General features: G+C 45.4%; 4 protein-coding genes across 14 annotated transcripts in view; 2 read left to right on the top strand and 2 right to left on the bottom strand.

The window, feature by feature from the left end:
• mprip (myosin phosphatase Rho interacting protein) overlaps positions 1 to 20682 on the bottom strand; it is a 58178-nt gene extending 37496 nt beyond the window's left edge. For 3 of the 6 annotated variants that reach the window (XM_061756347.1, XM_061756352.1, XM_061756351.1), the window contains exons 1-4: positions 19641 to 20673; positions 11357 to 11434; positions 7217 to 7282; positions 1 to 56 (exon numbers count right to left, since the gene is read on the bottom strand). The exon at positions 1 to 56 is cut by the window's left edge and continues 96 nt beyond it. In XM_061756347.1, the coding sequence (XP_061612331.1) occupies positions 1 to 56; positions 7217 to 7282; positions 11357 to 11434; positions 19641 to 19763 (323 nt within the window). In that variant the 5' untranslated portion in view covers positions 19764 to 20673. Of the gene's footprint in view, positions 57 to 7216; positions 7283 to 11356; positions 11435 to 19640 lie in introns of all 6 variants that reach the window. The other 3 variants (XM_061756346.1, XM_061756349.1, XM_061756350.1) reach the window with 3 other exon arrangements.
• Positions 20683 to 24437: 3755 nt separating this feature from the next.
• dhrs7cb (dehydrogenase/reductase (SDR family) member 7Cb) lies at positions 24438 to 34402 on the top strand. 2 transcript variants are annotated; one of them, XM_061755657.1, is made up of 8 exons: positions 24438 to 24559; positions 25214 to 25505; positions 26422 to 26594; positions 26937 to 27049; positions 27972 to 28182; positions 28280 to 28372; positions 29286 to 29447; positions 33805 to 34402. In XM_061755657.1, the coding sequence occupies exons 3-8, from the start codon at positions 26441 to 26443 to the stop codon at positions 34011 to 34013; spliced, it is 942 nt and encodes a 313-aa protein (XP_061611641.1). In that variant the 5' UTR covers positions 24438 to 24559; positions 25214 to 25505; positions 26422 to 26440; the 3' UTR covers positions 34014 to 34402. The 2 variants fall into 2 exon arrangements, with proteins under 2 accessions (XP_061611641.1, XP_061611640.1); XM_061755656.1 differs by lacking the exon at positions 24438 to 24559 and having other exon boundaries at positions 25232 to 25505; positions 26439 to 26594.
• A 15456-nt stretch (positions 34403 to 49858) lies between these two features.
• Positions 49859 to 74923, top strand: hs3st3l (heparan sulfate (glucosamine) 3-O-sulfotransferase 3-like). Its single transcript, XM_061755655.1, has 3 exons — positions 49859 to 50690; positions 70279 to 70508; positions 73399 to 74923. The coding sequence occupies exons 1-3, from the start codon at positions 50314 to 50316 to the stop codon at positions 73785 to 73787; spliced, it is 996 nt and encodes a 331-aa protein (XP_061611639.1). The 5' UTR covers positions 49859 to 50313; the 3' UTR covers positions 73788 to 74923.
• Positions 74924 to 75067: 144 nt separating this feature from the next.
• On the bottom strand, positions 75068 to 97309 carry gsg1l2b (gsg1-like 2b). Of its 5 annotated transcripts, XR_009785612.1 has the most exons (7): positions 96868 to 97309; positions 93938 to 93985; positions 87605 to 87757; positions 80273 to 80384; positions 78907 to 79123; positions 77800 to 77845; positions 77574 to 77663 (listed from the first exon to the last, which is right to left on the bottom strand). XR_009785612.1 is itself a non-coding variant. In XM_061755660.1 (6 exons), exons 1-6 carry the CDS (start codon positions 97166 to 97168, stop codon positions 77559 to 77561), a joined length of 765 nt encoding a protein of 254 aa, XP_061611644.1. In that variant the 5' UTR covers positions 97169 to 97309; the 3' UTR covers positions 77421 to 77558. The 5 variants fall into 5 exon arrangements, 3 of the variants coding, with proteins under 3 accessions (XP_061611642.1, XP_061611643.1, XP_061611644.1); XM_061755660.1 differs by lacking the exon at positions 78907 to 79123 and having other exon boundaries at positions 77421 to 77663; XR_009785613.1 differs by lacking the exon at positions 77800 to 77845 and having other exon boundaries at positions 77525 to 77663.
• Positions 97310 to 127115: the final 29806 nt, after the last annotated feature.

The raw sequence follows: 127115 nt of genomic DNA, 5'->3' as shown, positions 1-127115 counted from the left end.
TCGATAACATCCGTACACAGATTCATGTTCACTGTACCCTGAGGGAGTGTAGTTGGCTAAAGGAGAATAAACAAGCAAATGGTCACTGTATAGTAAGCAACAAAGAATGACAACAAGGGTAAAATATGACCAGTGGCTCCCAAATAAAGAAAACATGAACAAATATGGAAAGAGTCGAAACAAGAAACAGGCCAGGGACCGGTGACTGAGCAACAAAATAGTGATAACACCAGTATCATGTTTCGCATTGTGAAAATACAGATCTTAAAGAAAGCATTCTTTAGTGCCACAGAAAGTTTCACAGCAAACCTCTTTCATCAGTCTTTTCATTTTCACTAGCAGATGTCAGGGTAAATCACATTGTGTGGCGCTTATCAACAGATTACCACAGCAACTGCACAAGTCATTTCAGATGCAGCACGAACAGGAGGGAAAAAGCCATGAGATGCCAAAATAAAGCTGCTTTGTGTGTGTGATCATCTGTCCAGTTCAGTCTGTTTTGAAACATTCAACAGCACGGAAGCCTCAAATACTTCCCAACAAAGATACAGTAAGCAAACCTGTGAACTGTTTTGACACAGCTATGTTTTGTGAAACAGGATAACACCAGTAAATGTAATATTTTTGATGATGGCACAAAACCCCCACAAACATTCTCTGAGTCTGCTCTAAATCCTGTGGCTCTGTGACGAGGCTTTGTTGGGTTATGGCTGCTACAGATGTAAAACAGGTGCTGGGTTGCTTTTTAGCTCCTTTTAAGGCCAGCGAACACAGATCAAACTTTATTAAGATCTGCCTGAAACCCCCTGGGGGCTGCCAAATATGGAAATTACACACCGCCTCTAGAACTCCGACCCTATGGAAGAATTTCCTCCACTTGAAAGGGACAGTCAAGCCTGAAAATAAGTAGCAGTGGCTGTCAAGTGTATAGAAAGAACCCTTCAGTGCAGTAAAACTAACTACAACCCCAATTCCAGTGAAGTTGGGACGTTGTGTTAAACATAAATAAAAACAGAATACAATGATTTGCAAATCATGTTCAACCTATATTTCATTGAATACACAACAAAGACAAGATACTTAATGTTCAAACTGATAAACTTGATTGTTTTGAGCAAGTAATCATTCACTTTGAATTTTATGGCTGCAACACGTTCCAAAAAAGCTGGGACAGGTGGCAAAAAAGACTGCGAAACAAACACCTGTTTGGAACATCCCACAGGTCAACACGCTAATTGGGAACAGGTGGGTGCCAGGATTGCTTCCCTGAATTGCTCAGTCATTCACAAGCACAGGTGTGGCGAGGTTCACCTCTTTGTGAACAAGTGTGTGAGAAAATAGTCGAACAGTTTAAGGACAATGTTCCTCAACGTACAATTGCAAGGAATTTAGGGATTTCATCATCTACGGTCCATAATATCATCAAAAGCTTCAGCGAATCTGGAGAAATCACTGCATGTAAACCGCAAGGCCGAAAACCAATATTGAATGCCCGTGACCTTCGACCCCTCAGGTGGCACTGCATCAAAAACCGACATCAATGTGTAAAGCATATCACCACATGGGCCCAGGAACACTTCAGATAACCAATGTCAGTAAATACAGTTTGGCGCTACATTCGTAAGTGCAACTTGAAACTCGACTATGCAAAGCAAAAGCCATTTATCAACAACACCCAGAAATGCCGCCGGCTTCTCCGGGCCCGAGCTCATCTAAGATGGACCGATGCAAAGCGGAAAAGTGTTCTGTGGTCCGACGAGTCCACATTTCAAATTGTTTTTGGAAATTGTGGACGTCGTGTCCTCCGGGGCCAAAGAGGAAAAGAACCATCCGGACTGTTATGGACGCAAAGTTCCAAAGCCAGCATCTGTGATGGTATGGGGCTGTGTAAGTGCCAATGGGATGGGTAACTTACACATCTGTGAAGGCACCATTAAGGTACATACAGGTTTTGGAGAAACATATGCTGCCATCCAAGCAACGTCTTTTTCATGGACGACCCTGCTTATTTCAGCAAGACAATGCCAAACCACATTCTACACGACAACAATTTACAGCCAAAATAAATATTACCAATGGCCATTTGACCAAATGTTTTGATTGACTATGGAAAAAGTAACAATAAATGCATCTTTAAATGAGTTGAGCCTGAATCAACAACAGCGCCTCTAATGGGTGTAGTCAAGGAGTAAGTCCCATTTTGCCTCAATTGCTTCAATTAATCAACAATAACTCACCAAAATCCGCCAAATTCTCAATTATTCATTCCATAATTAATCAAAATGGCACAAAACTTTACAAATGAATTATTTGGCATACGTGTCACATTTCATCTGCAAGTTCATGTCGTGTGGTGAATGCCTCCCATTGGCTGAAAACCAAAATGGACACAATGCTAACAGGAAACTTTCATAGGCTGAGCCAAAGGCAAGTCTCAAGAGTCAGGCTGTGGCGAGAACATTGCTGTTTTATATGGTGCCTAGGCATAGTCCTGTTCATCAAAACCTTTCACAGGAATTGACAGTCTAGCTTCCCCTAATGGTGGAGGGTTAGGCCTTTTAAAGATGAAAATGTACCAATGGAGCCCAAAAAGATGAATTCTACATTGGGCTTTAACAGATTGGTTTGATAAATATTTGTATGTCCAAGGACAGACACGGCTTTGAAAGGAAATGGTCGCCTTCTCCTTTCCCATGTTCTCATATTTATTTATCTTTTAAAGATTCTGGGGTGGTCTTACTTGACTTCCATTCTTTTAAGATAAAATCTGTATCTCCGTGTCATACAAGTCCATTTATGGCAATTTTATTACTGGAATGTGTAAATAAGGTGCACTTACAGTATTTTTCGCATTTATGTTGCACGAGCACCCAAGCATCAGCTGAGCTGCTTGCTGTGGCAGGCCTTGTGTGGAATGTCTGGGTCTGAAGCATATCTAACGTTTTCTTTTGTGGTTTTTAGGGGCTAGAATTCTCTTTTTCTTGGTCTGTGATCCTGGGACTGTATGCTTACCAAATAAGGGCATTGGAAGAGGAATGCTGGTTTCAACAGAAGAGCATCTTTCCTTCCATTCGTTATGTTTTTAAAGAGGTCATAGCTTCAGTTCACATCCAGCTATCTACTGGGTGCAAAATAACAGGTGATGTCATCGACTCCCTGGACCTTTAATCTTCAAGATGATACAAATGTTTAAACCACCGACAAGGGAAACAAGCCCCTCCTCCGACCTGGCTTTGAGTAAAAAAAAAAAGCTATGACAAACTACTGTAGCCTGAGTGTAAGTAAAAGCCCTATGAAACAAAATGAAAAGCACAAGCTAACCGTCTCTTAATCTCTCTGCTGTCTCTATCTAGCGAGTTTCTCTGCTTATCAAGCTTTAGGAAACAACACAAAAGTAACAGATCACGATAATCCCTACAACACTGCTGTACTCGCTTTTCTTGCACCCCGTAGTCCCCCTTTCCAAGAAGTCGAGGCAGATGACCACTTAACTATGTGCCCTGGCTATACGTACAAAAAAAGGTTTTCTTTGCATTATATATAAAAAATACATTTAAAGCTTCTTGAATGGAATACTGTCACATAATGGATGTTTCTAAATAAAGTCGGTCAGAAGTTTGTGATGTAAAGTTGCTTTCACAGATCAGAACTAAAAAATAATGCACCAAATTTTTAATGCACACTTGAAAACAGACCACATTGCAGTGTATGCACACTAAAACCATTAGCGAAGTCAATATCAATTGAGATGTTGGTAAAGAGGATGGCATTTGCTGTTCAACATGGACAATAGTTCTACACACTTTCACACCATCAAAGGTGTGAAACATTACTGAACAGTATGAACAGTTGTCAAATAAACGGCCATAAAGAAGCAGATTTACCACGTTATGCTGAAGACATTGCAGGGGACCCCAAATATAATAATAATTGACAACACAAGAATGAAAACGGGAATCTGGTGTCTGCTTGGATCCAAACTCAAGCGGCATTTTCATCAAGGGGGCAGTGCAGGTATGGTACAGATTGGTAAATCCTGATCAGGCTTACACAGTGGGTAAGATGGTGATAGCTGCAACAGCTATGTACTTTAATAGCATTACACCAGAGCTCTGAAACAGCATGAAGACACACCAATGAATTAATGGAACGCAACATGGTGCTGTGTGCTGACAAAAATCCTCTCTGTTATAGAACATGATTTTGAATCTAGTTTTGTTTTCTTCCCATTCCACTTACCACCAAGATGGAAGTGGGGTGGTCCAAGCAATACGCACTGTACCGAACAGAACCATAGTGCTTGGTAGAAACAAGGCTCCACATAACACTGTACGTGAAAAATATACATAAACATACCATGAAAAGTAAGGAAATTTGTGTTTGACATATTTCTTTGTTGTAACAATGCTTCTTGGCGATGAATATCGTACTGTTGGAGAGCCTATATATTTACATTTTAAATGGTGCTTGATCGTGAACCCCGACTGTACAACTGAAGTGTGGTGGCATTAATTATGTGAATTATAAAAGTCTACAGGACGAGAGTACAAGTGAGGGGATACACAAGCGATTTTCATATTCATGAGTTATTTGTCGCAGTAAGTGAGTGACCCCACACCCAGAGAAAGAGTCCTCGGGGTGTGTGTCTGCGGATACATGCAAGTGAATTGATACCATTTTACAAGTGTCCTGTAATTGCTGCGGCCGCACCGCGGGGGCTGAGGACCCCACCCAATCAATCGAGGGGCGGGATTGGGCCCAGGGATCCACCCGAGAACAGCCCGGCGGACGGGACACGTTCCACACCGAGGGACCCAGGGCGGTCCGCCGGCCCCACCGAGACACCCCGACAACCGGCCACCCAGTGGGGGCCGCAGGGACTCAATGCCACCCCCCCAGCCATCCACCCCACCCACCGCCCCACACGCCCCGCCACCCCACCCCCAGGAGAGCAAGACGCCCCCCCGACAAGGGAAAGATAAGGGGGGCGGGGGGAACCCAAGGAGCAGCCGCGGGCAATGAGAGGTCAGCCCCAACACCAAGCAGCCACCCAGCCCGAGGGGCCCAGCCGGCGTCAGGAGCACCGCCATGCAAGTAAGTAGGGCTATGGCTGGTATTGTCTGGGACACCACAGAGTGGAGTTTCCTCTGAATTTTTTTGGGCCATTTCCGGTAGCCGTTTTTACTTTCCTTTCAGTAACAAGGAACAAAGCAACAACAATGTCTGCTAGAACAAATGGGCCTGGATGACCAGCTGATCCATTTAATTATGCTGCACAATTGATCAAGGCGGCGGCATAGATGGTATGTAGAACCAAGTGCCCGCTGAGTACGTCATCACAGCATGTGACTAAATCGGACCAATCACGAGAGATGATCTCCACGGCGTACTACGCGCAGCAGCAATTTTTGCCGTGTGCGCGTCAAGCTACACAGAGGGGGCGGGCCAATTCGTCTGTCACGTGATGCAATGTGGGCGTTGTCGAGCGCGCGACTAAAAAGAGGCCTTTAAAGTTCAAAAAGTCAGTCAGCGCTCAGCAAGCAATGCAAATGTTAAAAAATCAATTTAAAACATGCCTGTGTGCAGTGGCGCTCCTAGCTTGAATGGCATCATGTGCGAGACCGCCCCATGGCTCTTAACGACTGTTTGTTTGTGTGTGGTCTATTTAAATAATTACTTTGATATTTGAAAATATGAATAGATAATATATTTTGCTGTTTATTTTTTATTTATTTTTTTAAAGTGCCATAAACCAACAATTCTCAGAGACAAGTGGTCTTTTAATGTGTGAAAAAAGGGTTAGACAAATGTCATTTTATAGAATTAGGTTAAGTCAACTCAATGTCTACATAAGCAAATGTTAAGTATTGCATTGTTTCCGCACAAAATGAAATTGTATCGAATAATCATATCGCTACCATACTGAACCGTATCATATCGTTCTGCCCTTAAAGATGTTTTTGAATCGAATTGTAACCTGTGTAGCTAGATATGTATCGAATCGGCCTTGTGCCAGAGATTCCCAACCCTAACTGCCATTATATGAGTATCACCACACTAGTTACGGTACACTTTCGTTGCTCAATGACTCTCCACACGTTTTTATGTCCAAAATGTATATTTCGTCATAGTGGCTGTTTGTTGTCATCCACCAAACACCAAAGAAGAGTCAATGGTAACAGCAACAACAGATGTTTGACATCGACAGAGAAGAGCTGGCAATCTTTTCTTTTCATGGGGACAACTCGCATACTCAGCTCTGCTGCTCATCCCACAAAGACATGTTCCTTACAAAGGTGGCACAATTTAAATCTACCAAACACAAATGTCCTTATTTTTTGCGCTCAGTCTAATATTAGATCTATTTACAAATACAGATTAAGATTGTTAAACTTGTAAAAGCATATCACCCAGTATATTATTGACTTGACTAAAACCCTTGCTAACTCTACAAATAATTTAACTGTATTACTGCCATAGCGTAATCATTCCTGGTACCACCTTGGCTCCGCAGAACATAGATGAAAATGGATGAAGAGCAATAAACTAGGTTACGATATGATCAAAAATGTAAGGGACTGTGTGGATGGGTGTGGTATAAGAAATCACAACTGCCCCCATTGGAGGCCTGAGTCATTGGGCAAACACGGATGAGCCTGATGACATATAGGCCATTAAACGTGCCTAAATATGCACTCTGAGGATTTGGAGAGTTCTGATCTTAGGCGTCCAGAACATTTTCCTAACCCAGTTTTCCTGCCTTGTGGAGTACATGAAAGGACTAGAGGACAATGAGACTGCTAGTTTTGGAATCGTTGTTACAATAAGAGGAAAACACAACTGCACACCAGCCTGGGTGTCACTGGAAACAGAGGTGAAACGTATGCACTATTGTAGTCAATGGCACACAAATGTGACTTGATAACATCTGACCTTTAGCACCGCACTGTCTAGTCTGACTATTAAGAAGCTTTGCCATCATTTCATACAAAGACGTCCTCCTAAACTAAACCATGACAACTCTTCAGCAGGACCTATTTGTATGAGAACTGGTAAGTCCAGATATTTAAATTTCATGCATTTTTATCCAAACTGTGCGCTCCCAGTATTTACACCGAAGCCTTACCAGCTAGTACGTAAGGACTACTTTTTCCAGACTATCAACACAAACACGTGAAACATTTACTTCTATAGAGGTGAGCATTTTAGTACTTACTGATTCGTCCAGGGCAAAGCGCAGACAACCATGTTCGTACAATACAAAAAATCTCCGTTGCCATTTCTGTTGGAAGAAATAAATATGAGAATATCATCCACAGTAGAGTAGACATGCTGACATACATAAAAATGTAAATTAATGGTTCCTTAATACAGTATACAGATTGGATCGGGAGTAGATTTTGACAAGGCCAAGCCCTAACAACACACCATTAGTGAACATGATTGACTGTTGCCGGTAGTTTCGCTTGGGCAACAAAATTATTTGTTCGACAGCTTTCATTGGCTCGACCAATACTCTGAACAATGGGAAAATCCAAGTCGTTCTAGATTTACCCAAGTTGGTCTGTGAGTGACATTTCTATACAACTGCAGATTCCAAGATCATCGGTTAAAAGAACTGTACAGCTGTACAAGTTCTTTGGATCTGTCACCAATTTACCTTGGTCTGAAAGAAAGCCCAAATTGTCAAAAGGAAATTGGTGAGGATATCCAGGAACTACCAAGGCTCAAAATGTCTGAAATCAACACCTTCAACCTTGACTGAAATGTAAAGCTGCCCTAACGGTCAAGCCAATACCTTCTGGAAAAATGTTGGGTCAGACGAGACAAATCCGAGCCACCGTGGCAAGAAAGTATGTTTACAGGAGTCAAGATGAGGCTTAAACAAAGAAGATTGTACGAACTACCAAGCATGGTGGCTGTCGTATCACACTCAGGGGGTTGTTTTTTTGGCAATGGTACTGGTGCACACAAGTCGATGGAATAATGAAGGACATAACCTACAAATTTACCACTATTAATAGAGGTAACATATTTTTACACATATGCCTATTAAGAATGGTCAAATGTTAATTCATTCATTTTGCATACCGCTTATCCTCACTAGGGTCGCGGACGTGCTGGAGCCTATCCCAGTTGACTCTGGGCGAGAGGCGGGGTACACCCTGAACCGGTCGCCAGCCAATCGCAGGGCACATATAACCAAACAACCACACGCACTCACATTCACATCTACGGGCAATTTAGAGTCTTCAATTAACCTACCATGCATGTTTTTGGGATGTGGAAGGAAACTGGAGTACCCGGAGAAAACCCACGCAGGTACTGGGCGAACATGCAAACTCCACAAAGGCAAGGCCGGATTTGAACCCAGGTCCTCAGAACTGTGAGGCAGAGGTGCTAACCAGTCGTCCACCGTTCCGCCTGGTCAGATGTTACTTTGTAAAAATTGCCTGTGCTAGGAATAAAGGTTTTATGATGGTGACAGTTTGACCTTGGAATTAAACATTAGTATGGGGGGGACTTTAAATTTCCTTGTAATTTACCTTGGACAATCCAATATCTTCTGTAACATTTACCATTGAATTCAGGTTTTATAGCTTTTAGTAGGGGTCTCCCGATCCAATCTTTGAGATTGGATATCAGTCCAATGTCAGCAAAAAACGAGTATCAAATCAGATCGGACTGGATTTAAAATCTCAGATTTGACCACTCTTATACAAGCAGTCCATTATATGCTCCGCTCCAGCCCTTCTATCTAGCAGCCCCCGGACAGCATGCATAGCCCCTCGTGATCACAACAAGAGGTTGCTAATGTACTACCATAGTAGCAAGGAGTAACACTGAATGTTGCTTGCTTAGTCATTAATTGTTGAAGTTCACTGTAAAACTACATACACATAACAATAGAATTATACCTATTAAATGTTTATATATAAATACAACCCCAATTCCAATGAAGTTCGGACTTTGTGTTAAACATAACTAAAAACAGAATACAATGATTTGCAAAACATGTTCAACCTGTATTTCATTGAATACACTACAAAGACAAGATATTTAATGTTCAAACTGATAAACTTTATTGTTTATAGCAAATAATCATTAACTTAGAATTTTATGGCTTCAACACGTTCCTAAAAAGCTGGGACAGGTGGTAAAAAAGACTGAGAAAGTTGAGCAATGCTCATCAAACACCTGTTTGGAACATCCCACAGGTGAACAGGTAGGTGCCACGATTGGGTAAAAAAAGGAGCTTCCCTGAATTGCTCAGTCATTGACAAGCAAAGATGGGGCGAGGTTCACCTCTTTGTGAACAAGTGCGTGAGAAAATAGTCGAACAGAAAGGACAATGTTCCTCAACGTACAATTACACGGAATTTAGGGATTTCATCATCTACGGTCCATATTATCATCAAAAGGTTCAGAGAATCTCGAGAAAGCACTGCATGTAAGCGGCAAGGCCGAAAACCGACATTGAAAGCCCGTGACCTTCGATCCCTCAGGCGGCACTGCATCAAAAACCGACATGAATGTGTAAAGGATATCACCACGTGGGCTCAGGAACACTTCCAAAACAAGTGTCAGTAAATACAGTTCGGCACTACACCCGGAAGTGGAACTTGAAACTCTACTATGCAAAGCAAAAGTAATTTATCAACAACACCCACAAACGCCAGCGGCTTCTCTGGCCTTGAGCTCATCTAAGATCGACTGATGCAAAGTGGAAAAGTGTTCTGTGTCCACATTTCAAATTGTTTTTGGAAATTGTGGACGTCGTGTCCTCCGGGCCAAAGAGGAAAAAAATCATCCAGAATGTTATGGACGCAAAGTCCAAAAGCCAGCATCTGTGATGGTATGGGGCTGTGTTAGTGCCAATGGCATGGGTAACTTACACATCTGTGAAGGAACCATTAATGCTGAAAGGTACATACAGGTTTTGGAGAAACATATGCTGCCATCCAAGCAACGTCTTTTTCATGGACGCCCCTGCTTAATTCAGCAAGACAATGCCAAACCACATACTGCACGTGTTACAACAGCATGGCTTCGTTTTAAAAGAGTGCGGGTACTAGACTGGCCTGCCTGCAGTCCAGACCTGTCTCCCATTGAAAATGTGTGGCGCATTATGAAGCGTAAAATACGACAACGGAGACCCCGGACTGTTGGACAGCTGAAGCTGTACATCAAGCAAGAATGGGAAAGAATTCCACCTACAAAGCTTCAACAATTAGTGTCCTCAGTTCCCAAACGTTTATTGAATGTTGTTAAAAGAAAAGGTGATGTAACACAGTGGTAAACATGACCCTGTCCCAGCTTTTTTGGAACGTGTTGCAGCCATAAAATTCTAAGTTCATGATTATTTGCCAAAAACAATGACGTTTATCAGTTTGAACATTCAATATCTTGTCCATCTTAGATGAGCTCGGGCCTAGAGAAGCCGGCGGCTTTTGCTTTGCATAGTAGAGTTTCAAGTTGCACTTACGGCTGTAGCGCCGAACTGTATTTACTCAACTTTTTTGCCACCTGTCCCAGCTTTTTTGGAACGTGCCAAAATTCTAAGTTAATGACTATTTGCTAAAAACAATAAAGTTGATCAGTTTGAACATGAGATATCTTGTCTTTGTAGTGTATTCAATAAAATATAGGTTGAATATGATTTGCAAATCATTGGATTCTGTTTTTATTTATGTTTAACATAACGTCCCAACTTCATTGGAATTGGGGTTGTACATCACAAACTTTGTTTCTTTGTATTTGTTCACAAAAATTGCTCGGTCAAAGCTCACAAACAATAAATGAAAAGCACCATTGACGAGCTCACGCAAATTGGCATCGAACTCATGGCACTTACAGTATAGCTCTCAAAATAATGAATATTGGTACACAAACTGTATGTATTCTTCAAACTCTGTGAAAAACGAGTTATATTAACAATATTCAATCCAGAGTTAAGAGAATGAATGGATGGATGGATGGACGGACGGACGGACCTACTACTTTCTTTGTGACTGGAAGTGTGCATCTCATTGCGTGCACCACACTGTCCCTCAGAGGTCAAAGACATGCACAGCACAGTTATTTTATAAAACCCATTGATTACTAATAAGTTTTTCTCACATCAACTGTTGCTGATTAGTGTTCTCTGGTTGAGTGATATCACTTGATCAAGCATTTTCCAACATTCCATACTACAAAATAAGTAAATTATGTATCATTATTGCTGATATCGGATCGGACCAATATCGGTATTGGCTAAAACTTAAGGCTGAAATATCAGTTTTACTATCGGAGGTGAAAAAGTTGGATCAGGACATCTCTAGCTTTTAGTATCGAATATAGGGCATGCACTTACCCGCGATCGCTGCATAGGATTGTCAAAGTCAGTTCCCTCAGGGGCCAAGCACAACCATCCACCATAAATCGGCTTCGCCTGTAAAAGAGGGAGAAGGAGAAAAAAAAAAAAGAACCATTTAGGTAATAATTAAAACTTGGTGTGTGTGTGCAAGCTGAGGGGGGTGGGAGAAAGAGAAACAGTGTAAAGTCTTTTGGGCTCCAGATGTTGCCCAAAAGACTTGTTGCCCTTGCAGTGCATTTCGAAGCCACACAAACCAGCAGGCCTTTTAGTGTAATCAACTCTTTTCGATGAAATGCTAAGGAGACCCCCCCCCCCCCAGCTTTCCTTTAACAAGTTACTGAATTAGAGTGTAGCAAACAGCTCTCTTTGCAACACCACCTGCTTTTTGACAAACCAAACCATCTCTCAAACCGTAAAATGGTCTGATCACGACTCTATTACAGCACAGTCCCTTTTCTAATGTGTCAACCGCATGCCTGCCATGAAGCTATACATGTCATGCTTGAACTTGTATCGCCATATCAGTGTGAAATTAAGTTGGACGTGAACTGAATATAATGATGCAGCTATTCCAGTTCTGAGGAATTTGTACTGTAAAATGTGTCACATACAAAGCACTGATAATCACCTTGTGGTTTACGATTGGACATGTTGGTTGAAAAGAGTGATGTCACCCTACTTTAGCAGAAATGAAGACAAAAAGTTCCAAAACAATAGCTGGTGAAAATTATAAAATGTCTGGAAGCAACCCACAAACAACCCATAAAAAAAAAAAAAAAAAAAAAACACATGCATACTCCAAATGACGAGCAACTTTCAGCTATATCTGTTTTATGTGGTCTGCTGAGATGAGAGGCTTAGCTACATCTCACTGCATAATTTTTCCAAGCATAGTTTGCTAAATATCTTTCATCAGATACACTGCTCCATAAGCAGAGCTATGTTTACACATCAACCAAGCTACAGCTTGTTCATTTGATGACATGCCTGAAAATTCTGTTCAGTAGCTCACCCGTCAACGGGATGGACACCCAAGGCATCTTAAAGGTAAATCTGACAATAAGACTGCTGTAAAATATGATAGTGCTGCAGATGACAGCTAAGCATATCCGGAAAAAGGCTGGAATATTTCAACTTTGTGCAAGGAATTACAGTATAACTTTTCATTCAATCAAGAATATGACAAATGACAAAGGTCCCCTCCCTCCCTTTAGTTTTATACAAGGGTTCATCTTTTGGATTACTATATTGAGTTTGATAGACTCAAAACGTGACAAAAACTTCTTTAGTGTAGGCAAACTACTGTGGAACCTTGACCCCTGAGAGCATATAACTTGAATAAAACAAACCTTTTCAGAAAATGGACCTCTAAAGTCGCACATAAACCCAAGAACTTCAAACCACCTCAATGGGCCTATATTCAGTAAATTACAAAGGAGGATATCTCTGTACCTGTGTTGTGCTTTCTCTTTAACCATTTTGCTTGGCAAATGAATAAAATGGTTTTTTTTTTGTTATTTAGCAAACCAAAAGCTAGATAAATATGTTTTAAATTAAATCATCAGCATAACTGAGCAGTTTTTGAACTTGGTTTTTACAAAGACTAATATTTGGTTTCTTTTGTTAGTACAAAATAGGTATAGGCTTTTGTTAATCGCATGGTACACTATGCGCATGCAATAGCTAAGCAGGGACCTCCTCTTGCACACTTGCATGTCTAAGCTTGCTTATACTCAGGGTTAGGGTTAGGGTTAGTGTATGATTATGTATGATAATGTATGATTAATTAATTATTATGTATGATTAATGTATGATTATAGGTAGTATGTGGGTATTCTGGAATCAGGCATGACATGAAATAAGAGCAGACTTGGTCTTCATGTACTATGTATCATAATACAGTGATTAATACATTGTTGGCACACCTGCTACTGTATATCACAGATTTATAAGCAAATATTTTTTTGGTTTTTTACAGTACAGGAATGTCTATTTTAGAGTTGTGTGCCTTTAGCGTAATAGCGCAACATGTCGGGTATCACTCAGCTCTACTGGATGTAGATAAAGCACAATTAAGATGAGATTAATAATGCCCGCCACACACTGCGCGATGTAGCCAAACCCGACTTGGACTGGACCATCTCAAAAAACGTGCAGTGACAGTCGACTCACACCTGCACATGAAGCGATTTGATCAAGGGATGCCCTGCGACGTTAAACTGCCAGCCTGTGCAGGCTTCTGAGGCACCACATACAGTATATTGCACTGTATCACTTTTATTAAACCATAAAAAGATAAAGTGACAATCAAGGGAGAAGCGGGTTGGTCCAGAGAGAGGATGTGGGTGAAAACAAAAGCAAGAGGGGATACAGCATCCATAGAGGCTCAGCTCACCACCATTCACTTGAATGCAAGCTTACGTACATCGCTCGTGTGCATTTTGACGACAATGACTGCACGCTTTGCTATTTCATCTACATGTACATATGAAATGATATATATAGTTAAGTATTGTTGTAAAATACATGTACAATATACTGTATATCAGGGATGGGCAACTTAAATGATGGCCACAATTCTTTGTCAGCGCTACCAGGGGGCAACATGGGACCACAATTTTCTCGATCGAGTTTTCTCCTGCGGCAGCTTTTGCCATTGAGCCATCACTCTCTTCCTGCTGACTTTCATCGAGGCGGCACCACTCTTCTTCTCTGATGGAGAAAACCTGGCGTTATGGTAAGCGATGTCTGCCATCTAACAGTGAACGGTAATATGACAACTTAAAACTACTCGGTTACAGTAGAGGAAACGTCTTTATATATATTGTTTAATTAACCTCGGGGCCACTCTGACTATGGGGGGTGGTCACGTTTCCTCGACAACGTTTAAAATTGGGTTTCTCTAGCTTAAAACCCGGAAATTTATTTTTGGGGCTTGTGATCATTGGCTGTAATCGGCGACATTGCTACATAGTTGCCGCAAAACCAGTGGCCGAGCGATCAGCCACTCATGAGAGGTAGTTGCCGAACCCTGCACACTGCGCGAGAGTTCAATTGGGTTTGGCCGCATCGCTCGGTGTGCAGCAGTCATAAGAGGCAGAGAGGGTCCACTACTAAGCTGCTGTTGGCCTGCTGTTAGTAGAGAGAAAACACGCCTGTGAGGAATGTTGTTCTGTGCAGTTTAGTTAAATGTTTGGTGTTTAAATACAGTAAGTTTAATTCTCTTTTGTTGCATGCTATGTTGCCCCATGCGTGTCAAACTAGTATTTGTTTGAAGGTTTATAATTACTGCAACAGCCATGCTGATTTGAGTTAGCCCATCTATGGTGTTACGCATTATATGTTAGCATTAAGCTAGCTGACTTTCATTATAAGATGGTTTAGATGAACATTTAGGTGTTTCAAAACACAATGTTTAATTCTCTTTATTTATATGTCAGTTTTACAATAAACTTCAACTGGGAGTGACAACACAAAGCCTGAGGCAAGCACACTGCGCCTCATATTTGGAGAACTGCACGAGAGAGTCTTCTCTTTTGCAGTTTTGTGACAGTCTCCCATTTCTTGACAGTGCAAGAGTGCGAACAGGTGCTAAGGAGTACTTTTAAAAAGTGGTTTTAGTCAGTTTAAGTGTGTTTGAATAGGGTTAAATGTGTTTAAAGCATGTGAGAGGGGAAAAATATCTTTTAAATTACATGGTCTCTATTATGGTTTTTCACCTATCGCAGGTAGGTCTGGACCATATTGCCTACGATAAATAGGGGTTGACTGTAGTGTGCAAGTAATACGATGACAACACAATGAATACATTTTAACAGTCATAAGGATAGCGTCACACCTGCTGGCTCTCACATTAATGTGAACATTTATGAAATCAATCTGTCATGGGAAGAAAGGGTTTACTCTCAGAACATCAAAAATACCATCAAACATTGTTGGCACTTCTGACAATATAACAAACACCAATACAGCTCAAACCCTAAATGTATAGGTATGAGTGTTTTTAACGGTTTGGGGTATGCCATATAATGTAAGCATATGACCCGTTTCTGTGCATTTTCATTATTTATCACGTTAAATTCCAAAAGACGGAGACTATGAAATCTGCCAAATAAAAGAGGACAACTGGATTGACGAAGGACTCATACAGTTCATGATAATAGCAAGCGTTTAATCCTACTCTTACTATGAACTATCTACTTATTTAGCGGTTTAGAATGCTACTGAGACTTGCATTTTCATTCTTTTGTGTACCCCTTATCCTGTTCAGGGTCACAGGGAACGCCCAGCATATCCCAGCCAACTTTGGGCGAAAGGCAGCATACATACTGGACTAGGGTAAATAGACACATGCAACCATTCCCAAAAAAACATTCATGCTGTACTAAGAGATAAAATGTTAACCTTAGTCAATACAGTATGATCAGAATGATAAGCCTCCCTTCGAATAAATATGTATTGGAACATTTGGTCCATATTAGATCCGTAGGCTCAGTAGTATCTGAGAACAGAGTGAGTCGAAAAGAAGCCTCTCAGACTTCTACTCCCGTTTCCCAAACCCACACTTCCTTTCTCTCCACGTGACTGCGGCTCCCACTCATTTAATCCCATCGCATCCCTCGAGGCCTTTACCCGCCACTCCCACGTACATGTCAACTTTCGCCAGACAGCATTCTCCATCACTGTCCAGCCTCCCATCTCTTCACCCCGGCAGCGTGATCCCACAAGCCCAACCAAACATGGGCCGCCAAGTTCGGAAAAAAGTAACCAAGTGAAAAGGGTGGAATTCAAGGAGGCATTAACTCATTTTAAAGTACACTAACTGTAATAAAAGTAGTTCTCAAGAGCCCGCCAACAACAGTCCACCTTTCTTCGAGCATTCTGGCAGACATTGTTTATATTGGATACTACGGTATCTTTTCAACATTTAGTGCTCATCCCTTAACATGGCTTTTCCATGTGTGCTTTCAAAAGGGAATTCTTAAGTTCATGCTCCCTTTTTTTTTTTGTTCTAATCAGCTTACACTTTGTTTACAGTGCAAATGTATTTTGCAAAGTAACCAATATATGGTGCTTCGACATGATTATGACGCCCCAAAAGACTGTCGTACTTACTGGTTTGAATCCATGCATTCACAGATAAGCTATATCAGTAAACGGCAACATCCAAAGCTGCACACGCCTTAGCCTTTTCAACTTGACCGAGAAGTTAAATAGTGTTGTTACACTATACAAGTTAAGTTCAGACAGTCTTGTCAAAACTTGCTTGCTCAAGCTCTCCTTGCTGCATATTCAAGAGTCTATTTTCACATACTGAAGCTTGCTTTCTCAAGTCTAAAGCAGTAAAACTGTTTACCCTCTGACATGGTTCCTTTTTACACTGTAAAAAAGCGAATGAAAATACAGCACAACTAATAATGTGAGACTGCTTTTTTATTTTATTGGTTGACCATGAACAGAAAAAAGGCTTTTACAGTATGAAGATGTAACTTTAATAATTATCTGGACAAGCAATCATGCTAAAGTACACCAATAAATAGCATAATACATTTTAAGGTGGCATTGTGAGAAGAGATGGGCCTAATAACCAAATGTTAACAATTTGGTCAATTGTACAGAAATACTTGTTGATCATTTGCAACTTAAAGCGATTTAGGAAAACTGCAGTAAATGAATTGCAACCAGCAGAGGTGCTGTTGATTCAGTCTCAACCAGGTTGCGTTCTAACAATAAAATCTGGTATTCCGATACCACTGCATCCCGTTTTTTACGATCATTGGGCTTTATAATGTCAACTCAAATGCGACCGGATACATTCGTTACCGTGGCGACGACAACAAGAGCGGAGCGCGCCGACGGTATTATAAGGACAAAATGGGGAAAAACGTGTGTTGGTGGTCACCGGTGCCGAGGACAGGAGAGGACGTTCGTTTAAGGCTCGCTTGAGGTACGTTCACGTACTTTGAATACCATACGGCTCGCAAGCAGGCAACAAAAACGTTACGTAGCCTAGCAAGCTAGTGGTATCACGAACGTTTGTACGTAAACATGTCACCGTTCTGTCGAATCATGCTCTAAAGTTTCCGTGTGGGATAAGTCATTTCATTGAAAATAAAGTCACTTAATTACATTAAGTTAGCAATGTAACGTTGCTTTGACCTGACTGATTAGAATCCACGATCTGACGAGAGCCGTGATTTCCAACCTTTATGGAGCCGAGGAATATACTTTACAATTGAAAAATCTCACGGCACACCAACGAACAAAAATGTCACAAAAAGTGGATACATGAATTACTGCATTTACTTCCTGCCATCTAATAGAAGAGCATTCATTTGTTCTGTCTGCCATATGCCTCACTGGCATAAATGGAGGAACAAAGATACATTATTTATTGTAAATAGCTTTTTTTGGAGCAATTAAGTACACAAGTATATACAGTAAACGAACAGGTCATTTAATTAGACACATTCCTCTATCTTGTGATCGGATCGGTGATGGTTTTTTTAAACTCGCTGATCGGCCCCAAAAATCCTGACTGTGTAAAGCCTAGTAAGTACTTGTCATTTTGGGTCAAAACACCTTGCAGTGTAAACTAACTAAGGTGCTTTCCCACAACATCTAGACCACGTCGAGTCGATTTGGTCCACACCAGTATGAGTACTGTGTTCATAACTGGCCAACCACCACACCGAGGAGGAAAACGGACTAGCATTTGATTAGGATTGAGGTTTCTGATGGCTTGCACCAGAGTACAGTCGGAGTTTGTCTTTCTGCCAAACTACAGTCTCCATTAATGTATCACAGTGGCTAATTTTTAGACTTCAAGGTAACCATGCTCCTTCAAAAAAAAAAAAAAAAAAAAAAAAAATAATGAAATTGAAAGGCATCTTCCTTTTTAACTCATTCAGTGTCAGCCCACCCGGGTAACATGGATATTTGACTTCCAAAGCAGACAATGGCAGTGAATGTGTTTCAATCAGTAACAGTCTAACGGGTCAAAAAGCATGACCTTATAGGCTACCCCGTGACAAGACATTGTACGCATACATTTAAGTCGTTCTCAGAGCATGGGAACATTTTTAAATGCATTTACGAAGGATCCTGCTGAATGGCAAGTCATCACCCTCTTTACAACTATACACAAATGCCACCAAACAGACTTCCAAGGTTTATGAAATGCTAACCAGCAATAAACTGTTTGCGCATGTACATTTGGACGAGAAGAGGATGCTGACCTTGCTTTTTGGCACTTAAAGCTTCTTCAACTTGGGCCCATCCTCTATGGCCTCATCATCTGGGATCAATTACAGGACACACCAGAGACGAAACTCTCATGATCAGAGAGCGAAGGAGCAGCTCAAAACACGCCTTGACTGCTGACAGTGCTGTCCCGACTGAAATCGTTGCTCAGTCGCTCATTTTCGTCCTTCGACCGAGTCCTACATCCAGGCCTACAGGCTTAAAATTGATCATCTTATAGTGATGGTAATTACTAGGATTGTAAATCCTGGGAATCGCACTGAAAACAAACAAGTGAAAAAAGAGACCAACTCAAATCTGGATATGTCAGATGAAATAGAAACAAAATATGAGACCACCCTTGTTTCTTTAGTTTCTTGTTCATTGTTAATGCCAGCTACAACTAAAGGCACATTTGTGTAAACACATTTAATGATGACAACAACAATAGGTCATCGAGTTTAAGAACTGATATCGAGGCCTTTTCCATGGTTTGCTTGATAATAACCAAAATCACTGGGAATACAATTAAACTACGAGTGTCAAATTATATTGTAAAAAAAAAATATCAAATCAGCTGCCTTTATGTCGTGTTCGTTGTATTCTTCAGGTAAGATACAGTACCAGTGGTACCAGGCATTAAAACGAACATGAAATTGAATAAAAAAGTGCGGCCTAATCATTATTTTCATGACTGGATATACAGTTGATTTTGCAAATCATCTGTTAGTTCATTTGACAAATCTCCAATTCCACCATTAATGCCAAGACAATCGTGATTCAGCCTCATGTCTGGTTCTGTAATAGGCACTATTAGACATGAACTCATTGTCATTAAACTGCTGTGGGAACATACTGCAAGTATAATGAATACATTTACGAGGTTCAACAATGGGGGCAATATGTAAATATTGGTTTTCCATTATTGGTTAGAAAAGCAGCCAGTAGCTGCCAATTCATTTCAATTTGGCCCAAACAACAATTACTCAAGGACTAACTATTATGTGGAAATGTTCCCGTGTCTGAAAGCAATTCGTACCTGTGTTAAGTCCTGATCCGTCAACAGATGCAACTCCCGAGGTTTGAAACAGTTCTGACATTTGCTTTTGTTGAAAAAGTTTGCCTGGAATTTCCTACAGGAATTTTCTTTAGCGGTAGACATTGTCTTTCCCCAAGTCGACGCTCTGTGCGATGTTCTCTGGGTGACTTTAATCAGCAGTGGATTTGTAATCCTGCCGTTTACTTGTCTCTCTTCTACTCCAACTTGAAAAACGACCAGGCGCTCCCATGCATTTTCCAAAACCAATGACCAAACTGGCTTCTGCTTCTTCTTAATGTTGTTCTGAAATCATTCTCTGTCTGTTTGCTTGTATCCAATTGCTTCTTCCCCAGAAATAATTAGCTGCCATCAAGCCACCCTGCTCATCACTCAATCAGTGATGAATGCTTCTCAGTCAATGGCTCACGGACCACAAAGCGCAGCGAGAGGTGGCTAATATCCTGTTAGCTCGCCAGTGGCTCTCCAAATCAATAACTTGATGGCGTAAGCCACGAAAACTAAGTTAGCACACTGGTATCGCCATCAAACTTCGACGTGATAATGTCAAATAGGCGACACCTAACGTCCATGTGAAGAAGTAATAATATAATAATAATAATAATAAAAGAAAGGCCTTGCGGTCAGACAGCAGGCAGGTTATTATCCCGGTCGCAGGCGTTGGTCCGTGCGAAGTTCACCCAGTTCTCCCTTGCTAGGCTAACTATTAGCACGACGGCTAGCTCGTAGATACGCTCGCGCTAAACAAAAAAATCCTGTCACAGTCGGTGTCTTCACTTTGCTTTAAAAAAGAAAAAAAAAGAAAGAAAGACGTTCACAATCACCAAATGACTCCAGTGCCTTCTTCTCAAGATAAAAATTTCGCATGCAAAGAGAGCACCGCGCAGTAAGTCACTGATCTAAAAAAAAAAAAGAGTGTTTCAGGATTGCTTCCATAACTAGCTTGGTTTATTTTCCTCTTTCCCAAACAGAGAGAGGGGTGAGGAGCGATTTGGCTCAAGCGCCTGGAATGCCAGGAAATCTCGCGAGATCTGCTCAATGTTGCCATCCACAGACACAACACAGTACAGCGTCGTCATTGTGATTCCGAATGTGATTATATTATCCATCCATTTTCTGTACCGCTTATCCTCACTAGGGTCGCGGGCGTGCTCGAACCTATCCCAGCCGTCTTCGGGCGAGAGGCGGGTTACACCCTGAACCGGTCGCCAGCCAATCGCAGGGCACATAGAGACAAACAACCATCCGCACTCACATTCACACCTACGGGCAATTTAGAGTTTTCAATGAACGTGCATGTTTTTTTGGGGGATGTGGGAGGAAACCGGAGTGCCCGGAGAAAAGCCACGCAGGCACGGGGAGAACATGCTAACTCCACACAGGCGGGGCCGGGGATTGAACCCCGGTCCTCAGAACTGTGAGCCATCCACCGTGCCGCCTCATTACATTAGAAATGACAACTACAGTTAAATATTGTTGGAACCGCAATCAATGTCCTCAGCAATGTGAGGCAGATGTGCTAACCAGTCGTCCACCGTGCTGTCCAGGCAATATAATATAATATAATATAATATAATATAATATAATATAATATAATATAATATAATATAATATAATAATAGGTGGCACCGTGGAAGAGGATAAACGGTGAAGAAAATGGATGGATGGATAGACATATTGCCTGCCTTCCTCCCACATTTCAAAAACATGCATGGTAGGATAATTGAAGAAATTGTCTGTGAGTATGAATGATTTGTCCATCCATCCATCCTTCCATTTTCCACCGCTTATCAGAGGTCGGGTCTCGGGGACAGTAGCTTTAGCAGGGACACCCACCAGTCTTCCCTGTCCCCAGCCACTTCATCCAGCTCTTTCGGGTGGATCCCGAGGCGTTCCCAGGCGATCCAAAGGATGTAGTCTCCAGCATGTCCTGGGTCGTCCCCGGGGTCTCCTCCTGGTGGGACGTACCCGGAACACCTCACCGGGGAGGCGTCGGCCACCTTATCTGGCTTCTCTCGATGTGGAGGAGCAGCGGCTCTACTCTGAGATCCTCCCGGATGACCGAGCTTCTCGCCCTATCTCTAAGGGAGAGCCCGGACACCCTGCGGAGGAAACTCATTTCGGCCGCTTGAATCCGGGATCCTTGAGGAATCCTTGAGGAACTCCGGGCGAATCTCATCCACCCCCGGGGCCTTGCCACTGAGGAGCTTTTTAACCACCTCGGTGACCTCAACCCCAGAGATAGGAGAGCCCGCCTCAGAGACCCCAGACTCTGCTCCCTCATGGGAAGGCGTGTCGGTGGAATTGAGGAGGTCTTCGAAGTATTCTCCCCACCGGCTCACAACGTCCCGAGTCGAGGTCAGCAGCGCCCCATCCCCACTATAAACAGTGTTTATGGTGGACTGCCTCCCCCTCCTGAGACGCCGGATGGTGGACCAGAATTTCCTCGAAGCCATCCGGAAGTCTTTCTCCATGGCCTCACCGAACTCCTCCCATGCACGAGTTTTTGCTTCAGCGACCAGCAAAGCTGCATGGGACCTCAGGAGTCCCACAGGCCAAAAAGGCCCGATAGGACTCCTTCTTCAGCTTGACGGCATCCCTCACCGTTGGTGTCCACCAACGCGTTCGGCGATTGCCACCGCGACATGCACCGACCACCTTACGGCCACAGCTCCGGTCGGCCGCCGCACCAATGGAGGCGCGGAACATGGTCCACTCTGTCCCCTGCCTACCCCCGGAACATGAGCAAAGTTCTGTCGGAGGTGGGAGTTGAAACTCCTTCTGACAGGGGATTCCGCCAGACGTTCCCAGCAGACCCTCACAGTACGTTTGGGCCTGCCACGTCAGACCGGCATCTTCCCCCACCATCGGAGCCAACTCACCACCATGTGGTGATCAGTTGACAGCTCCGCCCCTCTCTTCACCCGAGTGTCCAAGACACGCGGCCGCAAGTCCGATGACACAACCACAAAGTCGATCATCGAACTGTCATCTAGGGTGTCCTGGTGCCAAGTGCACGTGTGGACACCCTTATGCTTGAACATGGTGTTCGTAATGGACAATCCGTGATGAACACAGAAGTCCAATAACATAACACCGCTCGGGTTCTGATCGGGGGGGGGAGCGTTCCTCCCAATCACGCCCTTCCAGGTCTCACTGTCATTGCCCACGTGAGCATTGAAGTCCCCCAGCAGAACGATGGAGTCCACAGAGGGAGCGCTCTCCAGCACCCCCTCCAAGGACTCGAAAAAGGGTGGGTACTCTGAACTGCTGTTTGCTGCATAAGCACAAACAACAGTCAGGACCCGCCCCCCCACCCGAAGGCGGAGGGAGGCTACCCTCTCGTCCACCGGGGTGAACCCTAACGTACAGGCGCCGAGCCGGGGAGCAATAAGTATACCCACACCTGCTCGGCGCCTCTCACCATGGGCAACTCCAAAGTGGAATAGAGTCCAACCCCTCTTGAAAGGACTAGTACCAGAGCCCAAGCTGTGCGTGGAGGCGAGTCCGACTATATCTAGTCGGAACTTCTGGACCTCGCACACCAGCTCGGGCTCCTTCCCTGCCAGAGAGGTGACATTCCACGTCCCTAGAGCCAGCTTTTGTAGCCAGGGGTCGGATCGCCAAGGTCCCCGCCTTCCGCCACTGCCCAGCACGCATTGGGAGTGATTTGTTTTTAATTATTATTTTTTGGGTCTATGTGTGCCCTGCGATTGGCTGGCGATCAGTTCAGGGTGTACGTACGTACATGCTTTGCACCAAAAGTCAGCTGAGATAGGCTCCAGCACACTCACGACCATCGTGAATGTGATGCATGGATAGTCAGGAATGACAGTAACCAATGTTTTTTTTTATGCTATACTTTTCAATCAAATTAATTGCTGATTTTGCATCCAAAAACATGCTTGGTAGGTCAAGTGGCATTGCTAGACCTACGACTGAAGCCCCCCTAAAATGTTCTTCAGCCAACCAGTGTTTTTTGTTGTACGTGGTTAGGGCCAAGTTTTAGTGTCTGAGGCCGCCCAAACCAATCTTAAGCCTCCCTAAACAAATTTGTATTTCCCTCCTTTGTTAATAGTTGTATGTGTTGATTGTGTTAACAGAAATAAACACATAAATTCAATGCATCATACAGTTTTTGTTTTTTTTACAATTGTATGAATGGATGATTTTTTTTTAGCTTGAGCACCTGCCCCCAAAAATGTCTGCACGTGTCATGGGTTTGCGTGTGTTCCGGTTTTTGTCTTCCCCCTGTTTCACACACACCTGCTCCTGGGAGCATCTTCACCACCTGTGCCTCGTTCACCCTCATTACCTCTGGCATTTAACCTCGTGTCTCATTCTTGTCGTCACGTTCCATTATTCCTTGTTTCCACGTCAAAGACTCACAGTAAGACCAGACCCTGTTCCGATGATCGACCTCGCCTCTTTGCCTCATGTTTTTGGATACGGTTGCCTTTTTTTGGATCGCCTGCCCGTGTACCGACCTACGCCCGTATGTTAAACCTCTCTTTTTTGAAACTGTCCATTTGTTTTGGTGTCGTGCATTTTTGGGTCCTATCCTCCGTTCTGTTCATGACAGCACGTGCCTCCCAGTGAGTATAAAGTCGATTGCAATATCAAGTTTAATGTGTCTCCAGACTTACAAAAGTTGCAGGTCTGGTGTCACAGAAGATGCAGTATATTTGAAGTTTTCTTCTTCAAAGTAATCTCTCTGGAGTCGAACGCACGTTCCCAACCTTTGCTTTCCCGCCTTCATGCACCGCTGGAAGGATTCTTCCGGAATCCTCCGTAGCTGTGTCATCGTGGCCATCTTGATGCTGTCCACGTCTTCAAAACGGATCCCCTGACGACTCCCTTGAGCTTGGGAAAGAGAAGAAAAAAAATCCCACAGAGCCAAGGTGAGTAGGGAGGTTGCTACAGCACGGCCATGTTCTTCGTGGTCGGAAAGTGTTGAATGTGCAGGACATTGTGAGCAGCCATGTTGTCATGGGGAAGAATCCACAAGTTGTCCTACCACAACTGTCACCGCTTCTCGCGTGCCGAATGAAGCAAACGCATGCAGCGGGATCACTTTGCACATGTGCAGTTAGATGGATGGTCTGGCCCACGCTGAAGGGGAAACTTGTAGTTTGTGTTTAAAATATGTATTGTCTTTTGTGATGGCACTAATGGAACTTTTTGGACATCTTTTATACTGTACACATCTTTGAAATGTAAATTTCAATGACTTTACGACAGACTGCTATCTCTGTGCTGGATGTTATACATTATTCATTATGTCATATCCATATTCTATTAAAATAGCTGTGTGACATGGAAATATGATTGTAGTACCCTTCAGTACAACAGCATTGTACTATTGGAGCTCATGAAGTACTGCATTTTACGTATTTACTTGAATAAATGTAGAAAGTATGGCCTGAACTCTATCCTGACATCTTCTATATCAAGATTCCCTTGTATAAAGTTTTGAAATAACGCGAGAACAATTCATTATTCAGATAACGAGATCTATTGAAAACAGTTCTACTCTATTTATGTGCTCTTTGTAGGGACGGGAACAGTTTTAATGCTGGCAACAACTGCACATACTTCAGATAGCTACTGTGCACCATATGCCAGTCTTCATGGCTGACTCCAGCAAAGGCTATAATAAGCAACAGGTTCTACTGGACACCAGCGGGTCAGAAAGACAAGCAGGGTAGCGTGAATGGATGGTGGACGTGGACGGGAGGAGAAGGGCCGCTGTTACCTAACTAAACCTGGACAAGAACCACTGCCAATCCTGAAGGATTAGCTCCTTCCGCTGTGCTGTGAGTGACCCAAGAATAACAAGGATTACAGGTGTGTGTTGTGTTTTGTGCTTCACAAGCTGTTTAACCCATCAGTATCCAATCACGTGTCAGTCCAAGTATGGATGGTCAGATGTCCTGCTGGACACTATAATAGTACTGTCTCATAACAATTATATTTCTTAAGTAAATGAAGGCAACTGCATTAATCCAGGATTTAGAATTGTGTTTGTGAGATATCCAATGACAGTATTGATGGGCTTTCTGGGGGAGGAGCTTGTCCAGAATATATTTAGCTGTTCTCCTGAAACGCACTTTAAATGGAAAGTGAACTGTCATTGCTCGTAAGTGGGCGACCAAAAAAATGAGAAGAAAATGAAAGCATTTTGTTAGAAACCCAAGAATCAAAACTTCTATCTTATTCATCCCTGTGGTAAATGTGGTCATGTATAGCAGTTATGAAACTATAAAGTCTATCATGAAAAGCAACCATACTGCGTGTCTGGCTACGGTACGTTACTCCGCTACAATGCTCTACTGTATGTTTCGTCTCCCATAAACCCAAAAGCTTTATTCAAAAGCTATTGTTCTCAAAAAGTATCTGACTTGAGCCAAATTACTTTCTTAGCAATTGAAAATCTGGAATGATTGTTTCTGACATATCTTGCTGTTATACACGCAATTTACCAATCATTAGGAACCTGTACTATTTCCCTGGCATATGCTGATAAGATAAATCCACAACCATTCCCAATAGCCAGTAGATTTGATTCAATCAATTTAATACCAAAGACAATTACTGTGGGGAGAAATGACAAGGAAACGTATGCAGATGGGATTTTCCGACAGAGTGTTTTTGTGTCTTTCATCTCTCGTTAGCGTCGGGTAGAGACTAGGGATTGCCACGTCTTAAGAGACCAAAACTGGATCGGTTCAAGTGTTCTGTTGTCATTGTTTCGTTCTGACAGTGCTACCTCGTCCACAGAAATGGTCCTTCCGTCAGTGATGGTATTGCCCCTGCTGATCGTCATAGCGGCTGGGGTATACTACATCTACAATGAGGTCATGCAGTACATGGCCAAGTCTTTAGTGCGGAACAAAGTGGTGGTGATCACAGATGCTGTGTCCGGTGTGGGAAATGGTAAATTATCTCCGTGATTAGACCCCACATTTTAGGTTTATTTGTCATTGGTTTGAAGTGTAAGATTTTTCAAGACAATTCAAATACACTATTAAAATGTCTTTTGTCTTACCTGCTATTTACAGTAGATTTTTTTTATTTTCTCCAAATAAAATGTTGAAATGTTTAAGTCAATGATTCCAGCCAAGAAGTAGTCAAATACACAAAAAAGTCAGATTAAGTGCAATACATACTGTATCTTTGAAACTGGCTTTTAGCTTTCGCTACCCGACTCTCGACATCTCATAACCGTGGACGGTTAAATATTCTTCTTCTTCATAACTAATGTCGGTTGCTTTTCAGAGTGTGCTCGTCTCTTCCATAAGGGCGGAGCCAGGCTCATCCTGTGTGGCGCTAACTGGGATAAATTGGAGTCTCTGTATGACTCTTTGACAAACGATGCTGACCCCAGCGAGGTGAGGCAAATTATTTTAACTGAATATTTCATTTGTTGGCCACCTTCCTAGCTGATAAAATAAATGGCCTCTAATGTTGGACATTTGGGGAATAGCAGTAAGGATATCAGGGCTTAGGACACGGGTAAAAGTTCCCAAATTGACATGAGCCCAACATTAACATTAGGTGTGAGCCAAACGGCTTGTGTCCTTGTCATTGTCATCGTTTTCCCCCCTTCTGTCCCCATTTCCACAATCACCACTTCCTACTCTGAACAACACAATGGCAGGAAATCCTCTGGGACAACAAGCTGTCCTCTATGTGCAGTATCGCTTGCACAGAGCTCAACAGATGTTAGCAAGCAAGACAGTGGTAACAAATTGCTGGATGGATCAAAATGAAAGATAGGTTTGTGTCAACAAATATCATGGATAAAACAGTATAGGTGGGACCGTGGCACAGCAGGACACAAGCGCCAGGAGTACAAATTGTAATATGTACAGTGTGTCTATGTATACATTCTGTACATAGAATACTCGCATCACTTTAATCAGAGGGTCTTAAGCTCCATTTTAAAGCTGCCAACTAACTCGGCAAATATGACTGTCCAGAAGTTTAAATCACTGGAGGTCAATTCAGCAGGAAAACAACCAAACCCAATGGAATTATCTGACAGAGTGGGACACCTGTGGCCCCACCCACACAGAAACATATTTCAGTGCATCTGTAAAATGTATTTATGTATTCCCCCCCCCACCCCCAATTTCTTTTTTTTTTTTTTTTTTTTTTTAGTCCCCCTGGGGAGGAAGCACATTTGAAAATTGTGTTTGCCACATTTTATTTTCGAATGAATGAATGATTGGTTGGGTATTTTGTATACTGGCAGCAAACAGAAGAGTCCGATACGATTATATCAAGTAATCCCATTGCGTCTCTTCACAGACATTTGCCCCTAAACTGGTTATCCTGGACTTTAGTGACACGGAGAGCACGGAGGACGTGACGGCCGAGGTAGTGGACTGTTATGGCTGTGTGGATGTGTTAATTTGTAACAGCAGCATGAAGCTCAAGGCTCCAGTGCAGAGTGTCTCTCTGGAACTTGACAGAAACATCATGGACATCAACTACTTTGGCCCAACCACCTTGACCAAAGGTGGCATGCATGTTCTTGGAGAATTCTAATAGCAAGTACGCAAGCCTCAATGTTTTTGGAAGCTGTCCTCATCTCATTGTAATTGATAATATGGCAGGAATTCTTCCCACCATGATTCCAAGAAGATCAGGACAAATAATCTTGGTCAACAGCATCCAAGGCAGACTGGCCGTTCCCTTCAGAAGTTCTTGTGAGTTGTCTATAATAATAACCACGGAATTTAATGTAACCATTGTTACTTATGTGAGACAACGTATGCGTCTGTCCTGTGGTGGACTGTGCATTTGGTCCCTGGGTCTTCATTCGGGACTTACCCCAGTTAATATACCTCTTAATACTGCAATACAAACAATCATCTTGGCGAGAGGCTAATAAAAGAGATATTACAAAGCACTATGCTAAGAAAGGTTACACGAGACGCGTGTTTGTATACAGCCATAAATGCTTTGCTCGTTTCGCTGCTTCTTCTTTGGAAATTGCGCACCTGATGGTTTTGACCAGTCCTCTCAATGTTTACGATAACTCCATCGTTCCCCAAGAAATGCCACCCCCCCACACTCACCATCTCATCTTGCATTTATTTTACAGAAGGCGACTCCACAAGGGGACGCAAAGCCTCCATACAAATGCCAATGAGTTCCAATATTTATGTGGAATTTGGACTGCCCTTTTTGTTTTGTTTGTTTGTTTCGGTCTGAGCGATTTCTACAACTTTCGGATATAGCAGTATAATGTAGTAACTTTGATGACAACCTTACTTTCACCATCCCTTGACTCTTCATCTAGCAACCATTTTGGAAAATACAAACAAAATGGTTAACCTTAACCATAATTAGTGTTTGAATGCTGAAATGATAACATAAGCAGAGTGTCCCTGACTGCACAAAAGACTGGAAAACCATTGGTGGTGAATATAGATGCACAGAAGGCTTCAGAAATTACGTTCTTTGAAATCTTTTTAGAATTCCATTTACCTGTGACTTTGATTTGGCCATCCTGCCTCTTCTTAAAAATGTCTGCATGATACAAAAGATAGTCTAGTGAGTATGCACTCTGCCTTGCAGGTGCAATAGGATGAGTGTTTCTATGTTTGCACTGATCAGATGCAGCCTCGAAGCATGCGGTACAGGCCTTCTTTGACAGCCTCCGGGCTGAGGTGGAAGAGTACGGGATCACCGTGAGCACCGTCAGTCACACTTTCATCGATGCCACTGTTCTGCCATCTCCTGAGAAACCTGCCTCCAAACCAAACAGCTTGGCTGCATGTGAGTACAAAAACTGGTCACTGTGTGACAACAGTTCACCAGAAACACCAAAGTAGACGGCAACGATTTTACATGGGATTCGATTAAAAGTTACTGATGAGTAAATTGATCTCACGTTTTCCCTTGCCCGGACTCGGGTCACCGGGGATCCCCTTTGGAGCCAGGCCTAGAGGTGGGGCTCGAAGGGGAGCCCCTGGTGGCCGAGTCTGCACGGGTCCCCCTTCCCAGGGACTCACCACCTGTGGGTCGGGCGTAGTGTGAGCTGGGCGGTGGGGCCTTGGTGGTGCGATCCCCGGTGACAGAAGCTGGCTCTTGGGACGTGGAATGTCACCTCTCTGGCAGGGAAGGAGCTGGTGTGTGAGGTCGGGAGGTTGGGCTCGCCTCCACACACAGCTTGGGCTCTGGTACCAGTCCTCTCGAGATAGTTTGGACTCTCTTCCATTCCGAGCAGATGTGAGTATACTTATTGCCCCACGACTTGGCGCCTGTATATTTGGGTTCACCCTGGTGAACGAGAGGGTAGCCTCACTCCGCCTTCGGGTGGGGGGACGGACCTGACTGTTGTTTGTGCCTATGCACCGGGGGGTGTGTTCCAACTACAGGGGGTTCACACTCCTCAGCCTCCCTGGTAAGGTCTCTTCAGGGGTGCTGGAGAGGAGGGTCCATCAGGAAGTCAAATCTCAGCTTTAGGGGGAGCATTATGTTTTGTGTCCTGGCCATGGAACAATGGACCAGCTCTACACCCTCGGCAGGGTCCTCAAGGGTGCATGGGAGTTCGCCCAACCAGTCCGCATGTGTTTTGTCAACTTGGAGAAGGTGTTCAACCGTGTCATTTGGGGAGTCCTGTCTGGGGTGCTTTGCGCCTTAAACGGGCTGTTCGGTGCCTGGAAGACCAGTGTCAGAGTTTTGTCCACATTGCCGGCACTAAGTCGGATTCGTTTCCGGTGAGGTTTGAACTCCACCAAGGCTACCCTTTGTCACTGATTCTGTTAACTTATATGGACAGAACTTCTAGGCGCAGCTGAGGCATAGAAGGGTCTGGTTTGGTGGCCGAAGTATTGCATCTCTGTTTTTTGCAAATGATGTGGTTCTGTTGGCTTCATCAAGCCCTGATCTCCAACTCTCACTGGAGTGGTTCGCAGCCGAAATATATTCAAGGCCGATTTGTGTGTGTAGACTTCCCTCGGGCACAGACGGAATAAGCTTGGATGAACTCCCGGGTGTCTTTAATTAGGCTGGGCCACCAGAAGTGCTGCTGGATGAAATGGATGGTGTGGGTGATGACAGGTGAGCTTGGAGTTGTGGGCTCACTGAAGGACGTCCAGTCCTGGGATCCTGGTGTTGGTTAATCCGAACGGCATGACTTGGTATTTGAAGTGTCCGAGGGGGTTTTCAATTCATCCCGTTCTCTGATATGGATGAGATGGTAGGCATTCCTTAGGTCCAATTTAATGAATATCTGGGCGTCACAGAGGGATTCAAATGAGGGGTCGTGGTGATTTATTTTTGACGGTGATGTCATTGAGTCCACGGCAATCGATGAAGGGACAGAGAGTGGTAGCTTTCTTCTCGACAAAGAAGAAGCCGGCCCCTACTGGAGACGAGGAAGGTTGAATGTGTCCGGAAGCCAGTGAGTCACAGATATAATCCTCCATTGCCTTTTTCTCAGGGCGGGAAAGGTTGAAAAGACTGCTGGAGGGAAGAGGGGCTCCTGGCAGAAGATTAATGGCACAGTCATACGGGCGGTGGGGGTGTAGAGAAATGGCCAGGTCTTTGCTGAAAACGGGGAATAGATCATGATTTTCCTTAGGCACCTGGGAGAGGTCGACAGGTATGACAGCTGTGGCAGGTGGGTGGTGGTTTAGTGGAAGGCGGCATGGCAGAGAGCAGACAGTGCAAATGGCAGGGCTCCATCCGGTGATTGACAAGTGATTCCAGTCTGTGGCGGGGTAGTGCTTTTTTAACCAGGGAATTCTGAGGAATAACGGGGTCTCAGGGGAAGGGATCACAAAAAGTGGAATGTCCTCACGGTGGTTTCCAGAAATAAGCAGGGGAAATGGAACTGTTTGGTGAATGACAGGGGAGATGACTCTCCCATCCTAGCCAGTGACTTTCTTAGGAGACGGGAGTTCTTGGAGAGGGAGTTGCAGCTGATGTGCCAATCCTTTGTGAATGAAATTGTCATCTGCACCAGAATCTATAAGGACAACTATGGGAGTGTTATGACTGGGACCAAGAATGCAAGCAGGAATGGTCATACGGGAGGGAGAGTTTGGGGAAATGGTGGTTTGGCCTACCACGCCGCTTTCAGGTCATGGTGCGCCTGGTCTTTTGGTCACAGGGGGCATGTGGCAAGGAAGTGACCTGATCTAGATCCATCGTCGCTGGGTGACACGATGCTGAAAGTTTCTGGGGGTCTGGTGGTGTGTTACCTAGTTGCATGGGCTCATCTGGTGCAGTGGGGGGTAATGAACGGGCAGTTGGAGGTGTAGAAGGCGTGTGAGGTGCTGACTGTGCAGTGCCCACGGTGGAAGCAATCTTGCGCACTCTAACCCCCCTCTCTCGTACTCTCTGAAATGAGAGGCAGGAAGTGGCGAGAACAGGCTTGGCGGCGTGGTGGAAGAAGTCAACTCGGCTGGGGACACGGAGGGAGCACTGAGGACAAGTTGAAACATGGAGGTCAGAAAGACAGCGACGAACGGCGTAGCTTACGTGAATGCTTGAGAGCCGTTATACCACAGGAGAACGTTAATACTCTGGCAGTAGAGTCTTGGGACTGGCAGGCTTGAATGCAGATGAAGGCTGATTAGTGACAGGTGCGTGGCCGAGGAGGTGCTGATTACTGGGGAGAGGGAGCGAGAGGAGCACAAAAGCGCCACCCAAGCTCCAACAAAAGGACTGCAGGGCACAGCTCATGACACAAAATCCATCCATCCATTTTCTGTCCCGCTTATCCTCACTAGGGTCGCGGGGGGTGCTGGACCCTCTCCCAGCTACCTTCGGGCGAGAGACGGGGAGCACCCTGAACTGGTCGCTAGCCAATCACAGGGCACATAAAAACAAACAACCATTCACATTCACACCTACGGGCAATTTAGGACTGTTCATTCAACCTACCACACGTGTTTTGGGATGTGGGAGGAAACCGGTGTACCCGGAGAAAAGCCACCCAGGCAAGGGGAGAACATGCAAACTCCACACAGGCGGGGCCGGCTGTGAGGCTGATGTGCTAACCAGTCGGTCACCGTTCCGCCGGGATGAAAATAAGCAACTCCAAAATCTGAGACCTTGGTCCTCAGTCGGAAAAGGGTGCTGTGCCCCCTCTGGGCCGGGGATGAGATCCTGCCCCAAGTGGAGGAATTCAAGTATCTTGGGATCTTGTTCACGAGTGAGGGAAGAGTGGAACGGGACAACGACAGGCGGATAGGTGCATCGTCTGCAGTGATGCGGACTTTGTATCGTTCCGTTGTGGTGAAAAAAGAGCCAAGCCGAAAGGTGTAGCTCTCAATTTACTGGTCGATCTAGGTTCCTACCCTCACCTATGGTCATGCGCTGTGGGTCGTGACCGAAAGAACAAGATCCCACAAAACAAGCGGCCGAAATGAGGGGCTCAGAGTAGAGCCGCTGCTCCCCCATATTGAGAGGAGCCACAGGAGGTGGCTGGGGCATCTGATTCGGATGCCTCCTGGATACCTCCCTGTTGAGGTGTTCCGGGCACGTCCCACCGGGAGGAGACCCCGGGGACGACCCACGACACGCTGGGGAGTTTGTCTTCCGGCATGGCCTGGGGAATGCCTTGGTGTCTCGGAAGAGCTGGATGAAGTGGCTGGGGAGAGGGAAGTCTGGACTGGCTGGCTAAAATTACTGTTGCTGCGGATAAGTGGAAGAAAATGGATGGATAATGTGAGGGATTGAATTTGGAGTGTACAGTCCAATCTTTATTTCTTAATGTCGAGTCATTGTCCCGGCCGAACAGGAGCAGATTTCTTTTCTCCAGGTACTCTTCCCACATTCCAAAGTGATGCACGATGGGTTCATTTGAAGACTCTAAAATGATCCATAGGCATGCTAATGGTCGTTTGTCTATATATGCTGGCGACCAGTCCAGGGTGTATCCCGCCTCTTGCCCAAAGTCAAGCAGTCCAGCTCACCTGCGACCCTGATGAGGAAAATGGATGGATGGTCATCATCACACGTTTCATCTTCTGTTACCTCCGAAGTCTCACATCATTTGCTGGCCTCGTTTTTACAGGAAATGTGATTTCTCATTCGGTTCATAGATGACGGCTCTACAGGTAATTGTGCTCCTTGTTTCTCAATGCAGCGGGGATTTTAATGCGTCTGCTTTTCCATATAGTTATTGCCAGTCAGCTGACCCACGGGGTGCGTCCTTCGGTCCTGGCCAATGAGATTATGCGAACGGTGAACAGGAAGAGGAAGGAGGTTGTGCTGGCCCACCCCATCCCCAGGGTGGCGGTCTACCTCCGATCCATCCTACCTTCTTTCCTCTTTGCTGTACTGGGTGCTGGAGTGAAGGACTCTGTCTTGGCTGAGCAGATGCAGTAACGCAAAGGTTGAAGATGATGACGGAGAACAATCAAGCATGGATTATTATTGACTTTTTGCGTGTGCCTGAATGTTGAGGTGACAGCAATTACAGGAAGGACAAAAGAGATACAGTTCCTGTTAACAACACACTACTTAAACAATGGCTAGAAAGCGAAAGATGCAATATGGACTTTTCATCAATTTGTGAAGTCAGCCATTAACATATCCAAGGAAATGTAACGAATAACTCGCACAATGAATCAAGTAAACATTTTCCCATAAAATATAAACTCTCTAGGCAGTAAAATGTGTGCATATTGATCACATTCGTTAATTATTTGTAGGTTTTTCAAGGCATTTGGAGTTGCGATGTAGAAATGGGCACCAGATTAAACATTTTATTTCAAGTTAAGTTTGCTAATTGTGATTTCTTTGGCCATGTAATTGAGTTTGCATTGTATTATCAATTGAAAAGTACAAATCAAATTTAAAAGACACAAACAACAGCATTTTTACCCCATGAAAAAGATACTGTATTACACTCCTTCCAAATCATCAGAAGGCAGAGGTTTGAACATGGGAAATGTTTTGTTTTGTTCATCCGCAATCAAGCAACACTAACTAGCGGGAAATGAAGATCTTTTAAACAAACAAACAAAAACTAATTCTCCCATAAAAATAAACTCCAAGTGATCAAATTTTCTCAGTTATAGCGTTGAGGTTGGTGATTGATCGTCAGTCATGTACCCGTCTTTGGTAGCGATGCATAAAGAAACTGTTGCTGCAATATTCAAACAATCGGACTAATGGAGAAAGCAGTCCCATCATTCAAAAAGTTAACGCTGGATCGTAATTTGGTGTCGCTTGGAAAATCTAAATAAAAGATTTGACTTGGGTGCATTTCTTTAGTCAACCACCAGGTGGCAGCAAGGCATGTCCTTTGTGACGCTCAGTGGCTTTGGGGCTGATATGTACAAGTAGACTGCGTTCATATATTACAGGAATTCTAAGGTCAGAAGATAGATTTTTACCATTTTCATTGAAATTGTTAGACTTATTTTTGTGTGATTTTGGTGAATTCCTGTCACTATGGCAATAGCATGATCTCAATGTGAAACGAGGAGTAATTTTGGAAAAGTAACAACAATACATATTCAAAGTCTGTCCAAATCCTAGAGCATACATGCCCCCCTGCAGACATTTCTCCAAACTAATACCAGACCAGATCGATTGATTTGTTACATTCGTCAGTGTGCTCTGGAGCGGGTCTCCTGCAACGATTGCATTTTTAGAATCAAGGATGATTCCTTTTGTGATGTCTCGTAATTCCTGATATGAAACAATATTTAGCCTACTGATGTTGCTTTATGATTGTGAGTAAGTCTGACTTCAACTTGCGTGTGTGGACATCAAGTCCAGCTGGTAAGCGGGAGGCCGTCCTCCAGGTCGCCGTCCTCTCGGGAGTTCGACATCCGTCGTCGACTGGAATGTGCCCGCGATGTCCACGTGAATAAATGCAGTTCGACGACATTTGCGTGCGTCAAACAGGAAAGCTTTGTGAAGCGCACTCAGCTGGACTTTTCAAATTGGCATTTTGTGGTTGCTCAGACAGAACAGCCAAGTCATGTATGTCTCATTGCAAGATGGAGGTCAGCTTGAGAGAGAAACTGCGTGTTCTATAACACTCCCTTTGAATATAGTCCGATATATAGCAGACAAATTCTTTGAATGACATCAGCCTCATCGTTTCTCTCAATCATCACTCTCAGCTCTCTGAAGAGCAATATGTGGGTGAGGGCCAAACATGGCCGAGAGCGATATTGAAATTCAATGTGCGTCATGACTTCTATATCAGAGGGACGTGCGCAGCTCTGGAATGGAGAGGTGATCACCCTTATCAATTTTTAAGGCCCAGGTTATTGGCACAAACCTGACTTATGGGGGTTATGCAGAGGCCGTGGTAATGATTCCCTAATCTTTCACGGACCGCCCCATACTTGACTTTAAATGATTGGTTGATAGCAGCTTTTTATTGCTCTGATGATTATTACGGTAACGTCTGCACGGTGGGGTTCACTTTGCCCGTCTGTCGCGACATTGGATGTATTGGCCATTTCTGCACTGTGGCCTAATTGTTCAGAGAGATCTAGTGGCCAAAATCAAAAGCAATGCTTACTATCGTTGTGAAGCAGATTGGATTGTTGGCCCACTAATAGCTGAAAGGGGACGTGGGGGGGAAATAAAAAGAGAGGCTCTTCATCCGCTTCCATTCGTTTGAATTGAACCTGTGTGCGACCGGTTAGAGCGTCTGCCTCACAGTTCTGAGGACCGGGGTTCGATCTGTGTGGACTTTCCTCCCACATCCCAAAAACATGCACGAATTGGAGACTCGAAATTGCCCGTATGGATGGATGAGTGCGGCGTGTGCGACGTTCATCAATGGCAACAATCAACGCAAGCCTCACTATTTCACCCACCGTTCCATTATCCATCCATCCATCCATCCATCCATCCATCCATCCATTTTCTGAGCCGCTTCTCCTCACGTGGGTCGCGGGCGTGCTGGAGCCCATCCCAGCTGTCATCGGGCAGGAGGCGGGGTACGCCCTGAACCGGTTGCCGGCCAATCGCAGGGCACATAGAAACGAACAACCATTCGCACTCACATTCACACCTACGGGCAATTTAGAGTCGTCAATGAACCTACCGTGCGTGTTTTTGGGATGAAACCGGAGTTCCCGGAGAAACTCCACGCAGGCGGCGCCGGGGATTGAACCCCGCTCCTCAGAACTGTGAGCCATCCACCGTGCCGCCTCATTACATTAGAAATGACAACTACAATACTTAACTTGTTTGGAAGCGCAATCAATGTATGTTACTGACTGTATTCGTATGACTTGAAGCTGACCGAAAACCACGAAATGCCGCGTTGCCATTCAGCTGAGTTGAGGGAGTGATTACCCACCACGAAGTAGGCGGGTACTTAGTAACTACGTACATCACACACGGAAATCTGAACCGACCATTTTGCAAGCCTTATGCTGTTGATTGCCTTTCGCATTCAATCGACAAACTGCATAGATGTGAAAAGAATATTCGACTTATGACGGCATGGGAACTTGAAACATGAACTAAAGTGCATGATCTATGATCCACATAAGCACAGATTCGAATCCCAAACCTCAGAAGTGTGCTAAGCCCTATTCAACGGCGCCCTGCCCACAAAGAGCATTATTAACACAAAACAAATGAGCCATTTCTGGTTCCATTTCTGGTCCTTTGGTTGTCGTCACAATATTCCTATCGTCGCTACTCTTCTGTGGTGTGGTGGCATCGCAAAGAAAAAAGCCACTCACGGTGTTACATTGAACGAATCTGTTTGCTGCTCGGCTCTGCTCTTGGCCGTGCTACATTTTGTCGTATTTTGCCTTCACAATAGCATTCAAATGTAGCATCTTTCAAGGTTTAATCGTGGCATTATGTGTCTCATTGAGATGTCACATTCTTTGTTAATCCCTCAATCTTGTTTGGTTGAAAGATTATGCATATTTAATCTGCGAGAGAAATTTCGGCTTAATCCTTGAAACAACCTAGCATGCACTGCTTCTCCTACCACGTTACTTGGGAAACAGTTTCTCACAGTCACACAACAGACTAGTTTTTTCCATGAGAGTAATACAACTCCGCTGCCCGCAGCAGATTAAAGACTTGCGATGTTGGTTACGATAATCCTTCAATGTTCTTGCTTTTTGGACAGAAAAGCTGCTATACTCTTTCTCACGCCCCTCAAACCAAGACCGACCATCCAGATCATTATTTCACATGGGTGCGGAAGAGATCAAAATCCGTCCAAAATTCTACGAATAATATTCCAGTTAAATCAGATGAAGTCTTCAATGTATGCAAATGCAACCAAAGAACATGACAAATTGAGCCACAAAGTTTGCTAGGGTTTGATTTCGATCAGTTATTGCTGGTTGTTAGAATGTCATCATGTCAGCGCCAATATTGATCGGTCCAGGTCTAACTAGAGATGTTAATAAAGTTGGAGTCTCAGTATTGATCATCTGCCATCTGCTAAGTCAATATATTGGGCGGCAACTCAATGGCCAGTGTCAGGTGCTGGGGTGATGGGTTGGTTTTATTGCCACCCTTGTAAATAACAAACTACGGGTTTTATTGGACACCCTCCGTGAACATCGCCTTCTGACAAAGGAATGTGTAAACTGCAGCTACTGGAGCTATAATTACGGCACAATGAAAAGCAATTTGATCGACTGGATTTGTTGTTTGTTGGCACAGTGCTGTATGTGTTTGTGGAAACGCAAACTTTCATGCATCCATTTTCTGCAGCAGAAAAGACACTGAAGATGCTGATTTGGCGCGCCTTACGCTGCCCGCAACAAATCGATTGATCGATTGACACTTTGTTCGTAGCGTGAGAGAAACGACATTGTCACAGCAGCAATATGCAACCACTTCACACTCACGCTACAGCGAGAGTTGAACATCACGGCTTGATGAAGCCAACGGAGCCATTATTGGCAAAACCAGAGACGCAATAGTGACGTCGCCAAAGGCGTCTCCTCAAGGCTTCAGCTTCCCCTTGAAATTCTGTCCAGAAAGGTTACGAGCAGATCGGAGGACAAAGGGCAGCCTCGCATGAAACGAATCCGACTTACTGCTGGCAATGCGGACCAAACTCTGACAGCGGTCATACAGAGACCGAACAGCCTGTATTAAGGGGGTCCGGTACCCCATACCTCAAAGGAAACGGTGTAACTCCTTTTCCAAATTGACAAAGCACATGAAACTAGTTGGGGGGAAATCCCATGCACCCTCTAGGACCCTGCTGAGGGTGAAGAGTTGAGCCACTGTTCCACTGTCAGCATGAAAACCAGAATCCAACATTTGACTTCCCCAGGGACACTTTGCTCCAGAGCTCCCGAATAGACCTTACCAAATAGACTGAGGTGTGTGATGCCCTGCCTTTGGAACTCACCTTTTAGGTCTCCCTTCTCAATAAGGGGGACCACCACCCGAGTCAGCCATTCCAGAGGCACTGTTCCCGTGTTACAGAGGCATGTCAACCATGAAAGCTACCCGAAAAACCTTTCAACCACCTCGGGAAGCTCAACCACAGAGATACTGTAGGAGTCCCCGCACACTGATTCCTCACTGGAAAGAGTGGCGGGAAATTGAGGAGGTCTTCGAAGTATTCTCCTTACCGACTCGCAACGTCCCGAGTTGCCGTTATACACAGTGTGGATGGTGCCATGTCTCTTCTTCCTCCTGAGACGCCAGATGGTGGACCAGCATTTTCTCCAGAAGTCATTCTCCGCCAGACCTTTACAATAAATTTGGGTCTTCCAGGCCTGACTGGCATCCTCCCACCTTCGGAGCCTACACGACCACCGGGTGGGTAGTCATCGCTTGACAGCTCCGTCGCTGTGTCCAAGACATGCAGCTGCTAGTCCGATGACACGAACAACAAATTGCAAATCAAAATGCAGTGTAGTGCAATCGGGAAAGAATTGGCCTCACTGTTTTTAGAGGGGAGTGAATATTATACACAGGGAGATCCTTGTTGCTTGTTGCTTGTTGCTTGCGCTTGGGAGGCGAACTCTGTTTTATTTCTGTCTCTTCGGGTGATTTTCGGGTGTTTGAAATATACAGTAATTGTGAGTTCATTCTGAGCATTTTTAGCTTTCAACACTTTTGTTATGACTTAGAATAGCCTGATAGTCTCATACTGTTAGTCCTTGAACTGGATATGACGCTCGCGACAACAGCACGCACAGCAAAAGTGGATCAAATCAAAGTATAATAAAAAGACTGTAGACATCAAAATATACAAAGACTTTAGTTTGTCATGAATTGATTCCCTTGTCCAAGCTGAATTTACAATCCATTGTTCTATTACCATTAACGACGCAAGGTTTACGAGCGTTACACTGAGTCATTTCCGAAAAGTATCGCCTCGCTTGAATACAAACATGTCAACTTGAACTTGTGTATTTGTGAATCAAATTCAAGAAAGATTGATGTCATCAAATTATATACAGGTGACATTCATATCTGGGGTACATTTCATCACATTTTCGTATAAGAAATACAAGGTAGTCGATGCTGGTTTCCTGAGTGAAATACGGATATACTGTATGCATTGCATTTAGGCCATATGAAATACATACATATACAGTATACAGGTAATTACAAATGTGATCTGACACTTGGCACGAATAAATTGCAGACGAACAGCGATGATGAGAATCGGCAACATGATATCGGTGTCGGCAATCGGTTTCCTCATCTCCGGTGTATTGAGCTTTGAAGAGCCAGCCGTCTTTGTGCATATTATATGAGCGCTATGGGAATCCAAATGCGACAATATTGACTCCGAGCAATTAGAGCGGGGTCATGAGGTCTGCTGCAATTTCGGACGGAGACAAAGAGGATTTGAGTCCTTGGAATCCGAGAAAAGGCAAAAAGACTCAAAAACCGTGGCGATCCGCCGTCTTCAGGCGGACGAGCCTCACGAGCCTCTCCCTGCTCCCGAATTGGGCCGGGGGGAGATCGCAGAGCTAATCAAACAGAAGTGGAGATTTGGAAGCCCGCTAGACGCTGCACGCCTTGACCCCAGCTCAGTTCCTCACCTTCCAGGTCTGACCGAGAGGAGCTTTTCAAAGAAATTGGCGAAAGAACTTGAATTCAAGGGGTGCGTGTGTGCTCGAGCGAGCGCGACTGTAAACTCACCTGGAATCATATCCGAGTGAGACGTCAGCTTCCCCCACACGCATGAAGAGTTTCGTTTGGAAATATTCAACACGACCGCAAAATCAATGAGCGGTCCCCAGGGGTTTTCACCAGCGCATTCTATATTAGAATCTAGAAAAGGTATCGAATCCTCTTCCGCATGTACGTAAGATGTCTCCACGCGAGATGTTGCCCCGCATTTAAAGGGACCGAGAGGTGCCGCTTCCATTGGACGGGATTGAAGTTGACTGTTGATGCCCCCCTTTTAAATGCATGCCGGTCCAAGAGACCGCCGCAGACTTGCAGTACAACTCTATGTTGCAACATCTGCCAGCTAGTTACTATTGCATTTCAGTTGTGAAAAAGAATGAAAAAGGGATGTCTCCCATTCTTTTCATCTAAAAATGATGCTGTGTAAGTAGTTGCAATTAGCAGGGTCAAACCAAGTCCCCAAAAGAGGCTGGGCACATTGTGTTGTACAGTTATTGTGCCTTGGATCGTGACACCCGCCGTAAAACCTAAGATACAATATCACCTCAAATTACGTATGTTTCCCGTTATCAAGAAACCCAGTGTTGTTCGGTGAACACTTAGCTTGAGTAAGTTCTAAACGCGACTCGCTACATCCGAGCACATTTTCTAGCCTCGTGCGAGTGGACACTGTAAGCGGTCCCGAGGGAGGTCCAGTTCAGGGGGTCCGGAGGGGAGGAAGAAGAAAATGGGAGATAGGGGAGGACAGAAGCAGGAATCCTAATGATCTGTAAAGACTTGTATTCCCTTGCGTGGAGCTTGTGCGTGCGTGCGTGTGCTTTTTGCTGAACCACTAACAGGCCTCGGATCGCCGGCTACGAAAAGAAGGACCGGTAGACGTTTCTCCCGATGGTGATTGGCTGGCGTGCCGCTGCCGCCGGCTGGTTGGCTTATTTTGGATTTGCCAATCGAGGCTGTTGGACAGTCTTTGTGGAAAGTTACTGCTTGTCTCTCGTGCGTGTGTGGGTTTGCCCGACTATTTTGTCATGAGCGGCCGATAGGTTGGCCACCGGTTTGGCCGCAAATCCGAATTTCATTTGCTGGTGCTCAGTGTCGCAACGTCGCAGATTACAGCCAATCGAAATGCCCAGAAGCTTTCGTTCACGCTAAAAATACATTTCCGGGTTCAAAGCCAGCGAGACAGCTGCTTCGCCGTCCGCAAGCCATAAAGTATTATAGAGTAGCATGAAGTATCCAATATTGGCCATCCATCCATTTTCTGTCTCGCGGGTCGCGGGCGCGCCGGAGCCCATCCCAGCTGTCATCGGACAGGAGGCGGGGTCCACCCTGAACCGGTCGCCAGCCAATCGCAGGGCACATCCGAACAAACAACCATTCGCATTCGCACTCGCATTCACACCTACGGGCAATTTAGAGTCTTCAGTCAATGAAGCTACCACGCGTGTTTTTGGGATGCGGAGTGCCCGGAGAAAAGCCACGCAGTTTCCTCCCACATCCCAAAAACATGCATGCGTGTTTGTTTACGCACACGTGTGTTTTTTTCCCCCCTGTATATTATACCACTTGAAATGATAGATTTGGACCCATTTAAAGATGTTTTTTGTTTATTGAACATTGATGTCAGCACTTTCCTGAGTAACGATTAACGATTCCGTGAATCAATGCTCATATGATCACAAATCAATGAATACATGAATTTCAAACCACCAGACCGGGAAATACTGCATATAAATCCATATAATAACATGGATGTGTGAATAACCGATATCTTCATGACTGTCAGTTTGATCCAATGTGAAGCATAAAAGTGGGTGGGATTCCTCCCATATTGCTTGATTCTCCCTTGCGCTTTAATCCGCTCGCAGAGAATATCCCATTCGTACTAGCTGGGGATAACAGATTTATGGCGGAGACAAATCCCTGTTGTTCCATCGCCTCCCGTCCTGTCAGAGAGCAATAATCCGGCTCCCATTGGAACAGGATGTTAAACAATACCGGCAGCTGTGCGTGGCAGCCTGTGGAAATGAGGGCAGGGCTTTTTCCCAACAGGTAATCTTCATGTGAATATCACCCTCCTAAACACGCAGGGCCCAGGAAGCGAACCGCTTGTCTCCCGCGCTCAATGGCTGTGGCTTCGCGCGTGCGCGCAAGGTGAGCGTTCGTGCGGGAACAGAATACATCGCAGAAAAAAGAATCAATGTCACGCCTTGTGAAAGCTGAATCGATGCGGAAGTCGAGGTGATCGGGATTCGACCGACCGCGCGGGTCAATGTCAAAAATGCGCCGGTGGGAAGCTTTCGCAATTGCCGTTCATTAATATTCCATCGATACGAACCGGTTGTGCCAAATAGCTGTGGGCTCATTTAAGATGTCCTCCCGTGCCAAAAGTCTTCCTCTCGTCTCGTCTCGTCTCGTCTCAACCTTGTTAATCCTCGAACTCAAAAGGTGTTTTCGGGGAATGGAGCCGACGGCAGGGCGTTTGGTCAGATTAGGGTCAAGCTGGCGTCTCTTGAGCTACCGTGGAGGAATGACATTGCGCCGCTAATTGCGGTGGGCTGGGAAAAACAAGCTAGCGCTACAGTTTGGTTGAGTTTTGTTAGCGTTCTCAAAGGTGAAATCAATTCATGTGAAAGCACCAAGGGATCGCACGTAATAGCACGCCTGCCTCGCAGTTCTTAGGTTCCGGGTTGAAATCTATGTGCACATTTGAAAAGTCTCAAATCCAAATGCAAGTTGACCTTAACCTCGCCAGGCTTTTTTCATTGAAAGGACTCGCTCGCTCAGTGGACCGTGACCTGTATTTTGCAATGACACAATAACCTCATTGCAGCTCTGACAAGGCGGGTTGACTGAGGGGGCGGGGGGAACGGGCTCATTAAAACCAAAACCATATGTACGCATGAAAAGGAGCGTTCACTCACACAGAGGAATCGGCCCAAACGAACACATGCGAACACACGACGACGCCCTCCCCAAAGCTGCGTAAGTCGAGCTTATCCCTTCTCGGAGTGCTCACTTCTGATCTGGCTCCGAACTCTGATCCCCGATCAGCCCCTCGGTCAGACACGCGCAATTGCGGAAATGTAAGGGCGCTGCGTGATGTCTGGGATCGCGCTCGGGCGGATGACTGGATAGCAGGTGGAGGAGGGCAGAACGATGACGATCTGACCGCTCTGACGTTCAGCATGGCTTTCGTTACATTCTCAATAATGATACCATAAGCAAGTCTAAGATACTTCAAATGAGTAAAAAAAAACAAAAAAACAATGTAAGCAGTTGATCAACTTTTCATAAGGTGCCCGGTACAGTGAATTGAAAGTGCGACACGATGCTCATTCATTGGCACAGATTGCCCTTTTCAGTTCAAAATGAAGACAAGCAGGACAGAAAAGTAGATGCACTTTTATGCAGAGCCGTGCAAAAGTCTCTCACGATCGGCTTTGTTGCTGTTGTTGTCGACTTATTTTCACACGAACCCTCGGAATCATAATGGCACCCATCTGTTCGTCATTCTTCGCGAACCAGGAAGTAGCCCTCTGACGAGAACAACAACAAACAAAGAAGACCTTGGAGGGTTGTGCTCCACTGAGTCACATATCCAGATACCACAAAAAAAACAACTCTGTATTTATTGATCTTTTATACTCTACACTCTGGCGGCACGGTGGACGACCGGTTAGAGCACGGTGGATGCCTCGCAGTTCTGAGGACCGGGGTTCAAATCCCCGGCCCCGCCTGTGTGGAGTTTGCATGTTCTCCCCGTGCCTGCGTGGCTTTTCTCCGGGCGCTCCGCTTTCCTCCCACATCCCCCAAACATGCATGCTAGGTTGATTGAAGACTCTCAATTGCCCGTCGGTGTGACTGTGAGTGCGAATGGTTGTTTGCTTGTATGTGCCCTGCGATTGGCTGGCAACCAGTTGAGGGTGGACCCCGCCTCCTGGCCGATGGTAGCCGGGATAGGCTCCAGCACGCCCGCCACCCGCGTGAGGAGAAGCGGCTCAGAAAATGGATGGATGGATGGACTTTACACTCTACTTATCCACTCCACGCAAAAAAAGTTAGTGAGAGTTGACTTTCGGGTGAAATTTCTTGATGAATCTAAAATGCTTTATAAGGAAACCCCTTTGAAGTCTAAACTATTAAATGCAGACGTCCAACTGTCCAACTGTCCAACTGTTTGTTTGTGCACAACTTGCTGCTCTCCAACAAGGAGCTGCCCAGCAAAATTCGCAGCAGGTGTTTGATCCGTGACCTGAATAGGTTTATAGACGGCAGCCTTCATTGGCATCGATAGTCATCAGAACTTCTTCATTTTCTTTTCTTGAAAGAAAAAAACATTGCGTAACATGTTTTACACTATATCAAATATTGTCCAATATTCCAAAAAAAGCAGAGGGGAATCGCCTTGATTTACTTTTGGAAACCATATTATTTAAGTCTGAACAAATTCAATCACATCAATGAATAAACGAATCTCAGTCAGTATAATAATCCCCAAAAAAAGTAAATGATTAAAAGTGAGTCTCAGTGTGCCATTGATCGAACTTGACAAACAAACCAAACACAAAACGCTGCGCGCTGATGCATGCGGCTAGCACGTCCGCCTCGCATCTCAAATCTCGGCTCTGACCTTTCTGTGTGGCGCATGTTCTCCTCATGCTTGCATGGGTCTTCTTGGGATACTCTGGTTTCCTCCCATGTTCTAAGAACATGCATCTAGGTTCATTGAAGACTAAATGAAGACTAAATACGATCCAGAGTGGACACTGCCTCTCAACCATAATCAGATAACATCAGCTCCAGCAAAACTGACCCTTGAAAAGGGGATGGGATAGAAAATGGATGGATGGATTATTTCAATAGCACCCATAAGGTCAAAGAAATGACATCAATACATTACGCTAATCACTGGGGGTTAGATGTACAAGCCCAATTTCAATGAAGTTGGGACGTTGTGTTAAACCTAAATCCAAACAGAATACAATGATTTGCAAATCATGTTCAACCTATATTTCATTGAATACACTACAAAGACAAGATGTTTAATGTTCAAACTGATAAACTGTATTGTTTTTAGCAAATAATCATGAACTAAGTTCCAAAAAAGCTGGGACAGGGTCATGTTTACCACTGTGTTCCATCACCTTTTCTTTTAACAAACATTCAATAAACATTTGGGAACTGAGGACACGAATTGTTGAAGCTTTGTCGGTGGAATTCGTTCCCATTCTTGCTCGATGTACAGCTTCCGCTGTTCAACAGTCCGGGGTCTCCGTTGTCGTATTTGACGCTTCATAATGCGCCACGCATTTTCAATGGGAGACGGGTCTGCACTGCAGGCAGGCCAGTCTAGTACCCGCACTCTTTTACTACGAAGCCACGCTGTTGTAACACGTGCAGAATGCGGTTTGGCATTGTCTTGCTGAAATAAGCAGGGGCGCCCATGAAAAAGACGTTGCTTGGATGGCAGCATATGTTTCTCCAAAACCTGTATGTACCTTTCAGCATTAACGGTGCCTTCACAGATGTGTAAGTTACCCATGCCATTGGCACTAACACAGCCCCATACCATCACAGATGCTGGCTTTTGAACTTTGCGTCCATAACAGTCCGGATGGTTCTTTTCCTCTTCGGCCCGGAGGACACGACGTCCACAACAATTTGAGTTTGAACATTACGTATCTTGTCTTTGCAGTGTATTCAATGAAATATAGGTTGAACATGATTTGCAAATCATTGTATTCTGTTTTGATTTATTTTTAACACAACGTCCCAACTTCATTGGAATTGGGCTTGTAAATATGCACATAATACAATGATGAAACAAAACTCAAGTCAGCACTGCCAACATTTACATGAGATAGAATTATCATATGCTGTACGTAACGTACAATAAGCAAGTATTCCTCTACGATATTTCAAATATTTTATTAAAATTGTGTCAACTAAAGGGGTCACATGAAACAAAACAAAACAAAAATCCAAACTCCGTCAAAAAGATTCGACACCTTCTGAACAAGAATGTGCATATCTCAATCCTCATGTTTTTCTTAAGCCTACTTTGAATGGTTATGGGCAATGTTTGAAAGCAGGTCATTCATTGGAAGACTTGAATGACATCAGAAAAACAACAACAAAACAACATATTTCCTCTCAATCTACTTATGGGATAAATCAGCAGTTTGGTGGAACTGAGCCTTTTGCAAGCGCCATAAAAATGTACCTCCGTATTCAAGATGATTATATTATGCTTTATGAAATACTTAGAAAACGACAGTCGGTGTACAGATCTCGTTAGTCTGCGATTGGCTTGGCGAGTGCGGCGTACGACTCTTCACCGTGTGATTTACGGCCGTAATGTAGCATAAACCATGACTTCCCCTTGAATTGGACTGTCACTCAGCGGGTCCTGAGAAGAGAATCTCAGGTGCGGGGTTAAACAAATATCATTTCGTAGATGATCACGCTACATGCAAAATCAATTTGTAATCTGACAGCAGTTCATTTACAGGAAGTGCACCCGCACTAATGAGAAAAAAATCGAATCGTTCTCAAAAAAGCGGCATGCGGCTGCTCGGTCAATGTGTCGCCTCGGTTCGGGCCCCGACCCCTGGCTCATGCTTTTTCCCCACAACCTCTTCATCGCGGAATCTTCATCGCCGGGATTTCTGCAGACAAAAGACGCTCGACCTCACCGCGCGACCCGGCCCGCGATCCGCGGGCAAAGGTTAAGGGATCACATCAACAAGGCATGTGAAGAATGAGTCGTCACATTCATGAAGAAATGTTGGACAACTGAACTCGAGGCATGTTTTGTGCTCTTCATTTTTCAAGGTCCCATGCTACACCTTTTTTATTATTATTTTTTAAAAAATTGTTAGAATCGTTGATGTCTTTTTATTGTTTGCTGTATTGGAAATGCCCAGGATGGCCTTTTTTAAGCTATTCTAGTTGGTCCGAAACGGCTGGCACGTGACACGACTGGATTGCTCGTTCATATTTGATATGTATGATTTTGATGTCCAAGTTCAAGTTAAGCCAGGTCACAGACTCATTTTCAGCCATGTTCTGCATTAAACAGAAGACACAAATATATTTTGATGGCACGAGACCTTTAATATAAAACACAAGAAATGTCAGCCAAATCGCACTCAAATGTTGCCCAAGGTTGTAAGAAAATATCATATACAATTGATGTGAAATAACCAAAACATCCACCACAAATACCGTATAAGACTAGAAAGTTTACTTAGCAGTAAAAGAATCCCAAAGCTTTATTTATGTACTTATTTATGTATATTTTCCCGTATTTATTTGAAATTTGGATAATCAATATAAATACAATACTTATGGAGTCATTCATGACTAAACTCATTAAACTCCACTTAAGTTGAAGTTTGAATGATGTCATTCGACACAAATGAATTTTCAACGCTCACGTTTCCATGACGGCCGAATTGTGTTTCGTTGGTCAGATTGACACAAAGTTTGATGTTGATGGTGAAACAAAATGGAGGACCGGAGGACCGGAGGACGGTGCGGCGCTTTCACGGCGCGGGTCACATCTGCCGTGGGATAATGGCAGCGCTAAGCCGAATGGAACACCGAGCATGCGTACGTTAGCGAGTTACAACGGGGGAATTAAGCGCTCTCCTCGGAGCTATTATCTGGACCTCGGCCCCACTTTGCAATAATACCAGCCACAAATGCTCACCAGCAACAATAACAACAACACGCTTCTGCTGCTTTGTCATTTTGGGTACCAAAAAAGATTGTTGATAACATTTACTATTCAAGATTAGTCTCAATCCCACGTCAAAGGTCGAATCCAGCAGTCGAGATTCCGACGCATGAGGCCCGGGCACAAAATCATCTGTCAACGGAGGCAGAGGGCGTTGCCGACGGAAAACCAATCGTTGGGGGGCAAGGGCCAAAGTCATTCTCCATTTGAATGCCCACTGAAATCCCCCCGCTCCCGACTGTGGGTCAGGCTCAGCTGACTGTCAGCTGTACTACATGCTGTCTGAGCATTAAGCCAATTAAGTGATCTGTTTTGGAAGCCAGGTCCCAGTGACATCGATGACCTCCACTTGTTTATCTGCTTGACGGTTGCAAGCATTCTCACGAACGTACGTTTGATGTCAAATCCGTCCGGTCCCGTTTCCGGGGGGGGGTCGGAGGAGCGTTTCCACCAATTATTCTTCTCTTCGATATTTGCAACCATGCGTCGCATTGGTGCATCCCTGCAAAATTGTGTTGTCAAATGTCTTTGGTCTGCTCCTTGTTTTTGTGCTTCCAGTGGCGCTTTACGACACATGAACTTGCTTCAAAAGGATGATCATTTCTTGCCATTACACTGGGACCTGCACTGAAAAGTTTTTGGGAGTTTGAACCGTCGCTTGGCTTGGTTGATTTTCCGCTTCGTGTTGCAAAATTCGTGAAGTGGGAAAAAAAAACCCTAAAAACGGTCAAACACAAATATAACATGCACTCGCAAGCAGTTGCCGTAGGCCAAAAGTCACGACGTCACCCACGAGACGAGACCATGCGCCCTGAGTCCAGTCTGTATAATCATTATTATGCTTTAGAAAAACACTTCCTTTCTTTCTTCCCTTTTATTGTTGTTAAACAGTGGAGCAAATTGTCTTCCTTCAAAACGCGTGTGTGATTCGGGGCTGGAAAGGATTGATGGAATTTGGATTCATTTCAATTTTGCTTGCGGGCACTCAAATAATGAAGCCCTTGTTAATCAAGCAATCACTGTATTTAGGGTTGTTTGAAGCTGAAATTAAATATAGATAATGGGCGGCATATTTATGGACGACTGGTTAGCACATCTGTCTCACAGTTCTGAGGACTCTCCGTGTGTGCGCGTGTGTGTGCGTAAATGCTCATTGAAAGCTGGTGGAAGTTGTTCCAACAGTTCAACCGATCGTTGATCGGGGGGGTCGGGGTTGGGAAGCTGACAAAACATTTTTTCCCCCAGTTTTAATGCCCACCCAAACCCGTTTGGATGCCCGGGGCCATTGCCCCCCCCCCCCCCCCCCCCCCCCACCTCCTTTGCACGCCATTGGTTCCCAGTTATTTCCAGAATTCAATTCAAAATTCTTTTAGCCACATTTCAGGCAATTGCTAATCTTGTCCTCCTCATCTTTGTCTGCTCCGCAACTCTGGAACTCTTTTTCCATTTCAAACATTGACTCTTCAAAACTCAAAGTTGCAACTCTGCTGCCATGTTCATTGTATAATTTGTTTTCAAAAATCGATGATGATGATTATTGTGATTATAATTTCATTCTTTCTTTTGAGAGAGAGCGCGCGCGCGAGAGAGAGAGAGAGAGAGAGAGAGAGAGATCCTCTTGAGAGTTGCAGAGTAAGTCCGCCGCGGAGGGGGGAAGGGGAGCGAGGAAGGCACAGTCGCCGCACGATTGCTCGTGAGGATGAGCATTGACACTCGAGTAGTCCGAGCGAGGCCACATCGCGGACTTGAGGCAAGTTCCTCGTCCCGGGAGCGCTCCTGTGACGGGATGTGAGCTAGAATGGCTTCTCGTCTCGCGCGGCTCTGCGAGGGATGGCATCTTTTCACACTCATCAGCAGCATCTGCGGAGGCTCTTCCACCGGCTCAGCATCGCGTCCTCTCTGAGCATCGTCTGCTTCTCCCTGCTCTACCTCCTCGCCGGGTGCTGCCAGTCCGGCCTCGCGGACAACCCCGCCGGCGAGCTCCTCACCTCCGAGGGGAACGCTTCCCAAGGGGCGGCTGAGGCGAGCGGCTCCGGGAAGGAATGGACGGCCACTCGGAGGCTCCCCCGAGCCCTGATCATCGGCGTGAAGAAGGGAGGGACGAGAGCGCTGCTGGAGTTTCTGCGGCTCCATCCTGACATCCGAGCTCTCGGTTCCGAACCGCACTTCTTTGACCGGCATTACGCACGAGGACTGGACTGGTACAGGTAGGTCTTCTTCCCGACTTGGTCTGGAGTTTCACGGGCCTTTTATTCCCACCTCAAGCGACTTCGCTCACTTCCCACAAGGTTTGCAATTCGGTTTTCCCGTGCTGTTGAAGCGCCTCAGAAAATGTTTGTTTTCAATGTGATATTCCCTCACACAGCATACTTTTACTTTTGTCATTTTCAAATGTATCATACTGATTAAAATCCATCCATCCATTTTCTGTCGCGCTTCTCCTCACGCGGGTCGCGGGCGTGCCGGAGCCCATCCCAGCTGTCATCGGGCAGGAGGCGGGGCACGCCCTGAACCGGTCGCCGGCCAATCGCAGGGCACAAACAAACAAACAAACAACCATTCGCGCTCACTTTCACACCTACGGGCAATTTAGAGTTGTCAATGAACCTCCCCTTGTCATAATTGTGTGTTCCGGTTTTTGCCTTCCCCCCGTTCCACACACCCCTGCTCCTGTGAGCATCTTCCCCACCTGCGCCTCGTTCACCCTAATTATCCTCGTGTCTCATTCCCTCTCGTCGCCAGTTCGTCGTACCTTGTCGTCGCGTTCCAGCGTTCCTTGTTTCCACGTCGCAGACTCACAGTAAGACCAGACCCTGTTCCGATTGTCGACCTCGCCTCTTTGCCTCGTGTTTTTGGATACGGTTGCCTTTTTTTGGATCGCCTGCCCGTGTACCGACCTCTGCCCGTGTGTTAAACCTCTCTTTTTGGAAACTGTCCATTTGTTTTGGTGTTGTGCATTTTTGGGTCCTATCCTCTGTCCCGTTCATGACAACCCTGCATGTTTTTGGGATGTGGGAGAAAACCGGAGTGCCCGGAGAAAAGACACGCAGGCACGGGGAGAACATGCAAAGTCCACGCAGGGGGGACCGGGGATTGAACCCCGGTCCTCAGAACTGCGAGGCAGACGCTCTAACCAGTCGGCTGCCCTTTTTCCGACATGATTCTTTATTTTAACAATACAAAAACATATTCAAACTGTTTTACCATCCGTCCATTTTCCTCCGCTTATCCGGGTCGGGTCGCGGGGGCAGTAGCTTTAGCAGGGACGCCCAGACTTTCCTCTCCCCAGCCACTTCATCCAGCTCTTCCGGGGGGATCCCGAGGCGTTCCCGGGCCGGCCGAAAGATGAAGTCTCTCTAGCGTCCCAGTCTTCCCTCACTCGTGAACAAGACCCCAAGATACTTGAACTGCTCCACTTGGGGCAGGATCTCATCCCCGACCCGGAGAGGGCACGCCACCCTTGTCCGACTGAGGACCATGGTCTCAGATTTGGAGGTGCCGATTCTCTTCCCAGCCGCTTCACACTCGGCTGCGAACCGCTCCAGTGAGAGTTGGAGGTCACGGCTTGATGAAACCAAAAGAACCACATCATCTGCAAAAAGCAGAGATGCAATACTGAGGCCACCAAACCGGACCCCCTCTACGCCTCGGCTGCGCCTAGAAATTCTGTCCATAAAAGTTATGAACAGAATCGGTGACAAAGGGCAGCCTTGGCGGAGTCCAACCCTCACTGGAAACGAGTCCGACTTACTTCCGGATATGCGGACCAAACTCTGACTCCGGTCGTACAGGGACCGAACAGCCCGTATCGGGGGGTTCGGTACCCCATACTCCCGAAGCACCCTCCACAGGACTCCCAGAGGGACGCGGTCGAACGCCTTCTCCAAGTCCACAAAACGCATGTAGACTGGTTGGGCGAACTCCCATGCACCCTCGAGGACCCTATTGAGGGTGTAGAGCTGGTCCACTGTTCCACCGCCAGGACGAAAACCACGCTGCTCCTCCTGTATCTGAGATTCGACTTCCCGACGGACCCTCCTCTCCAGCATCCCTGAAGAGAGGGAGGTTTAGGATTGTGATTCCCCCTGTAGTTGGAACACCCCCTATGGTCCCCCTTCTTAAAAATTGGGACCACCACCCCAGTCTGCCAATCCAGAGGCACTGTCCCCGATGGCCACGCGACGTTGCAGAGGTGTGTCAACCAGGACAGCCCTACAACATCCACAGCCTTTAGGAACTCCGGGCGAATCTCATCCACCCCCGGGGCCTTGCCACCGAGGAGCTTTTTAACCACCTCGGGGACCTCAACCCCAGAGATAGGAGAGCCCGCCTCAGAGAACCCAGACTCTGCTTACTCATGGGAGAGCGTGTAGGGGGCATTGAGGAGGTCTTCGAAGTATTCTCCCCACCGACTCACAACTTCCTGAGTAGAGGTCATCAGAGCCCCATCCCCACTATACAGAGTGTTAATGGTGCACTGCTTCCCCCTCCTGAGATGCCGGATGGTGGACCAGAATTTCCTCAAAGCCGTCCGGAAGTCTTTCTCCAGGGTCTCACCGAACTCCTCCCATGCCCGAGTTTTTGCTTCAGCGACCACTAAAGCTGCATTCCGCTTGGCCAGCCGGTACCCATCAGCTGCCTCAGGAGTCCCACAGGCCAAAAAGGCCTGATAGGACCCCTTCTTCAGCTTGACGGCATCCCTCACCGTTGGTGTCCACCAACGGGTTCGGCGATTGCCACCACGACAGGCACCGACCACCTTACGGCCACAGCTCCGGTCGGCCGCCTCAGCAATGGAGGCGCGGAACATGGTCCACTCAGACTCTATGTCCCCCGCCTCCCCCGGAACGTGAGCAAAGTTCTACCGGAAGTGGGAGTTGAAACTCATTCTGACAGGGGATTCTGCCAGACGTTCCCAGCAGACCCTCACAATATGTTTGGGCCTGCCAGGTTGGACCGGCATCTTCCCCCACGATCGGAGCCAACTCACCACCAGGTGGTGATCAGTTGACAGCTCCGCCCCTCTCTTCACCCGTGTGTCCAAGACATGCGGCCGCAAATTCGATGACATGACCACAAAGTCGATCATCGAACTGCAATCTAGGGTTTCCTGGTGCCAAGTGCAGGTGTGGACACCCTTATGCTTGAACATGGTGTTCGTTATGGACAATCCGTGATGAGCACAGAAGTCCAATAACAGAACACCGCTCGGGTTCTGATCGGGGGGGGGGGGGGGGGGCGTTCCTCCCAATCACGCCCTTCCAGGTCTCACTGACATTGCCCACGTGAGCATTGAAGTCCCCCAGGAGAACGATGGAGTCCCCCCAGCACCCCCTCCAAGGACTCCAAAAAGGGTGGGTACTATGAAATGCTGTTTGGTGCATAGGCACAAACAACAGTCAGGACCCGTCTCCCCACCTGAAGGTGGAGGGAGGCTACCCTCGTCCCGGGTCCAACCGGGGGGGGAATAAGTATACCCACACCTGCTCTGCGCCTCTCACCGGGAGCAACTCCAGTGTGGAAGAAAGTCCAACCCCTCTCGAAAGGACTGGTACCAGAGCCCGAGCTGTGTGTGGAGGCAAGTCCGACTATATCTAATCGTAACTTCTCGACCTCGTACACCAGCTCAGGCTCCTTCCCTGCCAGAGAGGTGACATTCCACATCCCTAGATCCAGCTTCTGTAGCCGGGGATCGGATCGCCAAGGTCCCCACCTTCTGCCACCGCCCGGCTCACACTGCACCCGACCCCTATGGACCCTCCCACAGGTGGTGAGCCCATGGGAAGGGGGACCCACGTTACCCTTTCGGGCCGTACCCGGCCGGGCCACATGGGTGCAGGCCCGTCCACCAGGCGCTCGCCTTTCGAGCCACACCCCCAGGCCTGGCTCCAGAAGGGGGCCCCGGTGACCCGCGTCCAGGCAAGGGAAACCTCGATCCACTTATATTTTTCATCATAGGAGTCTTTTAGCCGTTCTTTGTCTGGTCCCTCACCTCGGACCTGTTTGCCATGGGTGACCCTACCAGGGGCGTGAAGCCCCAGACAACTTAGTTCCTAAGATGATTGGGCCACACAAACCGCTCCACCACGATAAGGTGACGGCTTCCAGGAGGGAACTGTTTTACCAATCGAATCTTAAAAGCATAGCTCGTCATGTTCTTCAGACCACAAACTAGTAGTTTATGAAGAAATGAACCAAGTAATTTAGCATTTTGCCAATCCCTGTACACAAAACAGGGTCAAATAAGTTTTCCACGGTGAACTGGCACGACCACATGACCTTTGCTTGTCCGTCCATTCATACCTTTATACTCCCTAAATGACAACCCTAATTAATATCATTTCAGGTCATTAAAACAACAAAGCTAGTTGTTGGTGTCGAGTACCTTTTGCACAGTCATTTTTGTTGTGGGCCACACATTCCTCGGAGGGCCATTATGACTGTGAACCCATATAAATGAAGTGTCGCCTCATAAAATGACATATACATGGATAACTAGTTCTGAAATCTGAAGCCTATAAAAGAAAGTTCCTCGATGATTACATTTCTTTTAAAAGGGTGATTGTTCACAAAAAAATGCTTCCAAAATATCAATGTTATTACAAGTGAAGACAAGTTTCAATTTGTCAGTTCCCCCAAAAAACATTTAGTCCATGCGCATGATTGGGCGGGATCCTGCCCCCGGGCCACCAATTCGACACCTGGGGTATAGGGGGTCCTCAGTTTCGCTGAGATTTCATGACTTAATTGTCATCGTATGATGGAGTTCCCTTCCTACTAGAAGTCACCAGCACCTACTATAAGTCGAAGCTACAATAGCAGCCTTCGGCTTCCTCATCTTTGTGTTTGCTCACCAAAACAAATCCCTACCGCTGTTCTGCTGAGTGTTAGATAGTCAAAGAGACGGTGCCATCTGGCTGCACCAATCTGTGCGTGTTAGTGTATGTCTGTGTAAACCAGGGTGAGAGCAAGGCCTGCAGGATGAGTCCTCGCAGAGCTGCAGAGTAATCATCTCTGGAGCCGGAGCCAGATGTTACTGTTGTCATGTGGCTCTGTTCTCAGCCTGTTCCATCGAAACTTCCGATACTCAGTACGCAAAACAAGGGCAGGAGTGGATCTGTCACTCATTACGGTATTTTGACTAAACTAAATATTGCCTCGGCACACAATCATAAGCGGAGTCTCATATTGATGCGTTCTGCCTCATGTTTCAGCTCCATGAATATGATCCCAATATGGCAGATTAAAATTGTACCCAAATCTGGACCGTGTCATGAAACGCTAACCAGCTTACTGTATTTTACCGAGGCTCAATATTGGCATTGGCTCAATGATGTCAGCAGCAGCCTGACTTGACACACACACACACACACACACACACACACACACGCATAGTTTCAGCATCAGTGTCAGCACGTGTAACTTCCGAATACAGCTTTATAGCGTTGTGGTCAAACCGGCGGAGGGTTCATTTTTTTTTCTGTGGACTGGTATGACCACATTGAGACCAAATCACCTTTGATTGCAGCGACGGTTGTTTTCGGCAGTCTGTCACGTTCACATCAACGCAGGCTGAAATCACTTTTAGGACTGTAGCTTAACGACTGGCGTAACTCTGTGTGGAGGCAGGTTAGACCCGGTGTTGGTAATTTTGTGGACCAGCGCATCTGCTGCACCGATAACAACCGATTTCAATCCTGTCCAATCAAAGCGGCTCGTTAAAAGCGCACTGACACTCTTCGACGTGGCGGAAGAAGAAATTGATTTGCTCGAGTCCGGGAGGTCGAAGTGCGCAAAGTGTGTTTATACGGAATTGCTAGCAGACCTCCACGGGTGGATGTTGTAAAGTTGTAAACCACATTACATTCTTTGGTTTTGTCAACTGCCTCTCCATTAACGTACACATTTAACAAAAATGCCCCAAATATCTCTAGAGACCTTCATTTAATGATGACAATATTGCCAGAAGTTCCTTTTTTATTATGGATCAGGCGCTGGACTTTCTCTGAGTCAGTCACTGCAATGCAAGTAGAGCCATTGAAAAGGACGAGTGTTCGTGTTTTTGCCTGTCTTTCAGTATGTGTGTGTGTGTGTGTGAGTTCAGGGGGGGGGGGGGGAAATGTCACACCAGGTGATTTGAGTGTGACACCAGTCTGTCACGTATCCCCGCGGGCCAGATGGGGCTCACGGCGTGTCAGCTCTGTCAATTGACCTCTGACTTAAGGTCACGATACGCTGGGAGTTAATGATGTGCTCACACCAGTTCATTAACAAACACGACACACCGAGACTACACGCCGCACGGGGGAAATAGAATTGTTCCATATTGTGAGGCCAGTATGACTGAAGTTCATTGATGACATGAAGAAACTGAGATGGACTGCCCAACATTAGTTTGCAGGAGTGTCATAGAAAGCTGATTGAATCTAGTTGCTATTTTGTGTCAGTGGTCCGATTCTATTTAGGCGCACGAGAACTTCATTAGAATCAATACATTTTGTGGTTTTGAAAAAAGGCAGGTGAATACTCCAGGATGTCTGGTCCCAAGTCAGCTAGGTTATGATCCATAACTATGCACTGGCTAAGCAGAAACACTATGGTGCTGGGACAAAATGGCGGACGAGGCACGGGCGTCGTAAAGTCGAAACGTCGTAGGTCGAGTACGTCGTAACTCGAGGACTTCCTGTAATATTAATTTCACTTTTTGTGTTGAACTACTGTATATCAGTACTTTTTAACCCCCGGAGCCTAATCACGATGGTGCAAATGGGCAGTGGGATATGCTATATCTTCATCAGACCCCCCGAAGCAGTTTGGCTCGAGAGGGGCAATTGAGATCAGAGTGCCAGACGAAGATCCCCTGATGCTGTTTTGAAGGGAGATTGGATCAGGAAAAGCACTGTGCTAAACCATGAGATTGCCTGGAAGTTTACTGCGTGCTGTGTTGTCTCGGATCGATACCTCGATGTCCTCATCTGACCTCGGGTTGACTCCAGCATTAGAGCGCTTTGCATTGGTCAGCTCAGCTTCTCTGACAATTAGCAGGAAGCTTTAGCCTGGAGCGGGATTATCTCGAACACAAGGGGTCATGTTACACACAGCTCTTCCAGCAACATAGCTCTCAAGGCCTCCTTTAAAAGTGCTCTGGAGCAAATTCACATTGGACTCGAGATGGATTCAGGCTAGAAGTGAATGGAGTGGGAGATAAATTGTAGGGAGGAGAGATATAAGGCCAGGCCGGACTGGAGGTCGAAGGGTGACTACTGTTACGACCTCGTCGCACATCTGTGCTGACCTCTGCTTGAAGACCCTGAAGAATGCGATATGAGCTAGAAACACAGAAATGTGCGCATTTGTGCGTAAAGGCTTTCTTCATCTTTCTTAATTTTAAATGAATGCATCAACAGGGGCGGCACGGTGGTCGACTGGTTCGAGCGTCGGCCTCACGGTTCTGAGGACCGGGGTTCAATCCCCGGCCCCGCCCGTGTGGAGTTTGCATGTTCTCCCCGTGCCTGCGTGGGGCTTTTCTCCGGGCACTCCGGTTTCCTCCCACATCCCAAAAACATGCAGGGTAGGTCGATTGAAGACTCTAAATTGTCCGTAGGTGCGAATGTGAGTGCAAATGGTTGTTTGTTTATGTCTGCCCTGCGATTGGCTGGCAACCAGTTCAGGGTGTACCCCGCCTCCTGCCCGATGACAGCTGGGATAGGCTCCAGCATGCCCGCGACCCACGTGAGGAGAAGCGGCTCAGAAAATGGATGGATGAAGAAACAGGACCCTGGGACCCTTGGATGTTTACTCCAAAAAAGGGGATTAAAAGCCTAGATCATTATTTTGGAATTAACCACATATTTGCTCTTTTCACAAATAATAAACCGATAACAAACTATGATGAAATCTGAATATGTAATAAAAAAATGTGCATGTTGTATTACGTACTATATACGTGTACATGTGGAAAACCACTATACCATACCGTGTTGACCTAATGACAAATGTCGCCTCATATGACAACACAGATAAGTGAGTGTTGCATAAAAAAGTCCAAAATGATGAACTGTTCAGAAGTCAGTGTTCTATTATGTGCTCAATAGTGTAACTATGAGTCAACCTCTTCGTGATTTGGAAATCTCAGACAAACTAATAGATTGCACCACAAGGTGGCGCTTTAAGGTAATATTTGGAAAAATATGTCATGTTTGAGACTACAGCAGAAGAAAGTCTCTGGAGTGTGGAACATGCTATTTTTGGGACATTAACTTTTTTTTTTTGTCAAGCCATTCGCCTTTGGCAACTTGTTTGGAACTAGGAAGCACACTAATTCCTCGCAGCTCATGAAAGCGACTATGATGAGTACTGTACATCAACAATGTCACCATGACATGTCACCGGCGTGGTAAGTATGGATTTTAAACATTTTCAAGCTTTCTTTTACATTCATTTTGTACTGGACAGGGCTTTTTAGCCAACAAAAAAAACCTACAAAACAATAATTTTGTACTGTACAGCAATATGGGTGGATTTGGCCTATAAAAAGTGCTTCAATGTAACAGACAATCGGCTACATCGGACGACCCTCCGCTCCTATTCGTCCGTTGTATCGAAGTTTCACTGTATTTCAAAAGAGGCTCGCTTATTTCAACGGCTGGTGCTGTACGTATACGTACCGCATGCATACATTCTGGCCTTGGTGTGTATTCACCCGGGGGGGGAAGACGGGGACGTTGGCACAGTTGACGTCATATCGACGCGACACCTGTTGTTACAATGCAGAATTCCAACGTAGGGGGCGACAGAAGTGACATACAATTGCTTTCATAGCAATTTGCTGCTACTTCTGGTGAGCCCGCCTACTGTTCATGGAAGCTCAAATTATCTCCGCTTTAGAAAATGGATGGATGGATATTATTATGATCTTTCACATTATATGTTAGCATTAGCATTAAGCTAGCAGACTAAAGGCTAAGCTATGTGTGTGTGAGGCGGTTTTGAAAAAACACGTGTAATTGTCCTAGTTTGATGTTTGCTTTGACAGTAAACCTCAACAGGAAGTGGTACTAAACAACTTGAAGCCGAATTTTTAGAATTGTTGTCGATTTTTTTCAAAGTGCCGCTTATCATGAAGCGAGTTGAGTTGAGCTTACTGCCACCACACGAGCACTTCCATTTCAAGTTTGCGTTCGCAAGTCAAAGACAAAAATTGGCCGAACCGGGACTCGTATGTCGAAATATTCATATCGGGTCGCTCGTATCTCAACTGTGAATGACGCAATGTTCCAGTAGTCAAGCCGATGTCATCTGCTTGCAAGTATCTACAGTATCTATGAGCCGCTACAGTACCTGTGACCCATGAGCCAACACTTTCCATCTTTTGATTCGAAGTTTGAGCAAGATGACAAAAAACCATTAGGGGCAATACTCTTCAGAAAATAAAGAGTGTCTAATTCTGTCCTTCAATGTCCAGTAATAAAGTATGCAAATGGCCAAAATAGTCAAATGAGTTTTGAACAATTTCAATTTGTACGTTTTGTCTAACGACTGTGAGGAAACTGCAGCTGCTTGTTTACATTCAAACTTCCGCTCCCGCAGCAAAACGCGAGCGACTTCACGGAGGCTGTGATCTTCAGATTGCAATTCCAGCATCTCATACGGCGGAGACTTCGGTCTTGTTCCTCTCTTCACACAACACTGTGTTAGACTGTGCACCCAAAAGGAATCAAACTGGACCTCCTGTTGTGCCAAACACCAACGTGAAGGACGCTGCTCTTGAATATTTCAATTTGAGAAGAATATTTCTTGATTGAGTTTATATTCCATGTTTGATCTTGCGTACAACTGTTTATCTTCATCAGTTGGATCGAGTTGAGTCACAGCGGCATATTGCGCGTAGTTGTTTCTGAGAAATTCAGGGTAGCATGTCGTGAAGGTCATCCAATGACAAAGGGGAAGACGGAAAAGGACTCATTCTTTTCAGAATCATCTGCTCCGATGACTCTGATCCATCCGCAATTCCTAATGCACTCATTAAGGGAGGCCGTTTGTGGCTTCGTGCCACCACGACACAGCGTATGGTGCTACTTGTGTTTTTGTGTTTCCACAATGGCAGGTAATTGCCATGCAAATCAAAGAAGAATGCCTGTCACAACATTAGTTGTTCCGCACCGTTCCCAGGGCCGTTACGAAAGACAACGGGACAAATGAATGCTGCAGCAGGAGAAAATATGTTTGTATGTTTCAAATCATTCCACTGGGTTTGTCTTTCTTTTATGCCTTGAACCAAAGTGGGAAGGAATCAGATCCGATTAGGCTTTCACCTTGTGGTTTTGTCGATTGTGTGATTAACCGGGGTTCAGGTGTGGTCGGTCCAGGATCTGTTTCGGAGGCGATCGTCACGAGGCCCAGACGGGCGGGGCGTCTCGGCTCTCATTAAGACCCTCCCTCGAGACCCCGGGCACCTCTATGATGGATGTCTCTTGGAAGTGGACGGGGCACAGCCACAATAGAGGAACCCCTTAATGGTCCCCCATACAGGGGCGACGAGAGGCCTCCTAATAACACTCTCATGCATACAGACTCGCATTTATGGACTCCAATTTTGTACACGTCTCATAAATAACACCGTTCGTGCTCTTGTTCTTTCCTTGGATCACAACTTAAACGGGGTTAACATTTCCATATTTGATCCAACAAAGCCTACAATACACATGGCAACTGATGACCATTTGAATAGCGTCCCATCTTCTAAGACGCGCTTGCATAACACAGCATGCTACCGATGGGGCTCTGGTGGGTGACTAACGCCCCCATTTTCCACCTGCCACTCTCAGTTCCAGCTGAGGCCCACTGCTGCATGATTACCCTCTGTCCTCTTGGATTCGCACCCCCTTGTGCCAATCACGCGACCATCCTCGTGGACATTGTTCCTGGGTCTAGACCTGTGCATAGTTAGGCGAAGCCACCGCGAAGGTCGATAGCCGGCGCACATCCCGCCAGGGAGTGTGGATGAAATCTTGGGAAATTGCTCAACTAAAGAGAGCTTCCTCAAAGGCAAACTGAGGTTGATGATAAACTGCTGGCTAATCCCTCTGTTCACCATACTGGATGTTTGATCTTTCACTCAAAGTGCCAATTACTTCAGTTCAAAGTCAGATTGCTTTAGTCAGCCGGTTACCAGCTGCTCCTTACAAAGGAGAACAAAAACCGCAAGTTTGCAAGATAGTTGTAATAGTAGGAGTGCTAAAAACTCACACATAGCTGCATCAAGATGAGGATTGTTGAGTATGTCGTCAAGTTACACCCAACTATTTCGACTCTGTCAATTTCAACCAAATCTTTTTTTTTTGTTTTTGCAATACTACAACATTTTTCTAACAAAAAAAGAAAAAAGAAATTCGGAGGCTCCTTTTGGTTAATTTCAGTGGGTCCTTTCAGTTCTAAACCTTCTTCAAATACACTTTCCCAGTGTTTTGTTGTCACACAACAGAGAGTCGTGATTCGCCTCTGCGGAAATAGTAATGCTATTCTTACGCCTGAAATTCTCAGCCGCACATTAGGATTATTATGACCAGGGCAGGTTCTGGGACGCATACTTGAGGGGGCAGGCACAAATGTTAAGGGGGCATCATGGGACAGCATATATATATGTTTTCATCATTATTTATTAGGTGGCTAACTTAGCGTTTTCTACACGGCCTCTTTCACGACTTAACATTGTGTAAAACACTAATAACGCACAGGTAATGGATATTGTTAACAGGGCACTTATAAATATGTATTTGTGTGTCACGACTCACTTGTCATTAAAGCACTCGGCCGAACAAACATATGAACCCGGACATGCATTATCTTCCACCAATTGCATCGCAGGCTTCGCTCCTCCATCAAATCACGTGACACGGATTGCTCGAGAAAGCAAAAAATGCTTTAGGTACCCAAATTCATGAAAATTCTTGCAAATTCCAAATATATGTGACTTTTACTTCACTTTTGTCCTTCCAATACACAATTACAATATACAATTCCTCTCTCTTGGTCAATATACACGATATTGCCTAAAGTATTCTCTCAGCTGCCTTGACTCACATAAGAACTTAAGTGACATCCCCTTTCGAATTCATTAGGGTTCAATATGATGTGAGTCCACCCTTTGCCACTATAACAGCTTCAAGTATTCTGGGAAGGCAGACCACAAGGTTTAGGAGTGTGTTTATGGGAATTTTTGACCATTCTTCCAGAAGCACATTTTTGAGGTCACACACCGATGTTGGACAAGAAGGCCTGGCTCTCAGTCTCTGCTCTAATTCATCCCAAAGGTCTTCTATCAGGTTGTGGTCAGGACTCTGTACAGCTCAGTCAAGTTCATCCATCTTTATGGACCTTGCTTTGTGCATTGGTGCACAGTCATGTTGGAACAGAAAGGGGCCATCCTCAAACTGTGCCCACAAAGTTGGGAGCAATAATTGTCCAAAATATTGGCTCCTCAGTTCCAGTGAAAGAAACTCTGAAGGATTCCAAAAAGGCCTACACACACTCCTGCACTTTGTGCAAAGCCTTTTCAGAAGAGTCAGAGCTGTTATAGCTGTAAAAGGTAGACAGATGTCATATTAAAGGGACACCTAACATAGAATCATTACCTACACTTTATAAAGCTGTCATGGGTGTGTGTTCCGGTTTTTGCCTTCCCCCCCGTTTCACACACACCTGCTCCTGTGAGCATCTTCCCCACCTGCGCCTCGTTCACCCTAATGACCCCTGGCATTTAACCTCGTGTCTCATTCCCTCTCGTCGCCAGTTCGTCGTACCTTGCCGTCGCGTTCCAGCGTTCCTTGTTTCCACGTCACAGACTCACAGTAAGACCAGACCCTGTTCCGATTGTCGACCTCGCCTCTTTGCCTCATGTTTTTGGACACTGTTGCCTTTCTTGGATCGCCTGCCTGTGTACCGACCTACGCCCGTATCTTAAACCTCTCTTTTTGGAAACTGTCCATTTGTTTTGGAGTCGTGCATTTTTGGGTCCTATCCTCTGTTCCGTTCATGACAAAAGCAAATCTTTGTATTGTGTACTCTCTATTCTAACGATAACAAACGACGTTAAGCCAGCAACATTCAAGCAGGAAACACAGCACTTCTAGTTATTGCTCTTATTTTCAATTTAGAAGAACTACGGAGTAACCAGGTGAGGCACACAAGCAAGGGTAGAACCCTGAAAGTCAGAACTGTGAGACAGATGTGCTGACTGACTTGGGTGTCGGTGTCGACCCTGTATGCAGCTACATTACGGAAGTTGTATGAAAATCCAAGCGAGATTTAAACCAGGTTTAAACATGGATGGCTAAGTTTCAGAAGCAGAGAAAGGGTTCAAGATGTTGCTGAAAAACCTTCTCATGAATTGTAAAATAAACGATCTTCCAGGCAGTTTCCCCCTTTTCTCTCCATATAATGCGGGGTGAGGACCCCTGCAGCCACCTCCCAAGGTATGTCTTACACTCTTGCCAAATTCTGTCAAACTGAACTCTTATATTGGCTGCCATGACTTTGTATTCTGCCCAAACAATCAATCATTAAACTGCACAATCGCGGCTTGCGTTCATTCGTACGATTGGAAGAAGACGGCATCTCGCCGCATCATGTTTCACTGAGCATCACAACGCCACAGTGGTCCCATTGAAATTGCTAAAAGGGGCAATAGTTCGTGTCTCTGTCTCAGGCAAGCCACAGCATGAATAGAAATGTCCCTTTTTCCACATCGAGACAAACACTCGTCCTTTGATCTCAGTTGGAATTACAATGGAACATTTACCGAGAGGTGCACGTACCGATAATTAGGCCCGGGCTTTCTTCCTCTTTTCTGATTGAAGACAGAAAAAGCCCGATTGTCAGAGGCTGTAGGAAGAGTAGGAAGGAAACACTTTCCCATTTTTTTTCTTCATCACGTATGGGGTGGCGGCACGTTGGTCGACTGGGTAGCACATCTGCCTCACAGTTCTGAGGACCGGGGTTTAAATCCCAGTCCCGCCAGTATGAAGTTTGAATGCTCCTGTGTGGGTTTTCTCCAGGGACTCCGGTTTCCTCCCACATCCCAAAAACATGCGTGGTAGGTTGGTTGAAGACTCTAAACTGCCGGTAGGTGTGAATGTGTGCACGAATGTTTGTTTATATGTGGCCTGCGATTGGTTGGCGACCGGTTCGGGGTGTACCCCGCCTCTCGCCCGAAGATGGCTGGGATAGGCTCCTGTGACCCTTGTGAGGGGAAAGCAGTAAAGATGGATGGATGGCTGGATGGATGGATGGATGGATGGATGGATGGATGGGGTCTCTCACATTTTATGATGCGGATTTTTTGAGACCGATGCGGATTCCGATATCTGGCAGAATAAAATTCCGATCTCCGATTCATCGACCGATTAATAATAACAAAAAAAGCATAATGAATAAAATAATTATGTTTTGGTCCTTTAATGTGTACAACAATAGAGATATGAATTATAGGCAGAACATTTGACTGTTTCACAATCCTTTGTCCTTTAGTATTTTACAACAGCGAGAACATTTTTGCTGAATTTTTTTGTTTGTTTGAATGTCATTATGTTTGTCTTGTGTGATGATAAAGTCGTCATGTTTAAAACGAAAATCGGCTAAAATTGTATCAGGCGTATCCTAGTTGCTCCCGATCTTAACCCTTAATGCTTCAAATTTTGTTTGTAGATACAATACACGACACAATTGTCACGTAACTTGTAAGTCATCAGTATATAAATATACTCAACATTTCAGAAATAAAAGGAAGATTAGAAGCATGTTAAATGAATAGATTTTATTTCTTTATTTTTGTCAGTCGATAAGTATGTCTGCCCAAACCTCATCAAATGACACATCCTCTTTTTATGTTGTTCCTGAGGGCACTAATTAGTTGTTTGTGTTAAGATAATGACATGGTGAAAGGGGAATGGGGAGGGTGTGCTCTTGGCGACTGGCTATTCCCAGACAGATTGCTAATGGGGATCTATTTGTATCCGCTGCCATCATTCCTTCATCCGTCATCCAGCCCTTTCACTGAGAACACTGACGGAAGCATAAACACATGTACTTATGCACACCAGGGCCCACGGTGACTGATAGCCAAACATAAACGTGTGCATCTACAAACAAAAGCACCAAAAAGCAGACTCTTGCTGGCAAAATGCTTGACCAAGTGATTTGAAAATGTGTGTAAATAACTGTGTGTGCGTGCAGACCGTGAGGCTCCTGAGGCTCGGGCTATCGGCAGGACAAAGGAAGTCTGCAGACCGGGTGTCTCGTACCGATCCGATCAAATGTATTCGCTGTGGGTCTGTGTGCGTGTGTATGTCAGATTCATAATAGTCAGGCGGCTTTGGGAGGTGACCGTATTGATGGCGTCTTCAGTTGCAAGCACATATGAAACCTTTGCCAATAACAGAGGCCCGACGGAGCATCCGTATCGCCTCGTGTGTCTCCTACTGTTTGTTCTTTGACTTTTGGGATACATTACCATTCATAAAAGTCACCAATGACTGTTTGTGTATCTGGTAAGAGAATCTTGTTTACAAATAAGTTTGCTATTGCTCCGTCCTCCCAAAAACATGCATGCTCGGTTCATTGAAGACTCTCAATTGCCCGTAGGTGTGAATGGGAGTGCGGATGGTTGTTTGTTTGTTTGTTTATGTGCCCTGCGATTGGCCGCCAACCGGTTCAGGGTGTTCCCCGCCTCCTGCCCGATGATAGCTGGGATAGGCTCCGGCGCGCCCGTGACCCTTGTGAGGAGAAGCGGCTCAGATAATGGATGGCTAGTTCAGGGTGTGCCCCCTCCCCCTCTCGCCCAAAGATCGCTGGGATAGGCTCCAGCGTGCCCGCGACCCTCGTGAGGAAAAGCAGTATTGAAAATGGATGTATGGATGTTTGAAAGGTTTTCAAGTATATCCAAACTTGCCTCACTAGTGCATGAAAGGGGTGATTTTGATTTTGAGCTCCAACTGGACACTATTTTCTCTCCGTTAAATCGGAAGTCCGTTAAATCTGGGTCCGGTAAATCCAGGTTCCGCTGTACTGTATTGTGGAACATGAACATTACATATCCTTAATTTAACTGTTGTTGCTCCTGATGAAAAATGTTGATTCAACTATTTGTCAAGATATATTGTTACAGTAAAATTATGAGTGACTAATGTAAAAACAAATGTTCCTTCCTGTGTGTGTGGTGTTTTAGATGGAGTTAAAACCCTAAAGGAACATATGCCTTTTTTTGCCCATTGACAACAAAGCCTGCATAATTGACTTCCCTGTAATCTTGGATAATCACCGGCATTTGTCAGTTGTGTCTTCTAGTTGTAGCTCAATAAAACAAATCCACTGAACAAAATGCACTCGGTCGCATCAATCACACAATACTAATAGAACTTTGTTGACAATTGATATTTAGGGTATTGTCATACATTCGTCATGTCTTCAAAAGAGCTCCAACAAGAGATGCTTATTCAGTGTAAGCTATTGCTTGGTCAGTCGGTCAGGTGTGTTGCAGGTGTGAGGGCAGATGTTTTTTCTCTAAATGAGTCTCATCTGCTAAACTTCTAACACTGGAGTCCACACAAGCCCACAGTTTGACATCCACACAAATATGCCTGTTTTTGGGTGGCTACTGTACACGGTGCGACTTAAATAACTTCAGTTAACACTTCAGTGAGACACTTATTTGTGTCACAGACTAAAGTTAAACATACCTGTCTAAATACAGCAAGGAACAAAGGGGAAATAGCTTGTTTGGCTTTGTCTTAAATAATACAAAAACAAACATTTGTGGTTTTTGCAAGAATATGTTTGAATGAGTTTCAATTTGACTCATCCATGCTTTTATCTCAAGTAGAGTTGACTATTGTAATGGTCTTCTGACTGGACTCCCCAAAAAGAGCATTAAACCGCTGCACCTCATTCAGAATGCTGACCAGAAAAAAGAGGTCAATTCTAAAGTTTTTACACTGGTTCCCAGTCAGCTTGAGAATAGATTTTACAGTTCTGCTACTGGTATATAAATCACTAAATGGTTTAGGTCCTGAATACACGAAAGAAATGCCAGAAGGGCTGGGCGATCGACAGACCCAGGTCAAATGGAGCACAGAGTCCAAAGCAAATATGGTGAAGCAGCATTTAGCTATTACGCTGCACACAAATGGAATAAGTGTGAATGTTTTTAAGTCCGGCATTTCCTTTTTAAATAATATTTCTTAAACTGTACGGTTTAAATTGTATTTTTATTTTATATATATATTTTTTTCCCCCCTCTTTGTTTTAAATGTGGCGGCACCGTAGACGACTGGTTAGAGTGTCAGCCTCACAGTTCAGAGGACCGGGGTTCAATCACCGGCCCCGCCTGTGTGGAGTTTGCATGTTCTCCCTGTTTGCTAGTCAAACTTGACTTGTTCTGACCAAGAAATAAGAGGGCAGACAAATAACATTATTTTGGGTCAGCGAGCTGACCTCCTAAGGTGAATTTGAAATCTGGGTGCGTTTATTTTTCCAGAAACGCATTTGTGAGGTTACGTACTGGCTGCTCTAATTCATCCAAAAGTGCTCTATAGGGTTGAGGTCAGGATTGTGCAGGCCAGTCAAGTTCCATCCATCCATTTTCTACCGCTTATCAGAGGTCGGGTCGCGGGGGCAGTAGCTTTAGCAGGGACGCCCAGACTTACCTCTCCCCAGCCACTTCATCCAGCTCTTCCAGGGGGATCCCGAGGCGTTCCCAGGCCAACCGAAGGACGTAGTCTCTCCAGTGTGTCCTGGGTTGTCCCCGGGGTCTCCTCCCGGTGGGACATGCCCAGAACACCTCACCAGGGAGGCGTCTGGGAGGCATCCGAATCAGATGACCCGGCCACCTCATCTGGCTCCTCTCGATGTGGAGGAGCAGCGACTCTACTCTGAGATCCTCCGGGATGACCGAGCTTCTCACCCTATCTCTAAGGGACAGCCCGGACACCCTGCGGAGGAAACCGCTTGTATCCAGGATCTTGTTCTTTAGGTCACGACCCATAGCTCGTGACCATAGGTGTGAGGGTAGGAACGTAGATCAACCGGTAAATTGAGAGGTTCGCCTTTCGGCTTAGCTCCTTCTTTACCATAACAGACCGATACAAAGTCCGCCTCACTGCAGACGCTGCACCGATCCGCCTGTCGATCCGCCTGTCGATCCGCAATAAGTATACCCACACCTGCTCGGCGCCTCTCACCGTGGGCAACTCCAGAGTGGAAGTGAGTCCAACCCCTTTCGAGAGGACTGGTACCAGAGCCCAAGCTGTGTGTGGAGGCGAGTCCGACGATATCTAGTCGGAATTTCTCGTCCTCACACACCAGCACGGGCTCCAGAGGTGACATCCCACGTCCCTAGAGCCAGCTTCTGTAGCCGGGGATCGGATTGCCAAGGTCCCCGCCTTCGGCCACCGCCCAGCTCACACTGCACCCGACCCCAATTGCTCCTCCCACAGGTGGTGAGCCCATGGGAAGGGGGACCCACGTTACTCTTTCGGGCTGTGCACCAGGCGCTCGCCTTCGAGCCCCACCACCAGGCAAGTTCATAACATATCATATGCTCTCTCCTTGTCTTCATGAACCTTGATTTTGTGCACTGACGTTGGAATAGGAAGGGGGCATTTCTAAACTGTTCCCACAAAGTTGGAAATGTCCAAAATATTATCCCCTGCGATCCAGTGAAAGGAACTCTAAATGTGTCAGCATACCAAGAAATGTTGGACAGTCAAACAGTTTGGGGACTACCCCTTCCTGTTCCAAGATCTCTGTGCACCAGTGCACAAAGCAAGGTCTATAAAGACATGGATGAGAGAATTTGGTATGGTTGACTGGCCTGCATGTAGTCCTGCCCTCAAACCGATAGAACACCTATGGGTTGATTGTGAGTGGACAGTGAGCCAGGCCTTCTTGTCCAACATCAGTGTGTGACCTCACAAATACGCTTGTTGAAGAATAAACTCACTCCTAAACCTTGCTGAAAGCCTTCCCACAAGACTTGAAACTGTTACAGCTGCGAAGGGTAGACCAACATCATATTAAACCATATTGATTTAGAATGGGATATCACTTAAAATCATAGGTGAGGCAAGGCAGGTGAGCGAATACTTTGGCAATATAGCGTAAGTTGCCAGGGGTTATCGCCAGCTAATTCCGTATACCCGCTGTCTATTGACACACAATGGCCATAAGTGGCAATGCTCCACTGATGCACGCATGGCTGCAATTACGCATCTCCGTCAAGATTGGGAATGTAAAGGGAATGAAAGGAGCCGCTTTGATTGACGGCCAATGCAGTCGGTTGTTAACACTCCCACAATGGCGCAGCCCACCCACGTCTAATGAAATGATCAAAAGCGGTCTAACGGGCCTCTGGTGCACAGTAGTGCTGCCAGCTACGCCGGATGGACACCGTTCACAAAAATAGGGCCCTCTTGTCTGTGCGAGTGGACGTGAGCGTGAGCAGTTGTTTGACTATTTGTGCCGTAGTCGGCTGGCGACCAGTTCATCTTAACCAAAGTTGGCTGCAACCCTTGTGGGCTGTATCGATGGATAGTTAGGTCCACTTGGTCCACTTACTTCAAATGACAGAATATTTTCCATTACATTGAAAATTGCAAGCATATTTGCCTTTATTTGGAACATGTATATTTCCCAAGTAAAGCTTGCATTGATTCCAAGTATATGTACATAAAATCAAATCATTTGCCCTGATTGGCAAGATTAAAAGTTCCTCCGTCTTAACACAGTTGAATGTATTTACAGGAGTATGATGCCCAAAGCACTGGACGGCCAGATCGTAATGGAGAAGACGCCTCGCTACTTTGTTACCGTGGAAACACCAGCACGAGTCCGCGCGATGTCACAAGACGTGAAGCTGATCGTCGTCGTGCGGGACCCGGTGACTCGAGCTATATCCGACTACACGCAGATCATCTCCAAGACCCCCGACATCCCTCCTTTTGAAATCCTTGCCTTCAAAAACCGCACCACAGGTGAGACTACTGTATATCAGTTTTGGTAGAGTGGCCGGTGGTCCCCAGTGACCATGTCGACTTTGACATGGTCGACAAGTTTCCTCGCGCAAGATACTGGACCCCCCCATTTCACCCCGGTCACCCTGGAATGACCTGTTACTTTCCAGGTTTCCATTAATGACGATATAGTCATTATACTGCATATGACTATTACAATTTTTCATCGTCTGACTGGACTGAGGAAGTGCGCTTTGGATACCATAAGGAAAGTCCAGTTGCCATTTTTATTTTTTTATGACTTCACTTACTTTGTACATTTTTGTGTATGTACTAAATGTGTTGATGTGCTTTAGTTTTTGAGGTGAAAACATTTCCTGGCTACAAATTCCTTGTGCTTTTCACATACGTGTCAAATAGCAATAATTCTGATTCCAAACACCTCTCTGAGATGATGCAGTGTGAATGGTTGTCCGTGTCTTCAGTATATGTGCCCTGCGACTGAGTGGCGACCGGTTCAGGGTGTAGTCCGCCTTTCGCCCAAAGTCAGCTGGTATAGACTCCAGCGCCCCGCGACCCTAACCAGGATAAGCGGTGTTGAAAATGGATATATATATATATATATACAGGGTGATTGAAAAGTAAGTATTTTAAAATACTTATTTATTCATATGTTGTAATATTTTTCAAAATAGTTTTGTGTATGTTACACGATTAAAGGAGAGAGTCTATTCTACCAAAGCAACGACTTTGGAAGAACTTGAAGGGCGAATACGAGAAGTTATGTTTTCCTTCCCATGGGAGTTCCTTGTGAAATCAGTTCACGCGTTTCCCAGGCGGCTTGAGAAACCGGTGGCTAATGCTAGCGCCCAAATCCAATTTGAAATAAAACTCCATGCAATAAACTTTCTTCTCATGTTCATTTCTTAGAAATAAATTACAAGTACTTAAAAATAGTTACTTTTCAATCACCCGGTATATCACACACACACACACACACCCCTAAGTTGTCGGGGGCTTTATGTCACCGGCAGGGTCACTCATTGCAAACGGGTCCGAAGTGAGGGACTAGGTAAAGCACAGCTAAAAGACCTCCTATGATGAGTAAAATTATTGAACCACACTTTCCTTTGCCCGGACGCGGGTCACCGGGGGACCCCCTCTGGAGCATCGGTGGGACTCGATGGCGAGCGCCTGGTGGCCGGGCTTGCGCTCATGGGGCCTGGCTGGGCTAGGGGGTTCTGTGCTGTGTGAGCTGGGCAGTGGCCAAAGGCGGGAACGTTGGGGGGCTGATCCTCAGCTACAGAAGCTGGCTCTCGGGACATGAAGCGTCACCTCTGCGGCAGGGAGAGCCTGAGCTGGTGTGAAAGGTTATAAATTCTGACTGGACATAGTTGGGCTCAACTCGACGCATGGCTTGGGCTCTGGTACTAATCTTCTTAAGAGGGGTCGGACTCTCTTCTACTCTGGAGTTGCCGAGCAGGTGGGGGTATACTTATTGCCCCCCGGCTTGGTGCCAGTACTAGGGTTCACCCTAGTAGATGAGAGGGTAGCCTCCCTCTGGCTTCGGGTGGGGGGACGGGCCCTGAATGTTGTTTGTTTCTATGGACCAAACAGTAGCTCAGATTACTCACACTTTTTTTAGTCCTTAGATGGGTGCTGGAAAGTGCTCCCGCTGAGGACTCCCTTGTTCTCACATGCGAAATGACAGTGAAACCTGGAAGAGCGTGATTGGGAAAAAACGGCCCCCCTGATCAGAACCCGAGAGGTTTTCTGTTATTGGACTTCTGTTCTCGTCATGGACTGTACGTAACGAACACCATGTTCAGTGGGGATGGAGCACTGCTGACCTCAACTCAGGACGTTGTGAGTCAGTGGGACGAATACTTCGAAGACCTCCAAGATTCTACCGACACGCCTTCCAAGGAGGAAGCAGAGTCTGGGAACTATGTACCTCTGAATTGGCAGACCGGGGTGGAGGTCCCTCATTTTAAGAACGACGACCGGATGGTGTATTCCAACTATAAGGGGATCACACTCCTCAGCCTCCCTGTTAAGGTTTATTCAGGGGTTCTGGAGAGGAGGGTCCATCAGGGAGTCGAATTTGAGATTGAGGAGGAGTAGTGTGGTTTTTGTCCTGGCTGTGGAACAGTGGACCAGTTCTATATCCTCAGTGGGGTCCTCAAGGGTGTATGGGAGTTCGCCCAAACAGTTTTATGGACTTGGAGAAGGTGTTTGACCGTGTCCCTCGTATGGGGGACAGGACCCCCAGATACGGGCTGTTCGGTCCCTGCATGACCGGTGTCAGAGTTTGGTCCGCATTACCGGCAGTAAGTCGAATGTTTGTAGTGAGGGTTGGAGGCAAGCCACGGCTGCGCTTTGTCCCCGATTGTGTTCATTAACTTCATGGACAGAATTTCTAGGCACAGCTGAAGTGTCGAGGGGGTGACGTCAGCATTACGTCTTTGCTTTTTGCGGATGATGTTGTTCTGATAGCTGCGTCAAGCCGCAATCTTCAACTTTCACTTGATTGGTTCGCAGCCGAGTGTGAAACGGCTGGTATTAAAATCAGTACCTCCAAAACTGAGACCATGGTCCTCAGTAGGAAAAGGGCGGAGTGTCCTCTCCAGGCCGCGGAAGATGTCCTGCCCCAAGGGAGGGAGTTTAAGTATCTCGGGGTCTTGTTCATAAGTGAGGGAAGAATGTAGCGGGAGCTCGACAGGCGGATCGTCTGCGGTGAGTGCAGTCTGTCCTTTGTTCCTGGTTTATAGCCTACATAAGTGGTTGGTGCCCACCAATATTTTCTCACATCAGAAAAATTGTATAATTAGAGTCCTCAATGCCGAACATTTTCAGACTGGCAATCATGATTTTTGTTTAATGCCGTACCGGTACTGCGTCTGTGTTTCAGGTCAGATTGACGCTCAGTGGAGCCCTCTATGGATCGGCCTATACGCCCAGCACTTGGAGCGATGGCTGGCCTGGTTCCCCCGGAGTCAGGTCCATCTGGTCAGCGGTGAAGGGCTCATCTCTGATCCAGCTGGGGAAGTTGGGAAAGTCCAGGACTTTTTGGGCCTCCAGAGGATCGTCACAGACAAACACTTCTACTTCAACAAAACAAAAGGCTTCCCCTGCCTGAAGAAGCCGGAGGGGAGCAGTAAACCCCACTGCCTGGGGAAGACCAAAGGGAGGACGCATGCCTCAATCGACCCAGCGGTGATGCAGAAACTGAGGGATTTTTACAAGCCCCATAACCAGCGTTTTTATCGGATGGCGGGACAGGACTTCGGATGGCAGTGAGAATGTCAAATAGTATTTTGTTAGCAGAGAAATATTAATGAATTCAGACACAAAGGAAAAACTCTTTTCTGAAACTCTTTAATATACACCAATGCCCATTTTTGACCACACCGCTTCACGCTCTTCACACTTGGCTATTGACGAAACCAGGGACTAGTAGGTGCTCTATGTAGTGCCTGGTTCCAAGCATAGATGGCATCCATGACAAAAATGAGCATACGCTTACGTTAGCCTAACCTGTTGCTGCTCATTCTTCCGTTGAGTACAATTTGTCTGCTTTGACGACAGCCACACGCCGAGAAGTAAACGGCGCACAGGAGACCCGCGTTCTCCTTCAGTGACGGTTTCCGGTTGAGGTGGGTTTTTACAGTTCCCCGCGGAGGTCTTTGTCTTCAGAACCATACTAATGCACATAACTATCGTTCCTTTTTACCTGCTAGTTCTTCAATATCACCGGCTCAATCAATGCATACCTGCTGAGTGATATCATCCAAGTATTGTTCCCGTAAAAAGGGAATACATCTTTGATATGGCTAACGACGGAGAGGGATGAGCGTTTGACTGAGTGGTTTCGTATTCTTGAATAATGAATGTGGCTAAATGGACGTCGGCGGCCTAAGCGACGCGCATCACTTCGGCCTTCAGCACACGTGCGCGCGCCGTGGCTCGGCTCTTCACAGAAGCCCGAACGCTCTCACGGGTGATGAACCCACACAAGACGACGCCAGGTTGTCCTTCGGCCGTCGGAAGATGTCAGGCGTTGTCATGCCGACTTGCGGGCTTTTGTTTTGCGTGTGTTTGCACTCGTTTGAAAACAAAAATAAAACTACTATTTTGAAGCAAAAAAAGAAGCTGCAATCTGGTCCTTATTATTTTAGTGTGATCTGTTACTTGCAAGTCTCTCTGAGCCTGCAGCTTTGGATTGCTTTGTAAATGTAACCCTATTAATATCATATGGTATCAATTTGTTTTTAGGAGTCTGCTTTTCTGGGAGTCCCTGTACCAATGTGAATAACATAATTGCAGTGCTAAAGTAGGTTGCACTGTACGTTAATTCATTTCAAAAATACAATAAAATTGTCCATCCATCCAAGTTCCAAGTGTGTGTTCATGCAGCTTTTGTGGCGGAGAAGTATTTCCGTAATTTTAAACATACGTTCCGACTTGCGTGCAAAAAGCCTCCGTAGGAACTTCCTTCCGTCGTAAATCGAGGACAGCTGTAACAGGTGAGAAGGAAACACGACAAAAGCTATGACAGCACTGCCCTCTTGTGGCCAATATGTGAACAATTTCAACTTTATACTGCAAATATATTCTCCACAAATTGTAACCAAAGGACATGTATACAAAAAGTGCCACAAACATTGTACATTGAGACAAAACATGCTTTTAGTACTCAGTCCTTTTAAAATAGAATCTAGAATCAAACCAAGATATACAACAAAGTTAGATTGACATATTTAGACACACGTTGCCGTACACGTTCTTTCAAATGACCGGGTTTCTATATTGATATAGTAACGCGTTATGTCAGCTCGACTCAGAATGTAACCCTTCACTGATGATTTTTTGGGCAATTCGCACAGCTGCCGCATGTTTTCTTTCAATTGGTATCCGAGGAGAAGAAACAAACAAACAAACAATAACCTTGGACGGAAAGCATCCTGCCGCGAGCAAACACACGCCACACGGCCTTTTTGAAAAAAAATACACATTTACACGCTTACCAGCGATGTAACTAAAGTATTTACTAACTAACTATATATTCTCCTAAGACTCGAGCTCTGTCACTACAAGACCTCATCTTGAGCCACTCACAGCAGTTGTGCACTACTTGTATACAAGTAAAAGCAAAAGCATCAACAACCTTTTTTTTTGGTGCATCCTCACCTACGCTGAATGTCACGGGCTACAACGATTCAATATCATGAAGAAAAAGCTGAAACGCACATGCATTATCATGGAAGTACCCTCGGCAGAACGGCACGGCGGCGCTGAAATTGAGCGATATGTGGAAGGCGTGCACTCAAGGCAAGGCCCGGGGGCCAGATCCGGCCCGCTACATCATCGTAAGTGGCCCGCGAGAGCAAATCATGCGCGGCAACTTCCGTGATTCGTGCACAAGTCTGTGCCAAAATGTAATAAATAATACCACTCGAGATATCGCAAGCATTATTATTATTATAATTACCAAACCCCTTTTTGCAGCAACTACTACAACAGTTGAACAAACTATTACCGTTGACTTCTGATTTCCATCCACTTGTTGCGTGGATGTAATTGGCTCTGCTTCAAACGGCGCAAGCGTTTCCATCACAGCGTGGCTGACAGAAATGTGTCCTTTCGTGACTTTGCGCAGTGCTGTAGCCTTAGCCTATTATGGGCCATTTCAATTTGGTTGTGTCCCATTTCAATTAGACCTCTTCTCAGATGGCCGTTGTTTCGTGCCCGATAAAGCGCTGCTGCTGTTATCGCCAAGAGGTGGATCGTTCGCCTCGTACGGGAATTAGCGTGCTGTCTTTATTGGGGTTGTTTTGATCTGCGAATATGCAAATCTAATGATATCGCATGACTTGACGATGGCATCAGGCTGTAAAAGCACTCGCGCTTCGGCTCGCGGAAGCAGTATGACGGTGTAGGTGCGTTGCTGGAGTACATTCCCACTTTATTCGGCCAAAGGGCCATGTGGGCGAGCACGTGAAGCATACAGCGTCAGCAAATCGGTGCTGAGGCACGTTGAGTCTTTGGAGAGCGTTATTTGATGCTCGAGAGAGAAATGCCTGCTCGCAAAAAGCAAAACGATCCTCCTGCTTCACCAGGACATTTTCATAGGTGTTGATTTTTGACACTTCTCGCTAACCCTAACCTCTACGTGCGGTCGCAAAATTGCAAAAGCCTCATATCATATTTCAACGAGGTCATGTGTGCGTTTTATTATCTAACACGAACAAATGTTGCCGTGTGTGTGTGTGTGTGTGTGTGTAGTCATGGTAACCTTGAGCTGCTTATTTCATTGGTGGAGCAGCCATGACTGAGTTGTGACACGCCCGATTGTTGTTGTGACACAACAATCCACTTTATCCATCTTGAGCACTGAACACTCATTGGCTGAGCTCTTTCCCCTTTTTCCCTTTCTCACCGTAGCCTTGTCAGCTAACAGATGCTAAAGAAATGGGCTCCATTTTCCTGCTTTGTCTTGTCTTTGTCTGTTACAGCGCAGCCTCGACGCACAGGGTCGCTCCCGATTTGGTCAAACATCGTCATCAAACGATATTTTCATGGTACAATTATGAGATTTGACATTCTTTTGTATGCTTAAACTGCAAGAAGACCCTTTTGTTCTTCAGTTCAATCGATTATTTATGATTGATAAAATATAGCGTCAACTATTTTGCTTACTGCCGTTACAACGGGCAAGTTGTATTTTTCTCACTTTTAGGATAAATGGAGATACACATTTTCTGTCAGACAGCAATGTTATTATTGGGGCGGGGGGTTGTTAGTACTTCTTTTAGGCCCCCAATAATATAAACTCTTCTGTCTCGTTGATGTTTTTCAATTTGGAAATATCTCCTCTAACAGTACTCCTCCCTCTGAGGGTCAGGCAGGTCGTTGAGGTCCATGAAGATGGACGCGTTGGAGAGTTTGCGGCCGTTGGACGAAAGGTCCAGCAGCTCCTCCGCAGTACTCGGCACCGAGCTGATGTACATGTCCCACACCTGCTCGGGGGCCTCGAGCTCCAACAGCTTCTGCTTGATCTTTAAGTTCTTCTCAATGTTCCTTCGCTTGTGCTTGAACTCCAGAATGGTTTTGGTATAGCGGTTGATGGTGGTGACAGAGGAGGCCATGCACGCTGTGAACGAGCTCCACGCTAATCTAAAGAGGAGTGGAGATCAAACGTAACGTTATGACACGTCTTGCCAAACACGGAGCATTCCCACACTTCAGAATACAGCAAGCTAACTAAATCAAGCCCGGAACTGACTCGTGACCAGTCCGGGGTGAACCTCACCCTTTCGCCCAAAGTCAGCTGGGGTAGGATCCGACTCACCTCAGACCTAAAGAGGACAAATGTTCTAAAATATGGATGGATGGATGGATGGAAAAACAAAAGAACGGTGTACTTACTTTATTTGGCAAAAAAAAAAAAAAAAAAAAGGAACTTAAACTGGTGTTCAGAATGGAGCGTGCATCCCCACTATTAAACCACATTATTGCCATTATTTATGTATTTTTTTTTTTATCAGGGTTTCAAAGGAGTGAAACGTTTCCAGGAGATTTCTCTAACGTTTTCCATGAGAAGTGAAGCTGGGGAATTTCGGAAGTTTACCAAATTGGAAGATATCATATTCAAGCAGAAATCGAAACATTTGCTTTTGTCATGAGCGCACATCCGTGCGCGACAATACATTTAAAAGCAGGACATTTCAACAGATTTATTGGTATGTAGAATATGATCGCATTTGAAATATTTGATTGGACAAGCAATTCATTGAAGAACAAAAGCATGAATGTCGAGTGAACGACGCCCAAACATCGAAGCGGTAGGGGGAGGGCCCATTTATGCCGGTTATAGCCCCGCCCCCAAAATATTCGGACAACTGAAATTGTGGAAAAGAGTTCAAATTGTCTTTTCAACTTTTTAGCCCTTTTCTTCAAACGTTATGGACTCAAAACATATCAATGACACCACTTTACCGCCTATCCTGACAAGGGTGGCCAATCCCAGCTGTCCTCGGGCAGGAGGCGGGGTCCGGCCAATCGCAGGGGCACATACAAACAAACAACCATTCGCGCTCACGTTCACACCTACGGGCAATTTAGAGTCGTTAATCAACCTCGCACGCATGTTTTGGGGATGCGGGAGGAAAGCGGAGCGCCCGGAGAAAAGCCACGCAGGCACGGGGAGAACGTGCAAAGTCCACACAGATCGAACCCCGGTCCTCAGAACTGTGAGGCAGTCGGCCACCGTGCCGCCTTGCAGGAATTAGTCAGGATCTAACATGAATTATTTCCCACAACTATACAACTATACTTCCCTTCGTGGACTTCAGCTCAGCGTTCAACACCAGCATCCCTGAACTCCTTTCCTCCAAGCTTCTCCAGCTCAGCGTCTCACCTGCCATCTGCCAGTGGATTTACAGCTTCCTGACGGGCAGGACACAGCAGGCGAGGCTGGGGGAGGCCGCCTCATCCACACGCAGCATCAGCGCTGGGGCGCCCCGAGGTCGTGTCCTCTCTCCGCTGGCTCTTCTCTCTCTACACGAACGACTGCACCACAGCTGCCCCTCACGTTGTCCGGCCGCCTTGTGTCAACCGTCGACACCTTCGAGTTCCTGGGAATTACAATCTCTCAGGACCTGAAGCGGGCGACCGACATCAACTCCGTCCTCAAAAAGGCCCAGCGGAGGATGTACTTCCTGCGGCTTCTGAGGACGCACGGCCTGCCACCATCGAATCGGTCCTGTGTTCTTCCATCGCAGTCTGGTTTGGTGCTGCTACAAAAAAGGACAAACTCCGACTGCGACGGACAATCAAAACTGCTGAAAGGATTGTCGGTACCCCCCTACCCACCCTTGAGGACCTGCACGCTGCCAGAACTAAGCAAAATCCTCTCGGATCCTCCGCATCCAGGTCAGCGGCTCTTCCGGCTCCTTCCCTCAGGTAGGCGCTACCGATCAATGCAAACTAGAACTAGTAGACATTCCGACCGCTTCTTCCCTCTTGCCATCAACTTCTTAAACAGCTAACCTACAATTCCATTCCAACAAGCTGGCAATTTTTGGACTTGAGTTCGTTGTCACATTTCTGTGGGGCCAATTCTATATTACTCGTGCACTCGCTGTCGTCGTCTCGCCACGCTGCAACTAGCGGAGACAAATTCCTTGTGTGTTTTTTGGACAGACTTGGCAAATAAAGATGATTCGGATTCTGATTAAGAGCCAACGTTGAATTTGGTAAATTATTCCCATCGATTCCCATGTCAAGTTTCCAACTTGAAAATGTCCAGAATTTTTTGATGTATTGCAGAATTTCCCCAAGGGGAATTATTTCAAATTTGCTGTAGAAATTGAATTAATTTAACTTTATTTTCATAATTGCATGATTTTCAACTTCAATATATATATCCATATAGATATATAAGATATAGACAAGTAATCATACACCTTCACGTTCAGAGTTTTCAATTAATGAACCTAATATGCACATTTTGTTAGAAAAATAAAAATTCACGTAAACACTAAACTGCCAAACATGCAAGCCACACACATCGCTGTCCTAGAATTGAACCCAGAGCATTTGAGTGCTGTCCACAAAAAGCAGCCCGCTGCCCACAATTCTGAAGGAGCACTTGTGCACGATGCGCTCATGCCGCCGTCTTGACTGATTTGTGTCTGTGTCCGTGGAGATCACACGATTAAAAAAAAAAACCCAAAAGCTTTCCGACGACAACATGTAAAAAGCAGACACGTTTGTGGACTCACATGTATGACCAACTGTAGTCCCAAGTCTGAGGTTTCCAGTCTTCTGGGCCCAGACTGACAGACAGCTGGAAGGCTGTGGTGAACATCATGTGGGCCACCATCCCGAGCAGGCCTGCCATGCAAAAAAAAAAAAGAATACAAATGATGCACTTCTCCGGCGTCGCCACTTGGTGTCAGTAGCACATCACGTCAAGCAGTGGCGTGAGCGGACCAACTCGACGCTCATTCAGTTGGCTGGCGCACCGTCAGATTTTGAGGTCGTGATTGAACGAATGGGTCACGTGAATCTAATTTGATCCATTACGGTAAAGACATGATTTTCCTATGGAAAAACAAATGACGGATATGATTTGCATGGCACTTATTCATCAAACTGTCCTTGTTTTGAAGGAAACAATTGGCTGAAGTCCCATTTTTCAGTATTTCGATGCCAAAATGTCTTTACAGTCAGAAGGAAAGTTTCCCGATTTGAAAGGTTTTCTGACGATGCAAATGACATTGTTCTCCTTTTGCCTACTATGCCTTTGCCATGTAAATGAACACAAATTCATTTTGCGTTCTTTTACAAAATAAAGTGGTCCTTCTTTGTCACTCGAGCTGTTTTTGCCGTTAATGGCACTGGAGAGAGCCTCATTATGTTGTCGCAGTACACCAGAGGGATTTGTGAGCTGAGCTGCCAGGACATTGAGGGAGGGATTTTGGATTCAGACAATAGAACGCAGCAAAATAAATGTTTTTTTCTGAAATATGAATTATGGAATCAAAAAAAAAAACCAAGAATCAAATCTACCCAACCACGATTTTCTCACAGATGTGCTCACCACTACTCTACCTACAGTATGTTCCAGAACTTGGTGGTGCCTGACGTGTACGAACTGAAGCAAAAATAAAAGTCAACACAAATTTAGTCCAACAGTCCGCTGACCAAATTCCCCCCCCCCCCCACACACGCACACGCACACACACACGCACACGCACACGCGTTGTATTACAAGTTAAGACATCTTTGTCAGATTGAGCGGTATGAATTGAGATCACAGTCTTGACACCTTTTTTTTCCTGTGGAACTTCATTCAGCCTTTTCTGCGCAAATGAGAGAAGTTCCGCCCCTCGAACAGCAAAGGTCCTCGTGAAACAATTTCAGGTGGGTGCGGCCGTTCCATTCAAGTGAGCTCAACGGGGCAGAACGGTGAACAAGCGCAGGCCCGAAGCACCGACAGGTTGCTACGAGTTTCATAACTGAGGACAGACGTGGTTTGGGGAGCTGCCTTTACGGCGGCAGTCTGTCGTGACTTCAACTTGAAATATCCGCTTTCAAATCGTCCTCCAGCAGCGGGACGTTACTTTTGAGTGGCCTTGTTCTGCAACGAACAGATACAGATGACGTATAAAATGATCATTTAGATGACTGCGTCCACTCGTGACAAGACCGGCCGAGCTGTTTGAAAATCGAGAGCCACTTTCAAGCGAAGGCCAGAATCTATGCCCGGCGCCGCCTGTGTGGAGTTTGCATGTTCTCCCTGTCGTGCCCGCGTGGCTTTTCTCCGGGCACTCCGCTTTCCTCCCACATCCCAAAAACATGCATGCTAGGTTCATTGAGGACTCTAAATTGCCCGTAGGTGTGATTGTGAGTGCGAATGGTTGTCTGTTTATGTGTGCCCTGCGATTGACTGGCGACCAGTTCAAGGTGTACCCCGCCTCCTGCCCGGTGACAGCTGGGATGGGCTCCGGCTCGCCCGCGAGCCGCGTGAGGAGAAGCGGCTCAGAAAATGGATGGATGGATGGATATACCCTGCACTGATCATCAGTCAATCCTTAAAACGGTTCAAATTCATTTCTTTTCAGGGATTAATAAAGCGACAATCCTTCACATGCACCCAATCACAAAGCGAGTATGGGTAATGCTTGCCAAATATGAGGCACTGAAAAAGTAAGGAGCTCAATTTAATTTAACCTCCTAATTATTGGGGGGGGGGGGGGGGGCATCTGAAATGTTCATGGTTTGTAGTTTAAACACTTGTTTGATTATTTGAGGGGGAAAAAAAAAAACGTTTAAGCCTGTTCTCTTCCTGTCAGCCATTTTGGAAATGACATTATTGTAGGATGCCAACAGAAGCAGAAAACTGTGACTGAATTTCTAGTTTTGGAACGGGGAACCACCGGTAAACATTTTCAAAAGGTACCAAAATGTGTACGGGGAAGCTGCAATAGGCCACCGCACAGTCAAAAAGTGGGTGTCCAGGACCAAAGGCTCAGGATAAGAGCCTGCTTTGACAAGTAAAGGACCTTGCGAAGTCATCAGATCCTTTGGCTAGACAACCATAACTCGTGTCCCAACCTGGCATCTTCACATTATAACCTTTTGGACCTTTATAACCTTTAAAAGAAAGAGTTAAGCAAGTTGGTTAACAAAAAAGCACAGCAGTACACGCCTTTGTTCATCGCTGAACAGTCAGCGTTGAGAAAAATGGAGATTATGGAGATTATGTGAATAAGTAGTGATGAAATGATTTCTATGAATGTATTGCGTTTCTATTGCGACAAATAAAGCTAAAGGGAAATTGGGTTCAGTACTTTTGAACTGGCCCGTAAGGGCAAAGTTGGAGGAGTTTGGTGTGGAAGAAATGAAGAGCCCTGACCTCAACCCAATCAAACACCACGGAATGAAAGAGAACAGAGATCGTGAGCTTCCTTAAACTAAGTGTCACGACCGCGTGTCCTCCGACCGTTCGTAGAGCTTAACTTGTATTTTTGTACAGAGTTGAACCCGAAAGAAAGCGCTGGTTTAAGAGTGACCGTAAAGCTCGTCATCCACATGACAAGTTCGTCGTCAGCCAATAAAACCTGACGATCTTGGATCGTCCTTGCGCAAACTCTCACTTCTATTCCTCTCCTTTGATGGCTCTATAATCCACGGATGACTGCAAGTAAAATGGCAAACGTGACGAGCAGTCAATTCGGAAAAGGTCGCATCGCTCAGCTTCCTCGTATGCCGAAACATATCACGAGTGGCTTTGGAGATGAAAATGGGGCTTTTTATGAATAATATAAACATATATATATATATATATATATGAGATTCCAAATGTTCCAATTATGAAGGACGCATACAACGCACGGCGGCTTTACAGTTGCCGCCGCTATTCGGATAAAGAAATGACAGCAACTCCGGTGAGGCTTTTACTTTGGATTGGTTCGCAGGCGCCGCAGCGGAGATCAACATGACGCGCTTCCCCTAAATCATCGCCACGTGCAAATTCCAATGATTGCAGTAGCAAAGACAATCTTTCTTGTTCATGTTTGTTGACCTTATTGAACTGCCAGATTTAGGGTTGCCATGACTTAAGGTTGTGTGGTACAGTTGGCAAGCTTGCTAATGGGAAATGTTGTTTGTGCACGTCTCCACGCCAGCCATGCCGCATCTTATTCTGGCCGCTTTGTTTCGCTGGCAAAAGTCTTTTGGTCTCGTATTGTTCCTGGAAGTGTAACCTACGAGGTTCCAGGACGGGCGGTGGGGAAAATCCCTCGTTTGGGTTTGAAGTGGATCTTCTGTGGCGCCAGACCGGGAAGATTTCTGCCACCGCACCTTGCACGGGCGTCAACGGACAGGAGTAATATGATGTATGATGGCAAGGAAGGAAAAGCGCAGCATCTGCTGCAAGCCCCAAAACGGGCTCAATACAAAAGGTACATTTGGGCTCGCAAGCATGTTGAGAAATGATTCAGAATGAATCCATTTGCTAAAGTTCAAGCGTCCCCTGCAGATAAAGGAAGTTGAACGACTGCAAATGTGACGCCAACCATATGAACTAGCTGAGAGCAGTCCTTAGCCAATTAGAATGGCTCCTCGAGGGCAGTTGTTTTGGTCAGGGACATTGTTTCAATAGAAAGCCGATCTTCTATTGCATAACGGATGAAACATGAGTTCGTTGTCACATTTCTGTGGGGCCAATGATGCGTGACTCGTGCACTCGCTGCGGTCGTCCGTTTGCACATCTGTTGTTGTTGACCGATACTGGCCACTCACGCCAGAGTCGCATCTGCACCACTTGCACACCGACTGAGGAGTATCTGCACCATTTGCACAATCGACATTGTCCCAGATGATCGCGCGACTCTTCACTCCTTGAAGTCTCGGCGCCCTTTGCACAACGCTCATTGCGCCGGACAATTGCGAGATTGGTCATTCGAACTGCTCGAAGTGCTAGAGGACTTGTGCATCTTTTTGCCCAATTGTCAAAAAACAAGTAAACATGACCAGATAACTAGCAACCCTTCATTGCTCAGTGACTGTTTTTTGTCAATGTCTTTCTGTCTCCAAAGTGTTCTCTGTCAATTGACCGACCGTCTGTTGTCGTACTCGAGCGGCTCCGACGACCGGAGACAAATTCCTTGTGTGTTTTTTGGTTACTTAACAAATAAGGAAGATTCTGATTCTGATTAAAGCTTGTGGTTGTGCAACATTTTTTAAAAAAAAATGAACAGGTGAAAATTGGGAATAGCCTTTCATACATCAACTGTGAGTTCATTTGTTGCAAACAAAAGAGTTGTGCACAAGTTCCGCGTACACTCAAAATTCCCATCAAATTTAGGACAGCGGCCGGCCAATTCTCTTCTGACTTCCGTGCCTATGTTAGTGAATCCAAATTCAGGCCATCTGTTTAATTCATCGAAAGCGGAGCTTTGAAAATACGTGCGATGGTCCCAAAATGTGAAAACATTTCTTCATCTTTCTCCTCTTTTCAAAAGGTCGGTATTGCGCTGTGCCGATGGCGCTGCGCAAAGGCCTTCAGACAGCCTTAATAAGGATTTGAATTGAGATCACTTGGCCAATATAGAATGACTCGAAGGTTAAGACTTCAGATTTGCACACGTCACGTGCAACGCATCCGGTCGATATCACTTTCGACTGTTTTCTCGACTCGTTGATTTCATCAAACACAACAGAATGAAGTTCAACTTTCAAGCTGGAGAGCACAATAAGGTGGCTGTAATGAAACAGACACAAAGCGTATCCCTTCCATTACAGTTCCTCAATGTGGACTGAAGGGCTCAATTATTTAGCCGATAGCTCTTGAGAAGCAGGGAAGTCGACCGTGCACAGAAAGTCTTTGCGGCTAAGCGGAATATCTTTCACCGCGCCGAGCCCGGCGGTCGCCATCACTTTCACACGGTGGACCGGAGAGAAGGTCGTCGTTAATTCCTTCGGCGAGGGAGGGAAGGCCCACGTGCCAAGTGGCGAGAAATCTCAGTTGGCTGAAAGTGGCCTCCATAATACACGCATGGACCGACTGTTGTAAAGATGCTTTTTCCACATTTAGAAGGTTTTTTGTTTTTGAAATGCCGGTTTCAATTTGTACAAAAAACGAACAACCCCCCCCAAAAAACTAAGGCTTTGTAGTTCTTTTCTGATCACTTTAAGTGCTGCACTAAACACTCATGTTGCTATGCAAAAATCTGAGTCTGATTCGAACGCATCTCATTACGCTGCATTTGTGCAAATTTGTCACTAATCTTTCCAATGTTTGAGCGGAGGTGTGGACACGAGTCGCATCACTTGGACTCGAGTCGTGAATCTGATGACCTTCGACTCGAAGACTTGGACTCGAACAGCAATGACTCGTGACTTCTCGTCGACTTGAAAAGACAAACGCATTCATATCTTCTCTTTCTACAGCTATATGTATCACTTATTGTTATACTACAGAAATACATGAGAATGACTACTTATGATGTCAAAATGTACCACGCTGTTATTGTTACCGTCGACACCCTTGTGAGCACGCTCTGGTAAAGGAATTGACCACGTGGTCATTCTTTCTTTCACACACAACCGAAAGTCAAAGTACAACATAAAGGGGACCGTTACATCCCAACCGCCGCCGGTAACGTACACACGAACGACGACGACGATTAACGGAACACAAACGTTCATTATTGCAAGAATAAAAGAATCCACATTGGATCGCGCGGCCTGATGTCACGTCCGCTTGCTTTCGTGAGCATTGGGAGCTAGCTTTGCGAGCTAGCATGCAAATAGTTACACGGCAGGCCGGCCGGCCGGCCGTGCGCCTTCCGGGCTTCCTGCGCATGAACGGTCTGCTTCAGTAAGTGGAGTGTTCTCCAGAATCACTCTTGTATTTTGCTATTTGTTCACTTTATTTACCGATCAGAACACGGCTAGCATCTATTCCACAGTAAACTTCATTCCTGTGTCCGGACGTGCGAACGGCAAAGCCGTTCGGGGGATTCCCCCCCAGACCTTTCTTCCCGCAGAGAATTTTTTCGATTCTAAAATAAATTACATTTCTTCACTCAGAAAAACATTGATGGACACCACTCAAGCCTCATTTCTTTGCTTTTTTTCCGGGGGGGGGGGCTGACCCTGGGGAAGCCTGGTTTTTCTTGTTATGCCGTACGAGAATTAAGTGTAATTGCACATCCGCTACAGTAGGTGGCAGTGGCGCTCTTGCTACACCATTTTGCACCAAGCAAACGACAGGAAGCGTAAACAAGAGACCTGGACACATTTGGAGGCAAAGACGCAGGAAGAGATGGAGAAAATGGGCCCGAGGCTAAGACTTGGTTGGAAGTTGAACTGTTTCTTTCTTTTTCTTATTTTGTTTTCTTTAATGGTAATACGGATACAATGTTATGCAGAGGTGTACTAATGACAATTTTATAGACAAAGGATACCATTTATAGTCGCAAAATGTTCTTCCTCCTGGGGGGCGAAACGGAAGTGCTTTATAACAGATGACAAACGTGTGTTCCTCTTTTTTTAAAATGCTCCCAAAAAATGCCCATTCGTATTTGTTTGAAATTGCCGCAGGAGAAATGTTTGCAAACAAGAAAATTCCGTTTCCTCCCAAATGCACAATGGGAATTCAAGAACAATACTGTTGATTGTCTAAAAGAGGAAAGCAATTGGTCTTTCACGAGGAAATGAAATGTCTCATTTTCTCTGGTGTATTCATCATTGCTTTTTAACCAAACAAAAATATACTTTACACTTGATTATGCCGACATAATTGTCAGTAGAATACTCGATTAATAATTGCAGCACAACTGGAGGCAAATGATTTGCGACGGGTCCGTTGAATGCCACTTCCGAAAAAAGTCACAGCATAGCATGTTCCGAGAATAACTGAACGGGCTATTGATCAGTTTTGAAGGGGCAATCAACTAAGAGTTGGAGCCAATCAAGTGCCAGTAATGAGTGTGTGGTTGAGCAATCATTTTCTCTCAAAACTCATTTTAAGGACAGCTTTCCACATGGGGAGTTTACGGGCCCTCGACATTGGGGTCTGGTCAGGTCTGGATTGTACCCACCTGAAAGCACGGTGAAAATGGCAGCAAAGGCATTGAGCTTGAGGCCATCGATGACGTTTCCAAACTGGCACACTTCTATTGACATGAGGATGCCCCCGGTGGCCAAGAGCATGATGTACAGGCACTCTGCCACGATGCACAACCACAGAACCCCTATGGAAGTCGGAGACGGTACAAGAATTACAAAGACGCAGATTCAATATCACATCATAAAAACGCTTCAAACCATTGGATGTAAGCTATGGTGCAAATACAGTGGCTACGGAAAGTATTCAGACCCCCTTACATTTTTCACTCTTTTTTTATATTGCAGCCATTTACTAAAATCATTTAACTTCACCCCCCCCCCCCCCCCCCCCTCGTTAATGTACACACAGCACCCCATAGTGACTGAAAAACTGAAATATCACACAGCCATAAGTATCCGGGCCCTTTGCTCAGTATTTAGCAGAAGCCCCCTTTTGAGCTAATCCAGCCATGAGTCTTTTGGGGAACGATCACACCTGGATTTGGGGATCCTCTGCCATTCGTCCTTGCAGAGCCTCTCCAGTTCTGTCAGGTTGGATGGTGAACGTTGGTGGACAGCCATGTTCAGGTCTTTCCAGAGATGCTCAATTGGGTTTAAGACAGGGCTCCGGCTGGGCCATTCAAGAACAGTCACAGAGTTGTTCTGGAGCCACTCCTTCAGTATTTTAGCTGTGTGCTTCGGGTCATTGTCTTGTTGGAATTTGAACCTTTGGCCCAGTCTGAGGTCCTGAGCACTCTGGAGAAGGTTTTCGTCCAGGATAACCCTGTACTTGCCCGCATTCATCTTTCCTTCCATTGCAACCGGTCGTCCTGTCCCTGCAGCTGAAAAACACCCCCACCACCACCATGGTTCCCTCTTGGGACTGTATTGGACAGGTGATGAGCAGTGCCTGGTTTTCTCCACACATGCCACTTAGAATTAAGGCCAACAATTTCTATCTTGGTCTCATCAGACCCGAGAATCTTATTTCTCACCATCTTGGACTCCTTCAGGTGTTTTTGTTTTTTAGCAAACTCCATGCGGGCTTTCATGTGTCTTGCACTGAGGAGAGGCTTCCTTCCGTCGGGCCACTCTGCCATAAAGCCCCGACTGGTGGAGGGCTGCAGTGATGGTTGACTTTCTAGAACTTTCTCCCATCTCCCGACTGCATCTCTGGAGCTCAGCCACAAGTGATCTTTGGATTCTCCTTTACCCCTCTCCCACCGAGGCTCTTCTCCCCCGATTGCTCATGGAAGGGTTCTGGTCGTCCCGAGCGTCTTCCATTTCAGGATTATGGAGGCCACTGTGCTCTTATGAACCTTAAGTGCAGCAGAATTTTTTGTAACCTTGGCCAGATCTGCGCCTTGCCACAATTCTGTCTCTGAGCTCTTCAGGCAGTTCCTTTGACCTCATAATTCCCCATTTGCTCTGACATGCACTGTGAGCTGTGAGGTCTTACATAGACAAGGTGTGTGGCTTTCCTAATCCAGTCCAATCAGTACAATCAAACACAGCTGGACTCCCATGAAGGTGTGGAACCATCTCAAGGATGATCAGAAGAAATGGACAGCACCCGCGTTCAATATATGTGAGTGTCACAGCAAAGGGTCTGAATACTTGTGGCTGTGTGATATTTCAGTTTTTCTTTTTTAATCAGCAAAAATGTCAGCAATTCCGTTTTTTTCTGTCAACATGGGGCGCTGTGTGTCCATTAATGAGGAAAAGTGAACTTGAATGATTTGAACAAATGACTGCAATATAACGAAGAGTGACAAATTTAAGGGGTCTGAAAACTTTCCGCACCCACTGTATGTACGTATGTATGTTCAGTATATCACACAACATCATCAAGTGATTGTGAAGTCATTCATCATAAGCTGGACCAAGGTGGTATCCCGGTTGCCCAAAATATCCTGATTGGAATGATATTTCCCTAAAACAAAGAATCCACTTGCTTCTCATGGAATTTCCCACTCACGCGAATGTGTTCGTCAATTCGATGGTTTGAGATGGGCAGACGGTTACAGACTGGCTTCAGGCAGGAATGTTTTTGAAAAATCGAATAGAGTGGTGCCTTCACATACGAGTGACCCGACTGTGAGATATGAGCCGTCGTCCATCGCTCTGACTTGCGGGCAAAAATGTGACATATGAGTGCCGCACGGAGGCAGCGAACCGTCCGACTTTGCGTCGAGTCCGCTAGCTTAACGTTAATGCATCATGGGAAACGCCATAGACAGGCTAATGAATAGCAGCTATGTGGCGGTGTTGGAACTCTTTAAGGAACAGATATGTGAACCCAAACTGTGCAGCAACACACGTAGACAGACAATATAACAAAACTCAGTGGCATGCATTCTTTATCCTGTGTAAAAAAAAAAAATATATATATATATATATATATATATAAATATTACTGCAGTTACGGTGTCGCTTACAGTAGCTGTGAAAAAGTAATGAGCCAAGTTGAGTTTAACTTGCTTGTAAGTTTATTTCAGAAAAATCTTTAAGCCTCTCCTCTTCTTGTCAGCCATTTTGGAAATGACATCATTGCTGGATGCCCTTCAGAAGCCAAAGAGCTACAAGAGAATTTCTTGCTTTGGAAGGGGGACCGCCGCCACGAAAGAATTTTAAAAGGTTACAAAATGTGTATGGGGGAGAGTCAAAAAGTGGGTGTCCAGGATCAAGGGCCAAGAACAAGTCTGCTTTCTGCTGACAAGCAAGGGAGCAGCAGACTTTCTTCGGCGGTTAATCCTGGGAATAGTGCAAGGCTCTTTGGAAAGCTTTTTATCAAGTACAATATTATAGAATGCTATTGTCTTTCTTACAAAGCACATTGCAAACATTTTTGTTGGTTTTTGGGGAGGCGGGAACAGATTAACGGCATTTCCAATCTTTTCAATGGGGAAAGATGATTTCCGATACGAGTGTTTTTAGTTACGAGCGAGGTGATGGAACGAAATCAACTCGTATTTCAAGGCACCAAATTAACAGTGCCCATCGTGACCATGTGATCAAACAGTTTGCTTGCTTATTGAATAAAAGGGTCTTAAATCACTGACGGTGTAGCGGTGCACTCGCCTGACTTTGGCGCGGGCAGCGTGGGATCAGTTCCCACTCAGTGACGGCGTGAATGTGAATGTGTTCCCCCATCCTGTCCTGTCTGGGGCTTTTCGGTCCTCTCTCATCTTTTTCTATTGGTCACCGGTTGCCCCGCACCCCCACAAATAGGACCACCATTTGACCGTTGTAACGTTACTTATGGTCAAACAAGATTTCTGTTGTGGTTCGCACCCCTGTTCCCCTTGTCCGTTCTGTCCCTCGGTCTATTCCCTAAAACCCTTTTCTGTCTGGCTGCATTTTTAATAAACATCAGAAGAATCCCCCCCCCCCAAAAAAAAAAAAAAGCAGTGGCCGTATTTCAAACTCCCCTGTTGCACAGCGAAACTGTTCCAGCACAAAAGGCAAACAGATGCACCATTGTGCAAGGCCATGCACATGAACAGGGCAGGTTGAAAAAAAACAACAACAACCATGTACATTGATTTCAAATGTATTTCATAAAGTTTGGAACGAAGCTGTACCACAGCAAAATGAGAAAGTGCTGAAGTGCTTAATGCCGAAAAATCTCCTGCTGTATCGTATGACGCATGCATCTGCAAAGCACCGCTAAAATTCAAGTCTGAAAAAAAATACCGTTAAACATTGAATCAAAGCTTGGCGGCAGTATTGTTTTATTTCTTCAAATGCGCATAGAAGTTAGAATATTGCGAAACAGGTTGATTTCAAGGACATCGCCCATGCCAGCGTGTGCACCTGATGGCAAAATGTGATTAGCATAGCTTGTATATGTATAAGCACGGAATCAGCCGGCTTCTCTCGACACCATCGGTCATTCTACAGCACCGATAATGCTGATTCATTGACATCGGGCGACGTCACGTGACTAATTACGGTATGTCGTCCATCCAGCGTGATGATTGAAAACAGGACCGCTGTACGCATGTTCCTCGTTCGAAGCACTTCTGCAATCAATTTGTCTGGTTAATACAGATCGCTGGCCGAAGAATAGGCGACGAGCATTTAAGTGTTCCCTGGAAAGCCGAGCGCGGCCATCTGGTCCGTTTGTACTCGAAGCCCTTCCTGGAATGCTCTGAATTGCACAGATTGCAGAAGGGACCCCTTAATACGCGTTTACTTGGAAAGATGCGCATTTGCGTCTCTGGGACATTTTTGCGTTGGGTTTGCCATTTACACACAGTACATGTTCAAGGTCATTTGTGTTTCTAATTTAGAAATAACAGCACAATAGTCTTGGTTTCTCAACTATTAGCTCAACTAAGGTATAACAGCATTCTCAGCACGAATATTAAAAAGGGGGTGGAATCCGTTTTTCGGCGTTACATGAAGGATTAATCCCAAGCGGCACAGCTGAGGGAACGAGAAAGAATCGATGCGGGAGATTGATTAGCGCCTCCGATCAGTGCTAAGTGGTAACGTGTGTAGAAACATTTTTGGGGGTCACCGGTGTCAACCAGGCAACGCAATCTGCGTTGTTGCGCACTTGCCAGTGTGACGTAGCCGCCTGCATGAACAACGAACATTCTCCTTTCGCCCATTAGGGACACATCCAATTGGATTTGATCAACAGAAAACCGTCTTGGCTTTTGCTTCAGTGCGTTCTCCAAGAACCGTAGGAGTTACGAGGCTGTCACAGGAAGTGCACAGCGTAGTTTGTTCACAAATAAAGTGGAGTTAAATGGAGTTTGAAAAAGAACTTTTCGACATTCCTGGCCACCCATTCCGTCGGCAGTACCGCTTGTCCGCACTCGGGTCGCGGGCATGCTGGAGCCGAGCCAGCTCCTCGTGGGGCGAACACCTGAACTGCTACAACAATTCAGTGCAATAAATTCAATCCATCATAAGCTCAATTATTGTTCATTTCACTTCACATAAGGTGTGAAGTCGGTTTTGAGTCTTATTATAAAAAAACATTTGATTACTACTCCAATATTTGGTGCGACTGGAGCAAGATTGGATGACTTGACTTGCGACTTGCTTGACGACTTTACTTGGTTGCTTTTTGTCATTTTTTATTTTGGACTTGAGACTTGAAGGTTAGGATTTGAGACTTGCTTGTGACTCACTCACACCTCGGAAAGCTGCCAAATGACACGCCAGTATTTTGAGGTCAGCAACATATAGCAAAAAAACAACTATGAACTGGGTCATTTTTTGGAACGCTGAACTTAGTTCAACATTTGGAATGATCAACTATGAACTGAACTGGTTCATTTTTGGAACGCTGAACTGAACTTTGAACTACGTCGCTTGGAAAATGAACTTTCCCAGCACTGAGGGAGTCTTAGTTAACGAACTACTTAATCATCGAACACTTTACGATGAATCAGAGAGCACGTCCCAGTTTTGGTCAGGTTCTCAAATGAGCACCAGAGGTTGTGGCTTGGTGCTCAATTTTATTCATGATCCACAGAATTGGCGTTACTTATTTTCCATCAAAATAAAGAAATCCAACTGTTTTTTGGTCAAATGACCTTGAAATTCACAGCCTGTATGTGGAAAATGTTCATATCTGTAACAATAGACGTTCATTTCGACACACTGTAAATTATATCGTACCTTGCATTCTGTGTTTACATGTAATTATAGATCAATACTTATCATGCTGTGAGGAAATGGAGGAGTCTCGCACGGGGCACCATTAAAGCTAGCACGGCCCCCGACTTGGTCTAATCCACGGATTTGATGACTGTCAGGTAAGACGGAATGATGGCCAATTAGGAATTGACCTGCAACTTGTGCTATTGCTGGACTGGACGAAGGGAAAAGCAAAGGTGTTGCTATTATTACGGCCTCACGATAAAAAGGACAAGGAGAAGATTTTGCCAGTTGTCCTAGCTTCTTAGATTTCTTCCTCCCCGATGATTTCTTCTTTGTATGTTTTAGCAGTCTGGATGCTCTGTGGCACCATGTTGCCTCTCGCAGGTCAGTTTTTGGACCATACCATATGTTTGGGTCAGGGGAGAAGACGCCATGTTTTTCAGCAGATTTCTAAATGTATTTGTGTGTGTGTGTGGTGTACTTCCACTCATTCTAAGAACAACGGGAACATCAACAACAGTACATTCAGAATATTTTCTTCATGGGTGGGCTCTGAAGATGTTCGAAATCACGACGAGTACCGGGCTTTCTCGTCATTGGACTTCTCATGGAACAAAAAAGAAATGCTGATTTGTTGAAATTTGAACTATTAGCAATGACAATTTATACAGCAGTATTAATGAGCATTCTTATTGTCAGCTTACCTCTTTCATTTGCTGGTGCGACGTAGATAAAACTTCTGCAGTTTTCCCCTGCGAGATAAAACAGTGAAATGTTTCTACTGCTACATTCTGACATCATTTGTTAGCATTCACTTTCAACAATTCCGTCCGTGCGAGTCGAACTCGGATAATCCAATTCAATCGATGTAGGGATTTCCTCCGAGGGTAAGTAAAAGCCATGCCATTCTTAAAAGCTGCCTTCCATCTTGTCTGTCGGAGTGTCCTCGGATCTTAAGGATTTCATTGTCAGCAGGCGAAACGCTCAAAAAGCTTTGCAGGCGCTGTTGCTCCCAGATGGCTTAAGTGGAAGTGAAAGAACATTCGGAGATGGTTTTGTTGGTTGAATAAAACATCAACCTGGACATCAAAATCCATCCATCCCTTTTCTGCAGCACTTGTCCTGATTGAGGCGTGAGCTGGAGTCCGTTGCAATGGGTTGCCAGTCAAAACAATCTTGTCTATTGAAGACTTCACAAAGAGAGAGGAAAAAAAAAAAACACAAACGCTTTTGGAAACACATTTTTTCATGAAGATTATGAACGAATGCACGGTGATGCTTGTGGTTGGAACCTCTGCCTCAACAGTTCAGAGTTGGAATTTTTCTGGTCAGTGAGGACTTTGCATGGTCTCCCTCTGGGTGTGTTCCACATTACAAAACATGCATGTTAGGTTAATTGAAGGCTCTAAATTGTCCTTAGGTGTTCTTCGTATGTTCCCTACGATTGGCTGGCGACCAGTCCAGGGTGTACCCCGCCTATCGCCCAGAGTCGGCAGGGATAGGCTCCAGTTCACATGTGACCCTAATGATGACAAGCGCGATGCAAAATTGCCCATAGGTGCGAATGTGAGTGCGAATGGTTGTTTGCTTGTATGTGCCCTGCGATTGGCTGGCAACCAGTTGAGGGTGGACCCCGCCCGCCTCCTGCCCGATGACAGCTGGGATAGGCTCCAGCCAGGAGGAGCGGCTCAGAAAATGGATGGATGGATGGAGGGGCTTGTTTAGCACTGTGTTACTTCACCTTTCCTTTTAACAACACTCAACAAGCGATTGGGGAACTGAGGAAACTCATTGTTGAAGCTTTGCAGGTGGAAACGCTTTCCCCTTCTTGCTTGATAAACAACTTCAGCACTCTTTCCCACTTTGCGTCAGTCAAATTGAGACGAGCTCGGGCTTAAAGAAGTCTGCAGCATTTCTGGGTGTTGTTCATGTATGGCTTTTGCTTTGCATAGTAGAGTTTTAACTTGCATTTGTCGATGTAACGATGGAACTGTGTTGACTAGAAATGTTTCTGAGCCCGCGTGGCAATATCCTTGAGACAATGATCCCGATTTGGAATACAGTGCCACCTGAGGGATCGAAGGTCAGGGGCATTCACTGTTGCTTTTCGACCTCGCCTCATACGCAGAGATTTCTCCAAGAGTCCCTGAATCTTTTGAGGTTATTATGGACTGTAGATGACAAAATGCCTAAATTCTGAAACTGTTGGGACTATTTGCTCCCTCGCCCCATCCTTGCTTGTGAGCAACTGAGCCTTTCGGGGATGCCCCTTTTGTACCCGATAATGCCACTCACCTGTTTCCAATGAACCTGTCCACCTGTAGAATGTTCCAAACAGGAACATTGTGTTTGAGCATTCTTCAACTTTCCCACTCTTTTAGTTTTCCCTGTGCGAGCTTTTTTGGAACATGTTGCAGGATTCAAATTCAAAATGAGAGAATATTTCGACAAACCAAAAACAAACCCCACCAATGACATTCATTGCTCGGAACATGAAATATCTCGTCTTTGTAGTGTATTCAGTTAAATGTAGTTTGAAAAGGATGTGCAAATGTTTTTGTTTACACGATACGCAACGTTCCAAATTCATTGGAATTTGGGTTTGGAGAATCTCAGCATTCACACAATAGGAACACGAAGGAGATTTTGGTTTCATGCGCAACGGCATGAATTTATTATATGAATATATATGTAAACTATGAAACGTTGAAGAAAAACATTTGGACACAAAGCATTAGTGTGACTTAAGCAACAAAAAGAACAAGCAGGAAAATAGGTTCGTGATGAAACATAGATTTTAGTATTTACACAATAAGAATAAGAATTATTATTTAGTTTGACATACAACGCTACTCATGTTCATGATTGTCTCCCAGCATTCACGCCAAATCATTTGAAGAATGACTTGTTGGATACAGGAACGCAGGAGTCTGAGTTCTAGTCTCTGTGTGCTCAGGAAAACAATCCATCAATAAATATGTATGTAGAAGGGAAACGACACGACTCGATTAGTGTCATTGAGTCGCAACATAATGGCAAAAGTATAAAGAGGGTCAAGAAATGTACGGAGGTAAATATATTGATGCGCCAAAGCAATCATGAGAATGCTTGTCTTTCGGCATTCCTGCAATGTAAAGGGAAACAAGATGGGGCGGCCTCTCAGCATCTGCAAAATATTTGGCTGTGAATTCATGCACAACAAGCAGGAAAACAGCGTGGATGGGAAGCTTCTATTGGAGTCGCCACACAACAAGACGAAGGATCATCTAGTTTCGATACGTCAAGGCGGCATTCTCACGTTAAGAATAGAAGTGAAACTATCACACCGATTCCGTCTCTTAGCATATCCAAATATCCGCTCACACTATTGCAATCGGGTTTGTTCATCTCTCTGCAATAACAATTACGAAGAAAAGGTATCGCTCGAGAAACCTTTTGAAAGTGTGGCGCATCATTGCATTTGAGCCAAAGTTTGTCTCGCGTTCAGAAATGATTGGAAAGAAAACGTGAGAATTGATGTCAAGGTTTGTCACTGAGTTCAGCATCAGTGGAAATATTTGGCCGCCGGTTCTTCCGCTCGACAGCTAAAAGCTGAGGGGGAAACAGAGGCCAAAACGTCGCTCGGACAATTTACCGGTCATGTTGATGTTCTGTTCGCAGGAGAACCAGATCCCGGTGTGAAACTTCCTCATGACGTACTTGTCGTCGCCGGTCTCCCAGATGTACTGCACCAGCCGCGTGTCGTTCAAATTGGAGCTGTTGTACCTGATGCAGAAGGACCGCTTGGTCGTCACCGGGCCGGCGCAGAAGGGCTTGACTACCTTGCGGGTGCCGGCGCACCAGTGGCTCGTCCCGAGAGCCGACAGCGCCAGGAACAAGGCCAGAAAGTTCAAGGTGAGAGCCAGCGACGCTCTCCGCCGCCGGTCTATGCCCATGACACAGGCCGATTTCTCCTCCTCCTCAAATCCTCATGGTCCGATGAGCCCCGCTCATATATCCGTTGGGTGGATCTTGCGTGCGCCTCTCGCATCTGCTTCTGCACTGAAGCCCGCTCGCTCGCTCATTTTGTACAGTGCGATCCCCTCGGCCCCCCACCCTCGCGAACATCTCCTCCTCTCGCCACGCAAGAGCACAAAAGATCGTCACGTGACGCCGTGCAATCAATCATCGTATGCTTTCATGTTTTCCGAACAGCGCCCCATTTTCTTCCATTGGTTTCTCAACACATATGTATATTATAGGATTAGATTATGTATATGACAATAAACACACCAAATTTAGGAGTACATTTTTGATGGCGATATATTTTGCAGCGGCGTAACTTTGAGGTGAAAGGTGAGGGGCTAATATTTTGTGTGGGGTAACAAAGGTTTTTTTGAATTGTATTTGTTTTCAATTTGAAATGCATCAACGTGGTGTACTTGGACTGTCACACGGAGAACACAGCCTCGGGCGGCGGTTGTCAAGCGTGCTACGGTGCGGGCTCCCCCCAGCGATATGTGACCATCGCCAAATCACCGTGGAAGCCTCGCGTCAGATTGCAAATTTCATTGAGTGAAAACTGAAACCGAAGAAAGAAAATATCAGATGCAGTGAGGTCATAAAAATGTCTTTGTGGTCTTTTATAGCTTGTTTCCCTGAGCTTTATTTGGAAAAATGTTCCTGAATGATGACGACGATTCTGATTCTGATTCTGATCTAGCTCATGTTCGTGGTCAAGCGGCACGGTGGCATGCCGGTGAGCACATCTGCCTCACAGTTCTGATGACCCGAGTTATACATATGTATCCATCCATTTTCTGCATCGCTTCTCCTCACGCGGGTCGCCTTTCCCAGCTACCTATCTTTTGGGCGAGAGGCGGGGTACACCCTGAACTGGTCGCCAGCCAATCGCAGTATCTATAGATCATCATCATTGCCGTCGTCATCATCAGCCATTATCTATCCACTGCAGGATGAAGGCCTCTTCTTTACGTTTCCAACTACGACGCCATTTTGCAATTTCTTGCCCGTGTATTCCGGTGTGTTTCATGATTTCACCTATGCATCTACTTTGAGGTCTTCGCCGTGGTCGCTTTGTGTCCGGTGGTATCCAATTGATAGTTTCGGCCGTCCACCTTTTGTCAGCTCTTCGGGCAACGCGGCCAACCCATTTCCATTTAATTTTCTTGAAATGTGTTCTTTTTTTTGGGAATGACATCGGTAACTCGCGTCTGCTGTCTGCTTATTTTGGACATTTGGCGTTCCATGTTCCTTTGGGTCACACGCAGTCTTTGTATAACTTTGGCATTCGTCGTCCAAGTTTCATTACCGTAAGGGAGGACTGGTGCAATACGTCGACGGAAAACTTTTCTTTTCAAGCAAATGGGAAGATTGTTCTTGAATATAACACTAAGCCTTCCATAAGCCTGCCAGGCAAGCTTTATATTCAGCGCTTGTATTTCCATCCATCGTTACAAGTTGTCGACGGCGTCTAGGACATAGTCCTCCATTTGGATGTCTTTTTGTGGACAGCAACGATTGAACATGACCTTCATTTTGCGTTTGTACATTTTCAGACCTGAGCGACTTTCTAACTTTCTAACTCGAATTCCTGAATTACGACGCTGTCGTAAAACGGTTCAATAAAACGATGTCGTCTGCAAAAGGAAGATGTCTCAAATAAGCGCCGTTGATTTTTAGTCCTTCTTTTTCCCAATTGAGCTTTTAAAATATTTCTTCCAGGCAAGCTGTAAATGGCTTCGGGGCCTGTGTGTCTGTCGCCTTCCTGAGACTTATTGCACTCTTTCATCCTCGATTCGTATTGAACGTGAAGAATCATTGTATATTGATTGTAGAATGTTGATGATATAGGTCGGCTCTATCTCTGTATTTACTAGCGCCTCAATTGATTTGTATCAATTGAAGCGCGTAACGCTTTCTCATGGAGATGCTACGTGTGGGGATTCCATCGCAAAAATGATCTGTGCCCTGCAGTTACTTTTTTAGACCTTGGGTGGCGCTTTGTGCCTCGCTTGCCCCCACCCTCCCTCTCTCTCTCTCTCTCTCCCCAGCAATCACCACCTCCTCGCCCGCACACCTGTTCCCAATCAGCACTCATCACTGTCTGTGTTGAAGCCTGCCTGATCCAGGGATCTGGCGCTAGAGTTTGTGGTACACAGGCCAACTCTCTTGATTACTACTACTTGTTTGTGTAAGTTCAACCAGGTAGGCTTCCCGCACTTGTACTCATCCTCTTGTGTTCCCCCCCACCGCCCCTATGACTGCGCCATTGACCTTCTCCCTGGAGCCCCCCTCCCCTCCAGCCACCCGTTTAACCTTTTCCGCCCAGAAAAGGAAGCCATGGAGAATTATATCCTTGCCTCCGGACTCATCCGACCCTCTCCTTCCGCCGGGGGTTAGGGTTCTTCTTTGTTGAAAAGAAAGATACCACCGCCCCTGCATTGACTTCCGAGGCCTCAACGACATAACTGTTAAATACAAAACACCGCTGCCCCCTCGTTGACCCTTCAGTCGAACCCCTCTGTGATGCCCAGATATTCACCAAGTGGACCTGCGCAACGTCTACCATCTCATCCGCATTAAAAAGGGGGAGGAATACATCCATCCATCCATCCATCCATCCATTTTCTACCGCTTATCAGAGGTCGGGTCGCGGGGGCAGTAGCTTTAGCAGGGACGCCCGGACTTCCCTCTCCCCAGCCACTTCATCCGGCTCTTCCGGGGGGATCCCGAGGCGTTCCCGGGCCGGCCGAAGGACGTAGTCTCTCCGGCGTGTCCCGGGTCGTCCCCGGGGTCTCCTCCCGGCGGGACGTGCCCGGAACACCTCACCGGGGAGGCGTCCGGGAGGCATCCGAATCAGATGCCCCGGCCACCTCATCTGGCTCCTCTCGATGTGGAGGAGCAGTGGCTCTACTCTGAGATCCTCCCGGATGACCGAGCTTCTCACCCTATCTCTAAGGGTTTGTCTTCCTCATTAGGGGTCTTTGAGCCATGCTTTGTCTGGTCCCTCACCGAGGACCTGTTTGTCATGAGTGACCCTGACAGGGGCATAAAGCCCCAGACAACTTAGCACCTAGGATCACTGGGACACACAAACCCCTCCACCACGACAAGGTGGCGGCTCAAGGAGGGCGGGACGAATACACCCCTTGGAAATTTTTAGTATCTTGTCATGCCCTTTGGGTTAACCAACGCCCCCGTTGTGTTCCAAACCTTCATCAAACACGTCCTCCGTGATATGCTGACCCGGTTCATCTTTTTCTATTTAGATGACATCCTCATCTTCTCCCGCTCTCCCGAAAAACATCCCCATCATGTCCGCCAAGTCCTGCAGCGTCTCCACCAGCTCTCCATTCTAGTGGACCCCTGCTACATCCCAAGCCTTCAAGCGCCTGAAGGAACTATTCACCAGTGCCCCCATCCCGAGACACCCTGACCCCTCTCTCCAGTTCATTGTGGAAGTTGATGCCTCTGACACTGGGGCTGGCGCCGTCCTCTCCCAGAAGGACCCCGAATCACAAAAATTACATCCCTGTGCCTTTTTATTCCAGTCACCTCGCTCCGTCTGAACGTAATTATGACGTCGGAAATCGGGAGCTGCTGGCTCACACCGCGCTTCATTGCTCCCTTTCCTATCACTAAAGTCATCAATTCCACTTCTGTATAATTGAAGCTTCCCCAATCTCTGCTCAAGCCTGTTTCTAACCAGTACCCTTAGCCCTCCCGCCATAATTGGCAAATTATGCTGACCATTATCCTGACCAGCGGCAAAGACTGCAAATCAGCTGAATCTAAACCTCTTTAATGGCTCACCTATTCCCATTTTTAAAGGCAACAAAGAGCAATGGGGAGGAATATACAACTTTTCCGCATCCAAGTAGATCAGTGATTTCCAAACTTTATGGAGCGAAGGCACCTATTTTACAGTTGAAAACTCTCATGGCACAACAACAAACAGTAATTACTGTACTTCCTGCCATCTCATAGAAGAGCATTTATTTGTTCTGTCTGTTACTATGCATCACTGGCATAAATGGAAGAACAAATATACAGTATTTCCTGTAAATGAATAATGTTTTGAGCAGTTAAGTAAAATGTGATAATTTCCCACGATACACCTGAAGATTGCTCATGGCACACGAATGTCCCACGGCACACTGGTTGGGAATACACTGCAGGAGATACAATAAATAACATTAGATTATAGGCTATCTTGTTGTTGGCTTGCTTGGTTTTGTGTTGTGGTGACATTTACTAACCTTAGCTAGAAGCCTCCAATCAACTCAAACTGCTATTAACATCTGTTCTGACAGGCTGCTTTGATCCTTCATAAAGTTGGCCAACAACAATTTTGGACTACGAGTCTTCCCTTTATTGTTTGTAGTAACTGTTTCCCGGTTCTGATCGCCTCTCGCGATGCACATTAGTTCCGCCTTTTGCGGACCAGGAGAAGTGGACGTGGACTTCCTGGCATGCGTGTTGTAGCCTATTGTTGCATGTCAATGGAAATCTTTGACGTTTTTGTGGTTCTCCAACACAATAGTTGTCTGGCTGGCATTTTCCGCGAGGTCACCGTGCTTGTCGTGTCTCTGTTTATTATTGTGTAACGTTGTTTTTGGATGGTAAAGAAATGCCCGCTGAAAAAGTGCAGGGGATATGTCCCCCGTCTTCCCCCCGTAAATGACACTTCTGATATTGTGCATTCCATATTATGCACTTCAAAACAGTTCCTTGGTGTCCTTAATGTCCGTGACATGCTTTCATCAAAACACGCAAAAGAACGAGAAATACACTTGAAATGCCGCAAATTATGGATGGCAAAATCTGGGCAGAGTGAATGACATACACTCTTCGGCAATCGTCTCGATGTCACAAAGTTTTATTAGCATAGTAAATCACAAAGATTTAAAGGTACCGGGGAGAAATTATTGCCTTTGAAACTTTGGAAATAGGACCTTGAGGACAAAACACAAAGCAAAGCAGCCCAAGTCCTGAATCTCAAGACAAGGTCCTGGACAGACCGAAGCTAAAGAAAGCGGAAACAGATCTGAAATCTCTCTCTTGAAGTCTTGGCAAGCGGAGCAAGCTCATTGTTCTTTGGGTTTCAAAAAAAGACCTGATGGTGTAACTGATATGGTCTTCATCTGTAATTAGCTATATGACTGCACACGGCTTATGATAGTGCCAAGCTGCAAATAAAGTGAAAAGATTTCGCCTCTTCCTTGAGCTGAGGGAGAGCTGCACACACCATATTTCTTGTCTTGCTGAAATTGGCCAGCGCTTGTCTCATGCAAATAATTACTGTTGACTTCACCTCACTGGGCGTATACTGCTGGGCGAACGGCAAGTCTGGCTTTCGTTACCACGACGACCCGGGGCCCGTACCTCCCGTCCCCGTTCATTTGGCGCCCCTCTCTTCCATTCGCTTAGTGACCCCATACACTAACCCATTTAAGAGTCCCTGTCAACCGTGCTCGGTTTGAAGTCTCCCAGATCGGAGGCCCTGTTATTTCCGTCTTCGAAGGCTTGGATATCGTCAGACTGGAAACATTCCCATCTCAACCCGATATCTGCCAACGTGACTGCTGAGTAAACGGAAAGCTCACTGTGAGCCCGACACTAACAAAATGCCAATCGATGACGTCGCATACAAACCGACATCTCCCCAAAACAGTGGTCTCAAACTCATGGCCCAGGGCCCAATTGATGCCCGGGGGATGATATTTTGCGGCCTTCGCATTTTTTATCTGCATCTCTTATCTCAGAGCTGTTGCCCTGGGCGTTTTATGTTTCCCCCCCTCATTTATAAGACCATAGCTCAGGCTAATGACAGCTTTCAGCAGCTGCCAACAAGTTAGACAAAGTGAGAGAGCGACAGTCACTCGGTTGAAACGGAATTCTGAAGTGACACCAATTGGAAGAAACGTATATCCTGTCAGCCAATCCCGGTCACGTCTTTCTCAAAACCATCCGTGGAGAGAGAGGTTGGCGACGAGCACAGCCAATGTGAGGAAAAGTGGGAAGCGGAATGTTGTTTTTGTACTTGATGCAGGCCAGACTCAAGCAGACGTTATCTCCAGCGGCCCCTGGATAAGTTGAGTTTGAGACCCCAGATGGTGCTTTAGATGTCCACAGACCATTAAATAATGAGAGCAAATGCCATTTAAAACTATGAGGGAAAGAGGAAGTCCATGCCGACAAAATGACATGTAATACTATGATAATATAGGTAAGATTTGTACGATTTAATAATTGTTTTTTGTCGACACACGTAGTGCATGCGTTTTCTTTATGTTGTGCAGTAAATGTAAAAGTTATGTTGGCTAAACTGAAACGTACATGTGACTAAACAGTAAAATATAGGGACCGAATCGGAATTTGGGGGCTTTGTCGAGCAATATTAACCGAGCCGAGACTGATGTTTGCATTGTGGTTGTACCTAAAGGGTCTGCGTGATGGTGAGGTCACAAACCAATGTGAAGTGGAATGTTACATAAACTGACTTGGACTTGTTTTGACACACTTCTCCACTGCACAGTGAAAAAGATGGTGGCCCAAAAGGGGTCAGTAATACAATGGTGGAACCACGTCGTGCTGCAGGGGTTAAAACTTAAATCCGGTTCAAATCCGGCCTCACCTGTGTGGAGTTTGCATGTTCTCCCCGTGCCTGCGTGGGTTTTTTCCGGGTACTTCGGTTTCCTCCCACATCCCAAAAACGTGCATGCTAGGTTCATTGAAGACTCTAAATTGCCTGTACGTGCGAATGGGAGTGCATACGGTTGTTTGTTTATATTTGCCCGGTGATTGGCTGGCGACCAGTTCTGGGTGTACTCCACCTCTCTCCAAAAGATAGCTGGGATAGCCTCTAGCACGCCCGCGACCCTAGTGACGATAAAGTGGAACGGAAAAAGAATCAATTCACACACTTCTCGGCAGAGGTAATTTTACAAAGCTCTCGTCATGATCAAACTTCCAATTAAAAATGCACATCCATCCAATCATTTTCTTTTCTACCCCGCTTATCCTCACTAGGGTCGGGGATAGGCTGGAGCTAACCAGTCGTCCACCGTGCCACCTAAAAAATTCACGCTCTCATACAAATCATGTTTTCTCCCGTAAGTTCAAAATCAGTGACATTTCGGTTTTTCTTCCCAAAGCCTAAGTGAATATGTTTCCCAGAAAGCATACGACATCATGTGATTCAGTCCCTTGTTAAACACCAGCTCACGGTAAATGTGCCTGTAAAAATGTCCCCATCCGCATTTGGGCTCTAATCCAGTGACAGAGTTTATCACTCCTTCAAGGTCAGCGGACCGAGGAGGGACGTCTTTAACAACAGGCGATGTTGTCAGGAAGCCGTCCTTTCTGGAGTCTAAGCACATCTTCGGCATCACTGAGGCACCGGGCTGTTCACTCATAGCCGCAGACAGCATTATGTAAGCGGTTTCAAAGACTGGCCGAGACAGAAAGAAGAAAGGAACTGCTCTCCATCGCACAGCACCTCCATTATTAATGACACCATAAAATACTTTGAGCAAATTAAAATCCAGTCTTTTATATGCAGCGCCGAATGCCGACAAAAGCTAAGGCGATAAGTTCCTCAGAGCTGTGTGAAGTGGACTTCAAAAGGGCCTATGCAGTGCTGTTGCCCAGATATATGAAAGGGAAAATCCAATCCATCCATTCCCCGCACAAGGGTCGCGGGCCTGCTGGACCCTATCCCGGCTATCCTCGGGCGAGAGGTGGGGTACACCCTGAACCCGTCGCCAGCCAATCGCAGGGCACATAGAAACAAACAATCATTCGCGCTCACATTCACACCAACGGGCAATTTAGAGTCTTCAATGAACCTAGCATGCATGTTTTGGGGACGTGGGAGGAAACCGGAGTACCCGGAGAAAACCCACGCAGGCACGGGGAGAACATGCAAACTGCCCACAGGCGGGGCCGGGACTTGACAATGACCTTGGGCATGAAGAGCTGGAGAAGGAGCGCTGATTGGTTGACAGAATGGCAGCAGGGCCATTGAGGCCATTACGATCACGGCAACAAAAATGTTGACAAAAGTGCTTTCTACGATCAGAAAGTACAAATTGTGAGTAGCTACGTGTGAATATAATTTTCACACTACCGAACGTGTTTATTGAAGTTTCACCATCTGTTTTGTCGGCTCCGTCTGCACTCTGTTTTTAAAATTGAGACCACAGCATGTGAAAAATAACCCTTAATGTAAGGATAATTGTCCATTGACCAGAGTCAGTGCTTCCAAATAAATAAGCAAATCCCACTGAGTTTTTTAATTCAAGTGGGCAAGCGTGAGTGTGAACGGTTGTTTGTTTATACAGTGGGGCAAAAAAGTATTTAGTTGGCCACCAATTGTGCAAGTTCTCCCCCTTAAAAAGATGAGAGAGGCCTGTCATTTTCACCATGGGTATACCTCACCTATGAGAGACAAAATGAGAAGACAAAAATCCAGAAAATCATATTGTCTGATTTTTAAAGAATTCATTCTCTTTCACCCGACCCCTATGGCCCCTCCCACAGGTGGTGAGCCCATGGGAAGGGGGACCCGCGTTACCCTTTAGGGCTGTGCTCGGCCGGGTCCCATGGGTGCAGGCCCGGCCACCAAGCGCTCGCCTTCGAGCTCCACCTCCGGGCCTGGCTCCAGAGGGGGGCCCCGGTGACCCACGTCCGGGCGAAGGAAACCCAGATCCATTTAATTGATTTATTCATAGGGGTTTTTGGAGCTGTGCTTTGTCTGGTCCCTCAGTTCGGACCAGTTTTCCATGGGTGACCCTACCAGGGGCGTGAAGCCCCAAGACAACTTAGCTCCTAGGATCATTGGGACACACAAACCCCTCCACCACGATAAGGTGACATCGTCATCGGACTTGCGGCATGTCAGAATCCCCTGTCAGAAGGAGTTTCAACTCCCACCTCCGGCAGAACTTCACCCACGTCTCGGGGGAGATCATGTTCCGCTCCTCCATTGCCGAGGCGGCTAACTGGAGTTGTGGCCGTAAGGTAGTCTGTGCCTGTCGTGGCGGCAATCCCCGAACCCGTTGGTGGACACCAACGGTGACGGATGCCGTCAAGCTGAAGAAGGAGTCCTATCGGGCCTTTTTGGCCTGTGGGACTCCTGAGGCAGCTGATGGGTACCGGCTGGCCAAGCGGAATGCGGCTTTGGAGGTCGCTGAAGCAAAAACTCGGGCATGGGAGGAGTTCGGTGAGGCCATGGAGAACGACTTCCTGACGGCTTTGAGGGAATTCTGGTCTACCATCCGGCATCTCAGGAGGGGGAGGCAGTGCACCATCAACCCTGTGTATAGTGGGGATGGGGCGCTGCTGACCTCAACTCGGGACGTTGTGAGTCGGTGGGGAGAATACTTCGAAGACCTCCTCAAAGCCACCGAAACGTCTTCCCATGAGGAAGCGGAGTCTGGGTTCTCTGAGGTGGGCTCTCCTATCTCTGGGGTCGAGCTCACCGAGGTGGTTAAAAAGCTCCTTGGTGGCAAGGCCACGCGGGTGGAGGAGATTCGCCCCGAGTTCCTAAAGGCTCTGGATGTCGTGGGGCTGTCCTGGTTAACACGCCTCTGCAACATCATGTGGACATCGGGGACAGTGCCTCTGGATTGGCAGACTGGGGTGGTGGTCCCCCTTTTTAAGAAGGGGGACCGGAGGTTGTGCTCCAACTACAGGGGGATCACACTCCTCAGCCTCCGTGGTAAGGTCTATTCAGGGGTGCTGGAGAAGAGGGTCCGTCGGGAAGTCGAATCTCACATTCAGGAGGAGCAGTGTGGTTTTCGTCCTGGCCGTGGAACAGTGGACCAGCTCTACCCCCTCGGCAGGGTCCTCGAGGGTACAAGGGAGTTCGACCGTGTCCCTCGGGGGGTCCCGTGGGGGGTGCTTCGAGAGTACGGGGTACTGAACCCCCTGATACGGCCTGTTCGGTCCCTGTTCAACTGGTATCAGAGTTTGGTCCGCATTGCCAGTCGGACTAGTTTCCGGTGAGCATTGGACTCCGCCAAGGCTGCCCTTTGTCACCGTTCCTACCCTCACCTATGGTCACGAGCTGTGGGTTGTGACCGGAAGAACAAGAGGAGCATTGAGAGGAGCCAGATGAGGTGGCTCGGGCATCTGATTCGGATGCCCGGGAACGCCTCGGAAGAGCCGGGTGAAGCGGCTGGGGAGAAGGAAGTCTGGGCGTCCCTGCTAAAGCTACTGCCCCCGCGACCCGACCTCAGATAAGCGGAAGAAGACATTCTCTTTCATTCTCCTTTAGCCCATGAGGTACACATTTCATTCTATTTGACCAACAGAAAAAAAAAGTCTTGGCTTTTGCTTAATTGTGTTCTCTTAAGCATCGGAGTTACAAGGATGTCATCATAAAGTACGCAGCATGTTTTGCTCAAAGATGAAGTTCAGTTCAAGTGAGTATAAAATACAACTCAATTCAGTGCAATCAATTCAATCAATCATAATCTCAGTTGTTGTTCATTGAACTTTAAAGGGTGCAAATACTTTAGTGTTATGATTTCTGAGGGGGAAAAATTGAGAAAACACATTTTCTTAGCACTCCAATATGTGTTGCGACTGGAGCAAGATTGTATGACTTGACCTGCGACCTGCGACCTGCTTAAACCAAGTCATGACTCGACACGACTTGCTGGACATTTAGCGGCTTGCTGGATTATTTTGATTTGGATTTTTTTCCCACAGTGCCTTGGGACTTGCTTGAGACTTGCACATACTGTATGTGACTTAGTCCCACCTCTGGTATGCGGGGTATGGGCTTGGGGGGCGTGGGCAGGGGTTATACTTGAAATGACATTTTTCCAGGAACTGCAAATGTTTTCCCCGTGAAATTCAAAGTCGTCATTGGTTCTACCTTGCCCTCCCATTTCGTTTGAATTGTCACCTCTCCATTTGAGACACACACACAAACGTCGCTTGCTTCGGGTGCTTTCCTTTCGACTCGTTCGCTACCTCACAAAGCAGATTAGAAAAAAATCGCTCCAAGAGGAATGCAAAGATAGACTCGTGTCACATCTTCTAACCTCGGGAAAGGAGGTCTGATAAAAGTCCGCAATGTCTCCTCGTTCCCGCATTTCTGAATCTCGGTAAGGTGTGAAACGGAGGCCGTGATAAATATCTTGTACTGTGGGCTCAGGTGATAAAGTGTCGGCTGTAAAGGGTGCAGAGTGTGCTTACTTCGAGATAAAAAAAAAAAAAAAAAAATGGAATGGAATGGATGTTATCCTTATCAAATAAGATAAGCACAAACAGTGGAAGCTCTGAGGTCTCACACAATGCACATCGTCTCATCGGTTCACATTTTGAACCCTATTTTCCCATAGGAAATGTAGCGGTCATTTTCATATCATTTGATCGATAATGGTAAAGACACTTTTTTATGGGTAAATGTCTCCCATGCTGAAACGGCCAGTATTTTCCTAAAGTTAATGATGATTCAACATTTTAAGCATTCATAGTAAAGGCCATTTTTCTTCGCGAAAGAAATGGTTGACATACGCTTTTTATAACGGTAAAGACAAAAAATGCAATAACAGCTTCAAAATCTTCACACATCATCCCAACTACTCAGTACACTCTTGTCTTTATACGACAGGAATAATGGTCAAGACAACGGTTCCACAAATTCCTGCATATTTTTTTTGGCCGTCTGCTATCGTGTGAATGCAAAACGGCCGCCTCATCCTGGCACTTCAGCTCACGCACCCCCGTGGTGTATTGCAACGACATAGCGATGCTCTCCCCAGTGGCATTAACGGTAAAGGCAGCTTGAGTGACGAAGCTATTTCATTTTGCAAAAGAACCAACAAAGGAGCTCTGAAGACACGAAGATGCATTTGTGTTTGTTTCCAGGAGAAAACAATTCAGCAAGAGGAGAAAAAAAACATCATTACCTATCTTCAGAAACGATGTTCCAAATCGTAAAACTGACGATAAAGACATTTTCAAAGTTTGAAAAATATGACTTTATTCTATTCTATTCTATTCTATTTATATTATATGATTGATTTTCAAAAGGAAATTCAGCGGGCCATGTCTTTACGGTTATTAAAAGCAAATGAATTGGCGTTAACATTCCTCGTAATATTAAGGGTGAAAACCCAATTTGTAAAGTATGTGCCTTGGCCCCCTTTTCAAGGTTGCTCTAGATCACTGCTCTAGCTTGGCATGAAGTACGTCAATCACTGCCTCATTAGCTTTGTGCTATCCTACATCGAACTTTAAAGTTGGATTGGACGAATAACTTGCATGTCTCATGAACTCATTTTTGATTTGTTGCTATGGTACCGCGTGACAGTCTAGTTATTCTTGGTATGTACTGCAGTGGTATCGGAAAGGTGCAGTGAGACATGGTGTCTCAGACACAGAGTTGCTAATAAGCATTCTGACGCTGCTCAACCGTGAAAAAGCATGCATTTTCTGGAATCCACCTCCACCGGTTGGCTTGACGACGTACAAACAAAAACACGTATATTCCGAGAGATCATCCTGTTTCCAATGTGGACAGCAGAACCGGCATAATAAATCATAGCATGCATGCGCCACACTCATTACAAATGTGGGGTTCACCTTTGTTATTTTTTGTAAAATGAATACACGTTGCTGATACGAGACTTGTCTTGAAATTGGTTTGTTTTGTCATTTTTTTATGATACTTAGATCATAAATCACTATTATTATTATTATTATTTGAGCTTATTTGCACTTTGCAGCATCTCTGTAATGTGTTATCACGACCGACAATGTGCTGTAATCACAATTCAGAAAAGGTTGCAGAAATGTTTTGAGATATGGCTTCCAATTAGAAGTGATGGATAATCAGGCTCAATTCTCATCTGCCGCAGTCGCACTCCGCGCATGAGGAAATAATAAGAGATGATGACAATTGCACTTTTATATACGCTCGTTGAAATCATGTCTGAGCAAGCAATATTAGCGCCTTGTGAAATCATTTGAATGGTGAAATTTAATATGAACGTCATCCCATTGTGTTGTCATCTTGTGGTCATTTTCCTCTCATTATTCCAAAGACCAGGCAGATTTTGCGAATGACTTCAAAATCTTTTGAAGCTAATTCCCATCGCAATGAGATTTTCAAAGCCGATTGCCCGCTGTGCTTTGTTTTATTCAAGGTTTCCACGGACTGAAATGTTTCAGAACGTAAAGGGAAGGCAAGAAACTCTCTCTCTCTGTCTCTCTCTGTCTGTCTGTCTGTGTGTGGACAGCCGGTTGTATGCATCAGCTGAATTCAACTGAGCTGTAGCTAACAGACCTCGTGTTGGCAACTCTCGACTCGAATGCATTCATTGACATCATCACATCCTCACGAGAGAGAATGGCCGTATACGCTTGTTAAGTACCTGCAGTGTATTACGCACGTCGTGGTTCACATTCACCGAGCAATAAAGCAAAGCATTTGTGTCAAATGTTTTATTCTTATGAGATTTGCACTCAAGCTACCTTCATTCTGTCACGCTGGACTACTTTGGCCTCTTAACTATGCCTCTGCTTGGACAATTTTCCACGATATACAGTCCAACTATAGCAGTACAGGACACCACCTAACAGCCTGTGTTCAATGAGCTTTTGGTTACCTCATCTTGTTCCAAGAAAATGAGAAAGTAAAAAAAAAAAAAAGAATCATATGCATGTTTATTTGTGTGCTTGCAAAGTTTGATATCATGCTTGTCAATCCTAGTATGAACACTGCAAAAAATAAAAAGCAAACTCTTAAGAATATTTGTCTGATTTCTAGTCTAATCTGATTACAATTCAAATAAGACTCCACATGTAGAAACTAACTTGTTTTAGCTCATTTTCACTCACTTTTGCAGTAGATGTCACTTCCTTGTGACTCCCTCTCTCTCTTCATCCGTACTGATTCTTACAGGTCAATATGCTTTTTCTTTCTTCTTCTTCTTCTTATGATTATTATCGGCTCCCGATTACAACTCTAAGCGAATGAGCTCGGCTCGTGTTTTATGGTGTGAACTAATGCATCAAGGTCACTCGAGAACATCGTTCATCTTTTACGCCAACGGCTTCACAATGACAAGCTCGGCGAACGATGGTACGGTGTTGCCTCACAATGTAAACCATGAGCGTCGCAACACAGGGCTGACTAAAAGCAGTGTGACCAAAAGAATGAATGATAGACTTGAAACATGACAAGAGTTTTTCAAGAAAGTATTGCAAGTCTTCTTCACTTTGGGTCGTAACAGTTAGCTTTAGCCCCCAGCTAACAGCAGAAAGTCCCATGCTACTACCAGCTGGCCTGTTTATTACAGTGGACCCCTGCATACTCGCAGTATGGAACTCGTGGATTCACCCATCCGCAGATTAGATTTTTTTCATATACAGCATATTTGATTGATTTCCCTTCTTTTGGGGGCGGGGGAACCAATCCCAAAATAGCTTAGTGTTCGCTTATCCCTGCTTATTTAAGAATTTGTTGGGTTTAAAAATAAATAATAATAAAAACTATTAACGACGCCACTGCTCCTGTTGATATTTCTCAACTTCGCAACTCTTATTAGAATTCCCACCGAGTGCTGGCAGGCAGCTAACAGATACCGGCGGTGACAGCAACAAGCTGAGTCTGTGCTCGGGCTGGCTACCAGGATGCCTGCAAGTTTGATCACCAATCGCACTTTGACGAAAATATTTTTGCTTCAAAAATATTGCCATCTGCATGGCGGTAAACACAGATTTGCATTGAGTATGTTTTTGGAAAGTGGAAAACCTCTGACGACTGAGTAAAGAATTGACAAACTGACAGATGAGGCAGCCATCGAAAAGTCGGCTGTGCCTTTTTGGTGAGCCACGTGTTGTTCTTTCATTTTCCGTAGCGGTTACCCTCACACGGGTCGCGGGCGTGCCGCAGCCCATCCCAGCTATGTTCGGGAGAGAGGCGGGGTACACCCTGAACCGGTCGCCAGCCAGTCGCAGGGCACATGTAAAAAAAAAAAAAAAAGACCATTCGCACTCACAGTCACACCTACGGGCAATTTAGAGTCTTCAATGAACCTAGCACGCATGTTTTTGGGATGTGAGAGGAAAGCGGAGTACCCGGAGAAAAGCCACGCAGGCACGGGGAGAACATGCAAACTCCACACAGGCGAGGCCGGATTTGGACCCGGGTCCCCAGAACTGTGAGGCAGATGTGCTAACCAGTCGTCCAGCGTGTTAGCCTGACGTAAATGATAGTATACGCGATGCAATATCACCGTTGAGCTGCTGTGACCTATTGTTTTGAAGTGAAGGGAGGGCAATTGCAGGTCTGTGACTGAATGAGACCTTTGCCCACACCAATCTGCCACCTCCAACCTCACCAACCTTACTGTCTCTGTGCAAAAATGTCGCACAATATCCTGAAGACTCTGATGCATGGTAAAGAAAATTCGATTAGGAGATGCTTAATCATGGGTGCTTTGGCATCATCTTAGGCTATTCCCTTCAGAACCAAGCAATTTCTACGGAAGTATTTTCCCCCCCGAAAAGTTTTTAAAACCCACTCAAAAACTGAAATGGCAATTTCCAAAAAATCTGTGGCCTTGACAGGGGGGCCTCGGTTTACAACAAAGTTCTATTCCCAAATTGGTGTGTAAGTCTCACACAGCTAACGCCATAGTCAAGTCATAATTTCAGGAAATATTTGGATGAAAAGCAGGAAGTACATGAGTGCGCCACCTGAAAACAGGTAGTCGACTTATAAAATACAAAACAGGTCAATCTATATTGTACAATGTGAGAGACCGATGCAATACATCATACTATCAATATTTTCACCGTGAAGTAAATGAATAAAGAAGCTAAACTACTATCTATATCCTTTCTAAGCGCTGACAAAGCACATTTGTGATATAATGTCAATGTTGGAACATTTTAACATCAGTGCCAATCACCATCAATATTGCAGGCAAAAAAAGTGACATTACTACACGTTATTATTGCTACAATCAAAAAAGGTTCAAATCACTTTTCAATGAGTGAAATAAAAAAAGAAAAGACCTTCACCCAAAATTGTCTTTCCAGCGCCTTGCTCAGGTAGCCACATCCTCCCATCTGACCTGCAACGCGAGACCCTCGAGACCCTCGTCAAATCATCTCATCCATGCAGCGATGACGATGACGCTCGCTCCGCTAGCTGGTGATGAGTGACTACAATGTCATAATTGTAATCATTTGATGAAATGGACGTTTTTGCGTAGGTGCCATGTGTGTGGCACATACAGTAACTATCAGCAACAAGAGTCCAATATTGTGCAGTATCCATTGGTGGCTTCAAGTTACCATGGCTTGCTGATAAACTCACCCGAAGCGGAAACTCGGAAATTCGACTTTAAGTGTGATTTACGGACAACAATGTCCAAAGTGCATCTCTAGCCACTCAATAGGCTGCGTTGCGATGCTTTACAGGCTTCCTCTGATGCACTTTGTGGGAGTCGGTACTCCTTTTTAGCTCTCGGAGCTTCAGTTCAAAAACGTGAAGCCTTCGGGCTATCAGAGTACAAAGCCACGAATGAAGGAATCCAAAACTCATTTGATGAGTTTATTATTGGCCCTAGAAATCCCAGCTTTGAGGCACAGTCATATAGCGTCCAACTCCCCACAATTTCCATGTAACAATTCTAAAATAGCAGGTTTCCACTCAACTAATATCATGACAGTTTCCCCAGACGTATACGGAGGCAAACAAACTATGTGGGAAATGTCTTGGGAAGAATGACGATGAATGTTATTCATCAACATAATTGCAGAACTAGAAACTGCTTCATCTGTTTAATGATGATTGACATGTTGCATTTTATATTCTGTGACTGCCTTGGCATAAAAGTACAGTGGAACCTCCAAAGCTCAAAAGAATTCTGCACAATTTTGTATTTATTTTCCCTATATGAAATACTGAAATAAGACACATGATAGAGATTAGCCATCATTATTTTCTATACAGACAATCTTGGGGTTCATCTGGAAGGACTTGGAGGGTCAAGGTTGGAGTTATCCTGCAGACAATGAGGAATCGAATCTAGTCTTTGGAAAGACCCTAATCTGAATCCTGACTACTGATGAAGTGGTCTCGTGCTATTTCATTGATTTGTCCTCTTAGAAATAAGTGCCGCTTCGCAAATAATCACCTTTGTTCACTGTTGAGTCCGTTTGATCTGGCGCTCACTCAGTTGCTAACCAAAGCAGCAGCACCTAATACGGCAGGAAAACAGTCGCTCAGATTAATTCGAGGGTGTGCGTGGGTTCCCGGTGTAGTATGAAAGATGCGCTTTTGTTATGCAGATGCACTTACTGCTGCGATCAACTCTGACATGTGATCACTCATCAATGACCTCGTTTGAATTGAACTGTGTGGCGGTCGGGTTAACCGGTCAGCCATCGCATCGCCGTGAAAATCATTTTCAATTTTGAAATATCTTCACACGGTGGAATTACAATGTAGTATTTGCCCATGTGATGAAATATTATCCACAAAATTACTGAATACACAACCTTTATCAATCCGATTATGTGCATGAGAGAACTAAGGTTCGGTGACCTACTTTCAAACGAGATGTTTGTGTGAAGAATCTCATCAACCGCTCTTGTTTTTCCCGAATGTTATTGCGGGTCTCAGGTGGCGGGGCACACTCACCAATTACACTGAAGATGGGAGTTCTAAGAGGGAAAAGTCATTGGGACTGGGAGGAGGAAAAACATCCCATATAGCGAGACTGTGACAGAGTGGGTATGCCAAAGGCAGATGAATCCAACAGGGGTTATACCAGCGAGAGCAGCTTTGGACCAAAAGAAACTACAAAACACTGGCACAATTTTAGCTGGGAGAGAAGCACCAACTTGAGAAGATACAGTAAATGCTATATTTCTTATGAGACTGGAAAACCTGCCGAAGTCAAATGACAAGAGAGTTATTGCAAGTCAAATGTCAGACTGTGATCAATGACTTTGTCTCAGCTTATCAGAGCTGCTCATCAAATTCAGGGGGCTCGAACTGAGTGCGTTGTCAGCAGCCAGATCGGACAGCGCCTGTCAATGCGAGCACTCATCGAGCCGGTAGAGGAAAGCAGATGTTACCTGCTATTTGAACCTCTGTTTGTTTACTTCAGTGTTATCACTGCCTGATATGCTCTTCTCTGTTTCTTTATTGCATTGTTATTACAACTCCATTTGAGGCGTGTGCACATGCACCTTGTTTCACCTGTTCAATCAACTGCGGCTTTCACACTGCCCATCTATACCAGTTCTTTCACAACAATTTTTGTGTGTGCAAGGTACACAGGCATGACGATGAGGTTAAATAACTATACCTTTGCTGGCTCGTCTCAGAAGAGTAAAAGAGTGTAGTCTTTAACGTCAGTGATTCATTGCTGACATCTGTCTTTGAATAGGAACAATTGCTGGGACAAGGCGACACCTGCTGGCATCGAAAGGAACTCCAAAGCTGAACCCTGAACTCACATTTGATGTTTAACCAAAAGAAAATTTGTGCTTTGATATTTGACGAACTCTGCCGAATTATTCCAAATGGATGGCTTGATGTCTGTCAGTGTGTCAACTTTACAAACGCAGCTGCGAGATTTTGAGAACTGTTTGTCTTGATTTGACTCCAATCAGAATCAGAATCAGAATCATCTTTCTTTGCCAAGTATGTCCAAAACACACAAGGAATTTGTCTCCGGTAGTCGGAGCCGCTCGAGTACGACAACAGACGGTCAACTGACAGGGAACACTTTGGAGACAAGCATGAAAGCAAAGCAGCATGAAATGTGATTTGAACCATAAGCAGTTGATTTGCCAAGACTAAAGTTTAAACAGTCACTCTGTAGGCTTGACCTGTGAGGAAAGAGTACAAAGTTGGGGTTATTTTATATTAATATATGATTTTTAAACCCATTTTATGGGTCAATATTGTAGATTAGATTCAAGCTGATGGGTGTGGTCTTCTCCGAGTTTCCCCGTCCCTCTGACAGTTTACATTGTACAACTCCAAACATAATGGTATGTATAGTAATTACTATGGAGCCCAAAAAATGACAGTCCACTATGGCAAAGCGTAAGGCCTGCCACACTCTGAGGTCAAACCAGACTGGAATGGAAAACTGCGACCTTGTATAGTGTTTTGAGGCTCCACATTCGATATATTGTACTTTATCACTGCCTGTGTGGAGTTTGCATGTTCTCCCCGTGCCTGTGTGGGTCTTCTCCGGGTACTCCGGTTTCCTCCCACATGCTAGGTTAATTGACGACTCTAAATTGCCCGTAGGTATGAATGTGAGTGTGAATGGTTGCTTGTTTGTATGTGCCCTGCGATTGGCTGGCAACCGGTTCAGGGTGTAACCCGCCTCCTGCCCGATGACAGCTGGGATAGGCTCCAGCACGCCCGTGACCCTAGTGAGGAGAAGCGCGACAGAAAATGGATGGATGGATAGTCTCAAAGGGGCTTACACAGCATCAAAGCATCGTCTGACCTTAGACCCTCATATCGACAGAGGAAAAAACAAAACCCGCTCACTTCTCTGTCTCTGTCTCTTTCTCTGCTGCTGGTCTCACCAGCGCAATCGGCTCGCGTGCTTTAGCTGGACAGCAACCTTCACCCCGACTGACCTGTTGGCGATGGGTTTTGTAGTCTTTTGACGGCAGCCACGATGGGTCGTAAGTCCCTTTTGCAGCCACCCAGCGGGAATGTATTTCCCCTCTATGGCTGTGTTCGGAATGTCATGCCAACATACTAAGAATGATGTGAAATTGAATATGTGATGTTCACGCTGTACTGTATGCGCGAAATTCCCGGATGTCAACTAGATACTCAGTGTGATGTGAAATTGAGTATGTGATCTTCACTCTGTACAGTATGGGAGACCTTCCCGGATGTCAACTAGATTATCAAGAATTTCTGAATATGTGGTGGGGAGGTTTTTGCACATAATCAGCTGCCCGAAAATGCATTGTGTCTCCAGGCTCAGTGAAATGCTGCATTATGGGACACCAAAAGCTGTTTGGTTATAAACAACCTCTAAACTATACATTATCCCTTACATATTTAACATGTAAGGGGAAAATTCTTTCCTAGTGTGCTGTTAAAGTGTGATGTATATGTATGACACACCTCACAGACTTTAAAGAGGTTCGAGGGATCCGCTCTCGTTCATTGTCACACATTTAACTCCATAACTTCAAATTATTCAGATATGTCGCCAAACAAATACTTCCTAGAGCGGTAAACACACTTGTGAACATGACAAGCATCTTTGTTTTACATATCCAGGATTTTTGTTTAGTTTTGTTTGGAGACCAAAATGGCCTCAGATAGGTGGGAAAATCCTGATATCAAAATGCCCTTGCTGAATTCAGATAGTTAGCTAACAGGCTCTATAACTTACAGGGAGCTGGAAAAAAAATCACTGTGATGGGTTAAATGCAGAGAATAAATTGTGCGTGCGTGCATGCATGCATGTTCATGCCGATAAAAGGTGATTCTTCTTCTTCTACATCTATTCCTCAGGGAGCATGATTTTGCATATAACACTTCACGCAGCTCAGTCCCTGGATGCTAGGTCATTCTAGCCACGCTGCGCATCAATAAAAGGATCGAGACATTCTAAATGACAGAAAATCAATGAATTCTGTCTCCCCAAGTCAAATCTATGTTTTCTTTTAAGAGTACCTGGAGAGATTCCTTTGACGAAATAGCCGATACTCAGCAATTCACAGTTCATGTGACAGACATATGATTGATGGTGCGTGTGAGCAGAAATGTGCATTCCGCTCGCTTTAGACATCAGCGGATTATGTCCCAAAAGCGATGATTTTGTGTGGCACCCATTAAGTTTGGATGCTGCCTGCTGAACATCTCTCTCTGTGTGCTGACAATGAACATCAACTGCTGCATGGCTCGTTAAAACAGGAGTGCACTCGGTAGAAAGTCCACATGCCAATGTGTCCACGCTGTGTAAAAACTCTATTTCTTGATTTATTTTCTTACGCATAATTCAGGTGGGAGTGACATTCATCTCCAAAGATAAGATGCTGTAACCTAAGTGTTCACCTGCAAAAAATGGAAAATAAATATTATACATGCAGATATACATCGAAACACTTTTAGTCCATAAAAAGGCAAAGGAAATATGGAATACAGATCGGTGTGAAATGATGAACCGGTTGCCAGGTTGGCGGAAGCTGACACAAAACCTCTGTTCATACCGCACACAGTATCTTCTATCGTCTATCTGAAATGAATCCCTAAGTTGTGTAACAGCTGTGCTCAGACACTCTACGTTGGATCCGATCCTGGTTTAGATAAGATGATCGGTGTTAAATCAATCATTGAATTCAACCAAAGGTCTGCTTCAATGTGATACAGAGCAGAGGAAGTTCTTTGCATTAGTAATGCTCCACCATTAGTCATGGATGAACGGAGGCAAAACAACCTCTTCAACGAGGCTTTCTTCAAATCCCCTCAAACCTGGGGAAGGTCACAGCATGGCGGAAGCACGTCTAACCTTGTGGCAATAACAGAGAAGCACAAACTGACCTTCCAGCCATAATTCTTCTCATGAATACGTTTGCCATTTCCCGGGAAGTTATTCTCGAACTAATTTGGAGTTGTTTGAACAGGTTCTGGGATATTCGGATGAAAAGGGTTCCAGACTTGGATTTTGCTCAAATGCTACTTTTGTTATTCATTTTGGATATCATCCCAGGAAGAGCCCATTCAATTGTGATATTAAGATACAGTTATTCATTCTTCATACATTTCATTTGACCTTTTAGGGATTATAAATCTAAAAATTGGACTGTACAGGGTATTCTAAGTAACCAAAACATGAATCACTACCATACAAGCACATACACACATTAACCAATACAAAATGAAAGCCTTGCATCCAATAAAACAGTCTTTGCACATTCCATCCATTCCTACAGCGCTCGTCCTCATTAGGGTCGAAATGATCTTGGAATGTGTGAGGAAGGCGCAAAGCCTGGAGAAAACCCACACAAGCATGGGGAGAACATGCAAACTCCACAAAGGAGAACCTGGGCTGAGATTCAAACCTGGTACCTCTTAGCATGCTAACCACCACGCCACTGTGCTGCTGCTTTTCCTTTTCTTTTCACTTTAGTGAGGAAGGTTATTAATCTTCACTGTTAACTGTTGTACAATTGTAACATGAAATCCACTTTTCACAAAACACTGTCCCTTTCGATTGCCAGGGACACGTTTCAATGGCAGCTAACCAGTACGAGGTTAGCTTACACCGCAAAAGAAGTCCATTCAAAGAAGTACATAAGACATTCTATTAAACAAAACGACAGAGGAGAGAAAGCAAAACTGGGCTTTATACAAAGAGTTTGAAAGGTTGAACTACTACTATTATTGATTGTGTGGACTTCTTAGAAAGATTGCTAGCCAGCAGGAGACACCTTTCTGCTGAAGTGATAGATTTGAAGTCTGCAGGGAAAGATACGAGAGAAGAGGGAGCTGTCACAGCAGTGGACGTCCTCAGAGCGAGTCATCAAACAGTTCCTCCTAGTCTACGGTTCGGAAATAACAAAAACACCAGTTTGGACAAATTGTGTACTTCCGCCCTACCACAAACCTTCAATTATCGGAACTTAACTATATAAACATAGATATTAGTTCATCTGATTAAAGCTAGCAACACGCTGCCTCTCACAAGTCAGTATTGGTGCCGTAACAGTAAAAGTTTAGGGCAGGAGAGGGTCAGTGGACAAATGGGTTTTTCTTAGTCATTTCGGGTCTGTGTGTGACTGTCTGTAAGTTCTTAAAAATCCGTATGTGTACATCACGTAAGGTAGCTAGACTGATGAACATGGTTGACAACAGATTTATTGTTTCTGTTGAATATTTATATTTGAGCATTAAATGATATTACTGGTGTGCTATTTTCAAGCCCTGCCAACATTCTATGACGATCACTCTGAATTTTAGGCTCAAAATGATAGATTGTGACGATGCTTGCCTGACCTCAAAACCTCACATCAGTCCATCTTCATTTTGACTCCACGTAACAAGCTTGAAAATGTGTCCAGTCTAGTCCCTGTGACTCATATGTCAGAGCGTGAGGAAGTCGGAAAATCTCCTGGATTATTGAAGTGTATCAGGTAAATCATACAAAGGTCCTTGATAAGACTACTATATTTTGATGAAAGAAGAAAAGCAGATGAAGTGTGGGCGATTAAGAGTTAGGAGTTCTGGTTCAAAGCTGTTAGTGACGCAAGAATTTAAAAGGCACCCTTCCCAACAGCAGAAATGGATGATTTTATGGCAGATTAGGGATCAAGTGTGGAAACAAGATAATACTCTAGTTCAGACTAGGTTTATTTAAGACACAGTTTAGTTAGCTACATTTAACTGTATGAGACGCCCATTTTTGGCACATGAACTGATATTCCTTCACGATGTGTATAACAAAACACAGACAGCCAGTATAAAAGGCTCCAAAGTTTGTTTTTTGTTTGTTTGTTTTTTTAGGGAAAACTCTTACTCTTTATAATTTAGTGCCTTCAAGCATTTTTGGGGGGCGGTGTTTATTTGCATACTTTGTTTTGAATTGTATACTTTGTATACTCCAGTTCGTGTGGCTTGTATAGGGGCATGGGAAGTGACATCACGGTGGCTGGAGATCAGCATACAAACAGAGGGTGTGACTCAAGATGGTGAATGAGAGCCAGTTGTGCAGTCGTCATTTCCATTCTGCTGTGTGCGTTAATGACTAAGTGACAAGCAACACACAAGTATACTGTAAATTCCTCGATAGCATTATTATTGTGTATTGATCGTTAAGTCAGTGGCAATCTGCCAGAGGGGACTCCCGGGCGGGCTTGAGCAGGCTGATGTGAAAAGCAGGGTGGAACCGCATCGACTTAGGGAGCCTAAGCTTCACGGTGACAGGGTTGGTTATCTTTGTGATGGGGAAGGGCCCGACGAACCTGGGAGCGAGCTTCCGGGACTCCACCCGGAGTGGAATATGCTTGGTGGAGAGCCAAACTCGCTGACCCACTTTGTAGTTCGGGGCCGGTGTCCTCCTACGGTCAGCTGCGGTCTTGTAGGACCATCCCTGGCGCAGCAGCATCTGGCAGGCTCGCTCCCAGGTCCTCCTGCAGCGTCTCACCAAGGTCAATGCTGCTGGAACTGTGGACTCTGGGGCTACGGCAGGAAATAGAAATGGTTGGTAACCAGAGGGGAGGGAATTGTGAGAGAACTCGACTCAAACTAGCTTCTGAGACCAGGATTGCGGCTCCTGAGAAGCGAGACATCGGAGCCCAGTCTCCAGGTCCCGGTTCAGCCTCTCGGTTTGTCCGTTGGTTTCAGGATGAAACCCAGATGGCAGACTGACGGTAGCACCTATTAGACTGCAAAACTCCTTCCAAAATCGTGAAATGAATTGGGGGCCCCTATCAGATACCACATTCTTGGGACTTGAGACAAGTCAGGATCAGAGTCAATAAATACAAATGTATGAATCTCTTGATCTGGAGAGCATAGTGTCACTTTAGGAAGAACCCGGGTAGGGTCTTCCTTAATGAAATTTAGACTCACCGCTCCCCTACCCTTGTTACCGGCACCGGTAACCTTGACGTGACAGTTGCTCACGGAATGGCCCAACTGCCCGCAGTAGAAGCACCGCCCTTCCCTCAGCCGGCGTTGACGTTCCTCAGGGGAGAGACGGAACCTGCCCAGTTGCATGGGTTCATCCGTGGTGACGCTAGCCAGTGGATTGAGACTGGCAGCAGGGAATCTGCCTTGGTTTGGCTTGTCACCGAGGCTCGTCCTCCAAGTGCGCGGTGATGCATCCCTCCGCCGATCTCCATCCAGCTCGCGATCCAAAAGCCTTCTGTCGATCTTGAGGGCGAGAGCGATGAGAGTGTCCAAGTCGGTTGGCAGGTCTAGCGAGACTAAATGATCCTTGACGACGGGGGATAGTCCTTGAAAAAAGGCGTCGAGCATTGCCCTAGTATTCCACTGACTCTCAGCTGCTAGAATGCGAAACTCAATCGTGTAATCTGACACCCTGCACTTGCCTTGTTGTAAGGTGACAAGGGAGTGAGCTGCCTCACTATCTGGTGTGGAAAAATGAAACATTTGCTCCATAGTCTTTCCAAAAAAAGCCCATGAATGACAGGTGGCGGAATTGCGGCTCCATTGAGCAGTAGCCCACGCACGACCAGTCAGGTGGGAAATAACGAAAGCGATTTTTGCCTACAGCTCAAAGTGGCGTTCGCACTGAGTGATGAACGGCTTAATGTTCCCAGAATCTCCAGAGAACCTCTCCGGTCGAGAGAGCTGTGGGCAGACAGCAGCGGAGGTGGAAGGTGGCTGCATGGTGACTGCTTCACATGGAAATGTTGGTACCGTGGCGGCATCGGGTGCTGTGCCAACTGGTTCCTGGTCCCTGCGCTTGAAGAGCTTTGCGCACCGGGTCTGTGTCTGCTCGGTCCATGTTATGGCCAGTTCGTTCTGTCATGAACGGAACAAAGGATAGGACCCAAAAATGCACGACTCCAAAACAAATGGACAGTTTTAAAAAAGAGAGGTTTAATATACAGGCAGAGGTCAGTACACAGGCAGGCCATGCAAAAAAGGCACCGGTATCCAAAAACATGAGGCAAAAAGGTGAGGTTGATAATCGGAACAGGGTCTAGTCTTTGACGTGGAAACAAGGAATGCTGGAACGCGACGACAAGGTACAACGAACTGGCGATGAGAAAGAATGAGACACGAGGTTAATTAGGGTGAACGAGGCGCAGGTGGTGAAGATGCTCTCAGGAGCAGGTGTGTGTCAAACGGGGGGAAGACAAAAACCGGATCACACACCCATGACACAGAATAACAGTACAATACTGGAAGTGCTATGTTAAAGGTTTTTTTTTATCCCATTTACCATTTGTAAGTCTACTCATTTGTTTACTGCTATAATATTTATCCTACGTTTGAGTTCACTTACCAATTTATATTTGGTTATCCTTTCTCTCTGAGAAAACCAAACCCAAATGCACACGCACGCATGCACACATCCACACATCCACATAGATGAACCGCAAAACCAACATACCTGCCTCAGTGACTTCATTAGCATCCTTCCCCTGAGTCTGGCCTCAAGTGTGGCGTTCTGGCGGATGCATTGACGTAAAGACCGTCCCTCATACCTGAACTAGCAACAGAGGAGAAAATCTCCACTCAATCAATCAGGGCACTCAGAGTTCACTGCTGCGAGTGCAATTTTTAACTTTTGTTTTTTACACTTTGCCAGATGGAGCCGCCTATTACACTTTACACACCCAATTTCTTATCTTGCTGTAATCAGCTTGTTTGAGCGAGCGAGCGACCGGACACCCTATTCTAGCTGCTGCTTGGAGGGATGTGGGTGTTTGTGCATGATAGTGTTTCAGACAGTGCAGCCCATGACTTGAAAGTGGCTCTGAATCTGCACCCAGCACAACTGATCATGCAATGGATGGACAAAATTGATGCAGGGGCGGTTATTAACAGTGGAGCAGTGGGAAGCAGTGCAGAGTGAAGCAAATTATTCACTTGGTTGTTGTTTTTTCTTTTTTTTTCCATTTTCTTTTTGTGCTGTTCGGCTGTTAGCTCAAACAAAATCCCTTTTATGCCGGAACAGTTTTACTGTATCACAGTGGAGTTTTTCAGCTTCCGCTGTGGTTTCTTTATTTATTGAGATTCAGAATCGATCAGTCAAACACAACAAAGTTTCTAGAGGGGAGAGAGAAATGAAGACAAAAGACAAAGCACTAATTGTAAACAGGACAAGAAAGGTAAATCATTGCATATCTGCAACAATGAAACATTAGATATGAGTATTGTATGGGGCAGTAGTGGTACACCCTGTGAGGGAAGGACAGGACAAGATAGAACAGGACAAGGACACGAGAAGAAGCATGCAGGACAAGCTGTACAACTGAAGTGTGCTGGGATTGACTATGTAAATTATAAAAGTCTGTAGGACGAGAGCGTGAGTGAGGGGATACACGAGCAATTCGCATATTCATGAATTATTTGTCACAACAAGTGACTGGCCCCACATCCAGTGACAGAGTCGTAGGGGTGTGTGCCTGCGGATTGACACCGTTTTGCATACACAAAGACTGACAGAAGTGTCCTGTCATTGCTGTGCCTGCACCGCGGCAATCAATCGAGGGCGGGATCGGGCCCAGGGGTCCGCTCGAGAGCAGCCCGGCGGACGGGACACGTAACATTAATGAAGCATTAATGGCGTTTGACTTGTGGAAATAAATGGGGGTTTTGGTAGTTTGATGTCTGTTTGAATCACACGCCTCACTGTGGTGTAACCATTTGATGAGGTATTGGAATTGGTTCGCTAAATAATAGTGTTTAAAGTTGGGAGCATTAAGGCCTCCCTCTTGTTTACTTTTCTGAAGGTTAGGTTGTTTAATTTCACACCTTTTGTTTAGCCAGACACACAACTATTTGTATACAAGCAATTACACGCGTTTTCCAGAATATTTTTCCTTTGAAAAATGTTCTTGGGAACATACACGCAGACAATAAACGGCAACATGATTTATGCCCCACACAGCAGTGAAAGAACCAGTAAGGCACACACAATAAGGAAATTCCTCAAAACACAGCTATAAGATTCATGAGGCAAGTTTATTTATACTATATAACACCTACACTGAGAAAAGGTAAGTGCCAGTGGTGACAATTCAGTTGAACATTCTACAACTCATGGGCCACTTTAGTTCCAAAAGTTGACCAGGCTAAAGGATCTAAAGAACCCGGCCCAGCTTTTTCATCAGCATTCAGCGGGGACAGGGGGTGGCAATGTGTCACTGATCCAGGATTATCCGGTCTAGACAACAACCAAAAAGATATTCATCTCAATTGACCACTTGAGAAAAAGAGAAGCGTGACCACACCAGGCGGGGAAAGAAACGTTTTGTGGTGAGGCAACACCAATCTAGTTGAATAGGAGGGTTGTGTTATGTCATCTGCAGTCTCATTCTGGGGCATATTCATCAACCAGTTTATCACAGGATTTTTGTATTGATTAGTTTTTTTAACTAATGATTGACATGTTGTACAATTTTCAAATGAGTAGGTTTGATGGAAATAAAAATACTTTGTTCAACAATCTTATTAGGATAAAAAACAAACTTCATGAGCAGTATTCTCTTTCTGTTTTAGTGTTTTTTAAAGTAGTGATTATTATGATTATTTTTTTTTAACCTGCGCTGTTCAGCTGCGTGGCCATGCAGAATGCTGAATCTGTGCACTTTTTGTGCTCGAACAATTTTGCTGTGTAACAGGGGAGTTTGAAATACTTCCTCTGCTTATTTTTATTTGTATAAATCATTCTGATGTTTATTAAAAATGCAGCCGGACAGCAAATGGTTTTAGGGGATAGATCGAGGGACAGAACGGACAAGGGGAATAGGGGTGCGAATCACAGCAGAACAATAGCTAAATGGGCTAGATATTTGACTACACGTAATGTAGGGTGTAGTCCGCCTTTCGCCCAAAGTCAGCTGGGCTACCCCGCGTCCCTGAACAGGATAAGCGGTATTGAGAATTGGATGGATGGATGAACGATTTTCAAAAAGCTTCGGAACTTCAAATAACAGAAAACAAGTACACACTTCTGGGCTGAGGCTAAAAACCTAATTATGTTGTAGTTTCCAGAGAAATTGACATTCCTAAATGATGAGAGTCATGTTTGATATAGGGATTTATAGCGGTCCATTAGTACCATTCGCTTTAACAGTCCAGTCTATGGAATGGTCAACAATACATTTAGATTTAAATACCGGTGTATGCTTTGTTCAAAGTAACCAATGTTCAAAAGCCAACTTTAAGAACGTTGGTGTGTTTGGCTTTCGGTTAACGTTAACCAAAACAGCATTGACCAACATTCGATGTGCTGGATCAAAAATAGAACTAATTACGCTCATGGGACTGTAAAATGGGCAAATAAAGCAGATGGATCGGATGTAGAAACGGTTCATCCCTTCCTCACAATGTCAGAATTCAATTTAAAATTGGCATGGGTGCATGCATGCCACCCAGAACGGACGCAGACGGTAAGGCTTGCCCAGCACTGTTGAGGTGGCGAAGTCAATCATATTTTGCTATGTATGGGATTGGCCTGGTTTATTATGGTGGCAGTGAAGGCTTGGCAGGCAGAGCTACAGTATATTAGTGAGGTGGACGTGCCTTCATTCGGGCCCAGAGTGAATTGGCCAGCTTACTGAGTGTGGCACTTGGATGATTGCCTGACACCCTTCAATTGAGCATTTTTCACACCTGCACCAGGAGAGGATGGGGAGACAAGCACAAACATGCAAATGCCCACAAGAAACGGCTTGACTGTGCACTGCTGATACGTCTAAGGGCTGGCATATCATATTCTTTATTAAAATATGAGCTAACATTGTATGTAGCATGTCCCGGAGGAGTGGAACGACTTGCATGTTTTGTCAAAGCCTTTTTTAGCCGACTGGCATCGAACAGAAGGGTGCGCGGCATGCTTCCCGTCGGCCGTGGTGTGAAGCGAAGCTCGAGGGACTCAAAGATCGAGGGAATTCGAATATGATCAGCGAGGCGGGCGCTCATGCATCCCGAAAGCATACAGCGAGCGCATTGGAACCTCGGGGTTCACTGCCGCTCTGACCTAGATAGCGTCGCAGCGTCGGGGTAATCACTGAATAGAAGATTCCTGAGGCACAAACGCTTTAATTAGACATGAGCTTTTAACAGGGGAGAAAATACTGTGACTAAAGAATGGGATGCAGTAGACAATTCAGCTTGCGGGGGAAAAGAAAATATGAACAGCTGTA

Source organism: Phyllopteryx taeniolatus, chromosome 19, assembly GCF_024500385.1.
Source record: "Phyllopteryx taeniolatus isolate TA_2022b chromosome 19, UOR_Ptae_1.2, whole genome shotgun sequence".
Lineage (NCBI taxonomy): Eukaryota > Metazoa > Chordata > Actinopteri > Syngnathiformes > Syngnathidae > Phyllopteryx > Phyllopteryx taeniolatus.
Note: the sequence above shows the minus strand (reverse complement) of the source record. Positions and strands in the feature narration are given on the sequence as shown.

What these genes read in the sequence shown, in the direction of transcription:
- dhrs7cb (XM_061755657.1), top strand. Translation starts at nt 26,441, where the DNA reads ATGGTCCTTCCGTCAGTGATGGTATTGCCCCTGCTGATCGTCATAGCG. An exon ending in TGTGTCCGGTGTGGGAAATG is followed by an intron (nt 26,595 to 26,936) that starts GTAAATTATCTC and finishes GTTGCTTTTCAG; the next exon opens with AGTGTGCTCGTCTCTTCCAT. An exon ending in ACCAAACAGCTTGGCTGCAT is followed by an intron (nt 29,448 to 33,804) that starts GTGAGTACAAAA and finishes TTTTCCATATAG; the next exon opens with TTATTGCCAGTCAGCTGACC.
- hs3st3l (XM_061755655.1), top strand. Translation starts at nt 50,314, where the DNA reads ATGGCATCTTTTCACACTCATCAGCAGCATCTGCGGAGGCTCTTCCAC. An exon ending in CGAGGACTGGACTGGTACAG is followed by an intron (nt 50,691 to 70,278) that starts GTAGGTCTTCTT and finishes ATGTATTTACAG; the next exon opens with GAGTATGATGCCCAAAGCAC. An exon ending in CTTCAAAAACCGCACCACAG is followed by an intron (nt 70,509 to 73,398) that starts GTGAGACTACTG and finishes TCTGTGTTTCAG; the next exon opens with GTCAGATTGACGCTCAGTGG.
- gsg1l2b (XM_061755658.1), bottom strand. Translation starts at nt 97,168, where the DNA reads ATGGGCATAGACCGGCGGCGGAGAGCGTCGCTGGCTCTCACCTTGAAC. An exon ending in ACAGAACATCAACATGACCG is followed by an intron (nt 93,986 to 96,867) that starts GTAAATTGTCCG and finishes TTTATCTCGCAG; the next exon opens with GGGAAAACTGCAGAAGTTTT. An exon ending in GACTACAGTTGGTCATACAT is followed by an intron (nt 77,664 to 80,272) that starts GTGAGTCCACAA and finishes ACTCCTCTTTAG; the next exon opens with ATTAGCGTGGAGCTCGTTCA.